At 46.3% G+C, this 117054-nt stretch overlaps 4 protein-coding genes across 5 annotated transcripts; 3 read left to right on the top strand and 1 right to left on the bottom strand.

Moving 5' to 3' along the window:
* The first annotated feature begins 4722 nt into the window (after positions 1-4722).
* LOC104260732 (hexokinase HKDC1) lies at positions 4723-24268 on the top strand. The gene is made up of 18 exons (XM_009816529.2): positions 4723-4785; positions 8746-8908; positions 11477-11625; positions 11717-11836; positions 12636-12731; positions 14092-14191; positions 14831-15014; positions 15558-15713; positions 16485-16718; positions 17431-17735; positions 18046-18194; positions 18283-18402; positions 20136-20231; positions 20318-20417; positions 21427-21610; positions 22317-22472; positions 23240-23473; positions 24124-24268. Exons 1-18 carry the CDS (start codon positions 4723-4725, stop codon positions 24266-24268), a joined length of 2754 nt encoding a protein of 917 aa, XP_009814831.1.
* A 17595-nt stretch (positions 24269-41863) lies between these two features.
* LOC104255278 (hexokinase-1) lies at positions 41864-80568 on the top strand. 2 transcript variants are annotated; one of them, XM_059821069.1, is made up of 18 exons: positions 41864-41941; positions 48758-48920; positions 53396-53544; positions 58295-58414; positions 61071-61166; positions 62451-62550; positions 62642-62825; positions 63041-63196; positions 64879-65112; positions 67136-67440; positions 67996-68144; positions 68248-68367; positions 69650-69745; positions 70740-70839; positions 73240-73423; positions 75509-75664; positions 76384-76617; positions 77351-80568. In XM_059821069.1, the coding sequence occupies exons 1-18, from the start codon at positions 41879-41881 to the stop codon at positions 77493-77495; spliced, it is 2754 nt and encodes a 917-aa protein (XP_059677052.1). In that variant the 5' UTR covers positions 41864-41878; the 3' UTR covers positions 77496-80568. The 2 variants fall into 2 exon arrangements, with proteins under 2 accessions (XP_059677052.1, XP_059677053.1); XM_059821070.1 differs by lacking the exon at positions 61071-61166.
* Positions 80569-83051: 2483 nt separating this feature from the next.
* Positions 83052-92711, bottom strand: TACR2 (tachykinin receptor 2). The gene is made up of 5 exons (XM_009809314.2): positions 92212-92711; positions 88453-88647; positions 85106-85262; positions 84572-84768; positions 83052-83247 (listed from the first exon to the last, which is right to left on the bottom strand). The coding sequence occupies exons 1-5, from the start codon at positions 92655-92657 to the stop codon at positions 83052-83054; spliced, it is 1191 nt and encodes a 396-aa protein (XP_009807616.2). The 5' UTR covers positions 92658-92711.
* Positions 92712-97914: 5203 nt separating this feature from the next.
* Positions 97915-115693, top strand: TSPAN15 (tetraspanin 15). The gene is made up of 8 exons (XM_059821435.1): positions 97915-98010; positions 103429-103614; positions 105817-105891; positions 108271-108366; positions 109895-110011; positions 113511-113558; positions 114942-115058; positions 115541-115693. Exons 1-8 carry the CDS (start codon positions 97915-97917, stop codon positions 115691-115693), a joined length of 888 nt encoding a protein of 295 aa, XP_059677418.1.
* The last annotated feature ends 1361 nt before the right edge of the window (positions 115694-117054 follow it).

The following is a 117054-nucleotide window of genomic DNA, read 5'->3' as shown; positions in this document are numbered from 1 at the left end:
TATCAATCCTTTAAGCTGCTGTTCAGAAACAAGTCTGCAGTAGTTTGAATAATGTTTTTAACTGCTGTTTTCAGTGTATTTCATGTACTCTTTCCCCATTATTTACTAAAAAGCAAGCAGTGCGTAAATGTTTCTAGTCCACATGATCTCCTGCTGATTTCAGTACCAGATTGGTGGGGAGGGAAAGTTTTAGGTCCTTCCCCTGCAAAGCTCCATCTTTCTTTTCTCCCCCAAGAAAAAACACACAGCTGTGTATGTGTGGCAATGGCCATGTGAATGTCATGAATTTTCTGTTTTGCAGATGAGTAATTCTGCTTTGCTTTCCCAGAATCCTAACAGCCTCTGCTTAACAGCAACACAACTTGCACAGAATGCGAGCTTGCAATTAACCCTTGCAAATGTATTCTATTGGATAGTATTCAAATAGCTTGTGTGATGTGGATTATGTGATTGAGTGGTATCAATTGCCTCCTTGTGTCCTTTGCACTTGACAGACTAGAAGGGAAGTTGCAGTTGCTCAAGCCTGCAGAGGGGTTTTGACAGCATGCATTTGCCCACTTACCTCTTGGACTGCAAACTCCTTGCTGAATCTGCAAACCACTGTTTAAAACCACACTTGTGCAAGGACGGCTCCCTGTTTTCTCTCCCCCAGTGCGTGTGGGGTTGGGTTGCAGGAGACCCACATTGCTACTGTACTTTGCTTCTAGTCTGTTTTGATAAATTTATCCTTTAATTGTATGCTAAGCTGCGTACTAGTGTATATTTTCGAGCAAGGAAAGAGTGGCTGGGACTTCAGGGTATAAGCCAGCCTTGTGTTTGAGCAGCAAGCCTTGCAATAAGGAGGCTAAATGACTATAAGCATTCTTTTTTGTATTTTGCTGAGATTAGCACTTGGCTTAACTCATTGCTTGTTTCCATAGTGACTCCATAGTAACTGTTTTAAGAGCTCTGAAGTTTATTCAGGCATTTCCAGGCTGACTGAAAAGTTTTTTCTTCTGAGCTAATAGGGTGGCTGTCATTGACTCCCATTAGAATGGCTGCCAAATTGGTCCCATGTGGTACAATCCGGACTGTTGTGGTGCAAAGCTATGCCAGCTGCACAGCTGTCCTGTGCAAGTAAGCCCCTGGGGGAGGATCGAGTGGCCTGTTACTCTTCTTCGTGGGGCTGTGCCGAAAATTCCTTTTTAAACAACGTCAACAATGTTGTTCACTCGATCTGGGAATCACATTTGTAAAACTGTTTATTTTGGGTGTTCAGATTTCCAGATTAATTTCAAGCATTCAAGTTACAGATGTTTGGAAGTTTATTGATTTCACAATTTAATTTTTTTGTATTTATTTCTTATGCTTCAAATGTAAAATGCTGATTGTAACAGCAATATTTGGTAAAAGCCTTCTTTCTCTTACGCCAATGTGCTCTTTTCTGTCTGTGCTATCACCACCTCTTCTATATAGTGTCTGTCTTTGGAGTGGATTTTCCAGTCAGTCCCCTCAGGTGTTCTGCCGCATTTTGCAGCCTGATGTTGCCCTAGGAGCGGCATATGCAGGATGAGTGCGGGGACCCCTTTCTGTTCTGAGTTTTGATGAATTTGTGGGAGGGAATATAATGGAGAACAAAGCTGCTGCTACTGGGAGGGGAAATGTGTTCTAAGGGTTGGTCTTGGAAGCATAAGCTATAACAAAGAAGGATTTCTCCTGATGACTTGCCTGTAGGCTTGTCCACTCTCTCCTTGTCAACCTGGGTGCCAAACTCAGCAACCAGTGTTGCCACTGCCTGTGATACCTCACTAAAGATAGATGCGTTTCTCCAGCAATAAAATGCTTATTAATATGGTACCTCTTTCTGGAGGTAACTGGTGCGTGGTTAGCTGATGTACTCACATATTTATCTGAATTTCCCCATTGTAGCTGTGAGCTCTTTTTCTCTGCAGGCCTTTGACTGCAAGGCTGTGGGAGGCGGATGGGCTACGTGAGCACCAGCCTCTTCAGGATTCTCCGTTGTGCCTCGAGACAGGGTTTGGAGGGAGGGAGAACTGCAGGACAAGAAAGTAGAGAGAGGGGTATTATAACTTTGAAGTCTTGTTGGCCTTTGCAAAGGGGGAAGGGAGGGTTAGTGACTAACTTTTATTGGGCGCAGCTCTAACAAAGGGAAAAAACAACATTGCCTCAAACCTCCAAGCTGCATGCAGTTGGAGCTGATCTGTTCACTTGATCCTGGATTGTTTCCCCTGTACTGGCCAGAATACGTACAAAATGGCTGAAACACATTTGGGTATTGGGCCCTTCGTATATTGAACTGCTGCCTGCGTGGAAATGAGTTAATGTCTTGTCTTTTCTTGCACAACAGCCTGCCCGAAGCTAGGATGCACCAGGGATGAGCGAACAAGTTACGCAGTGATTCTGACATGTCAGGTATTTAACAGAGCTTGCTGCCAGTTTAGTAATGTTTAGATCTTTGAGACCCTTTTCCAGTGGCATCTGTTAGAGAAAGAAAGAAAAGGGAGAATGAAAAATAAATCTACTGTATTACAGACACAATGAGCTCTGGATCAAAGTGGGATGGAGCTTGAAAGGTGATGTTTTCAATTTTGCTGGCCAGAGGGGTTGTGACTCGGATGGCATGGGTAAACAATGAGGAAAGAGACAGTCCCTCTGGGAGTCAGTGTCTGACTTAACGAGCCAGCAGTTATTAAAAGATGAATACAGGAGAAGTGAACCGTGCTTTCTGGCTGGTAGCATGGCTTTTTTCTTCTTTCTTTTCTCCCTTTCTCTTGAAGATCAAAGGCCTAATTTTAGAACAAGCCCTATTTATGGACTGTTCAGCCACTCTGTCTGCTTTACTCTTGTTCTAGAATAGTGGAAAATAAATAGAGCAGAGCTGGCGGGATCTCCCAGTGTCCAGAGCTCATCCCTGATGCAAGGCGGGGGCAGGCGGGGGGGGGGGGGGTGGGTGGGGTTGCGGTGTGGAGAAAAAGACCTCAACCTTTCCTAGCAGAGGTTCTGTATAATTTGTCTCTGCAGAGGGAGTTCCCTTTCCCTCCCTGCTCTTTCAGTTTTTCCCCGTGATCACAGGCTGAAAAAAATGTAACCTGTGACTGCTCCTGATGTTCGCAGAGCTATGTTCTTCTGATCCATGCCTTCTTGACATGCTGTAGCTGCCAGGACTGGGCAGAGTCCTCTTCCTGAGACTGGTGCTGAGTATAGAGTTGACTGTTGTTTTGTGTGTCTGTGGATTATAGTTCTGTTCATACAGCCCAGCATGATAATCAGTCATACTTTACAATAGCGTGAGATTGTTGGGTCCACGTTAGGCTATGAATTGATATAGCCTGAGATCCTTTTCTGCTAACTGGCTGCTTCTGCCCCACTCTGGATCTGTGTAGACAATTTTCTACTTCTGCTCAGTAGTTCTTTGTATTTCCTCCCATTACTTGCCCCTCCCCCCCCCTTCATCTCTCTCTTCTCCCCCTGGCCCGAGGCTGTTTCTCTAATTTATCAAAATAATTTTTAATTGTAATCTTGTTGTGCAAAATTTTGGGTGGCAGTTGGCTGCCAGTGCAGTAAGTGTGCTCAGTTCCAGCTGAAATACTAAACAGTAATTGAAGGGAAACACACTGAGTGTAGGTGCAGTTTGAGAGTGAGCCTCTAATTACCCTATGAGAATGCCTTTTTTTTTTCTCTTTCTTTTTTGTTTCTCTCCTTTGTGTCAACATTTCATCCAGTTTCCTTTGGATGATGTTTCCATAGTCCATATCACTTGATACAATGACAAAATCCTGGAAACACTAGTGTATTCAGAATGAACTTTTGAGAGTAATAGTTAAAAGCTGTGTCAAATTCAGCCCTGATGGGTGTGAGGAAGCTGCTCTTGCTCTACGCACTCTGTGCTGCCAGTTAAAGGCATTTATCAAGTCAGGCAGTCTGATACCGACACTGTTGGCTGCCAGGTAAGTCTGTCCCCTCCCCAGGTTTTGTGACACCAAGGATCTGCATTGGTCTGAAACTTTGTCTTCGGGAGGGGTGAAGGGAGAATAATCTGTACAAAACCTCTCTGCTGGAAATTGCACAAGAGGTATTTCAGCTGGGGGCAGGGGTCTGTGTGTCTCTTCACTCCTTTACATGGCTGAAGCTTAATTGGAAAAAAGCTGCACATAAGGGTGCACTGTGTGGAACTAGAGCGGAGTTAATTCATGCAGAAGAGCTTGTCTCGCAAGCGGGAGTGCTGAGCAGAGGGAAGAAACCTCCTAAAATCCTCTCTAACTTTCCAGATTCCCTGCAGCACTTTGTTGCACGCTGTGCTGGTGGGAGCTTGTCAGCCCCCTGGGAACGAAGCGGGGCGAAGCAGGGCAGACTGCGTAGCAACTACATTGCAAAGTGGTAACAATTCCCAAGTGGAGCAGTAACAAAATCGATTTTTCTCCCCTTCAGCTTGGCAGCTCTCCAGGTGCCTGCTCTGGCACAATGAAGTGTGTAGCTGGGGAGGGAGGGACTTTGGTTTGATGGGAGGGGGTGATACAAAGAGACAGAAGTTTAATCATTGAACCGATCACACTGGATGGATTTATTTCTGGACTCAATTTCCCAGGAACTCCACTATCTCACCCTGGGGGAAATGCCTCAGCTGAAGTTTCTCTAGCTCCAGCTTCGTGAATAAAGACCTGTCGCTTTGGAGTTATTCACAGCAGCTCTGTCACTACTGACTCATCCATCCGCTTCAGGAAAATGTTTGCCGTCCACTTGCTAGCTTTTCATTTCACAAAGCTAAAAGAGGATCAAATAAAAAAGGTATGTAAGATGCAGCATTAGCTGATTCCTATTTTGAGAACTGCGTTACCCAGATTCTGTGGGGTCTGCACTAAGTAATGCAGACTAGATAATGGTGTTATCTACTAAAGCCATACAGCCAAAGGGGTAAGAACTATTTGGACCCTAAGCCATCTGATGAGTGTGAAAATAGGTCTGGTTAGTGCTTTTCCCTGCATAGTTACAAGTTCTCTTCCAGTCATGGAGCAAATGAACTTCAGTAAGAAAAAGTGGTGCTTAACCTTTATCTGGCATGGTGTGGGGTAGTCCAGAGGGCAGAAAGGAACCTCTTGCTGAATCGCTTTGTGAGCGTAGCGTGAAAAGATGGATTTCTAAAGATAAGTAGGAATCAGAGTCACTCACATTGTAGCAGGGGTAGGGAAAACTCCTGGGGTCTTTGCGCCAGGTCTTCTGGGACTCAAGAGACAGTTCCGACTAGTGCTGGTGTGGAAGAAGTGCCTGTGCCTCCCCTCTCTTTCTCCAAACCTGGCTGATGACTCTGATGTTTATAGATAGGACCTTTAATTACAGTTGGAAAAGCTCAAGATGGCCCAGATCGGAAGCCATCAGTACTGCAAAGTGAGCTGCCTAATGGTTGCTCTTCCCTAATCTACTTTCATGGTCATGCTGCAATGGGTTTTTCGCTCTCCATCATAAGACCACATGGGACCTGTAAGGTTCTTGGGTCAGAGGTCCTCTGGTTTCTAGACATGTCTGCTGCGGGTCCTCTGTTCTCCTGGCACCTTTATTGAGTGCTTTCTGGTGGCCATTCCTGCCAGGCTCTGGCCTCTTGTTTTCCAGCTAGCTGGAGGTGGGGCTGTCTGCAGATGCATGGCAGTGTGGGAGACCCAAGATCCCTGTGGGTAGATCCACCTGCACTGCTGAGCTCATCAGCAAAGCGAGCAACACTGGCTTTTCTTCTCTGTGCCCTTGCTTAAACATGGAGTGTCTGCTTCTTAGGAAGAGGGGCTTCTTCCACTAATTCTGTCTTGAAGAGAAGTGTGCCAAGAGAGGTCCTGGTATCTCAACAGTCAGATGTCTCTGACTCTGTCTCTTAGTCATAGTACTTTTATCCCCAGGGTTTAATATGATCAGAAGGGGGCCCCAATGCCCTTTCCTTGTGTGAGGCTCTGATCTAAGATCTTTCATGTAGACAATGCTGTTTCTTCCTACTTTTTACCAAGAAAGGGAAAAACCTTCTGGACCAGTGCTTGGGTGAGTGGCCTCTTCACAGAAACATCTAGAGTGTAGTTGAGGGAGGACTTCTGTGAAGTGAGGACAGTGGAGAGGGATCTGGCAAAGCCATTTGAAAAATTAAATCTTTCAGCTAGGTGGAAACTAGCCCTGTCTGAAGGCAAGAAACCACGTGCTCTTTAGAGTTCTCTTTTAAGAAGCCCAGGGTAGGCTGTATGGAGCAGAGTGGATTTCTCCCTAATTAGAAAGAAGGAATGCCTTCCCACCTCTCCCTTCACAGGCTTATTTGCTCTCTGGTGGCAAGAACAAGAGCCTCCCTGACATGGAAACAGTGCTGTTTGCATAATTGAGGCAAGACTCTTAAAAACAAGGACTGTCCTTGTGTGGTGGGAGGGAGGCAGCGAGACAGAGTTTGGTGTTGCATGGCCTGGCCATTCCTGTGTTTACAAGCAAATGGTATGTGAGCAGGCCCTTGCTCTGGTTGTAAATCAGGCTAGAGAGTCAGCAGGCTTTCCTGAGCTCTGCCTTACCTAGTTCCTTGGAGAGGACTGTCTCCTTCTATGGTTGTAGATAAACAGGGCGGGGAATGCAATTTCTATGGGGAGCAGGGAGATAGTGTGTGTTCTCTGCAAACAGACGTGGTCATTTTTATTACTGTTTAGGGTTTTTTCCACAGGGACTTCTGTCACAAGGTTATTTGGGTCTGTGTGAGAGTGTGTGAGTGCTGTACATCTCCAGTCATTGTATTTTCTTTTTTTTTTTTGGTTTTGGTGTTTGGTTTTTTTTTGTTTTGGTTTTGTTTTGGTATGCCCAAAAATCCCTACACAGTGATGGGGCCTCAAAAAAGCCTTGGAGGAAATCAAGTGCTTGTGCAAACAAGGGCTACAAAGAAAGATCTAAATAATGGCCTTTTCAAGGCACAGCTGTATCCAAAAGCGGCTGCTGCTCCTTGCCGATCGCATCTTGTAGTTTAAGACTTTCTCCTCTGTCTGTGTATGTTTTGCTGTTAGGTAAGTGCTGGAGTTACTTGGAGGGTCCTTGGCTCTTTCAGGTGGGTCATTGCTGACCATCAGTTTAAAATGGGACTGTGAATAGGTAATTAGTTTGTGCCTCATTAATATAGGTGGCCAGTCCAAATTGCAGAAGAGGCCAATTTATCTACAACCTGCGTTCTCTGTTTAAACAGTGTTACCTTTTAAATCCTGCCTTGTTGCCGGTGGGACTTGTTTTGTGCGCGTTCTCCCAACCCTCCAGACCTCCCTATGTAAATGGGACTGGTGAAATGCTCTGACCAGATAAAGCAGTGTAATAATGTAGCCCAGGGTGCAAGAGCTGAGTGTCTGTACTAGCAAATCATTGGAAGCTGTCCCACCTCTCTCCCTTGCCCACCACCTCTGGCCCTGAGTCTCATGTCATGGGGAGTATGATGCTAACATGGACTACCCTCCAGAGGACATCCAGCTGTTTGGAGCACAGAATTATTATGCTTGTATCATGCTTGTTCATACAGCACCGAAGCCTGGCTCCCCAGTGGTAAAGCATTTAGATGTTGCGTTAATCCTTTGTTGTATCCAGCTATGTAGGTTCTAGGCCACCTTACTTACAGCCGTGTATCCAGTCCTGCAAGTAAACCTCAGTCCAAGCAGTGTGTGGTCCTGGAGAAGAAAACCTTAAGTTTTGCCCTGATGAAGCTGTACAGAAACACTGATTAGCTTCTCTACCAGTTCATCTGAATGAGTGTCTGCTATTTCATAGATGCATTTCATTCCCTTTAAATTCAACTGGCTTTTATTTTGATGTATGCTGCGAGTTATAGACCCTTAAGAAAGGATATTGATTGCACCCAAAAATGTGTTTTAGATGTAATCCTAGAATCACAAGAGAATGGAGGGCAGAGCTATAGTGAGAAAAAGGCTTTGAGCTCCAGCCTGGCATGCCAGCAAAGTTAATTGTCTGTGGAGTGAAGCAGTAGCTGAATAGATGTTTTCAGGTTGTGGCTGACACGCTTGGGTACTGATGGCATTTTCTGGATCTGACTCAGAGGTCAAATTCTCACCAGGGCGAGGTACTTTGCAGTTCTAGTTCATTACATGCATAGGAGGAGAGGATGGTGTAAAAACAGCTTGTCAGGGTCTCAAGCAAGTCTCATGGGCTTATGTATGTTGGCAAGTTACTGAGCCATCAGAAAAGATGGCTAAGTTTTTGACAGTAGTTCACCAAGACTGTTTTAAACATTTTCAGAACAAAGTTTTTATAAGAGTAAATGTTCTGATGATGTCCTGGAACTTGCTTGCATTGATGATCATGGGAATTTAGGTGCTGAGGGCAAAAATGAAATGAACTTGTAGAATCAGAGAGGTGGGGCTGCATAGGTGGTATGCTAATTTTCAGTTTGTTAGGTATGTGAAAGGAATTCTTTTGTCTCCTTAGGAGCTGTATAGCTTCATGTCCATCAAGTGGGGGTGGGAATGAGCATAGTAATTCTTGTCCAGCGTAATGCAGGGGTGCTGTGGGAATTGGAGTTCAGGATTTTCAGATCCTTCATGCCGAACTGCACCCCTCATGGTTAGAAAGCTAGTGCAAGTGGCTGGGAAGTTCCTGCGTTTTCTCTGCTTGCAGAGGTAAAGGAAGCCTCCCTAGTACACACAGGAGAGACCTTCTGTAGTGTGAAGGCAGTGCTCACCCTAGGCAGCTGCTGAGCACCGAGGAGCCTGCATGCTTCCCAAGTAACACCTTTCATCTTTCCAGGTTGACAGGTACCTGTATCATATGCGTCTCTCCGACGATGTCTTGCTGGACGTGATGGCTCGCTTCCAAGCCGAGATGGTGAAAGGCCTGGGGAGAGACACGAACCCCACGGCAACAGTAAAAATGCTGCCGTCGTTTGTGCGCTCGCTTCCCGATGGCTCAGGTGAGTTCCCCCTGCTCCATCCCAGCAGTGCTGGTTTAGGGAGATGATGGGTTGCTGCCAGTACTCAAGGACAGCACAGCAAAGACACAGGGCAGCCAGTGGCTTCGGGTTACTGCCTATCTCATGTTGAGAAGGCATGTGCGTATTGAGGAGACAACAGCTTGGGGGAGTGCTGGCAGGGGTTTTTTTCCTTGCACCAGGTGGATTTTGACCTAGTGCTGCTTATTTGAGCAAATGACCTAGTAAGTGCTCAGAAAACAGCCTCTTTCATCTGCGAATGTGGCTGTACCTAGTGCAGGCCTTGCTGCAGGAGCTGTGGCTGGACACGGCAAGGGCAGCCTCTACAGCTCAGACCCTGCAGTGCAGTGTGCTGCGGGTGTGGGGATGTGGGCAGTGCTGTGGTCCTGGCGTTTGTGGAGCTACAGGGAAGGCAGGATGATGCTGCAGTGAAACCCCTCAAATTGCGAAGTGGCAGCAACGTTGCGTTCTCAGAGCTGTGATCCCTTCTTGGCTTCTGACAGCAAACTCTGCACTGCTTTCTCTATTGCCCCAGAAAGCGAATCCCCTCCTGCCCTTCCTTGCCTTCTGCACTGGGAAAATCTGCTTCCGGATGGGGGTCTACCAGGAAACAGCCTGCTGTGCTTCTGCAGCTGGATCCTTGTTTCCAGTTGCCTCTGAGGCTTAAACAGAGAGGGAGAAAGTGCATTGGTGTCCTATGGGAGGATGTGAGGTGAGGTAGGATCTAAAAGCCTGTTTTGTTCGGAGAAGTATGCACATCGAAAATAACTCTCCTGGCTCAGCTGGCTCCTGCCAGTGCAGGCTAACAGAAAATTATGTTTTTCCCAGGTTTAACCAAGTCTATGAATTTGTGCAGGACTCTGTCGGGCCTAGGTCAGGACTCAGTGTATAATAGCTGTGCAGAAAACTTAAGAGAAATGTTTGCTTTGTACCTCATTTCCACAGGACTTTATTCCTTCTGAAGGTAATTTTCCTGCAATTAAATGAGAAATAATGGCTTTAATGGCATAAAGGGAACATTTGGAGGCTAGTCCCTTGAAATGAGGGATGTCTGAGAGAAATTATATACAATACCCTCAAACTGTCTGGCTGGAGCTGGGCACTCTTCTTTTTGTTGCTACCTTTTGTTGCTACCTTCATCAAATAAAAGTAAATAGTAGCTTAACCCTTGCTATCTCAGGGACCATCACTGTTCCTGAGCTCTCACATGGCACTAACCCTGTCCTGAAATAGCAGGGAGCCCCTGAGGTCAGGAGACTTGGAAAATTGCATGTAGTGTCATCACTGTTGCAAGACTTCATGTTCCTCAAGGTCAGCTTCGGATAATGCTCTGCTGGCCTGCGTGATGTTTCCGCTGTGTCAAGGACATGCTGCAGAGTCAAGCTGGGCTATGTCTTATTGACACACTGCCTATTTTAAGTATCACATTGATTTTTCTATTTTTGCTCTCTTGCAAAATCCTTATTGGTTATTTTATTTCCAGACAAAACTTCCAGCAGGTTTAAACACCTCAAACTTGGCTGGATTTTCCCATTTGCAATAGCAACGAACTTTCAGATTTTTCAGTATCCTCAGTGTTGCTACCTGAAATGACCAATATGGAGCATCATCAGTTTTTAATCATTTAGGGATTAATGGTCTGACTAATGTCAGAGTTTACTGAATAACCCAGTTTGTCTCCTCACCTTTGTAATATCTGACCATGGTATCCATGGTATTACAGGTAGAATTTCCTGCTTCCTTCCCTTTCAGGGCCAGGTTTGATAAAATTTAGTCAGGTGTTTGAACTGTGGAACAAAGGTCATGTAAGGCTATGTGCATACCACTGCATTTTCCTTTGGGGAAGGGCCTTCTCCTGTGCGTGGGATAGATAATGGTTTTATTGTAGCAGTGAGGCCAAACTGTCCTTCTGTCTGAAGTCTCCTGCTAGAGAGGAACGTGTTTGAGCTAAGAGTGCTGCCGACTGACGAAGAGAATGGTACTTTTACAGAAACACCTAAAGGCATTTGGAAATGATTGTGTTGGTTGACTTTGGGTGGCAAATCACTCTTGCCCCACTTGAAGGTTGACTTCTGCAGTAGGGCCAAGTCTTAACACGTGACTGCAAATCCTGCATCCTTTACTGGGCGTAGGTAATGCTCTCAAACTCCCGTTTCCACACATTGCAGGTGTACGGTTTTGCAGCTCCTGTGTGCTCTGGTTGGCTTTGCAGTTGCTTTGGGCCTTTCTTGCTGAGAAGCTTATCCTTCTGCAGCTTGAAAACATGCTGCTGTGGAAGGAGCAGGGTGGACAAAACCAGACTGCTAAATAAAAATTAAATTATCTGCCACATAGCAAGCTAACAGGAGGGACCTGATACCCTTGCTTAGGGTTGCCAGCTCTCAGCCTTCCTGATGATGCTCCCAGGCCTATAGGATAAGGACCTGCCATGGTGGGGCAGGAGAGCCTGTGGCCGCGGTGAGGCAGGGGCCCCGGGCTGTGACCTTCAGCATGGCATCTGGGCCATGCTTCTCGGCCATCACCGGTGATGGTTGCCCACTTGTGTTGCAGAGAAGGGTGACTTCCTTGCTGTTGACCTGGGTGGCTCCCAGTTTCGTGCCCACCAGGTGAAGGTGTTTGATGACGGGAAGCACAGCAGCCAGCTGGAGAGCAAGTTTTACCCCACACCCAAGGAGGTCATACAGGGGAACGGAGCCGAGGTAGGGCATGCAGGGTCTTCTGTGGTGGTGCTGTGCTTGAGCGCATGCCTGCCGGACGCAGTCTGACTCTGTCCTTTTCTTTCTCACGCAGCTCTTTGATTACATTGCTGACTGTCTGTTAGACTTCATGGAGACCAAAAACCTGAAGCATAAGAAGTTACCTCTTGGCTTTACATTTTCTTTTCCATGCAAACAGACCAAACTGGACGAGGTAAGATGCAAAAGGAAATATTATTGGCAAGCCTAGCTCCTTGCAGAACCTGGATAACCTATTGCATGGGAGTGTTGTTACCCTGTGGCCTTTTCGTGGGGTCATGTTTACATAGCTCTCTGAAGAAGGCTTGATGATCATTAGCATTTAACTAGACTTGACTACCATTCACTCATTTCTGATCTCGAGGCAACATGATCTTTAAGTTCAAGCTATTCTTTTACTTCATCAGTACTCAATTCCATAGTAACCACATGCCCTTGTACGAAGACTGTTAGACTGCAGAACACATACTTTTGTGTCCTGAAGCATGTTTCTTTTTTAATCCCTCTCATTCAATTTCTTTTTTACAGTTGATTCTAAACAGGAAAGACCTGTAGCTGAGCTGTTTGAGAGGCCGCATGGGGAAATGAAGAGCTGGTTGCAATTATTTTGTGGCCTCTTATTCTAGCCTCTCTTTTATTTCTAGGGATCTGTGCTTTGAGTCCCAGTCCTGCAAAAGCTTTGTGCTTAATGCTATTAGTTTGTGATGAGCGTCAGTAAAACCACACATGCTTTAAACAAAGCACAGGGAGAAGCATTTGCAGGATTGGGACTTTATTACTGTACCTGTTTAGTTGTGTTTGTACTGACAGGCACTCCAAGGTGAGATGTTCTGCTGTGACTTATTTTGGCCCACATTTTTATTTGTATCGAGAGACATAGTGGGCTTCTCCACAGACTTTGGTCTTAGCTGTCTTTGTGGCAGGTTTGTATGCTAAAGTTGGAGCTTTTGGGTCACTGGACTGTTACTTTGCAGGGGGTTCTTCTTGCCTGGACGAAACACTTCAAGGTGCGAGGAGTTCAGGACACAGATGTGGTCAGCTCTCTGCGCAAGGCCCTCCAGAAGCATAAGGCAAGTTTTATACCTGCAGGAGGTGAGCCTGAGTGGCTCCAGATTGTCCTCCTGGGTGACCAGCTCTTGGTGTGTGGGTTGTTTTGGGAGTTGTCAGACATCCTTCAAGGACAGCCAGTAATGAATGTCCAACATGGCTGTATGTCTGGTATATCTGTCTCTCCCTCGGAGCTGAAGCCATGGAAGGTGACGTGCAGCTGCGACTCAGGCTGCCTCAGGTCAGTCTAACAGTGATGGCAACTGCACACTGATAAATTGGGCTGGCCATGACAGTGGACCAGTATGGCCCCACTGTCTGTCTGAGCTAAAGGGAGTCTATTGTTTGAACCTATTTGATTTGGTAAGATGTGGATACACACTGTGTTTCATAGCCTTGCTTGTGGGATGAAGGTTGGGAGGGGGAAGCTATCATCTCAAATTGGAACACCCAACTCTACCAGGGCTTGCCCATCCACTTCGATCTGTGGGATGGAGTGATTGATTGTAATTTTTAAGGTCAGCAGTAAGACGTGATTAAATCTGCCCTTGAACTAGAGTATAACCTTGAATAACATTATGCTTTAATAATTTGGAAAGCCTTGTTTTTCATGTTCGGTGCTATTGGTAACACCATCCAAGAAATACAAAGCATCCTTCCATACCTTGACGTCTTTGTAGTAAAGAGGAAATTCTTTGGTTTTCTCACATGGTAAAAATCCAGCCTTGATTTTTGTTCAGTTCTTTCTCTGCATCAGTCTTGCTGTAGTTAGCAGGAACAAAAGATCTGAGACTTCCTGGGTGAAGTCCAGCCCCCTGCTAATGTTGGCATCTGAATTACAAGAATCCTGTGATAACTTTGATTTTACTTTATCGACTTAACTCAGTGTGAAAGAAAACTGCACAGCTTTGATGGAAAGGCTTTTTAGTTGAGTGTGATATTGGTGCACAGCCTTGTGTTAAATAGCTGTGTTTATGCATGTATATTTTCTGTTCCATTTGGTGGAATCTGCTCAGGCAGTAGGACATTGTCTTATCATGCAGCCCATGAGGACAGATACACGGGTGCTCACATATCACAAAATTCAAACCAATAACATGTTGCTTTTCTGGCAAACAAGGTTGGATTGGGGAAAAACAAATCCTTCAAGCGAAGATCCTGGCTGGCCAAGCACTTGAGAATTCAGAGATGTTTGTTACTTTACAGGGTTGTGGGGATAGCATTATAAAAGGAAGCAGTGTGTCTTTCAACTGAAGAGCTTTCCTAAACTAGGCCTTCAAACTGCGACTCTGGGAGTATGTCTGCATGCTGTTGCTTTAACACACAGGAGGCTTTCTAAGCTTTTTTTTTTTTTTTGTTAATCACCCATCTTTATGCTATTAGGACATAGACGTTGATATTTTGGCACTGGTCAATGACACCGTGGGAACCATGATGACTTGCGGATATGATGACCCGCGCTGTGAAGTTGGACTCATAATTGGTAATTTTTTCTGTTCACTAAGTAGTTTTTTTGCCCCCCCCATTTGTTTAATCCTAACAAATCTGGAGTAGAAGGGTGTGTCCCAGTAAAGGAAAGAGCAGGAAGAAAATGGAAAAAACAATGGTCAGATTTTTCAAGCCTGGGTGCCTTCTGTAAAGCAGCTGTTTTTATGCTGATCACATTGCCATCAAATGCCACAGTCCCCATTTTGTCTGGGTTCAGTTGTGACCAGCATACTAAACTTTTCTTCTGACAGTATAGAAAATTACTGTCTTTCTGTCCAGAGAAAGCTGAATTCCTCTCACGTCTGGTAGTTAGGATCAGATACGCTTTCCACAACGTCTCCACTTCATGCACTGTGGTGGCTTTTTTAAGGCACATAAAAGTACATTTGAAAAAGAAATAATGTTTTTAAACAAGTTAAGACTTAGATTAATTTACAATTTTTTTTCACTCCCTGTGAAATGATTATTTAACAAGTGCAGGTGGCTTGATATTAGCATCCTGTACCACAGGGTTATGTATTTATATTTTCTTCCAAAGACAATATACTGACTTATTCCCAAACATGTGGACTTAAACAAAAAGCAAACCTGGAACAAACAGGTAATTTATCTGCACTGTCTCCAACACACACAGGGACTGGCACAAATGCATGCTACATGGAGGAAATGAGGCACATCGATCTGGTGGAAGGTGATGAAGGGAGGATGTGCGTTAACACAGAGTGGGGTGCCTTTGGAGATGACGGTGCTTTGGATGATCTCCGCACAGAGTTTGATCGGGAGCTTGATCTGGGATCTCTCAATCCTGGAAAACAATTGTAAGTGAATCCCTGTAAGTGATTTGCCTCAGCAGTCTGAGTTCTCTGAGTGCGTTTCCAGCCCCTTTGGAACAGGAATCGGGTTAAGTGAACCTGAGTTGACTTGGTCCCAGTCCTGTCCTATCCTTCTGGGAAGGGTGGGTACCTTTCACACCTCCTTGTCTCACAGGCCAAGGGATTGCTGCTGCAGTTGCTAATGTGTTGTTAAAAATAGGTGGTTGCTATGGTATGGTGCTGTGGAGGGGTAAAGAGAGGAGGAAGGTAAACGAAGGGCATATTTAAACCCCAGTTCATCAAAACTGCTTCTACTGGCTGAGCTGCTCACAAGTCTTTTGAAAGTTATCTTTAATGACTCACTTATCTTGAATTGCTGGGTCCCAGGACCTCAGGATGGCATCCCATCTACAACTTAGCTCCCAAACCCCTTTGGTACATGCTTAAATGTGATCAACCTGCATAAGAACATAAGATGCTAATACTTGAAATTTTCATAGCTCTGGCTAGCTGGTGAACCCCTGTAATCCTTCCTGTGCCCCATTCCAGGTTTGAAAAGATGATCAGCAGCCTGTATTTGGGGGAACTTGTAAGACTCATTCTCCTAAAAATGACAAAGGAAGGTCTACTCTTCAATGGGAAAGTGTCAACAGCTTTGCTTACTAAGGGCAAGATCGAGATGAAACATGTGTCTGCAATGGAAAAGTAAGAATATGCAATATGCTGTTTGAGAGTGGCTGTTAGTCCTTCACAAGCACATAATGATAATGAATGTGTAATTATAGTCTGTGGGTACTGGGGACAATCCTGAACTGTTCAACTTGATTTTGCTTTTGCTTAGGAGAAAAGTTGATCTTTCTGTAAGTAGGAATTGGTGGAAGATAAAGTTTTAGCAAAATACCACAGTAGTAAACGTATTGTTAACCATCACAGATGCAGGTTGTTTAAATAACCTCTTTGGAGTCCTGAGTACATGGGATGATTGTTGCAGTTTTTAGCTTCTGTGATGTGGGAATATTGGGGTTGTGGAGATGTAGTACAGACTCTGAATCAGCTAATGGATGACTACATGGAAAACTGACAGATTCAGGTGTTTTGAAGAGGAATCCTGGTCCTCATTGTTACTCACGGAATAATTTTCTTTGTTGTATTGAGTGAAGCTGTACATCTATTCCTGTGCTCTCCTTCTGTTGACTAAATATTTTATCCTGTTCTCATCTTTGCTAGCTAATTGGTATGTCTCACCAAAACCTGAACCCCAGGAAGCAGCCTCTTAAAAGTCTGGTCTCTCCCCTGGGTACTTTTGGGAATAGCGTGGGAAAGACATTACTGGTTTATGGGAACCAATTGTGATGCTGCCTCATAGGTTGAGCCCTGGTCTTCTCTCATTTCTTTTTCAGCCAACATGCAGATACTGATTTATGTGTTGCCTTAATATCCTTGCGTTAGATGATGTATTCTTTTGTTCTGGGGTAGATATAAGGAAGGTCTGAGCAACACAAGAGAGATCCTTACAGAGCTGAACCTGTTTCCCTCTGAAGAGGACTGCATCGCTGTTCAGCACGTCTGCACCATCGTTTCCTTCCGCTCGGCCAATCTCTGTGCTGCTGCCTTAGCAGCCATACTGACCCGACTGAGGGAGAATAAAAAACTGTTAAGGATGCGCACCACTGTTGGGATTGACGGGGGACTCTATAAAACTCACCCCCAGTAAGTAACTAAAGAGGATTTGGTAATTGCTGGCTGCATGTTGATGTTGCAAAGAGTCTCCATCTGCATACACGTGGGGCTTTTCAGAGAACTGCTGGTTTTGCTGCAGGATTGGGGTGAGATCTGGTGGAGTGCGGAGGATCAGACTGGCTTAGTTATTGCAAAGCTGTCTCAGGAGCTTTAGAACTTGGGGTGGGAACAATGTGACACAGGGGATAATGGTGTCTGGGGAAGAGCAATTGATTCCTCAAATGACTCCTGGGCCTCCAGGGCGCTTGCAGTTCACTGTGGGTTTTTTCTTTTCTTTCTTTCTTCCCCCTCCCATTTTTCAACCTATGCTTTCCCAAACTGGAAACTTTTACAAACATTTCTCCCAAACTGGATGGAAGTCTGATTCCAGATGGAGACCTTCACCTTCTGTTTGTGATTGTGACTCTCCACTGTTGCCTGGCTTTTCTCCAGTGTCCCTCTCCCTTGGCATTGGCACTTGTTTAGAGGTATCTTCACATTCCTGTAAGTGTCCAGGTTCTGCAAAATAGCCACAAATCAGGATCATTGTACCCATCTCCTAGACGAGTTTCTGATCTTGTGCTCCTCTTCACTGTGCTTCAGCACTTGTGGTGTTGGATGTGTGCATGTATTGGAAGTGCATGTGAAGGAAACCATGTGTGAAGTGCCTGTGAGAGTCTAAAGAAACTCTTTGTTCCTGTAGATATGCCAAACGTCTGCACAAGGTGGTGAGAAGGCTGGTCCCAAACTGTGATGTTCGGTTCCTCCTCTCTGTGAGTGGCAGTGGGAAGGGGGCTGCCATGGTCACAGCAGTGGCATACAGGCTGGCTGCTCAGCGCAAGCAAATCGATGCTGCTCTTGCACCGTTTCTGCTGTCCCTGGAGACCCTCAGAGAAGTTAAGAACAAAATGAGGACCGAGCTGGAATATGGGCTAAAGCGAGAGACGCAAGCCAGTGCTACAGTGAAGATGTTACCCACATATGTCTGTGGGACACCAGATGGAACAGGTGAAGTAATTTTGTGATCACCTGGAGGTAGTGCAGGAAAGTTGCTTGTCTGTTTTCTGGGGGGGAATATGCCAATTATTCTGGCAAATGTCAGGGTGATTTATGTTGGCAAACCGCTGCTTCCTGTGATGTTATCTGGCTGGCCCTTCAGCCCCGTGCTAAGCATACTGATGGGATAAATGCTGTAGGGAGCAGTGTGCTATCATTGGCACAGATGAAGTTTCTTGGGCATATGTGGCAGAGTATGCTGTTCTGACTGGCAAACATGCTACGAGAAGCACCAAAATGAAATACCTTTCTTCTCTTACAGAGAAAGGAAAGTTCCTTGCCCTTGATCTTGGTGGGACAAATTTCAGGGTTCTGCTGGTCAAAATCAGAAGCGGGAGAAGAAGATCAGTGCAAATGTATAACAAAATCTTTGCCATTCCTTTGGAGATCATGCAGGGGACGGGGGAAGAGGTAACCTCTAACGAATGTTTAACTGATCCAGCCAAGGCCCATTGTGTGGGATTACTGTGAGATTTATATGCTTTTTCTGTCCTTCCAGCTCTTTGACCATATTGTCCAGTGTATAGCAGACTTTCTGGAGTATATGGGGATTAAAGGTGCTCGACTGCCTCTGGGCTTCACCTTCTCCTTCCCGTGCAGGCAAGCCAGCATCGACAAGGTAAGAACTGCAACACAGAATGGATCAAGTGGCAGCTGTGCATCTGCTTGGTAAATGACGTAATTTTGGGTGAGGGTGACTTGTTGGTTTGGAGATTGCAAGCAAAAAGCTATTCTTCTAAATGTTTTCTTCCAAGTAGGACTTTACAAGGTTGACAAGATATATCTATATATATGTATGTGTATATATATGTTCACGCACACGTGCAAATTAGTCTTCAGAGAGAATATTTCACCTGTTGTATGGGGATTTTATTACTCTACTGTGCAAATTAGTTGCATTTCATGAGAAAGTTATCCTATATGCATATGGGAGGTAGAACTTTCACCTCTTGTGTCTGATAAGAGATGGTTGTTACTTGCTTTTAGTCTATAAAGACTAAGCCCTTATGATAGCAAAATGACGTATTTTTAATAGCCCAGGAATCTCTTAAGCTACCTTAACTCTTCAATGGCAAGAGAGAACAGATGCTGCCTCTTACTTGCTCAGCTACAATGCCAGGGTGTTTTCCTAACTGTGCTGCACAGCTCTGGCTGTGTAACTTCTGCACTACATTAGTTTCTTTTTATTGAGTGTCAGTGGGCAGAACTGAGCTTGCTTGTTCAGCGTGGAAAGGTTGGACCTCTCAGATTTGCTAATTTGACATATGTGGCTTATTGATGGAAATCATATCTTCATCTTTCCAGTTCTGATGTAAGAAAAAAATTAGAATAAAAATTCAAATTCAGGAAGAAATAATTCTCCGTTACTCTGATGCATTTCCAAAGAGGGGTGAGGGAGGTTGTGCTGTTTAATTTTAGTCAAATATGTAGGATACTGGGGAAATGAGAGACTGCTATTTTATTGAATGTTTTTATGTCCTGGTGGTTTTCACAATAACTTTTAAGTCTAGAAGCTAGTCTACTCTGTCTCAATTTTCAGATCACAGTTGAGAGTATAGCAGTAGGACTTGGCTATTTGTGGGGAGACCGCTCAATATGCCTTCCCAAACTTACAGCATATTATTTAGGTCTTGACAAATGATGAGGAAACAAATTCCACATTGGTGGTTGTAAAATGAGTGAGACACATCTGTCTCAGGCTCCCACAGTATGTGACCTTGTGTGTTTGATCTCTTACTAGAACTTGAGGGTTTTTTTTAAGAGCAGCTTTTTTTCCCAGTTGCCCTCTTTTTTTTTCTTATTTGGACAGACAGTCCGGAGCCAGTTAGCAAGTGGAAGGCTAATTCATGTAACCTGGAAAACTGCTTCTGTCAGGCCAGGTCACTGTCCAAAAAGAAACAAACCAGTGTTGCCTGGAGTAGTAGGATCATACCAAATGTCCTTCAGTAAACGAGCCAAAAATTAACAGTAGATGTTCATTAATGTTTAATTATTTACAGCAAAAGCTTTTTTTTACAATCTTTCCCACCCAGATAATGCAATGGCTATGTGCACAGAAGGAGGTGAGATGGGAATTTTTTCCAAATGAGAAAAGTGTGTTAGAAGGCACTGCGTTGGCAGTGTCTTGATAAATAGCTGAATAAATCTGGGGTCACTACCATCAGCAGCTGAGTAACAAAGATAGGTGCGCACACACTCAGCACTAGACACTCACAGTAACCTGTCCAGGGAAACACATTATTTAAATAAAACAAGACAAAGGAGGGGAGTGGAGACAAGAAAAGACTGATGCTTGGAACTTCCAGTCTTCTCTCTATCTTCGCTTATGGTTTTCTTCATCTTCTGTTTCAGGGAACACTTGTGGGATGGACAAAAGGTTTCAAGGCAACAGACTGTGAGGGGGAAGATGTTGTTGATATGCTGAGAGAGGCCATCAGGAGAAGAAATGTGAGCTATTCTTTTCTGCTCTTTTTGGTGTATTTAATGCACGCTCCATCTTCCTCCGGAACTACTGATTGTGACTTGTGTTTTAGGAGTTTGACTTGGATATTGTAGCAGTGGTGAATGACACCGTTGGGACAATGATGACGTGCGGATATGAGGATCCAAACTGTGAGATTGGCCTTATCGCAGGTACAGTGATGTTGAAGTGACCACTATAAGAAGAAAGCATATATGCAGGTGCTAGCCTTTGCACCCTATCTTGGAATTTGTAGAACAACGTCTTTTATTTAAGTTTGATCTATGGTGTTAGTAGTCACTTGGAGTTCTTGGCAGATTTGTATGGTATTTAAAAGAGAACGTAATAGCACCTGTAGCAGATAAGATCCTGAACCTGTTGGACTTTTGATCATATCTCTGATGGTGCCTAACAAGTGGGTGCCTGGTAAAAGAATATGGGAACAGTAGATATAGCATGAATCCTCATTTTGGCAAGTGTATTGATATTTACTGTGTGGCCAGGTCATAGGCCTTGGAACAAGAAAATATTTTTAAAAAATTTGAATGAGTTCTTTTTGGGCTTTCTAGATGATTCCCCCTGTAGATCCCTCCAAGTTTTCAGCCAGGAATACATCTAAGGGTGTGAGATCTGAAGCCCCAACTGGAAAATGCACTCTTCTGGCTAGCTAAGTGCACCAGCTATCTCATTTTGTTTGGAGAACTGGTCCTTATATTAGTTAATGTAACCCATGTTGTTGCAAGGGATGAAGCCCTGTTCACCAAATCATTTCAGACTTGGTAGCTGTTTGACTGGCTGCTAGGCTCTAGCAGGGTTTGCTTTTGGGACCATGCTGTCATGCAAGATGATTTGTGGTGTGTTACAACCAGACTGGCAGCAATGACTGATCAGTGCTTGCCCACAGCTGCCAAAGCCATTTCTGACCTGTAACAGAGAGCCTTCCTTCCTCTACGCTTGGAATGTTCTGCCCAGGACCCATTTTACTTGGTAACATTCTGTTATGATAAATTACAGCACTCTTAGCGATACTGGCTAGCACTCGCTTCTGTAAGATATGGAGAGATCTTTGAAATTTGGGACATGGAGAAGAGAGCTTTTAAGATGATCGCTACAATCATTTCCATATGTTTCAGCTGCTACTTCACTTTTCTGGCTGAAGCCTTGTCATTTCTTTCCTCCTAGGAACAGGCAGCAATGTGTGCTACATGGAGGACATGAAAAACATAGAAATAGTGGAAGGGAATGAAGGAAAAATGTGCATTAATACAGAATGGGGAGGATTTGGAGACAACGGCTGCATTGACAACATCAGAACAAAATATGATAAAGTAGTAGACGAAGGCTCACTAAACCCAGGGAAACAGAGGTAAATGTGATGGTCCTGATGCTAAGAGTCTAATTAAGTCAGTCTTGGAGACACACTGGCTGCTTTTTAAAATGTGCTTAATGAATGAATAATCAGAAAGGAAATTTTAGTATTATATTTAATTTGTTGCATGGTAAGTAATGCAGATATCCAGAAAAAACCAAAGATGTACATTGTTTCTGTTACCACAGCACTGTTTTCACCTGAGGGCAGTTACCAAACAGTGCAGCTCTTAAGATTTCCCTGCAAAGTGCAGGTCTTGCTGTGTTCCTCCTCTTGGAGTGTTTTTTCAAAGGTAAAATACAACTCGTGCAAGAGGATAAGCTGAACTTGATTGTTCTCTCTTTGGTAAAGATAGCATTGATTACATATGACTCAGTGGTGAGTGCATGGAGGGGACGACGACAGGGAAATGTTTCGCTTCAGCGTGGACTCTGGCTTTAAGACTGTCTTCTGTTTAACATTGCAAGTTTTTTTTTCTAGTTCTGTTACCTTTTAACATATGTAAATAAGTTGTAATTAATGTCTGCACTTGAAGTCACTGCAACAGGTTTTTGATGGTTAAAAGATGGAGTTCAATGACTATTGCTCTGCAAGCTTTTACTGCTTTTTTGAGAGTTGATAGAGCATGTACATACCCCTCATGTTAAACAGAGCTAACATGCATCTCTTTAAAAGCACATTTTTTTCTTTTATAACATAACAGGTATGAAAAAATGACCAGTGGAATGTACCTAGGTGAAATAGTAAGGCAAATTTTGATCGACTTAACCAAACAAGGACTGCTGTTCAGAGGACAGATTTCGGAATCACTCAGGAAAAGAGGCATATTTGAAACAAAATTCCTGTCTCAGATTGAGAGGTAAAGTTGTTACATTTACATGGTTTAAATCCTTAAGGTCTTCTGAGACCTCTAGAAAATAATATTCTGCAAGTGTGTGGACCTCTTCCCTTCAAGAAGTCAATTGTAGTTTTCTTCTTTGTACACCTTCTCCCCATGCCCCCAGCCCCAAAATAAAAGCCAAAAATGAGGAACTGGGGGAGTTCCAGAATTATTATGTAATTATATGAATTATCATTTCCTGTCCACACAGCTGTGTTACCTTGAATGCCTTAACCATCAAGCATGATTATACTTGGAGTGTTTCTTGTAGGACTTAAAATAGTAATTATTGAAAAAAAAAAAAAACAGTCAGTGATATACAAATAACCCATGAATATGTGCTTACCTACATATCTGTGCATGATTACAAGGGTCTTCCAGGCTATTTGAAACCCTTTCTACTGTTGAAAACCTTGGAAGTTAGTGTCTCAGCCTTGAGATGAAAAATAACACAGTCAGGTGGCTGATGTGGCTCAGCTCCCTCATGACTTTGAGAGTTAGGTGAATAACTACTGTTTGTGCCTTCTGGAAATACAGTCTAACGTAGCAAAGGGCATGCCAGGAGCGAGTTTTCCATCTGAATTCAGACTGGAATCTGTCTTCAAACAATTGGAGAATGTTAGAGTTGGAGAAGTGGTGCCATTTCCTTTGAATCATGGTGGAGTCTCAGCTGTAAGACTTCCATTTGCATACCTGCCGAAGCTTCCCCTAATGCCTTGCTGCTGCGTGTGTTTCCCTCTGCGCAGCGATCGGCTCGCCCTCCTCCAAGTCCGGCGAATTCTGCAGCAGCTCGGCCTGGACAGCACGTGCGAAGACAGCATCATTGTGAAAGAGGTGTGTGGAGTTGTTTCAAAGAGAGCCGCCCAGCTCTGTGGGGCGGGACTGGCAGCTATTGTAGAGAAGAAGAGAGAAAACCGGGGTGTGGAGCGCTTGCAAATCACCGTTGGAGTAGATGGGACTTTGTACAAGCTCCATCCACAGTGAGTACCTTGGTACCGCTTTCCTTTGCTGTTTGCTCATTTCTACTGTGAAAATGTACTGAGCTGTACCAGCTTTCTGCTGAGATGATAAAAAATGAGAGGGGATAAAGATCTAACATGTTTCCCTGCCTCCTGTCATTTCTCTAGCCTAACCAAAGGTTCAAAAATTGCAAAGTCAAGTCCAGTTAACACTGGGAGGCTCTTTTCTCTGGGGTCTTGAGTGAACTTACTCTTCTAATATTTATTTTCCAATGTTTTGGGGGATTTCTGCAATATCTGGGTGTCACAGATGGAAAGCTGTGTTAAGTTTTTGGACTTGGGTCATTATTTTGTGAGCAAGCCCGAGAAGTAGATGTGTTAGCTTTTGAGTTGGGAGAAGAGAGCCACCTCCATGATCTCTAAAGGCAAGGGGGGTGTCTGGCATCATGCTGAACAAAATTAAAGTGGAGAAATAGAAACTAAAATGTGATTGTGTACAGAAACTTGTCTCTTTCCTGAGTAGGAGGAAAAATAAACAGAAAGGGGTGCTGTGGAGAACCAGTGGAAGATGTTGGCTGAGGTTATGGTTCCTTGCTAATAGATAAATGTAAAGATCTCAGACCAGAAAGCAGCTGCTAAAATGTTCTGTTCTTCTCTCCCTTTCCTTTCAGTTTTTCTAGGGTCCTGCGGGAAACAGTGAAAGAACTGGCACCTCAGTGTGATGTGACTTTCATGCTCTCTGAAGATGGAAGTGGGAAGGGAGCTGCCCTCATTACTGCAGTAGCAAAAAGATTGCATAATGTTGGACAGAAGTAAAAATGAGAGGTCGAGTCATTTCAGCACTGCCAGGCGTGTGCACTAGAGATTTGCTGAGCAGTAATTCAAGATAGTTTTGCCATACACCAGTACACAGGTACCTGTTTTCAGGGATCAGCTGGTTTTTGACGTGCCAGGATTGTGGATTTTTGTCTTTTGATAACTTGGATCAGGTGTTTCTGCTCCCCACTGGCATTATGTCTTGCCATACTGCCATCTACTCAGTTCTGTACTTCCTGCAATGCATCTATAATGCACATGGGAGAGTGAAAACAAACCAACCAACCAAAACAAACAAACAAGGAAATCAACCCCAAATGTGTCTTTTCACAATGGCTTAAATAAGCTACTGCACTACAACTGAATTTATCGCCAGTTTCTTAGGATTTTTGTGTGTTTTAGTTTTGGCTTGGCCTGGCTCAAGGAATATTGAGATCCTGGTGTTGCATTTATCTAGTGGACATGTTTGTTCAATGCTTCACAGGTTTTACAATAAATCTGCAAGTAAAATAAATTAATGAGCTTTGACCAGTGATGCTCCCCCACCACTGCTACATTGGTTGCAAGTGTGTTGTATTGCAAAACTTCCCTGTGAACAGGAGGCTTGTTTACTAGACGAATGTAAAGGAAAAAAAATATGATTCCACAAAGTATCTGTTTGTATCAAAATATACTAGTGCATTTGAGTGCACATAAACCTAAACCAACACTGGATGGATTCTGACTGTGGCTGATTCTTTTCATACTGGGGGAAAGAGAGGATGAAGAAGCTACAGAGTCTGCTATGTCTGTGTCGGAGCTACCTAGAGAGTATCAAATCTGTTCATCTTCAGGCCGCCAAATCAGCTGTGTAGAGAGAAAAAAAAAACAAAACACCTGAATTTCTGAAATTCTCCTCTTTGTTTTCCTTAAGTTATCTCCTTGCCTGTTCATGGGAGGATAGTTTCCATTTTGCAAAAGGGAGTTTATCCTTGTTTTTCATTTTCTGTTGCCTGCTGCTCTGTCTGTCTGTAGTCTGTTGTAAATAAATCTGTGGTGCTGTGAGCCTTCGCTTCTCTGTCTAGTGCCTCTTCCGAGTTGTGGGAAGAACATGTAGGCAAGTGGGAGCTTTCTTTAAACCTATCTATAACAGTACTCGGCAGCACTGCAGTTATGATGAATGTGGCTTGTGGATAGGGCCTGTCAAATTGCAGCCAAATTTGCCTGTTTCTCAACACTAATAAAGGACCATTTTATTTGGCAGTAGCATGCATAAAGGCACGCAAACACCAGGAAAATAACCTGTGCCCTTCTGTGACCAAACATCCCTCACCTGATTTACCCATCTCAGAATAAACTGAAACAATACTATGGTACAGAGAAGCAGCAGATCTGTAGCCTGCTATTCTCTGTTCTCAGGTATTCCTGTATCTCCTTTAATCCTCTCTGCTTGGGTGTTTGCTTCCTTTCAGGCTGGCAGCAGATAGTGGGGCCAAGAAATGTGCTTTAAACCTAGTTAGGTCAAAAGTAACTATCATGCAGGGGCATAAGCAGTTGGGTTTATGTAATAATCTGTAACAAGGCCGACGGGTTTAAATTTAGCAATGGCAAATTTAAAATTTGAAGCTACAGACCTCTCCTGTTTCATAGTTTTTAAAAGAAACATGTCAACAGCTCTGTGTCTGTGTCGGAGTCACTGGATGGGTAAAAAATAGTACTTGGAAATAATTTTCACTTCTGAAGGAATTCCTCATGGTGCTGAGCTCACCATACTGAGCATTTGGGAAGAGACAAGTTGTGAACTCATATAATGTTTAATGTTTTTGTCCTTTTGTCAAGAAACTTAATATTTTACTTTTCCTTTATATTTCAGAATCCACTGAGCTACAGAAACCAAAGCTTGCTACGTAGTGGCGGCAGAGTTATTTTTTTCCTGGGGATGAACAGGCTAAATGTGGAGGGGCTGGGTATAGAAGAAAAAACCATCAGAACTTGGGGCTATGTGGGACCTAGAAATAGCCTAGGATAGCTCTTCTGCATTGGCTGTTTCTCCCCTCGGCACTCTGAAATCTTGCACTATCTGTGTACTTTCGGGTCCTTTTGGGGGAGTGGATTGTGCTAATCTGCAAAAGTGCATCTGTGAGTGAAGTGTGTCCCTGTATAGCTGGAATGAGGTTATGGGGACTTGCCCCAGGATGGCCACATGAGTATGGTGCAGAGTATCTTTTGCACTTTCATTCTGAAGTCTGTTCTGCGCAATTGGAATGCAAATCAGTAACAAAACAAGGTAAACCCCTTGCATGGATCCCTGCTTTAAATTTAGAAAGAAATCCTATATTGCTTTGATTTTTCTTTTTAGTCTTTTTTGGAAGTTAAACTGACTCTGTGCAAATACTTGCACCTCAGCTGCAGTTACTCCTTTTTTGCAGTAGATTAGGCCCACATAATAATACTTTTTGCATCTGCAGTTTTTTTCCAGTGAGTCTGTGGGTGTCGTGGAATCCAATCACGTGAACCTGAAACTGCTCACAAAGTGCTTGGCGATCTACGGCTCTTGTCGAGGTCCCCAAGGCCCAGGACACGCATGCTCTTGCCTTTTCTGCAAGCTGCTGGCATGCTCTGAAGCCAGGCAGCTCCCATGTGGCTCTGATACACATCTGCTGGGCAGGGAGATGGCATCCAAGCTGGGAAGGCTGCTGGTTTCTGAAAGGGAACGAGCAAAGATTCTCTGGGCAGCCCTAGAGAAGGGAAGGATTGGTTACTGCGGGATTTTACCAGGAGTACAAACTTCACTTGTAGTGTCCCAGGGATCCCATAAACACACTGATGCTTTTGGCTGACCAGAACACTCTCCATCTGGGTAATGATGCAGCATCACGTTCCTGATTATGTCGACATGTGGAAACTTGAGGACTGTTGTAAACTTGCAATCTCCCTTGTATAGGTTTTAAGCTGCTGAATCAAAACCCTTCTCTGCACATTGTATGTGGTGATTCAGTTTAAAGCCTTAGCTTAAAATAAAAATAGAGGCCTTCCATTAAATGTAACACAGCATACCATGTGCTGAAAAATATGTAGTACAATTGATCACATGAAGTTGGTGGTCAGTTTAAAATAAAATGAGATCTTCCGGTTTCACATCTTTTCTACTGCTTTTTGGATAGCTTTGTGATGTTTCATTTCTGTGTGTTTTGTGGGTCTTCTCTCCAGTCAATGTATTTAGTACTTCTTGAATTTACTGGTTTTGTTTTGATGCTTCTTGAAGACATGAACATCCTTTTTCAGATCTAGGTCATACATTTGATTTGGAAAGTTGAAAGATCTTTAAATCACAGGTGTGATAGTACCTCTGCCCAGTAATACTTCTAAGGTTTGTGCTTTTTGGAAACTCCCAGTAGATTATTGCAATTACCCTTTCATCTGTGGGGAAGAGGTGATCCTAAATGTGTTGGTTTGCCTACTAGAGAGACATTTTGGTGGCTATAGATTTGGACAGCGCTGGTGCTTGACTCGTAATCCTGGGAGAAAATGTAGTAGCAGCTCAGTGGTGACATACTCTCTTTGTCACTCTGACAAAGTTCAAAAGCAAACATAGGATCATGTGTAAATCCTTCAGAAATCCTGATTAGCATAATCTCCCTTCTTGGGAAGTCAATATTATATAGGATTAACAGATTAGTGTAAAGGAGTTTGGGGCCGAAAGGTAGGTAATACCAAAATGGAAGTATTGTGATTTGTTTCTTTGCATTTGGTATAATGAGCTGGCTTTTGTTTGGCGGGGTCTCAGATACAATGTCAGCGTAGCAGTAGGTGGAGAGGGAGGGAGGCAGGAAGCATGGGAGACTCGGTGAATGTTGTCCAGCTACATGTCAACTTACAATTTCTCTAGAAAGGACCTCCACTGCCTCATCCAGAGCGTTTCTCAGACTTGTCAAGTGGGTAGCTTGTCAAGTGATTTTTTTTTTTTTTTTTTTTAAATAATAAAAAAAGACCTATTTCTGTACATGAGTATGGATGGCCTTTTGGGGTGAGAGCGGGAAGGGAAATCAGATGTCTGCTTTGTCCCAGCGCTGCATCCACTCTGTAAAGCTGATGTAAAGCAAGATATAAAACCACCAAAAGTTTAATTAATGTTTTCCCTTCTCTCATTGATCCTATAGCACTGCAGGTGCACAGTGAAGGTGCTGTAAACGTGATGGCTCATGTCTATCTAAGAGGGGAATGCCAAAATAATTTTGATCTCGTTGCATGCTTTTTAACATCTTCCAGATGCCAGCCCCCTCCCTACCCAGCCTTATGCTTCGTCTGCACTCTTTTTCTGAGGGACTTGTGCAGCCCAGGCACCTCTAGAGATAGTAAAAGCTGCGTGCTGTGAAGAGAGAACAGATTTGGTAAGAAACCTGGTAAATGTGGGTTCCTCCATAAAACCGTTGCCACCGACACAAGGAATTTGCTACAGGAAAATGGACGAAGGGCTCCAGGCTGGAGGTCTTCTGTGGAGTAGTTGAAGACCCAAATGCTGGGGAACCTCAGCAAGCAGGAGCTTGCTGGAAGGAGTGAAAGAAGGGCCTTCCACCCTTGATCTTTCCTGACTTGTTATGAAAAACAACCAACAACCCCAAACCCAACCCCCCCCAAATTCAAAATCCTTATTTTTATCTAGAAAAGCGTAAGTTAAAACCAAACAAACACCAAACCAAAGCTATATTAAAGAAAAAAAAGGTGGGGGGTGGAGGCTGAGACTGTTTCACTGCCACTATATTTTCTTCTTTTGTTGGGAAGGATAAAGGCTGCTTGGAGGAGGGGGTACAGATGTGTGAAGGATATGGCACATCAACAGTCAAAGCTTCCCCATAAATTTGTTATTGCAGATTGGAACAACTTTAAAGTCAGTCATAATAGTGGGGAAAAGGGATGACAGTAATGCAAGGTGTGATATATTAAAATTAGTGAGTTACAAGGACTGTTTAAGGATGTAACGGAGTTAACTGGTCCATTTTGATTGTTCTGTGGGCAGGATAAAAGGGGAGGGAGGCAGTGGGGCGGCTACTGTACCAGCATCCACGTCCTTTGGACTTGGAGACGTGATGTAGCTCCCAGCCTCAGGCATTTCAGAAATACCAGGGTTCAGTCTCATAACCAGCAGAGCTGTTGATTCAGTTTACTTTTCTGGAGGGCTGTTTTTGTTGTTCTTAATTTGCTGCTTGCTATTTGGATGTTCGGCTTGCTAAAGGCTTCTGTGCACCTGGGAAGTGCCCGTTCCTATGGGGCTGGCTTGGCCAGTGCCAAACCGTACCGTGATGCTGAGCCATCTGTTTAACTGTGGGACTAGGACTGCTGCGTGCGAGGCCGTTGTAGAGGGCTGTCCTCATCGTTGCAGGCTGCGGCCCCTCCTGGGAGCGAAAAAAGGCTGTCCTCTGCTGCCGCGGAGAGTTGGAGAGCAGGGAGATGCAGAGGGGATGAGACCTGCGGGGCTGAGTTTAGCACAGGCACTCCCTCAGCAGCGGGGGGAAAGGCACCTTACGGGGTGAGCTGAGATCCTGGGGCAGCAGCCGCCTCTGGCTGCAGTTGCATGCAAGCATAAATAAAGCACGGTTAGGATGATGAGAGCGGTTATTGGAATGTAACCGGTTAACGGAGCGGATTAGCTGGTGATGGACAACTTTGTTGTAGAGGGGAGCTCTCTGCAGGAGGAGAAAATGGATGGCAGAAGGGTACGGAGGGAAAGTCTGTGAGGGTCTGAGCAGGTAAACAAGGAAGATGCTTTCCCAGCAGGCGTGTCCTGAATACTTCAAAGTGGAAAGTTACGGACGCTGATTTGGGAGCTGCAGCTGATTCTGGAAACAAATGGGATAAATACTGGCATGAGGAAAAAAAAAAAAAAAAAAGTTGAAATGCCTGAAGGGCACATCTGCTGTGGCCAGCGATTCTGCAGGAAACGCACTGAGACCAGAGAGAGACGAGGAAGCCGGACATAAACACGGTTCCCAGTGAAGCCAAATGAAAGCCATGGGCCTGAGAAGCACCTGTGATACCGTGCTGAGGATTTGGCTTTCTTTCCTTGGCTCTCCAATGAAGTAGCTGTGTTTAACTTGGGCCCGAGTCCGGCTGTGCTGAATTAATTGTAAAGGTGTTTTGCGTTCTGAACTTGGAACTTCTGCTCTAGAGACTTTTCTGTTGCTTACAAGTGTGTGTTTTCAGAGCAAGGGAGCAGCGCTGTAGGTCTAAAGCCCAGTCTGTTAGTCTGAAATTTGAATAATTGCATGGTCATTAAATTTTGCACAAAAAGGAATTGACTCTAAAAACAGCTGATATGTTATCACGATTAGAGCAATAGCAATGCCTTCTTTCATCACAATGAAGTTACATTGTCAGAGAGCATAACTGACATTTTTTATTGAAAGATTAAGAAGAATTTGTTTACAGCTTGCAAACAAAGAGGTTTTAATTCAACAAACTGCAGCAGGAATAAGCAGTAAGTGGCATTTTCATCTGCTGGCCAGCTAGCGCTTTAGCTGCAGAATGCTGTGGATAGAGAAGTATGAAGGAATTTGCAGCTCAATATCTGCCCAGTAAAGCGTGCACCACGCTGGCAAATGCCAGAAAGCTGACAGGGAGAAACCTTGAGTGCAAAGAAACAAAGGGCCATAGTTAATATTAGCACCTTTTGGGAAGACGCTACAGTTTTTGGAGATCAGCTTCATGCCGCCTGTTGTGCAAAGGTCAAGGTATGGCATTTCTGAGGATGCTTTTGCCACGGAGCCCTCGGGATAACACCTGTCAACTCAACTGGGTGCTAAAGTAGGTATCTGGGTTATTTTTGTCTCTCTGGGTTTATTGCTTCATGGTCTAATAGACTCAGGAGCTAAGTGGTACTGGCATTTCAAAGTGGCATGTTGTGATTGGAAGGGGATGCTGTGTAAGTGTTTGGAAAGCAGATCCAAATGAAGCATCATCATCACCCGACTGCAGAGAGGCTCTTTTGCTCTTTAAATATATTTGGGATCCTGTTTGTGCTGGTGGTTGTGTCTTACTGTCCAGACTGCTCTCCAGATAAAGCCAAGGGTATGTGAAAAATTCAGTTTTATTTTTAAGCAAATTCCTCTTTTGCAGTTGGAAATCGTTTGGATTTATTGTTCCAGCGCTGGTCAAAGTTTAAGGAGTCCAAGTCGAACCCTGTTGTTCTGAATATGCAGTGCTGCAGAGAGAGGCAAAAATCCACTTAGGGTACTCGGGGTGCTGACAAAGCTCTGCAAGGAGGGTGCTTGTCCCACCACCCAGGAGAGCATCTGTTAAACCATGTGCAATGACCCTGCTGTGCCGGGGGAAGGAAGGGGTTGACCAAGCTGGTATTGAAAAGCATGAGACCTCCTCACCTGCACAATACCTGCATCCCTGCAGCTTCATGCTGGTGACCTGAATTGGTAGCATCTGATATTAAGGGCAGGTGACAACACAGCTGAGGGTATTTTCTGGGTCTCAAATGTTGACTGTTGTTGCCGTTATCTGTCCAAAACATGATTATAGATAAAAGTTGTGATTAAAACATTTGTTTGTATTGATGTCAGATGTCAAATATCAGAGCAGAAATATCTGTCTCCCTGCTGGGAGACACAGATGCCCTAAGTGAGACCATGGGTCTGTCCGTGCTGGTCAGGTCCCAGATGGGACTGGTGAACTCATGGCAGCTGTCAAAGGAGCTAGCAGGGGACGAGTTGTAGTGACCTAAGATATCGGGGCTTTTGTGAGGATACTTTTGCTTTGCCAAAAATTGTATCTTCCTCAGGGAAGGAAGGGCAAGACAAGCAGGACGGGGTTATGTGTTGCTGCAGCGGGTGCTGGGGACCACTGCTGAAGTATGGGGCCAGAACTGTTGACCAGGAAGCTCGTAGAGCTGGGTCGCCCATTTAAAGCACTGAGATGACAAGAAAAACTTCTTGGTTTAGATTTAAAAAAAAGTGATTCTCCATCACCCATCTCTTGTAGTTATGCTGTGAGGCCAGACTCCCAGGTTTACTACCAGGAATGGGTCAGAGGGATGGAGAAACCTATTTAACTAAAATAAGAACTAACTTTCTGACACATACGTGAATTTTTGAATTATTTTTTTTTCCCCATCTACTTTTTTTGTGTGTGAAAATCTGAGAATGAAAATAGGGGTCCAGAATCTCTTCTAGGTTTGTATTTGATCTGGTGTGGCAGGTTGACTGTGTCTGGCTGCCTGACGCCCATCCAACCTGCTCTCAGTCTCCTCAGCAGGATGGGGGAGAAAACAGGAGGAAGCAGCTCATGGGTGGACATAAGGATGGGAGATGGCTCACCGATCACCATCATGGGCAAAACTGACTCCACTTGGGGAAAATTAATTAAAATAGATTTGCATGGTGAGAAACAAAGACAAAATTAAAACAACACCTTCCCCAGTGTAGAAGGCTTATCAGTGTGCACCAGTATCCACCAGTACAGATACCTGCCCCACTGCAGTCTCCCCACGGGCTGCAGAGGAGTCCAGCTTGGGGCAGCTCCCACCTCTCCTCACAGAGACCCCTCAGTCCCACTGCCGCCCCGGGGCATGGGCACCCAGAAAAACCCGGGAGAGCCAGAGTGGCTTGAGGGAACAAATGTTGGGGTGGGGAGAGAGGAGGACCCCGAACAAGCCACACAGATGCCCCGGGACCTGGCCAGGGCTGGCCTCGTTGGGTTTCTGATCCTACCCTAACGTGTTTCGTGATGACAGCCTGTAAAATTGCAGAAGCCAAAATTTTGCTCAGAGGTGCTGTTTGCATCTGCCTCCAGTCTCTGTTGAGATAGATTTGGGCTTTGGCCAAAAAAAGGTATCACTAAATTCCCACAGAGCAGCTCAAAATCTGTGGTTGCTCCTGGACGATGCTCAGTGTCTGTGACCGTCTTCCTGTACTGATTTTTAAGGTGAATATTTTGTATTTTCAAGGCTTGGTGGGTTCTTATAATTAGGGTAACAAACTGTTAGCAGGACTCAGGTGTTTTATCACACAACATTTGCTTGCTAAGCCCTCCTTCCCTCTGTGCGGCAGGAATCCCATGGCACCACTGTATCTTGGAGCCATGCAAGGGCCAGTGCTTTGCCAACACGTTCCCAGTTTCCACCATTACTCTGGGTCACACTTGCGGTCCATAGCTCATATGCCCCCAATTTCCCCTCTCTCTTGGGGTGATGCTAACCGTGGGTCTGCGTCTGCTGTATCCCTGCCGCTGGATGGGTTTTTAAGAGAGCACCTGTCTGTGGGGGGTGTGGTTTTCAAAGACATCCTAAGGTTGGGGGGGTGTGATGTGAAAACCTACAATTCTGCCTCCTTTCTTGTTGACAGCCCCCTGTGATGACAATGTGACACGGCAAAAGGTGCTCCTGCTATGGCCACGCGGAAGGAGCCGAACGCCCTGGATGTGCCTGGCTACTGCTGCTCCCCATTGTGCAAAGTAAGTACCTGCTTTGTGCCCCTTCTCGACTAAAGGGTGGGGGTCGTTAACTTAGTATTGGGGAGAGCTCCGTATTGTGAGGATATTAACCTGGCCTGGGAGGAGACTCTCTTATGCTGGGTCTCGCTGGAAAAGGAGCACAAACCTAAAGCCTGCACCCCTGTGGGTTTGGGACTCGCGATGCAAACTGATTTTCGCTAGCATCAAATGCTGGATCAAGGAGAAAGGCGTATACTTAGTGGAAACTGGCCTCTTAGCCTGGGTTGAGAGGTATTGCCTTGTTTTATATTAGTGGATAGCCAAAAGAGAGGGGCAGGTCTCATTCTCTACGCTGAAAGTCCAAGTTCTTCATTACCATTTTACTGCTTGTATAGAAAAGACGCACTGTAGTTAAAAGGCACCGATTTGAACTGTGCCATTAAAACCTTCTTGGAATAGTGCACACCAGTGCAGAGAAACCAGCTGTTTGCCAGAGGTTAACTGCTTTCTGCAAGGATGAAGGATTGGCTTTGTTTTTGTAAGCCTTCCCACACAGCGGGTGTTTTTGAGCTAAACTTTAATGAGCGAACTCTATGAGCTGTGAGGAGCTGAAAGCAGATTTAGGAAAGCTGTCTCTATATAGTGCAATAAATTAGGTTATATTTTCCTTCATTTAAGTAATTGTAACTGCCTCATCACTTAAGTGAATTGCTGGTTATGCAGACATGCTTTAACTGGTATTGAACTGCCTCTTCTCAAGGTAAAAGATTTGAATTGAACAACTGCAAATACTTCAAACTTATTCCTTCTGAAATTTCAAACCAGTTTGCACTTTATGTTTTGCCCTATTTTCACTATTTTCAGTGTCATTTCTTTTAACGTTTTTTACTAGCATTGGAGATTTAGTAGAGTATCAGAAATCTGCATTTGTGCTCATCTCAGTTTCTTGGAGTCAAGAGATGTTTTATGAAATGAAACAAATGCTTCACCTCCTGGTCAGGAAAGGCAACTCATTGACACTAGGTTCATCACCGTAACACCGCTGCCCTTCTATTGCCTTACAAACTGAGTTTGTTGATGTGCTTCTGCGTGGATACAAATATATGTGAGTGTATGGTCTGCTTTATATGTATATGATCCACAATAGTGACTTACTACCAATGCACTAGAAAAAGCGGTTGCTTGATGCAGCAGTTCTCACCTCAATGGAAAAAATGTTAAACTAATGCAGAAGAGCCTCAAGTTGAGTCAAAAAACTGGCATGGTTATTGCTTTCCTTTGCAGAGATGTAAAATGAGTTGTAATTCTGGCACTGGGGAGAGAGAGAAGTTGCTGTGGTGAATACCCAGGACAGGCAGGGAAAGAAGAAAGAGATGAGTTTGGATGGATTACACTTGTATTTCATTTTTAGCGTGTAAGGGAAGAGCAAACTGAGTGGACTTGCATGCAAAGCGCCCAGCGATGTGAGCAGTCTGGATCTGTGTTGGGAAAACACAGTGGGTTGGAAAACCTGTTGACTTAATTCATTGTAACTCTCATTAATACATGACACAGCACCTTGTGTGGACAGGAATGCATTGTATTCTGTGTTGGCTGCTTACTTTTAACCTGACATTGCTTTAACTTCCTTGGCTGGGATGGATGAGTAACGGCGGCATGGCTGTTGGCAATGTGGGTGGACGGGGGCTTATGCCTGCACTCCCTAGAGCTATCACTGAGGCAGACATGCTGTCATGACTGGGGACTCTTCTCGGGGGGGTCCGGGGGAGATGCCTGTAATCATCCACGAAGCATTTTAGCACAACAGTGACTTTGCTTTCTCTGCTGGGGAATGAAAGCTTTTGGGGAAACAGTTCCCTGGTTTATCCATCAGCCCCACAGCAAAAGGGGCTATCTCTTCCAGTTAGTCCCCATGCTGCTTTTGGGGATGCCTGTGGCACAAGGGAGATGGTGCTGTGAGAAAGGTGCCCCTTTACTATAGCTGCTGCATGTTGGAGCTGTTGGGTGCACTGCTATGGGGAAGAAATCCATCATGAGATAGTATTTGGGGTTTCAAGTTGCTTTTAAACATTATAAAATAACAGAGAATGGGCTCCTCTCCCTACAGCAGGGAAACACCTCTCCTTATCCCACCTCCAGCCAGCAGTGGAGGCTTGGACGCAAACAGTGCTGCTCATCCTCCCTCCAAGTCCTGACCCTTCAGCTGTGCTGCCTTTAGTGCCCACTCCTGTGCGTTGGGTTTTTTTCTCTCTTGAAACACTGCACAAGAAACCACTAAAGAACTTGGAATTTTTAGCAACTTCCTCAGCTGCATAGAGTAGCTCTGCTGTGCAACGAGGAGCTAGAGGTTAAGTTTTGTGGTGGTGTGACTCCTGGGAGCTCTTTGCTCCTTTCCCCATGTATGTGAGGCTTTGGGTAGAGAAGTCCTTTGCAGTGTAGTTCGTGCAGCCCATAGCTTTGGAAGTATCAATTAACTAAAGACGGAGTAATCTGTTTTGCCCCCAACTTAATGAAGCTTGCCATCATGAAGAGGTTTAAAAAGAAATAGTCAGCTGGGCCTCCCAAATAGTGGGGCTTTATTGTAAGCCGTGTGTTTTGGGCTTGTGCTTATTTGCTTTCTGGTTTGCACCTCTTGGTTTTGTGGGGGTCATGATCTCTGCGTGCCTCTGATGCTGAAGAACAGCAGCTACTTTAAAGAAATAAAAGCAAACACAGCTGCCTGATGCTCAGACGTGGGGAGCTGAGACACAGAGCATCTCCATCTGCCCCAGGAGTCTCTGTTCCCTTGTGAACTAGTACACAACGCTCCTCCTTTGCTGGATTTGCTTCCTTATCCACTCTCCTCTCATCGTGGCCATGGACTAGACATGGCTGTTTGTGGTCCTTAGTTGTGCAGTACACAGCTCACAGGTATACAGCCCTGTCTTTGGAGGTTACTGGGATTTAAGTCTTGAAAGCCATAGCCCTGCGTAGTGTCATTTGGCCCTCAAATGCTCGGCTCAGTGAATGGTGCTAAACTCCTTCTAAAGGGACTTTATTTAAAAGCAGCTTGCCGTCTCCCTAGAGCAACTCCAACAAAACAGAGCAGAATCCCTTGTTAGCCTTTGTGCCTAAAACACAGCGGGGTATTGCGGCAATACTCTTGAGAGGCAGACGACAAAGTATGTGGGATGATATCTCACGTTATTCCCAACATTGCACGGACTCCGTGCCCTGTCCCCTCCCTGGGGGACCCGAAGAGGACAGCATCGGGGCTGGGCACAGAGCTGTGTGTGCTGTCCCCCTGCGAGCTGCTGCGGGACGCGATGACAGTGGCGTGTGTATGGCGGTGATGCTGCCCGACAGTCCGTATGCATGGCCAGGCGTGGAAAATGGTGTTTTTATTTATTTAATTATTTGAATTTAATTAGAAATTACAATTTTGATAATATATAAAATATACATGCAATATACAAATAAATAGAAAATAAATATAAAACTAAGTTATAAATTAAAAAGAAGAAACAGCTGTTAGCCAGTCATTAGCACTGGCAGTCCTCAGCTTTTGTCGTCGGAGGGCTGGAGAGGGAGGTCCTGCTTTCCTGGGGCCAGAGGTGGTCATCCTCTCTCTGACCGCTCTTGCCGGAGCAGGGCCCGGCAGTCTCACACAGTCCCTAGCTTCAAGCCCTGCCAGTGTTTGGGTGCAGGCAAAACCCACGGCTCTTTCTTGGCGGTGGTGGTTAGCTCGGCGAGATGCACCGAGCCTGTCCCGGCCCTTTGTTTCCCAGGGGTGCCCAGCTCCATGTTTCCCAGGGGAAGCGCTCGTCTTTTGGAAACATACTCCTGGCACGCTGTACCGGGAGCATAAAAACCACTTTATAAGTGCATGCTGCTCCATCTGCATGTGGTGCGGTCTTTCCTGTGTGTGGAACGAGCTCCCCTCGAGGCGTTCCTAGTTAATAGGGGAAAGATGAGAGAAAGCGTTGTGGCTGGCTCTGTGGTAGTGTCTACTTGCTGTGCCTCCTGGCAAGGTGAAATTGCATAATGCATTTAACCTCATTCGGCTGAATGGCTTATCAGATCGATATCTCTGCTGCTTTTAGATTTTCTTAGTAGCTTCTGCACCAAGTTCAGCACAAACGAATGATTATTTCTTCTGTGCAAACACATAGTTTCCTACCGTGGAACGGGAGCTTCGAAGGCTACTTAAAAATTCCCTTGTTAGTCAGAAGTGCTGTCATGAACTGGGAACTTGCTGTTTCTTAGAGATGGTGCTTTCTTTCACTTTGCTTTAAGTATTGTGAAAGGAAAATGCAATGTGGGGAAAAGTGGATCGATCATTTTCCAGACAAAAAAAAAAAAACGAACTGCAAACATAACTACAACTTCATTGTTTCCTATCAAAAGTAGAAAGCATCTAGCAACTGTGTACATCAAAACTATGTGATGGACATGATTGAAACCAAAATCCCCTCATTGTATAGGAGTCAAATCTGAATGCAGACTTATACAGAGTAGTAAACATTTAAGGAAGAAACAGGCAAAGCAGAAAAAACCACGCACCCAGGAGACCTGATGCACTGAATTATTTCAGTCAGTTGAAACACTTCAGTACAGTTAAACCTGGACAATAAGATTAGAGCACAATCAAAATAGCTGCAAGTCATCGGGTGTCACGTTCAGCCTCCAGTAATTTATCTTAAAGGACGGTGGCTTTCAAAATAGCCTGCTGGATGGCTGGCAGCGTACATTAGGTGCTGGTAATTAATTGGCTGCTGAATTGATCTCTTCCAGTAAAGCAGAAGGGAAAATCCCAGGGCTGGATGGTAAGGAGGTACGAGAGACTCGCAGAGGCAGAGGTGAAGAACTGGTTGGTCGTGCCGGGCAGCCTGTGCACAGCTCTTCCCGAGCCCCCCAAAATAACACCTGTGTGCTCACTGCTGGCCTGGCAATGCAAAGAGGGCTTGCAAATGGTTTGGGTGTCCACAGGGGTATTTAGCTGCCCTTCCAGCTCTATGGTAGGAGGAAAGCTCATTCATCCCAATGCTGGTTACAGCATCAAAGCTGGTCATGCGCTCTTACTTATTCTTGCAAGGAGCAGTTTAAAAATACTAAATGTAATGTTTAAACACTGCAGCCGTTTTGCCGTGGATGGACTGTTACTTTTTTCCCAATGGCTTTTAGGTTGTGCAGTTCATTTTGTTCCCCTGAATGCCATGCTCAGCAACTCAAGACAAACCAAATTACTCGCAGTACTTGTTTAACAGTCCCTTAATTGCTTTCAACTTTGTCACATGAGCCACCTCCTGCTTAAGTGTATACTTTATTCTTCATTTGGGGGTTTGTAATGTGTGTGCGTTTTATTTTCATTGCACAGAACCAAGAGGGCTTCAGAGTTAGTGATGTTTTGAACTGCTTGCTTTTTGTAGCTGAAAGGAAACCCGAGGCCGTTGTTTCTGGTGAGTTTTGAAATATGTTGTAATACCAATGATCAGTGGAGGCAAAAGCCACCTTAATGATCTGTGACATTTTCAATTCACTTCTAAGTCAGCATTTTGGCAGATGAAGAAAACAAACGTGTCCTCCTCTTGCAGGTTCTTGAGACAGGTGTTGTGCTAAAGAGAAGACCATTCTTATTCATAACCACTTTGAATATTTTGGACTTCCCAAACTCTTAGCTGGCTGATTAAAATCCCTTGAGAGCCAGAGGGGATGGTTTGAATTGCTTTCGTTTGGTTAAAGATTAGCTGATAACAACTTGAGCTTGTGTCCAAGTGTTTTAACTGAGTGAGTAAGCATCCCTGCAGCAAGGTAACTGAGGTGAGTATCGTGTAGTTAGGTGGTGTTTAGCTATCTGAGCTGGAGGGGATAGAGAGTAGGGCTTGTAAACCTTGTGTAGAGGAAGTTCTGTGAACACAGAGCCTGCGGGAATTGAGCAGTGCCAGGCGGTGCTCATACAGCAACAAAAGGCAAATGTAAATGCACATGTGCAGAAAGCGACTTTTTGCTTCTAAATTTTGATCTGAGCTGCTGGGGGGCAGCTTTTTGGTGAGGACATCTCCGGCAGCCAGGACTCCATTGGCCACGCTGGGGAAGCAGGAACGGGGATGTTTTTTGGCGTGCAAGGTCTGCCGTCTCCTGGGAGCGGGGGGCTGATGGCACAGGGGTATCTTGGTATCCTGGTTAAGCTTGGGAGCCTCAGGGTTTGTGCTTGTTAATGGGAAGGGGGTTGGTGACATATTTCCAGTAGGAGAACCCTGAACGTCAGTGCAGGGGTTTTGGCCTTCTCCGGAATAACTTACCTGACTTTAGCTGCTGTGTTTGATAGAGATGAGTTCAGGCTGGAGCGAGTGTAGAAAAACGCTGCTAAACCAGCCTGGGCTTTTCAGGGAAAGGAGACCAAAAAAGAGCTAGGTCTGTCTTGCCTAGTGAAGCAAAAGCTGAGGAAATGGCCTCAGGTTGTGCCAGGGGAGGTTTAGACTGGATATTAGGAAAAATTTCTTTACTGAGAGAGTGGTGAGACACTGGAATAAGCTGCCCAGGGAGGTGGTGGAGTCACCATCACTGGAGGTGTTCAAGGAACCTGTGGACGAGGCATTGTGGGACATGGTTTAATGGGCATGGTGGTGTTGGGTTGATGGTTGGACTTGATGATCTTACAGGTCTTTTCCAACCTTAGTGATTCTGTGATGTATACGGTTACTTTCCTCTGTATTTATAGAAAGCAAACACCCGAGAGCGAGGAGGGCAATTTCAGCTGAAAGACAAGGTTTGGCAGATGATGGATGGATCGAAACCAGGAGCGAGCCTGGGCTGGGAATTAAAGATAGCTTCTAAGCAGCAGCAGAAGAGGAACGTGGCTGAACAGTGAATTACATCTGAGTGAGAGCTTGGTCAGCCTCTGTAAGGGATTGGGTGATGTTGCCGGACACTGTTGGGACGATGCCGCCCAGCCCCACGTTTCTGCACTGCCTGTGAGCTCCAACTGCACCTGGTCGCAGGGCCATGCTGCTGCGCCTGCAGCGAGGCAGCCTGCCTGCGCCAGGGAGCGCAGGCATGTTTGCTCGTTAGCTTGCCAAACAAATGAGCAGGAGTAACACATGCAGATCAGTGAAACGCTTGGTGAAAATCTCACTGAGATTAGGCTTGAAGCTACTGCAGTGAGGTGGAGAAGGAAATCCTGCCCACCCTGCCTGCAGTGACTAGGGCAGTCTAAAGGAGGATGTGTCTGCCAAAGCAGCTCGTGATTTTGGCCAGTGCAACCATTTAATTAAAGTAGCACTGAAAAGGAAGCCGGAAACTCAAGAAACAGGTTTTTAATCACTTGGACTTTGGTAGACAATCTCTATGCAAATCACGCCTCCAGCATCACTGCTGTTTGCATGGGTGTGTGTTCCTGTCCCTGCGGACTGGACGGCAAAAACCTTGTGGTCTGCTGCCATGTGTCACCTTGGCACCTGCCTTAGGCTTTCGGAGGGGCATTGTGCCTCTTCGCTTATGTGGATGTGGGGCCCTCAGAGGCAGGGGAATGCACCCCAACGTGGCAAAAACATGGGCAGCGCACACGGGGAGGGGACGTCCTGTCTGTCGGTGTATTTGGTGTGGGGATTTTGCTGATGGAATATGAATGTGGGATCCCCAAAAGTACAACAGTCAAAGCCATTACCCGCCTTTCAGGGCGCCCCTGCAAGTCCCCCAGCCGCTCAGCCTGCAGCCCAGGGGATCCGGGCCGGGTGCCGCTCGCTCTGGAGGAGGCATCGCACCTGGGCAGGGGACGCTCGGTGTTAGTGGAGCTTCCTGCAGTTTTGCTATTTTCTCAAAGATTTCTGAGCAAAGAGGCTCTTCTGAAAATACCTTTGGTTTAGGGGGTTTTTTGCAGTTTGCTCTGCCCGTACCACAGCGGGGTTCAAGGAGTGGCGTAAAGCCTTCGGCAGCCTGTCTCCGAGGCTGCTGCAAAAGGCCCTTTGGGGTACGGCAGGGCTTTGCCTTCCTCCTCCTCCTCCTCCCCGCTCTGCCTGCCAGAAATAACACCCAGAGGGCTCCGTGCCGCCCCGCCGCCACGTCCCCGCCCGGCTGTGGCAGCGGGGCTGCGGGCGGGGCCGGGAGAGGAGGAGGAGGAGGAGGAGGAGGAGGAAGGGGAGGCGCTGCGGCGGCGGCGCGGCCATCCCCGGGCGCCGCATCGCTGCGTGCGCGGAGCCGCCCGCTGCAGCCGGCAGGATGATCGCCGCCCAGCTCCTGGCCTACTACTTCACGGAGCTGAAGGAGGACCAGGTCAAAAAGGTAGATCGAAATCCCCCGGCGGAGGGCTGCGCCCCCCCCGCCAGATGGCTTTTTTTCCTAATTTTTATTTTTTTCCCCCTTGGTCCTCTTGCTTTGTCCCCATAGCGACCCTGCTCTGGGAGGAAGGGGAATAAACCCGTTTTTAAGCCCAGCCAAACGGCCCCCCCGAGCAGCCCCGGCGGAGAGCGGGGTGTCGGTGTGAGGCCGCCGGCCGTGGGTGATGCGCCCCGGCCCGCTGCCCGTCAGGCCGCCGAAACCCCGCTCGGCGAAGTGGGGCAGGCTTTGGGCCCGCGCCGTGGGGCTTTGGCGAGGAGGGTGGTGGTGATGGTGGTTATCCTTTCCGGCTTTTCGGGGGCGCCGGCATCCCTGGAGAGGGGACTCCCCTTCTTCCCCAGGGTGCCCCACTCCAGCGCGGGGGTGAGGAAGACGAAGAGGAAGAGCAGGTAGTTTTTGAATTATGTGTCGCTGCAGCTTCTGAATTTACAGGAAGTGGTTGTCAGTTGCGCTTAAAAAGAAGTATTTCTATAGGCTTCTTTTCCTTTAGCATTAGGCGACTGCTGCTGTATGGTTGGTATAGCCTGGGATTTAGCACTGCCACAAGGAAAGGGGTGCAGGGCACAGGATACATAAAAACATGGCAGTTAGGTCCCGGCTGAGCATATTGCAGAGCTGTGGGGAGCGGAGAGCCTGGGGCTAGGGACGCGGGGACACAAATTGGGAAAATAATTGCAAATCTCACCGAGCCCTGTCACAGGGCTGGGCTGACATCAGGAAGCAGAGGCTTCCCCTCTGCCATCCCCTCCGGCGGTGCTGTGTGACCCACCTAGGCGCGAGGCTGAGCGCCTGCTGAAGGCATCCCTAAAATATTTTGGGGAAGCCTCACGGACAGTGCTAGCAGGGCTGATTTGTAGTGGTCTCCGGGCTTCTCCTGGCAGGAGGAGAGCACCTCCTCCCTTTTGGGCCTCCGGCTGTGCCTGGGGAGACCTCAGCTCCCGTGTGCAGGTGACCCATGCTGCCCCACTCAAGACATGCTCACCTGTACCCTCTCCTCTGTTGGCTAAAACCCGAGACCGCACCCCATGTTTTCCACATCTCTTTCCGTGGTTTAGGTCTTTTGCTTTTCCGCCCAGCGGTTCTCGCCAGGAGCTGAAGGCTGCGCACAGCCTGCCGCTCTCTGCATCTTCTGGCCCCACGGACATGGCTCTCCCTTTTCCCCAGGCCCCTTATTTTCCTTTTCCTGGAGGATTTGTAAGTGCTGCTGCTGGCGCCAGGCATGCATGCCTGGGTAAGGCCTTCTCTGTCTCGCTGTGCCTGTTATATTTAGAAACCCAAGATAAGCACAAGGGTGTGTGCTGGCCGAGGAGCAGCAGAAGGGCTGCGTGGGGAAGGCGCGGTGGGAGCACACAGGCGCGGGGGAAACTCTGTTGGTGTTCCTGGGGGTTATTTATTGCAGGCTGGTTTGGCACCGTGAGGCTGCTATTGTCTGACAGCACGGGAAATCGTTTGGCCAGGGAGCTGTAAAGCATTCTTATGGATCAATCTGGTTTTATCTGAAAAAGAAAAAAAAGAAATCCAATTAAAAAAAGAAGAAAAGCAGGCTACTGTTTTTGGACTATGTAAGACATCTTTTCCTGTTTATATCTTTTTGGAACAGACATTGAGCCCCCTCACTTTTGGCTGTCCTGTAGGGAGGGTTTCTGCGGCAGTCAGAGGCTCTGCCCCACTGCTCTGCTGCCCCACAGCCACTGGGAGCCAGTGGGCTCCGCTCCCCGGTACCCCGTGGGGCAAAGGGGTTTGTGCTCCATCTCAGCGTGCCGCTTATGGGAATACGTGCCTGCATGGCTTCGTTTCAGGTCCCTCCCTCTCCTCTCTGCTTCCGGAAGAGCAGCGCTTGCTGCTAGTACGTGCTTGCGGCCGGGGGCTGCCGACCAAGGTGTTGCCCCCGCTCGCCGCTCTGCCTCGCGGGGCTCCTGGCCACGGCGGCTGGTCCTCTGCCTCCATGGCAGCGATCGGCTCGGCATTTGGTGGCACAGGTGGCAGGTCACCTTGAGAATGCTGCTGTGGGTCACAGGAGGGGTGTGAAAGGGTTAAAAGTACTGGCAAGGTGAATTTGGGAATGGATTTGTTACAGGGGTCTCCACTGCTCTGAGGCTGAATGTCCTTCTTCCCTTGCGACCCCGTTTCCTCCTTTTTTGGAGTTCCCATCCCTGCGTGGCACTAATGCTTAGCGCTGCCTTTCTATGGTGGGATCCCTGCCGAGGGGCACAGATGGGGCTGGTGGTTTCAGGCCCTCAGGGTACCCTGGGTCTGAGAACTAGTGTGTGCTGCTTCCATACTGGTTTTGCTGGATTTTAGACACTCCCGTAAGTTTCAGAGGGGTTTTTTTTTTTCCACTTTGCAGTTTCTGGAACATTTTTCAAGATGAGTCGTGGCGAGCGGGAGGAATAGACAAGGTGGATGTGTAGCATCAAAGATGTGGGTGGTTCATCATGCGTTGGCAGCCCCATGGCCTGGCAGCCCCTGCAAGGGGACATTTTCCCATGAAACCACACGTACATGCACTTGCACGTGACCCTACTGTGCAGAAGCAAGCTGGTGATGCATGTTGCCCTGTGCCATATAAATAGGCATGTGGTTTTACTCCAAGCAGGATAAATTATCCAGATGTTTTTGAAAACATCTGCTCCCTGAATGTTTGCGATTTTCCAGGGGCAGCAGCTTGAGCTCAGCATCCTCGCTGTGACAGAGGACTTTGCACAGCCCGAACCAAAGCGTTGATTTCTCTAAAAGGCTGACTTCCATCCTCAGGGGCGCAGGCACCACGGAGTGTCCCTGGCATCTGTGCCGCTGGCCTCTGCACAGGGGAGCTTTTATAAAACTGCCTTTGAGTACCTTTGTTTCCAACAGGTTTGTACCTGCAGTAGCTGGCCCCGGCAAAGGGAGCCTCTACGTGTTGCCTGGTTTCTGTCTGTCAGGGGAACAACACCTTTTTGTCGTATTATCTGACGAGAGAATAGGAAAATCTTGTAATCCAAGAGTGACATTTAAATGTCATTTAACCTTGAAAAGAACGTGATGGAATGGGGTGTAAAAAGTAGCAACTGGTGTCAAAAAAAGCCCTGTAGTGGTGACCTGCCAGTATAAAGGCATTTAGGAACCAATCTGATTAATAATAAATAAGCACAAATGGTTTCGGGATGTCTAAACTACTTGTTTTAACATGCCTTGGCTCCTGATGAATATTCCTGATGCTGAAAGGAGTATGGAGTATGATTAACTCTGCAGAAGAATGTTTACATGCTGAAGGGTTTTCGTGCAAAGGCTGTGTTGGTAAATTAGGTGCTAATGATTTCAGAAATTGTGGGGAGTGCTCTGTTCTTGGATACCATTGGCTGGTGTCAGTGTCCGGGGAATGAGGCATGCATTTAAGGAATGGCCCTTAGTGCTGCCTGTTTCCTTATGCACTTGGTCACAACTTCCTGGGGAGGCTGCTGCGACGGCTGGATTTTCAGAAACTTCTTTTCCCCAAGTATAAAAAGTGTCTTTCCAATGTGACCAAGAAAAATTACATGCATACGGTTCAGATTATGAAATCCTATTTTCAAAAAAGTTGCTCACAGATTCTGTCTGGCTGGTTTTTTTAAGAAAAATTAAAAAAAAAAGTGATTGAGCTTTTGGAGGGCTCCCATAGTGGCACTCTGGGAAGATGCCCTTCCTGGAGGGGTGGCTCTGAGATGGCAGCTAAATAAAGGAGCGTTTTCTGCTTCTTGCCCACACAACTAGCTGCCTGAAATTGCTCCTGCTCTCCGCCATCTCTTGGGAAGGGCTGGCACCCATCTCCCACCGGGCCACAGCCACAGGAGCCTCAGCGGGGCTGTGTGTCCTGCCCCGGGTGCTGCCGGCAGCTCCCGTCTCTGTGCCTGCCAGCCCCTCCACTGATTCCCTTTGGATAAGGCTGAGATTTGCTTTCTGATCGGCTTTTATTGCAGGCAGAGCAGGGAGTTATTAAACCTCCATCCCATAATCCAGCCTCCAGCTCCCTCCCGCCCCCCAGTTATTTATGGCTATTTGCTGAGGGTTTTCCCTCGGAGGGCTGCCGTCCCTCGGAAGGCTGCCTGTGCTGCCAGTGCGGGAGAGCCGCGCTTTTTCCTTTGCAGCGGCGCTGCCAGAATAACTAACCCTTTTCCTGCCTGGGAAAAAAGAACTGCCTTTTGTTTTTTAGTTTTGGAAACTGTAACACACAGCAGTGATTTTGTTTCAAACTGAGGTTTAGTCCCCATCTCTTCCCCCCCCCGCCCACCCCGTGAGTCTCAGCGGTGAAGATGGCCTCGATGCGATGCAACGCGATGCACCGCGATGCAATGCGAGGCGATGCTCCCTGCGCGCAGGAGGGTCCAACCCAATTATGTAAGGACGCTGACGGCGCTCATTGGTTTTTCACAGGAGGAAAAAGAGCCCTCCCTCCCGTTTTCCCTTGCTGCTGAGGGTAGCATAGGGGCAGAAGCGGGGAGAACAGGCTTGCCTGGTCCTGACGGGTGCAAACGCCAAAATCTGCATTTACAACAGGGCTTTTGGTGGGGGGGGGAAATCCTTCAGCCCTGTTTTTGGGAGGAGGATGCGGCAGTGGGGCTTTGTAGAGGGGTATTTTAATTGCACAGTGAAGTCTGACGCAGTGAATGATGTGTTAGTGCAGCTTTCACTGGGAGATTTGGGGAATCAAGCCTCTGAGCGGCAGCGTGGGCTGCTGAAAGCTCAGCCTTAAAAGAGTTTGGGTTTTTTTCCCTCCCTTTAAAAGGGAATAACCTCATGCTCTGACATCATGGCTTGACAGTGTCTCTGCTTAAAAAAACAGCTATGGCAGGGTTTGCCACGGAGGAGAGACCTTCCTGCCCAGCCCGACACCAGCCTCTGTGTCCATCCCCACACCGTCTGGGGCTGCAGAGAGAGTGCATCCCGTCCAGGTTTTTGTTCCTGGAGTGAAATGACACCAGTGGCTGGCTGGGGTTGTCACTGTGACGGGGCTGTCAGCCCATCAGGGCAGCAGAGGACACGGCTGGGATGTGGGGATGCTGCCCTGCGGTCTCACATTTGTCCTCTGCAACAGAGAACCTGGGCTCAGCTCTTCCGCGTTTAGCTATACGCCTGCACCGTCACTTCGCCGGTTTGTGGAGCAAGTGCATGGTATCATTTTGTTGCACTGTAACTTCCCCTTAGCGTCTATTTGATGACTGTTTCGCTCTTCCTCTGCGAGCGATGGCACCGAACATTTCGCAGCTCGCGTGGCCTCTAGCTGTGGCCCTGCGGTTCAGGCTCGCCTGGCCCCCACCTCAGCCCTGGGGTTCAGGATCAGACTGGGGTAGCTGTGCCCAGCAGCGCCGTCCCTCCATGCCTTCCTCCCTCGGCTCTGTGAATGCTTGGTCACGGTGGGAGGGCGTCTGGCTCGGGGAGATACACTATCTTTGGTGCAGACCTCGGCTACGTGCGGACAGAAGTACCTTCTGCAGGAGCAATTAAATTGGCGCTGGTTTTATGGTCAGTTTAGAGTTTAATTACATTTTGATTGTCTGCGTTTCCTTTGCGAATGGCATTATTCGTCGCTTCCTGTCTCAAAGTCCCCGGTATATGGAGCACTTGCATACATACGTTTCGCATGGGGAGTTTTATTGTGGCATTGATCCTGTTAGGAGATAATGCCAGCTGAGAGATCAGTTGCTCTCAAGGCTTCCAGAGCAGTGAAGGAGACACAGGTGGCCTTGGCACAGAGATGGCCTGGGGTTTACAGTGAGGTGGCTTTTCCAGTTTTGCTGAGGACAGAAAACATGGGCAGGGTTTTGTTTTCTTGGTCCTGCTAAGCTGGAAGTGAAAGTGATCCCAAAGGTGTGGCTTCGGTCTGAGCTGTTCGCAGAACCCAATTTCCAAGGCAGATAATGAAGGAAGGCAAGAATAGACTGGCACCTGAGGTAAAAAGGGTGGGACGTGTGTTTAGCAAGAACCCCCAAGGCCAAGTTGTATTTCTGAGGCATCAAAGCATCTCTCACTCTTCTTGATGCTGAAGATGGGTGTAATATTATGGAAAGCAATGTTATTGGAAAACTGGAACCGCCTCCTTTTTCCAGGGAGGTAAAGAAAGTTCCTGTCTTGGGAAGCCACAAGGGAGACGTCAACAACTTTTAATTTGATGTTTTATCTTGAGGAGGAAGACGCTACCTGCCCACAGCCAAGTTCTGCCTCTTCTGACCCTTTGGCTGTGATAGCTTTGGAGTGGGATAGGGAAAATGGTCTGCCACACAGAAATTGTTTCTCAGCCTGGGACGTAGCCCCAAAACCGCTGCGGCAAGTCCTTCACTTAAAGGCTTTAAATACAGGGCACCTCTGTGGACTGCAGTGACAGCCACATCACCCAGGCTGGCACAAGGTGCCAAAAGAGGGAGTTTTAGCTTCAGCTGTTCAGCTCCCGGACAGTCAGGAGAGCCGAGAAGTGGGGCTGGGGCCGGAGACAGTGGTGCGAGGCTGTGGGTGAACTGTTTTGTGTGGAAAAGAGGAGGCAGTGTGATGGGGGACTGGGTCTTGCCTTGGGAAGGCAGTGGGATGGGGTGGGCTTCAGCTTCACGTAAGTCCTAGCACTTGCACATTTTCCTTGATTTTTTGAGTCAAAAGACAAGGCATGAAGCGTGTGGCTGCGTTGTCAGCTTGGCCAGAGCCCCGAGGCCAAGCTGGGGCTATACACTATTCTTGCAATTAAAAGAGAGGTATAGCCCCACTCGGACACCTCCGGGCAGTCTTTCACTCCGTGGTGGTGTTTGTCTTTTTCCCCAGATTGATAAATACCTTTACGCCATGCGGCTCTCTGACGAAACGCTGATAGACATTATGGCTCGCTTCAGGAGAGAGATGAAGAATGGCCTCTCCAGAGATTTTAACCCAACGGCTGCGGTGAAGATGCTTCCTACGTTTGTGAGGTCCATTCCTGATGGTTCAGGTAAGGAGCTGAGTATTTGCTTTCTGTATTAAACATGGTGTGCTTCGTGGGAAACCTGTTAGAAATACACCAATGCGCTACCAAGAACAAAAGCAATTTGCTTTCTGGCAAGCCCAGACAACATTTCGAAGACAGCCTCCCCTCTGTGTGCAGGTCTGTGTAGGACTCGTTTTTTCCGTGCTCACTGTACCTGATAAGAGTGGCACAAGGAGAAACCAAAAAGATGTTGTGTTGGTATTTGCGACCAAGATTGCCCCTATTACTTATTTTAGTGTTTATAAAAAAAAAAAAAAAAACTATATATAGAGTATATAAATATATTTATCAACAGTGTATAATAGTGTTTATTATTTAGTGGTAACACTGGATTTCCTTCTCATGTAGCATGTAGTTTGGTGCCTACCACAAAATATGTCCCTGTGTGCAGAAACTGCACAGTTGCAAGAACTGCATAGCATAGTTACCTGTTTTGAGGCTTTTTTGGAGTTAAAATCAAGAATTTATTGGGTGAAAGAACATGAAGCCTGGTGCTTTGTGTTACTTGGCACTGTCTGGCAGGTGGAAATCTTTGATAGTTCTGCTTTGCTGTTGCTTTCTGCCCCCGTAAGCTTTTCAGTTGAAACGTGATTCTCTGTCTAAAAAAAACCAAAGGGAGAACAAACTTGACTCCTGCTTTTCCCTTAATTTAGCACTAGTGGCTGTTATGTTGAAATGTTGTGTTGAAATTCGTAGCCTGTTGAGAAAGTCAGAAGCTGCCACACACAGCTGGGTCACGGGCAGAGGTTGCTCTAAGGGTTTGCAGGTGAGGTGACTTGAGGGCTTTTGCATGGAATCCCAGCATTTTTACTGACTCTGAAATCCCTGTTTTTTCCTTCGTGTGTGTTTGAGTTCAGCTGAGTACAGACCTGTCCCCAGTACCCTGCTCCGTCAGGCACGGCAGGTTAGCAAATCTGAGCTGCTTGCACTAAGTCAAATAAATTTGCAAATTGTTCCATGGCACAAACTGGGGAGACTTTGAGATGTGATATGGCACAGGGAAAAGGGGATCTGTGCCTGGCCGGGAGAGGTGGGAGAGATTGCTGAATGCTGCTGGGACTGAGCATGAGCCAGAGCAGTGGGTAGCCCTGGTCTGAGCATACGCATGTCTGTATGTCCAAGCATTAATTTCAGATCACGTATTACACACCTACTTAAAAAAGCAACCTTGTGTGTTGTGCGCGGGGTGCTCAGTTCTTGATCCTGTGCCCATTTGGCGCCTGCCGGCCTCTCCAGGACAGGCATGCTGTGGGCAGTGTATTTGCAGCATGGATTAGAGCAAGGCAGCGCTTTGCCCCAGACAGTTTATGATAATAATCTGTATATGCACGTTGTGAGTGTCTCTTTGGATAGCTGTTCGAAATGCGGGCAAAACCATTACATTATTTGCCTGGAAAAGGCATGTTCTGACCCCAGGTATGAGCAATATTTGCTGTGGGTGGGTGTCATGGCATTTCTTTCCCTGACTCACCTGCATGTGTCTGCCACATTGCACAGATCCAGCCGGGGCAGATGCGGAGCCCCCTTCCCTCTTCCTCCTAAAGGCTTCGGGGGGGCACTGGCAGATGTGTCCGTGGTGCTGTGCCCAAAGCGTGGGTTCAGCTCCCGGCCGAGGGCAATTTCTGCCTTCAGCTGTTCCTCTGTAAAAGCCAGAGGCTGGAAGCCTGCCCTTTTCTCTGGCCCGTCTCTAATTACTGCCTTGTAAGCTCTTTCCTCTGATTATTATTCTAAAAGATGACTATTCAGAAAAATACTGTTGTTTAGTTTCAGATCTGTGCTTGTGTACTTTGTTAACAAGGAGCTTTTGAATAATAATTTTGGACACTCTGCAGACTTTGGTGTTAGCAGGGTTTTTTGCTTCATTCAGCGTTGCTTGATTTATGAAAGCCACAAGTTTTGGTTGTCCAGAGTGCCCAGAGTGGTATCTCAAAGCTAATTCAAAATGCTTTCAAAGGATCTTCCTAAATTAATTTACAGCAGGTTTGATTGCATCTTTGTGTTATAAAGCATAGATTAAATGCTGCTGCTTGGGTTTAATTCCTGAAGTACACTGAAAGAAAACTTTCCATACAGAAAGCTTTACATTCTTATTCAGAGTTCTTTCTTCTCTTTAACTGAAAAGGATAATTCTTAATAAATTTTACCTTGCGATGACCTTGATGGTGCTGGAAATCAAACACACTAATATGTTAATTTACTGCCAGGGAAGGTATTTCTGAAGTGCAGTATTTGTTTGAGGTATGTACCAAGGTGCATTTAGGCTTGAAAAAGGGCCATCTGGTCCAGTGTTGATTTTTCCATTATTTATTGGAGGTAATGGCTTGCATTCGACAAATGATACTCATATGATAAAGCTTATTTGGGTATTTGGCTTAATGAGACACTTGTGGCAAATGTTTTGCTTCCGGTCTTGTTGCGGCGAAGGGTGTTGTGAGTTACTGAATTTGTTACGCCGAACCCAACAAAGGGAACTGCATCTACAGGTTGGATATGTTCACGTTTTAAATGACATTCGTACTGGAGCAAAGCAATGTTTAAAGCCATGCTGTTCAGAAACAGGTAGGGAAGCACTGCAGGATCTGTATTTCGGCAAACTGAGTTTGCCCATGTGTTAAGCAGCAAGAAGGAAAAGTTGCATTACAGTGCAGTAAGATTAGGAGGATTGTTAGGAGTTCTGGGCTCCAATTGTTGTTTTGCTATGTTTTTCTGTACGGAGGTTATTGTTCTTTGTGGTTTCTCGCATGACAGTGATTTATTTCTGTATTACACTGCAACCTTGGAAAACTGTAGGGGTTTTTGCAGTCTCAGGCTGTTCCTGCTAGAGGTCCTGCCCTGAGGGATGCCCTGTCCCGCTCATCAGCTTGGCTGAGCAGGATGGGGCTCCTGGAGGTGCATGGGGCGATAAGGAGGAGCAGGTCACTAAGCTATACTTTGGGACTTTCGGTCTGAGATCAGGCAGAGTAATCTGAGAGGCAAGGCTTGGTCTGTAAATCCTCGTGAATAAATTGCATACACGATATTTTGGTGACAGCGTGGGGTCAGAAGGCTCTGAGAGCTGGGTCGAAGTCTGGGGTAACACATCAAAAGGTACCGGTCTTCCCACCTGCTAGAGGTCTTTCCACATTGAATTTAGGTAGAAATGGAAAAACGGTGGTGTCGGGAGTGGCCTTCCCGAAGTCATAGTTTAAAGTTGGAAGGCAGAATGAAAAGAGGTCAAAGAGCGCTGCGGGATGGGACTGGCAACACGCATCCGTGGTGCAGGATGTGGGGGAGGTAGCTCGTCCCACCGTGGTGTGGGGTGCTTCTGACACTGCAGAAAAGTACAAATCGATGGGGAAACCAGGATGAGAGAGCACCACACACCTCTGCTTCACCGCTCTCCGAGCAGCCTCGGTGAGCCCGGGGATGCCGTGCACCGACACGAACGCTTGCAAAGAGCCTCGGTGATTAACTGCAGCCTGGATACGCACTCCTGTGTGAGAAATTGTGCACGCTGCTTCCCTAAATATTATCTTTTTGCAGACCTTAACGATCGCTGTCTTTGTTTGTTCCCTCTTTGATAAGGCGAGATAGCACAAGCGGTTGAGTCAAATATATTTGCCTTGCTCTCCAGGGGGTGCTGAAAGTGTCATTCCTCCGATAGCCAGACCACGCGTCTCTCTTGCCTGAATTACACCCTGAAGTCTGTGGAGGTCGGCAGGTAGTGGATTTGGCTTCAGATCTTGGAAATCTAAATCCCTCTCCACCACATAGGGAGATGGAGGTATCCTAACTCTTTCCCTGGCTCCTGGGGAGGTATTTAGGAGCTCTGTGCAACGGGTCGCAACTTCGGAATAACTCCTGCAGCAGTGCAGGGCTGCCCTGTGATTTTTCAGACTGTCATTTCTTTGACTTCTGTTATCTGACTGCAGTTTGCAGTGAATCTCAGCTTCCGGGCATGAAGTAAGCGGTTCCTGCTTTAACAGCACCTGTGTGTAATTTGTTGATTTTAGAGTAGTGCATAATCCAGCCACCATTCACTCTTATTTGCCAGAATGATACGGGTTCATTTACAGCAAAAGACTGCTCATCAGTGGTCTGGTATCCCTTCAGTTTACTGCCTCTGTTTTCAACATCTTTTTGGCTTTCTCCTGAGATCTTTGCTCTGCCAGCTTCATAATGAGATCTGGATACAGATGGTCCACTGTCAGTCCATTCTTTTTGGATAAACCCTCATTGCAGTTGCCTGTGTATCAATGGTGGTTGGCATTGCCGTTGCACCAACTTCATATTAAATTGTAGGGAATCAGGTTGATGCTTCACGTGGACACCCTGCAGCTAGAACTTCCTCGCCATAGGCACTGGACATTTCCCTATGCGTGTTACTTAACAGAGCTTGATGTTTCCCAGATTTGTGTTGCATACGATTTTTAATCATGTGTGTCTTGTTTTCCACGTAGAGAAAGGAGATTTCATTGCACTGGATCTTGGCGGTTCTTATTTCCGAATTCTGCGGGTGAAGGTATCGCATGAAAAAAAGCAGACGGTACAAATGGAAAGTGAAATTTATAATACGCCTGAAGATATCATGCATGGCAGCGGAACACGGGTAAGCACCTCTTCCTTAGGACATCTCTCTAAATATTAGCTTCTTTCACGCTGCCATTTCAGAAAAACACTACAAGAATGACCTTAGCATCTTAACAGTTGCACCTACAGCGTGCAAAGACTTGACTACAGCTCTTTGTCGATACTGAAAATAAATAAGCAATAGTTAGTGTAATAGAGCACACATGGGTGCTGCAAATTTACTGTCATTGTGTGGGGGACTTTTGGCTGAGTTAGGGAAAAAATGGCCTAGAAATAAAAATTCTGACTTTTATAGTAAAGTTACTTTCCACAGGTAGGAATGGAGAGCAGAAAAACAACTTAGTCTTTGTAAGCAACAAACATGACCAACTCTGCAATTGTAATGTTAGATGAGGGATGGAAATACCCATGACAGCCACATATCTGTCGTGGCACTCTGAGCAACTCAGCATTCATGAAAAGTACAAGTACATTAGAAAAATTACAGGAAGATGGTAGAATGTTTTGGCACAACTTCAACTTAATTTTTGCTGAATAAATGATAGGGTTTTTTTTTTAGTCTCCCGTGTTCGAAGAGTAGAAAACGCTTGGATCCATTTACTTGGATTTCAAGTTGGGTTCTTTGGAAGAATTTATCTTCTTTTTATGATCAGGAAGTGGATTACAATGAATATTTCAGTGTCAGATTTGTCTCTGTGTCAGTGTAAGACAAACCAGGTAGTTTTGATTGTTGGAAACAGCAAGTTTTTTACACTTTTTACTAGAATGAGGTGCTATGCAGGAGTATGAGACCTGCAGGAAACTTACTGCTTGTTTCAGAAAAAAAAAACAAAAGAGGAAAAAAAAGAAAAATTATGCATACAGCATTTCTACCCTTAATGTATTTTCTGTAGCCACCTTAATACCCTTAACGTATGTATCTAATAACTGTTGCTGCGTTCCTATGCAATAGTGAATGTAAGATGGCAATGATGGCAGGTTTGGAGTGCAGGGTTGCTTGTTCATCAAGGGTGTTGGGAGCTGGGGACCGACAAGCGGCAGGACTGCCTGCACACCCAGGGGGCAAGCGTCTGTCCCGGGGAGGCAAGGTAGGCTGACTTAAGGTGAGACTTGGTGGAGACATGAAAAGGGTGGTAAGGAGAAGCTGGGAAAGGAGACATCAGGTCTGCATTCTTTCCAGGGCTTTGTCGTGTTTGTATTTTCATTTTTAAATATCCGAAGGCCATTTGGCTGTCGGGAACCAGTAGCGTGGAGCTCAGGCTGATAGGCTTTGTCATGGCTTTTAAACTGAAAGAGAGGCAAGCAAGGCTTCCTCTGACCCTGGGGGGACAGTCAATCCCAGTATTTAAAGTACCAGGAAAAGAAGAGGAGAACTGGAAGCATCATCAGAATTGTATCCATGTTCAAAGTTGTCCCGTGACAGTATCCAACTACGACTAAAACGCTTGCTGTGAGACTTCACAGGGAAGTACGGCGGATGCCCGGGAGACGCGCGGGCAGGTGATGATTTGGTGCTTATGACTGATGCTTACGGTTGAGGTTCTCTGAAATCTCTGAGGCAGATTAGTGGAATACTTGGACTGAACTGCCTGCGTGGGGTAGGCTACTAATATGTTTTTCAGCAAGCTGTGTCATTAACTTCAGTGAGTTATACTCTTAAAGCCTAATATATAATCAGCTTATTGAAGGGATTGTGATTTATGGCTTCATGCCTCACTGGCACGGTTCGTTTTGATATTTTCTACTTCATTGCATTCAAACTTCTATTTTTGACCGTCTGTCAGGCACGGGCTGACAGCTTTGCCAGTCAGAGACAGTTCCCTGTCAAATTCAAGGGCAAAACTCTCATTGACTTCAGCAGCATAATAGTAGGTCTAAAATTTGTAAGCAGCCTGTCTTCTGTGTCAACTCGGCGAAGGGGAGCATGTCTTGAGGCTTGATTTTTGCTGTTGCTTTTTGTGTTCTGCCGCTACTGGAGGTTAGGTTATGGATTTGTGGCTGTTGTCCCGATCTGAAGCTGTGGTTTCCTTGCTCCTTAAATCTTCCCCATTTAGGGGCTTGAGCCTGAGCTCAGATCTTCAGCTGCTTGCCAAAGTCTGCTGGCTGCCTGTCAAATGCATCCTTGTGGAGATTTCTTGGAGCCCAACCTGAGCAGGCAACTTCATGGCCAGAGGAAGTAATGAAGCCTGGTATCATACTGCTCAGCGTCTCCTGGTGGTATCGCTTCAGGTCTATAAAGGTGTAAAACCTGGCTGGTCCTTTCCTCTCGGCTGAGGCGTTCAGTCTGTCTGTCACTTTGACATTTGATACAATATTGGGCTCACGCTGTTCCCTACCACACACCTGTGGGTGGGCAGGAATTTGGATTTATCCTCAATTCGCCTGCCCTACTTTAATGAAATCCACAGGAACTTTGCAATGTTGCCTCTACTGTCCTGTGAAAGTTATTTGGCATTTGTAAGGTTTGGATGTTAATTTGGGCATGGGGACACACAGATGCTTCCTTGAGTCTCATTAGGAAAAACCTTACTACTGTCAATAGTAGCAAAATTAAAAAATGCCCCTCTCTTTCTTTTCTCCTTTTGAGCAGTGCCTTCCCTCTGTTCTTTATTAAAAACAGTAGCACAGCCAGGCCGTACATCACTGACTAGACACTGCTACTGTAGTGTCAAGAATGTGGCTAATAGTTAACCGCATTTGCCTGTGCATGCTGCGGCACGGGTTACGCTCGCGCGCCCCGCTGCCAGCGCAGAGCCCTAATGATTCACGGCGCATTGCTTGCCGCAAGCGTGCGCGCTAACTCACGGAAGCGAGCTTCGGCAGGTCGTGCCGGGACTGCGCGGGCAAACGCTGGCGGGTGCACGCACTTTCCAGAGTGCATTGGGAATGCCCAGGGGTCTTTTGCAGCCGGACTTAGAAAGCAAGTCCCGTCTCTTCTCTATGCAGTCGTGGTTCTTTGCCTGAGAGGGATTTTTGTAGCAACATCCGCAGTCAATATTTCTGTTTCCTGCTCTCTGAATTCCTGAGGGGTTTGAGGTTGGCCCCTGGTTATCGTTTGTAGTCCTGGGAGCAGCTGAAATTTTAGTAGAATTGAGTATTTAGTAAGACACTTTCAGATGGAAAGCATAATAAAAACGTACATTCCTGTTATTTCTGTGTTCCTCCTGGAGAGGTCGTTGTATTTTATTACTTAACTATAGTTCTTCTTTTGGTAACTCCTTTTTCTCTCTCGTCTGGACAGCTGAAAATAGTCTTACAGAAGTGCAGCAGCGTAGGTTGCTTTCCCATGCTGTTTTGCTGCGTGTGCTCAGTGAAATGTCCTTGATTTGCCCAGGACAATGAATGGCAACATTTTCCCTGAGAAACTGCTGTACTTCTGCTTAATCAAATCTGACCTCATTTTAGGAATGGGTTTAAGGTGTTCCATTAAATTGTAACATTACGGACACCACTTCTTGATCTGCTTCGAACGGCAAAATATTCCTCTTCGTTTTTTGTAATTGTTGCAACCTGTCTGTAGGGCTTTCCCTTTTCTCTGAGACTCTCTAAATTGTTCTGAATAAAGCTATGCAGGCTAACTGCAACCAACAGATATCTTTTTGTTTTCCCTCCCAATTATCCCCAATCTTCTGGGCAGTTTTCCTGCATTCTCTCACCAATGCTGCAGATAGGGTTGTTTTTTTGTGGTTTTTTGGGGGTTTTTTTTGGTGGGGGTGGTTTTTGTTGGTTGGTTGGTTGGTTTTTGTGTTTTTTTGTTTTTGTTTTCCAGGGAGTTAAAAGGTGAAGCACAGTTGTCTTATAGGGCAGGCGGCGACTTGTTAATAGGTTTGACATCCGTTTCTGGTATGGGTCAGTTCAAGGCATGTTTGGCTTTTTGGTACTGGTAGATACAGATGCATATTTTTGTTGCTTCCATTGCCAGGGCTTGAATTTGGCTTTGAGTGTTGCAGTCTGCCAGAGGGGCTTTCTAAATAGCTTGGTGGGAGAGACATCGCTCGCCTTCGTGCCCACACGCTCCCTGGCATGCCTGCTCCTGGCCTGGCTGGTGGGCACACATGGTGCCATTGTCACAGGGCACCGTCGAGGGGCCGTCGAGGTGGCTGGGTGGGAATTGGTACCTGCAAGCCTGGTGCAGGCTGCATGCTTACTTCTGCATTGTAAAAAAAAATGCAGAAGATGTTCCCATTTTGGGTTGTTTCTCAGAACACGTAAAATATTTAGACAAATCGCCTGCGTTTCCTTTTTGTTTGTTTGTTGGATGCTTTAAGAATAGATTTGGGAGATGATGTCCTTTTGGGTGGCTCCTGCAAAGTGCTGGCTTCTCTGGTCTCAGCAGTGCTTGAGTGGAGCAGATGTTGATCTTCTCTGCATAGCTGTAAAAGTGCTCAACCTCATGTTGCGACTGGATCCCAAATGTTCTTTTGAGATGCTCCTTCCTGTCATTGAAAGGTTAAAAGAACAGTTTCGTTCTCATCAAATGTTAAATAGAAGGGTTATGACAGGCTCGAGAGCCGTGTGCCGCTTGTTTCAGGAAAAGCGTTTTTATATGGGTGTAAAAGGACAACGTATTTCATAATTTATTATTTAAGGTGTTAAGATACACTGCCCTAGAGTATTTTCATAGCTTTGTCATTTAAATATCTTTTAAAATTTGGAGGAGATATTTTCCCCTTTCCCCTCACCCAGTACAGTTTTCATATCCAGTTTGAAATACTTTCTCCCTGAAATCGTATTTCTGATCATGGTGGTGTTATACTTTCCTCTTACAGCTTTTTGATCATGTTGCTGAATGCCTGGGAGACTTTATGGAGAAACAACAAATCAAAGACAAGAAATTACCGGTCGGGTTTACATTTTCTTTCCCGTGTCGACAATCCAAGCTCGATGAGGTAAGAAGATTTCGCGATTTTCTTAATATGCGGAAGAGCTACCATGTTATTAAAACACTGCTATGAAAGCAGTATCCCAGACAGGTCTCATTTTCGGGATAAATAAGTGTTATATTTCACTGGCAGACTTAATTTTTTGTTTTATGGTTCTGTCTGAAAGAGCTGGTTAACAGATGACGAAGAGGTGTCTGATGTTTTGTACTGCCTCTGCGTGCGCTCCTCAGTGTTACAGTTTACCGTGTAAACAGGGCAGCGGTTTTCCCTGCCTCCTGTGCTGCCTTTTTCACCTCTCCGTGGGGTGTAACTGGGAGGGACCCAGCCCAGCAGCGTTTGCTCAGACTTTGCTGAATTTCTGATTTGGATTAGGGTCTCCCTCCCGAGCTACGGTGCTGAGCCATGCCACCAGCTGGGTGCTCAGCACCGAGGGCAATCGGGCAGGCCACCTGCAAGCAACACGCTTTAAAAAGGGATGGAAATAAGCAGTGTTGTATGAAGTGACTGATGTCACCCATGACAAGGATGCTACGATATTTTCCTCCTTTTGCTCATTATAGCACAAATGACTCAGCAGCCTCCTGGTACAGCATTGCTATAGCAACGGTGTAGCAAATTAATGCAGGGAAGTTAAATCCGCACAAAACGCTAAAAGGTTGCACCGTTAAAGCACAACCTGCTTGTTCTAGCTTGCAAGTCTCTAGGTTAGCCTGGTGCAACAGCTCCCCAGGTGTCGGTGCTGAGGAGGGCCAGGTGAGGCATGGTTTTTAATACATTTCATACTTCTTGAGCGATGCTGAGAACTGAAACCAAGGGTGTTTGCTAACTCAGGGTCTGAATGTAGCTAAGAGCAGAGAGCTGCCTTTTCCTGCATCAGCTGAGAAGAGATGAGTTGACTTTGGTGTGCAACTCTGCGACCTGGCCATGGTGCGTGGTAAGGCTCAGACTACTGACCGCAGCAGAGTCATGCTGGGGATGAGAGTGTGAATTTGAGTTGCCTTTGTGAAAATTTGTTTGGCTACATGAAAGGTGCTTGTTTGTGGACTGGTTTGCTCAAGCTAGCTGGGATAAAGTCATGCTTGTGTGGGCCAGGGGCAGGCAGGGACCATGTGGGATGGGCTGGGGACGCCTGTAGAGACTTAGAGATGAGCGGTGGCAGAGTGGACTCTTCTTTCTGAGAGTTTTTGTGATATTTTGGGCACTTGAAAAGTATGTTTTTCTGGATTCTGTGGGCCAGATTTGTTCCTGGATTGCTGCTTCTGTGAGGCTGTGCTTGCCTGAGTGCTTGTTTCTCATGCTTAGTGAGCAAAAGGAGGTAGAGTGGTTCCTGATTTCTCCGAGAGTGACAAGGTGGCACTGCATGGTTGGGTCCCGCTCGACCCTGCTGCACTCTGAGGACTCCTTCCTGCTGGCAAGGCCTTGCTGGCAAAGCAAAAAATCCTTCGAGCACAGTGGCTGCTCACACTGAGAAGAGCTGCGCTTTGCCAGTGTGGTTTGACCAGTTCCCTGAAAGATGAAAGTTAGGTGGACCAAGGTGGACCATTAAAGCTGTGCCTGCAGAGTGGGCTCTGCCCATGGTTTTCCTGTGCAGCAGCATGGGGCTTTGCTGGGTTTCTAAATGATGCTAACGAGGATGGCACAGTGGCAAAACTTAGGCAAACTGAGTTTGTGGTTTAGTGGTAGGCATACCTCCTGGTCTGGAGAGAGCTGCCCTAATCCCTCTGTCCCTTGTAGCTTTGGGGCTAAATGCTATCCCAGTTGGGAGGGTGAACATGCACAAGACATGTGGTCGATTTTTAAACTGAGATATGGGCAAACGTACACCTGGGCCATGGCTGCTTGTGCCTATAGGCTTCAGCTTTTTTGGTTTTTAGCTTCTTGGACACACAACACTTGTTGTGATAGACGTGAATATTGTGATGGGTATGAAAAGCTGAGCTGATTTGAGTTGCCTTTCCTGTTGACTACTGTCAATGCTCTTTGCTTTCTTTTTTTGTTATTACTTATTTACTGAATGCTCTGAATCAGCTAGGTATTATCTAAATAGAAAAAAAATCAGATGTAGTCATTACCTTGGGGGATTTGCAGGCTCTTTACGACAGTTTGCAGACAAGGAATTCAATACCAGAATTTCCTTTTTGATCCATGCTGTAAGTCGGGGACATACATTGCTACATTTCCATTTGCCTTAACCCATAAACACAATCCCACGGTGAAACAAGCCCGTACAGCTGGGACTCCAGGCAGCAAATGTGCAGCAGTCTGATCCCCGCCGCAGCCGAGTCCTGGACGTACAAATATCACACCCCTTCTCTTTAGTCAGTCCCACGCAGTCAGCTTTTTCTCAAAGTAGTCAATTCCCATCGCCCAAAAGGATTAAATGGTTTTCCAAGAAAAACTGTCAAGGAGTAACAGGGAGAAGAGTGGGCTGAAAATAAAAAATGCAAACAAACCATTTTCTAGCAAGGGAGGGGAAAACGATTTCCCATCTTTCAGCTTACTGTAATGAGAATCAAAGACCGCTGGTTGGGTTGTTAGGTCATGTAAGAAAAGAGACCTGAAGATGCATTTGAAGTATAAAATCTTGTTTTTAAGGGGAAAAAAAAATCAATTTATGTCTTATGGTGGCATCCTGTTGAATATTGCTCTCTTGTTTTATCAGGGTATTCTGATAACCTGGACGAAGCGCTTTAAAGCAAGCGGAGTGGAGGGAGCAGATGTTGTGAGGCTGCTTAACAGGGCCATCAAGAAACGTGGGGTAAATTGTACTTCATTCTTTTTTTAACTCTGTATCATAGCAAACTGCAGTTTCTTTGTCAGGGACCACCCTTCATGTCACTGACTTCAGCATGTGATCTGAGTGATGGTGCAGCTCTCCTTTCTTGCATGAAGATGCGCAGTTTTGCCATTTGCTGGGAAAATGGAGCGACGTCAGAGTTGCTGTGTGGAAGGTGTGATTTTCCTCACAGCACAAAACTGAGTTACTATGTTGTGGTTTGTCGCTGGCAACCTTCAGCAATTTTATCACGCTCCAAAAACAGGGAAAGTGCTGTGTGTCAGTGCCACAGCTTTTCAGTGATACCAACATGTCCCAGTCCTGAGAAACTGCGTCTCATGGTCTGGGCTCAGCTGAGCTGTGCAGCTGCCTTGCTTGGGAGCAGGAGAGGAGCAGAGTAGAAGAGAAGGGGGATTTCAAGCTCAGTGAGCTGTGTTGCTCCCTGCAGTTTCTCGCTGCTGATTTTATAGAGGGTGAAGGTGACCAGGTTGCTGATTTAAACAAATAAAAAGGTACTGAGAGTGAGATAGAATAAATTTGGGTTTGTGTAATGCTTGCAGCCAGGTGATATGTTGATTGCTCAGCATACAAATTCATCGGACACTAGGCTGTATTTGCTCTGTTTGGGCAGCTGTGGACTCTTAAGAAAACCTGAGTTTTACTGTCACCGAACAACATTACTATAGTCAGTTACTATCATCAGACTTGGTATCAGGTAGAATAACACACTGAAGAAGCTGGAAAGGAATGAGTGCATGTCATTTGGCTAGCTTTTTTAATTACATTATTTGCTTATATGTTTGTATTAAAATCTTCACTTAAAATAAAACTCCTGGGTGGTTTAAGTGAATTCTATGAGAAATACGTAATGTGGGAACGTTTTCTAGATTGACTCCTCGAGCAACTGCATCAAATTACTCTGTGGCGTTTAACTGCAGAGTTCTTCCCTCCCTCGTGTATAGACCTTTTCTTTCCTGCCTAAGGGTGCTTATGTGAGAGCAGGTCTTTGCTCTCTAGAATTATGCTACTGCTGTTTTATTGTTTGCCTGGTGCATTAGTCTGCTCTCATTGTCTTCTTGGGTATGTAGGATAGGGAACTGGCAGACAGAGCAGGTGATACTTAAAAAGATGAGCTGTGGTATTCAGACAAATTATTTGGCTGCTGCTCCTTGTGAAATTAGTTGATATAAGCAAACCAGTGATAAACACGAGCAGTGTTTTCCAGAGAAGCCATATCGTCCAAGTAACATTTTGTTCCTCCATTAGGACTACGATGCAGATATCATGGCTGTTGTGAATGACACCGTCGGGACTATGATGACCTGTGGTTTTGATGACCAGCGTTGCGAAGTTGGCTTGATCATTGGTAACGCACATTGCTGCTGCAGCATGCACATGGCTTTTCTCCCTTTGCCTGGCCTGTTTGGTTAGCACCTTCTGATGTCCTTTCCCTAAAGGCACTGGCACCAACGCCTGTTACATGGAGGAGATGCGGCACATTGACCTGGTGGAAGGGGACGAGGGCAGGATGTGCATTAACACGGAGTGGGGGGCCTTTGGAGATGATGGCTCGCTAGAAGACATCAGGACCGAGTTTGATCGAGAGATTGACCGTGGATCCCTTAATCCTGGGAAGCAGCTGTGAGTGAGGCAGTTATCTGTGAATTTTGCATCTTTCGTTTTCCACTCCGTGCTCCGTTTTCCATTTGTGTTATGAATTCAGCAGTTCAGGAAAGCTCAGCATTGCCATGGTGGGGCAAACCAGTCTGGGCCGGGTGGTACGGTGCCACAGCTGGGCTCTGCCTCTTGGTGTTGCCCATGGATCGGTGAGTGACTGCTGCTGTCCTCTTCTGCAGGTTTGAGAAGATGGTCAGCGGGCTGTACATGGGGGAGCTGGTGAGGCTCATCCTGGTGAAGATGGCCAAGGAGGGGCTGCTCTTTGAGGGGAGAATCACCCCTGAGCTTCTCACCAAAGGGAAGTTTGAAACGAAGCACGTTTCCGCCATAGAGAAGTGAGTACCTCTCCTGTTTCACCCCGTGGGGTTCACAGTGACTCTGAATGTTAATTTTCCAGCACCTCTTTTCATTTTGTGGGGAGATGAGCTGCGTTGAGGGTGGCTGCCATCCTCCTATGCAGGTGCAGAGCTGGCATGTAGGGACCCCCAGCAGACAGCCTGTGTCCTCCTCCCCGAGATTTCTTCCTTTTTCTGTGTTGGGAGGAACTATGAAAGCCTACCAGTCTGTGCAGCTACAGGGTATGCACTGTGCTACCTCTCACCCTCCTCGCAAAAACTCAGAAGTTGCTACCCTGCAGCTAAACACAGCAGTGAATTGGCTTAGTGCCTCCTACCAAATACTTGTGTTGCTCCTTGCTGTATCCACGGGATCTCTGGGCAGGAAGAAAACAAGCGTGACAAGGCAGCGCATTCAGTCTCGTAGGCAGTGCCGGGTGCTACATGGCGACCTCTGAGCTATGCGCCAGTTGGTTTCTTATGGTGTCATCACCCCTTTGGTCAGTACTTACTGGCTCTTCCCCCTGCGTTTTTAAAATTCACATCACTGGGATAGTTTGTACTGTAGTCATTGGGCTGGCTTTTCTTTTCGAAGTGCTGCTGATTCTGGTGTGCATGTATAGAGCTACTGTTGATCGCAAGTGCAATGCCAAGGGAACAGCCAGTAACTTCTACAATGCCTGTTGGCCCCTGCCCCCTTTTACTCCTGTCCCTGCAGACTGTCTTACCTGAACAGCTTTCCATTAAATGCGTGTTTTCATTCATCTTAACCACAGAGGTCCATGTAACGGACCAATGTAATGTTGAACAACAATGAGAAAAATGCAGTTATTGAGAAATTCGGTTATTAAGTGCAAAATTTGCCCTGAAATCCTACCTCACTCTCTGAAGAGCACTTTGGTTACACGTAGGGGGCACATCCCTCTGCAGCTTCGAATTTGTAGCTGATGCTAGCAAGATGCAAGAGTCCTTAAAAAGATGTATGGGGTGCAGTTAGTAATGACAAGATGTACTCCTTGTGTTTTTGTCTGGGAAATGACCAAGCTGGACATGGACAAGTTTTGCCAGAAACTTTGCTCTCAGGCTGGATGCTATTGTGGGAAAATGCAGTGCAAGAGGCAGAAATTCAGTGAGGTTGTAAAAGTCTGAAAAGAGACCCATTAGGATGAAATCACTTAGGCAGCCTTCGCTCAGGGTTTTGTTTTTCACACTGGGCTTAATTTATTGAGACATACGAGCAAGCAAGCGTGGGATTAGGTGTACGCTCAGGCCTGTGCTGAATTGTGGGGCTGCAGCTTCCTGCTCCAGAGAGGAGAAGCTGTTTGAAGTCCAAAGCATCAGTGTAATGTACCTGTTGCCTTGTGGAATGAACTTGAAGGATGGCAGGCTCTTGGGTACATATGGGAGTAATGCTGCCCATAGGGTGGCTGCTATAGTACCTGGAATTGCGTGTTTTGTAGGTGGCACGCTTGCACCAGGCTTTAATTGAAGGCTGTTTCTATCCATGAATGAATGCATATTTAGGGTATTTTATTTCAAGCCTCATGGAGCTTCCCAATCCAGATCTCTAAGAAATTTTCTTTCAAACCCCAGGCGGAGACACCCATGATTGAATGCGCCTCAGGTCCTGCATTTTACAGCTCCTCGACTAAGGAGTACCCTTTACTGCTCTCTCTTTGTAGGAGCAAAGAAGGTTTGAACAAAGCCAAAGAAATTTTAACCCGCCTGGGGGTGGAGCCGTCCCACGAGGACTGCATCGCCGTCCAGCACGTCTGCACCATCGTGTCCTTCCGCTCGGCCAACCTGGTAGCCTCCACACTGGGTGCCATCCTCAACCAGCTGCGGGATAACAAAGGGGTCGGCCGCCTCCGGACCACCGTGGGGGTCGACGGCTCCCTCTACAAGATGCATCCACAGTGAGTCCCTCCACTCCTGCCATTAACACTCTTCATCTGCCTTGCCCTCTGCTTTGCAAAGGGTCGAGCACGTACCCCCAAGATGTCACCCAGCCATGCGGTTTGGGTGTGGGATGGGGCACCCGAAACATTGGTCTGAGATGGGGAGCTCAGTGGAAAGGGGAGATGTCTTTAACTGAAGAAGTAGGGTGAGTTTTTAAAAAAACAACAACATCACAAAGAAAAGAACCAAAACCCTGAGTAACTGGATACTGCAGTATCAGTGAAAACTGTGGTGGTTTGAGTACACACCTTAATGGATCTCAATAGACCTCTTGGAAGGAGAGTTTCTTTGTACAAAATATTACTTTGTGCCTGTGGATTGGGCTTTGAGGAGACCTGCATTAATGCACCTTGATCTCCATTTTCAATTTCAACTCAGTTGTTTTGAAGATGACTGTGCTGAACCCTATTTTTTTCAATCTTTTCTGAAAATACACTTGGAAACCAGGGGAAAAAAATTGGTACTTACATTTCTGTGGCCTTTTAAAAACTGGCTTTGTCTTGTTTTTCCCCATCTTGAAAGTTACATTTTTAATCAAACAGCTGTTTAGATTTATGTAGCAATCAGAAAGTTGAGCTCTTCTGTTGTGGGTGTACCTGGTGCTGATAACAGGGTTTGATGTGAGTCTTAGTGTCAGAAATAACCCCAGTGCCCAAGCCCTAATGCTGCAGATGTTTGGGAGTGGCTGCTGGCCTGTGTGCACTGGGAGAGCAGCACCTGCGTAAGGATTTCCAAGTTCAGAATGAAGAAATGGAAGAAATACGCAGTGTTCAGGTGTGGTTTATGCAGACTCGGTAAAAGGCTTTTATTTAGCAAGTAATAACTGGTGATAACAAGTCGGTTTCCAGTCTCGGCTGTAGAATTTAGCTGTGGGTACCGAAGGGGAGCAGAAGCACAGCACACAGGACATACCTTGGCATTGGAGCTGGCTGGGAGGACTGAGTGTTGTTTATGAGGAAACTTTTGAAAGAAGAAATATGTTTAACGTTTCTTCTTCAGTTTCTCATTATTTTGTTGAAAAAATTATTTTCCTTAGTTAAAGAAAACCACAAAATTTTGGCAAACAAAAAAATTTCCAAGAATGCTATTTTGGCTAGCTTTTCCAGATGGACAGGTCTAGGGTGTGTTAAGATAACATAAGTGGGCCATTTTTCTTTCTGAACTGTTTCCCCACACCATCTAAAACAGTGAGTCCAGAACAGCTTGAAGACCCCAGGAGAGGGCATCGGAGCAGCATTGGAGCCAGGGGGTTTCTCCCATCTAGGGTCAGGTTCAGGGGATGAGAATCTGTTACAGAATCACAGAATCACTAAGGTTGGAAAAGACCTGTAAGATCATCAAGTCCAACCAAAAAAAAAAACCAAAAAACCCAAAACCCAACCAACCAACCAACCAACCAACCAACCAAAAAAACCCAAAAAACCAAAAACCAACCCATCCAACACCACACAGCACCATGCCTATCAAGCCACATCCCACAATGCCACATCCACACGCTCCTTGAATACCTCCAGGGAGGGTGACTCTACCACCTCCCTGGGCAGCCTATTCCAATGTTTCACTACTCTCTCAGTAAAGAACTTTTTCCTAATATCTAGCCTGAACCTCCCCTGGCACAACTGGAGGCCATTTCCTCTTGTCCTGTCACTAGTCACTTGGGAGAAGAGACCAGCACCCACCTCTCTGCAACCCCCTTTCAGGTAGTTGTAGAGAGCGATAAGGTGTCCCCTCAGCCTCCTCTTCTCCAGGCTAAGCTTGCCCCCTGCTTTTTGCTGGCTTTTCTTAGAAATTCAGGAGGAAAGAGGCCATAGGGAAGAACTGCTCTTCTCCGGCAGTTTTCCTGTTTGGGAGGCTGTAGCTAGTTTGGGCACGATGAAGCTCCTTGCTCCCCTTGCAGTCGGTCCATATTGGCAGCGTAGATTTTGGGGGCCGTGCGGGAGGCAATGCAGACGGCAGGTTTGCAGCCTCCCCTCCCCGCAGGTACGCCCGGCGCTTGCACAAAACCACCCGGCGCTTGGTGCCAGACTCGGAAGTGCGGTTCCTGCTGTCGGAGAGCGGCAGTGGGAAGGGAGCAGCGATGGTGACGGCGGTGGCATACCGGCTGTCGGAACAGCACCGGCTCATCGACGAGACGCTGGCCGAGTTCAAGCTCACCCATGAGCAGCTGCTGCAGGTGAAGAAGAGGATGAGGGCGGAGATGGAAGCGGGGCTGAAGAAGACGACTCACGAGACTGCCAAAGTGAAAATGCTGCCCACCTTCGTCCGCAGCACACCAGATGGGACAGGTAGAGGCCCTCGCTGGAGTGAGGGCAGCGGCTCGGCTGCGGGGCGCCCAAAACGGGCTCCCAGTGATGGGGTTTGGGTTTGGTGGAGGGTGAGCAGATCTGGTTGTAATGAAAGAGGAGCCTCCTGAGCTGTGCAAAGGAGGAAATCCCAGCCCTGGGCAGGGCAGCCCGTGCTGTCCTTGTGCCGTTTGCTGGCAGCCTGGCCCCATGTCCTTGCCCGGGGTGCAAGTGAGCCAGGGCCTGGGGGGAGAAAACCACAGCTGGGCTCATAACCCAAACCCATCTGAACCCTGTCCACACAGCCTGGGTAGTTCTTTGCATTTCGGGGTGGTTGGCCAAATTTCTGCTTTCTCTTGGGAAACGGTTGTGTGGGTCTTCTTTCCTTTGTTGGTGTAAAACAAAACAAAATGAAAAACCACAAAAAAAAAGGGCTGGAACAATGACAGCAGCATCTAAAATCCTCCTTTGATGAAGACCTTCCCAAATGAGAGTTTCTAAGATGTTTTTAAAATTTTGCTTATGGTTCTTTAAATACACACACACATTCTTTTACAGAGAACGGAGACTTTCTGGCACTTGACCTTGGAGGGACAAACTTTAGAGTTCTGCTGGTGAAAATCCGTAGTGGTAAAAGGAGAACAGTTGAGATGCACAACAAGATCTATGCAATTCCTATCGAGGTGATGCAGGGAACAGGAGAAGAGGTGAGTATTTTTGTGTTTCTTTTTTGCAGCACTGATACTTTTTAAATACCTTCTTAAGAGCATGTGAGGTACAACTTCAAATGCGTGACTTTTCTCTTTAAAGCTGTTTGATCACATCGTTACCTGCATTTCTGACTTCCTGGATTATATGGGGATAAAAGGCGCACGTCTTCCTCTCGGCTTCACGTTTTCCTTCCCTTGCAAGCAGACCAGTCTGGATGCTGTAAGTTCCTTAATATCTTTTGAATCTGCTTTTGTGCTTATGCTAGACCTGATTTCTCTGCCTTCGTATCATCTACATGACACTTGCAGGGAGGTTGTACAAGGGGAGGGTTCATGCTCTGACCCTGACCGGTACAGCTGCTCCTATAAATAGTTCCTTTAAAGGTAGTGATGCAAATGCTCCTCAGCCCATGGCTGTGACAGATAAGAGCATTTAAATTTGCCATGGTGGTGATACCCCTTTTTTAAGGTATCATGTTTTTTCCCAACCGTATAAACCTGCTGGACTGTGATACCTCCCTGGTTTTGCGAGCAGTAAGTAAAAGTCCATCCCTGCTGCCAGCTTCTGTTCCTCAGCTGATCTGGTCTCACCGGACGGACTAGTGCCTGCTCGGCTATGTCACCCTAAGGGTGACAGTGTAGCCTGCAGCGTGTCCCCGTCAAGACTACCCTTTTTCTCTTCGCTTTCGTGTTTAACTTCTTCGCTGCCACGTGCTTCCACTAACTCCACCTGTGCAGCTGTTAATAGTTTCCTGTCTACTTAGCACTTTTTTTTAAGAAAGATATTTTCTGTATCACTTTTTTTTTTTTGAGTTTCTTGTTTCTGTCATGCTTTTTTTTGGGGGGGATTGTTGCATTTCTCTGGAAATTTGGAGACCAAGCATGATTAGTAGTTTTAGATGCAAATTCCACATACATAAATTCCACATTCCACTCCTTTTCATAGAGACTCTTCTGTATAAACTCACACTAAAGCATTTGAGATGTCAAATGTACAGAATAACTTTTGAGTCTCAGCAAAAATAAGATGAATATTCATATATAAGGAAGGAGGAAATAGGCGGTGATGTTAGGAGCAGCATTCAAATGTCCAGCTTTAAAATGCTGTCATCTTGCTGATGATGGGAGGCTTGGCCAAGCCAGGGAGACTTTGGAGTGTGACTGAGAGAGAAGACAGGTTGTTCAGAAAAACGTAGCACCCATGTTGATAAATACTAGAGAACCTCCTCCTTGACCTGAGGGATTCTATGAGTCTGTGTACTGACTGGACATAAAATACTCATGGCCATTTGCTGGGAGCGTGGGCTCGGAGCTGTGGTGTGCGGTATGCTGTGGTCACTTGTGTGAAGCGTTGTGATTTTGTGCTTTTACAGGCTGGGGAGGTGGGCAAATGCAGGGAAGTTATCAGAATGCTCAGTGATCGTCCCTTAGAGGATTGTAAGATTTTTGGGGCAATCTGTAGTGCACCAGGAAACTTGATAACCTATTTTCTTTCTTTTTAGGGTATCCTTCTCAATTGGACAAAAGGCTTCAAAGCTACGGACTGTGAGGGAGAAGATGTGGTGTATTTGCTTAGAGAAGGAATTAAAAGAAGAGAGGTAATTTTTCTTTTGGTTTTGTTTTCTTTTTCTCTTCCTACTTCGCCCTCCCCTCCAGACTTGACAGACCTCGTGGGTCAGGCTGGGTCCCTCTCGCAGGGTTCGGGTGCCTTAAGGAAACGGGCTGTGCCTCCTGTCCCGCACAGAAGGTGTTTGCCTTGCGGCAGATACAGCAGCCCCCGATGCCGTGTGGCAGTGCTGGCTCTGATGCTGACATGTAGCCTGACCACCACGCAGGATGGTCTAGAGAGTGTGCAGTGGAAATGGGAGAGTTCAGCCACCAAACCGAAATTGCTACTCCAAGTGAGCCACACTGGGGATTTTGCTTCATTGCTTGTTTTTTTTCCCCAGAGACTTCTAACTTGCTAAATTTGGCAGAACTTTCAAGGCTTCTTTCAAACCCTGTGGCAATTTTCACTGCATCAGAGCATGGAGAAGGCAGGAGTTTTCAATGTAGTGATTGCAGGAATCCACCTCAGCACACCCTAAATGACGGTTTTCCCCCCTCCCAACCCTTGTTCTTGAAAAAGCCTCAAGCAGCTTAGCTGAATCTTTCTAAGAAGGGAAGAAAAATAGCCTGAGGAGAGCATTAATTTGAGCAGAGTTCTATCAGCAAGTGAAAAGAGGATTTTATAAACATTTGCTACTGGATTTGCTACCGCACTGCTGTAATATAGAATGGTGATAGCCTTCTATGATGTGCTTATATACAAGATCTGTACTGAAATGTATCTAAGCCAAAGCGAACAACCAGGAATACACTTTCTTTCGAAGACACAGTCTATTGTAGGTAGAGCATGCGAGGAGCCTTAGCTACCTGCTAGTAGATTAAGTTCCTATTTCTGCATGTGTAAAATCAGGCTGGTACTTCCAGTTGTTTGCTTCCAGTGCGCTTTGACAGAGCTCCCAATGGTGTACTCCTTTCGTGTCCCCTTTGGTGTGAGGGGTTGCTCCAAACCCAGAGTTCTCACTGTTTTATTTCTCTCTTCCAAAGGAGTTTGACTTGGATGTGGTGGCTGTGGTGAATGATACAGTAGGCACAATGATGACTTGTGCTTATGAAGACCCAAACTGTGAAATCGGACTCATTGTGGGTAGGTGTTAGAGCTGCTTTTTATTTGTCACTTTTTTTATTAAAGAGCACGTCGAGACATCTGTCTGTATTCTCGTGGAGACATCCCTGTGGTTAACTGAAAATCCAGCTAGGCTGTCCAGGAGTGAAAGATTTTGAGATTAACAGCTATCCCTTCAGAAGCAAGCTGCGTGAAGGAATTAAGAGCAAAATTCAACAGCCAGCTCAGTTCTGTGCATGATCAGTTGAGATAAGCACAGGCTGTAATGCTGAACAAATCCTGCCTGTTTTAACTGGGAAGGCAGTGTGCTGCTTGGGAAGCGAGCAAACGTGGGCTCAGGCAGCCTCACCAGCTCCTGGAGTATCTGTCAGTTTAGCCCGTAAGAGTTTCCCTGCCGGGGTGTTCGGGTAGCCCACAGCCTCCCTTGAGCATGTGATGTCTCAGAATAAACTTGTAAAGCATAGCCACGATTCCCGAATGGCATGTGATGGAAAGCTCTGATAAACAAAGTGCAGCGACTGACAGCTCCCTTCCCAGCAGTGAGACAGCTGAAATAATTCCACAGGCGACTGCTGATGCGTTTGCAAATGCCACGCTTGGGGTGCCTGTGGCACAAGGCGGTGTGAATTTCCAAAGCTCTCCAGAGAAATGAGTTTTCAGGGGGAGAGAAGGGGATGAGGCACCTGCAAGCTTTAAGAACGCTTGCAGTTGCAAGGTGGCTTGTAGGAAAATAAAACGCCACCGATTTCTCCTCCAGACAGTTGGAAAATGTCCAGGATGAGTCAGCACAGTGCAGTGTGGGTAGGAAGCCGTGTCTGCGCAGCTCCGTCGGTGGCGTGTTTTCAGGGAGAGAGTTCCCTGCAGGAAGGACAGCGTGTCCTTGGGGTGCGGAGAGCATCCTCTGAGGACCGTCTGCTGCAGTCCTGCCAGGTATGCTCTCCAGCCAGCGTGTTTGTGTGCGGAGCAGGGAGTCGGAGGTGGCCTGGGTACATCTGGGATAATGAGAGTGAACGCCTGGGGGCTCTGACAGCTCCTCCTGCCCTGCCTGAATTGCCTTGGCCAGACTGACGGCGCTTGCTGAGGAGCCTGCATGAGGCAGCAGTCGCCCTGCTCTCGCCAGTGCAGGGAGGTGGGTGAACTTTCCTGCTGTTGCTTGGCAGGGAAAAATATTCTTGCAAGGGTGAGTTCACATCACGCTAGTGCCCTGTCTCTGCCCAGTGCCGCCGCTCCTGCCAGGAGGGCTGATGCTTTGAGTCTCCACTGCTGAATACTTTGGAAACCGCCACTGATGAGACCAGGTCTCTGCTTTTCATCTGCTGGCAACAAGAGATCATCTAAAAGCCTGTCAGTCTAACAGCCTGTATTTAATAGCTATCCACATATTCAAGCAGCCCTTACTTAGCTCATTCTGGATGATGAGACTTGGCGTTGGGAGGTTGGCCAGTGCTGATGGTCTACAGCTGGGTTTGGTCTGGTTTGGTCCTGCAAACCTGGGTCTCGGTCTGCAAGCCCAGACTTCCCCCCGCTAAAGCCTATGCCATGGCTCAGCTCTCCTGCAGCAGGGGAGTGCTGTGGGAGGATCCATTTTTGCTGAGACTTCATTGATACAGTACCCTAAAAATGCAAAGGAAAACAGACTTGCTGATATAATTGGTGCAGAATCTGTGATGCAGGGTTAAATGAGACTTTGGTAGGCAACTTCAGGAAAACTTTTGTCCCAGGTAGCAGCAAAAGCTTCCTCTCTTCGCTAATAAAGCTTTGGTCCCTAAGGCCTTTGTGTACATGGAGCACTTTGTAATTGCCATGCTCCATAGGATCCCCTTTAAGCAGGGTCAGATACGGCATCATTTCAACGTGGAAGTAACCTCCCTGCTGGAGAAACTCTTTAAGCAATTTGAATCAGGAAAAAACCAAGCAAGAACTAAAAAATATCCTGCAATTAGCTGGTAAAACCCCTGGGGTTTTCTTTGCCTGATGCCTCAGAACTTGCTGAGGTTTTCAGTTTGGCAAATCTTCCCCTGAATTTTGTGGGTCCGTGGGCTTTGTGGAAAGTAGTTCCTAACTTCAAAATCCAGCTGGTTGCTTGCTGCGGTTTTGGGTTCAGAAGCACGTGAGGGTTGGTGTGCCAAAAGCACCGCACTGCTGCTCCTCCCTGTAGCGTGGGATGCTCAGCCCAGCTGGCCTGGGTGAGCCTCTTCTCTGAGCCACCCTGAGCAGTGCACCACAGCGGTAATATTCTCCCTCAATTCAGGATTATTGAAGAGTGGGGTTTTTTGGTGATGTTTCAAAACGATTATTTGACTTCATCATTCAGAAAAAGCACATCCAAGATCCCCCAGAAGGTTTTGTCAGGGCTGTCGTGCTTGTTCCAGTGTTGTTTTGTTCCAAACAAAAAGTAATTTCCGTATTATCTTCTTTCAGGAACTGGCAGCAATGCCTGTTACATGGAAGAGATGAGAAACATAGAGATGGTGGATGGCGAGCAAGGACGGATGTGTGTGAACACTGAGTGGGGAGCATTCGGGGATAACGGATGCCTGGATGATATCAGGACAATATATGACAAAGCGGTTGATGACTATTCACTTAACGCTGGAAAGCAAAGGTACTGCAGGATAAATGGTGTGCTAAGTATAAGCTAGGCTGCCTTAAATGCTTTTAAGAGAGAATTGGATTTCACCCAGTCAGAGAAGGGAGAGGTTAAGAGTCAAAAAATGACTGCAGCCCTGCTATCCTGCGGGATCTCCCTCTTATGTGCTTTTCCTGGTCGCTGCTTTTTTGCACCTTATTTGCTGCCATGGGACTGCAGCAGGGTTTTTGGCGAGAACTTCACAAGTCTTGAAATTACTGAGAGACCCTTTTTCTCATCCCGTGTTGTACTGAGGGGGTTAAGATGGCTTGTCGTTCTTTTGCTCTTGGTCTCAGTTTAATCTCCTTTAGCTGAACTCTTTTTGTAGAGGGCTCTGCCTCTAGAAGTCCTCAGCCTAGACCAGCCAGCACGGATGGAGCTTGGAGCTGCTCACTGTAAAGCACTCAGGAGGTTTCTAGCAGTTGCAGCCAGCTCTTATTTCAGGCAATTTTCTGGATAAAATACGTTATGTTAGAGGACCTGCCTTTCTTGGCTGTGGAGGTTGGATCCCACTTTGGGGGTCCAGCTCTTGTTTGGGCAAGTGCTTCCCTGCCCCCTTCAAGGGCTGACAAAGAGGTGTATTCAGCACCGATAAAACTGGGCTGAGACCGCTGCATGCCCAGGCTACAATTTTTCATAATTTCTCTGCAGCAATGCTTTGATGCCAGGAGCTTTTAAAAAGATTTTGTGACTAGAGTAAATCTGCCTGAAAACCTGGGGGATGTAGACAAGTTGGCAGGTGTCTTGGGAAGCTCTTTAGAAGTTAGGGCTCAAACAGACCTAGAGAGGCAGATGCTGAACGAGCCTGATGGATGGAGTAAGCAGCCAAAGGCAGTAGCAGAGACTGCCAGGGGGGATAATTTATTCCAGAGAGAGTTAGGCACTCAAGAGGGAGGACGCTCACTGGGTACAAGCCTGAGAGAGCTCATAATATTAAATGGACTGCATGGCCTGCTTCCAGCAGGATGGCATGCTGGGCTCCGCTCAATTCAGTGCAGAAACCCTGCTTTAGAGCTTCAGAAGGCGAAATAAAGGATGATCACTAAATGCACCTCTCAATAAATGGAAAAGTGTTCAGTTCTCATTGGTAAGGCCACAGCTCATGAACCCCAAAATGCTCTGTCCAAACCTGAATGATGCTGGAAGGGAAGAAGTGCAAAGCAGACTCCTGCCCTCCTCAGCACAGGGCTGCCCTGTACTGGTGCTGAGCATTGCTCATGGACCGCTCCTTGTGCTGGGAAGAGGTCTGCAGATGGAAGATATTCCCTCTCTCTAGCCTGGGGGCAGGTCTGCCAGTGGGAAACTCGGGTGCTGTGTGCAAAGTGGGGGGCAAGAGGGGTTCAAGACATCTTGGTTCCTCCCTGTGGTTTTTGGACTACTGGTACCCTACTGGAAACCAGGTGCTGGTATTAACTGAAAATAAACCAACCCTGGACACCCAGCTTGCTAGTTTACAGGTCAGTGATCCTGCAAACGTGCTGGACATACCTTTTCACATCTTTTCTCTTTCACGGGGTTTTGCAGCACAGGACACCCTTAAAAACACTGCACTTGCAGTGACTGTACCGTGTGGTTTTCCTGTAATTTTGTTGCCCAGAGCCACTGAGCTTTTTCTGTTGAAGGTCTCAGCCGTGCTTCAGGAGGGGTCCCAAATGTTGTGCAGCAGAGACAAATTTTCCCTGGGGTCCACTCAGGGCTGTCACTGGGGGATGCACAGCAAATTTGGCTTTCATCTGAGCACTTTCTGCTCTCTGGCGACAGGTTTTAGTTTCTTCCACCTGGGATAAATACCAGCCGTCATTAACAACAGCCTGGCTGGAGGAAGGTGGTAGTGAGGAATAGATGAAGTGTTTGTAGATGGGCTCACAAGGTTTCCCACTGAGTCATCATGGTTTTCTTGCCCAATTTTTCTAGTAAATGCCCATTCTGTGTAAATCAGGTTGTGTATTTCATGTTGCCAATGGGTGCGGGCAGGCCACCTGGCTGATAACGCAGCTGCGATGCTGCCTTTGCAAATGTGAGCAGCGTCCCTCTGAGCTGTGCCGCTGTCTTTCATTGCAGGTACGAGAAAATGATCAGTGGGATGTACCTGGGGGAAATAGTCCGCAATATTTTGATCGACTTCACCAAACGGGGGTTCCTGTTCAGAGGCCAGATTTCAGAGACGCTGAAGACCAGACATATCTTTGAAACCAAGTTCCTTTCTCAGATTGAGAGGTAAGAGCACTGCATGGGAAGCTGTTTAGGTTGAAATAGCATGGTAACGCTCCTCCAGTGACACTGCTGGAGGGAAGGGACAGCTGGAGAGCATTGCTTGGTTCTCCAGAGATAATTTTGGTTTCAGTGAGAGCCTGCGCATCTGCAGAAGGACTCTTTACAACATTATCTGAATTTCTAGCAGTGCTCACTGCTAAATCGTGGGAAGGGCTGTCAAGGATTCCCTTACTGTATCATTTTATTTGCTTGCGTGGAAATCAAGACATTTTACTGTGCCCCTTGTGTGTGTCTAGCTATAATTGTTGAACTGAATGAACACTAGCTGAATGACCCCTTCTTTACTGGATGTTTTTGTGTCTTTATTGCTCGGACTCTGTATTTTAAAGTAATCTCAAAGCCTGTCGAGTCTTTATGGGGGGAAAAACCCCACGTTGGTCCTTAAAAATATTTTCCTGAAATGCCCTTTGGTAAGAGAAGAGAAGGGGAGGCAATGCAGAGCTGGACTCGGAGCCTCCCTTGCTGCCTGTGCCCCTCTCCTGCACTGCAGCATGGTGCTGGGGTGGATGAATTTGCATTCCCTGAGGTCTCTTGTGCTGGCAGGAAAGACTGCTGCCTGGTGTGGGTGCATGGATGCAGCCATCTGTGTGCAGTGGGGTTTGTGGCAGTGGCTTGACTGAGGGAAACCTTTAATTTAACACTGTGCTCTTCTGCTTCTGCAGTGACAGGTTAGCCTTGCTGCAGGTGCGAGCCATCCTCCAACAGCTGGGGCTCAACAGCACCTGCGACGACAGTATCATTGTCAAGACCGTGTGCGGAGCGGTGTCAAGGCGAGCAGCTCAGTTGTGCGGCGCTGGAATGGCTGCGGTTGTAGATAAAATTAGGGAGAACAGAGGATTAGAGCACCTGGAGATAACGGTTGGTGTGGATGGGACCCTGTACAAACTACATCCACAGTAAGTATTCAACTTCTCAGCATTTGTTTGCCTGCGATCTGTAGTGCATTGCTTGTACATCCTTTCCCTTGACACACCAAACTGGTCTCTCTTACTTGCTAGGGTAAGAGCCAGGGAAATGAAGTCTTAATCAGGGGTGGTCAGGGCTTTCTAAAAGGCAGCGAGAGGATCAAGAAGGACTTGGGAAGGATTCTTGGAGCGGTGACAAACGAAGGGGATGCAGCTTGCCGAACAAGTTGGAAGCTGCACAGCAAGGGAAGGATCTCTTGGCTATGCAAAGGCAATGACAGACCAGTGCTGAAATGCCTGGTGCCTCTTTGGAGGATGTTTCTGTTCAGTGTGCGTAGGAGATGGGCTGCTGCGAAGCAATGGCAGGCGAAGGAAGGAGTCTGAAAGAGCTGGTGGCAGGAGGAGGAGAGGACTAGTGCCCATCTCTGGTGTGCATGGAGGGAGATGGGTGGGAAGGAGTCAACTATACGTGGTCTCTTCTCTCCCCTTTGCTGTGGTGCTCACAATCCAGGTTAACCCCATGCAGACCGGAGAGGCAGGGGTGGGATACAAGTGCTTTTTTCCTTTAACTATCACTGCTCCCAGTCTTCAAATCCACCCTAGTTTCCAGCATTTTAGTTCTTTCCCCGGCGAAAGGGGGAGCACTGCAAAGGCCTGTGGCAGTGCTACGCTCTGCGGGCGCTGCGGGACCTCCCTCACCCACTGCCGTTGTTTCCTTTTGCAGCTTTTCGAGGATCATGCACCAAACAGTCAAAGACCTAGCACCCAACTGCGATGTGACCTTCCTGCTGTCAGAGGACGGCAGCGGGAAAGGGGCAGCGCTCATCACAGCGGTGGGATGCAGGCTTCGCGATGCCGAGCAGAACTGAACTCCACAATCCCGGCCCCGATTCTGTCTTGTGAGCACTTTCTCATAAAGCAGCGACTGCGTAGTCAGAACTGGTAAAAACCCAGAACTCACTGCTTTATCGGGGAAAAAAAAAATACAACTAATGACATAAAAAATAGGATACAAGATAGAATGTGTGCTGTTAATAATATCTCCTGTTTCTGGACCCCAATCTGCATGTTTCTTATTCACCTTGTTGGTACCTTCCCCATCTGTAGGTCATGGAAAAATCAGTCTATAATTTCTGCAGCTGTCAAAAATCAGTTGTTGTCTGAGACGAAATTGCCCCCAAGTGATGTGCGTTGAGAGCTACCGTTGCATCATACCAAATGTGTTCTTTGCAGCATTCCTGTTAAGCGCACCGCCAGCACACTGACCACCAGACCTGGGTGTTGATGCTTTTAGCGAAGGGGAAGCAACAGTTCCCTCCTGCATATCTACCTGCTGTTGTTTCGTGTAAAGCGATTGTGAAAACATTATGGTGTGTCAGCACTGTGCACGCACGTAACTCTATAGTGGGACTTGACAATGCGACTTACTTGCTTCCTTGATGCCTGTTTTGTCACGGTAAAAGCAAACGCCCTTGTCCCACAGATCCGGTTCCACTGGTATTTCCCATTGCTTCTGTGAGTAGTGTTGTGTTACTGGGCGAAATCTGTCCCGTTTCGACGAGGAATCCCTAGAGAGTAAAACAAAGTGGTTGGTGATTGGGGTAATCCAAATCTCCAGACCTGGGAAATGAGTAGATTTATGGTCCCTAAGCGGGCTGTGCTGTATTCTTCTGTTTAAGAGCTCTTATTAAAAATATTTTCTATCTCTTCTTGTTAGTCTAGATCAGGGCACTGCAGCTGCCCTTCTACTGAATCTGCAGCTAGACAGTGTCACTCGGGTGCGTATACTTCTGTCTCTCGCCTTAAATGGGTATTTGCTTCCACACAAAGCTTTAATCTTTAATACTGGTAAGCAGCCACTCGAAACACTCAGCTAGAGTTAGTGATCAGAAGGGAATATGAGGGTTTGATTTTGATCTTGCCTTTGAGGACCCGGGTGCATAAACTTAAACGAACCACAAAGCCAAAATCAGACCCAGCTTATTCCAAGGACTAAAGCAACAACAAAGATCATATACGCTTGGTGTATCCTGTCCTCTGTCGAGTCGATGCCATGATTATATTTGCATACCAGTTGCATTACTTAAATTGAGAAGCCGTTAGGAAGGCAAACGTTGAATAATACTTGCAAGTCACACCACTTTCTGCAAAGAGGGAGACCACACAGTAGTCCTTAATTCCCGCTCCTCTACCAAAAATGAATTTGAAATGTCTGCATGGTTTTCCCTGCTGCCTTTTCCTGCAGAAAGTAGATGGAAATTTGCAGGCTACTCCTCTCTGTCCACGTTCCACTCCCCTAAGATTTGGATTGCCCTACTTTATCGATAACATTTCAATATGCGTTATGGTGCACTGTGAGTGAATGTTGTAAGGTAACATGTGAGTCACAAACAGTCATTGCAGCTTTAAGTATGTGTCTACCTGAAAAATTGCATGCCTAACTGGTTTTGCAAAGGTAGAGAGTCTTTTTATTTTGCACACTAGTAGCTCCGATACTAGTGTTACGTGATACTTGTGAAAATATTAAACTTTTTTGATGTGCGTTAACTGGTGTTTAGTGATTCTTTCTGGAAGAGGTGCTGTTGGCTGGTGGCTTAGTGCTTTGGGAAGAGCTATTGTGTAGGGAGAGCTGCAACCTAATCCCAGTGGTGCCTGTGTTTTGTGTGTGTGTTTTTATTCCCAGGGTGTTCGGGGGTCAGATTCAAACAGGGTGGATTTCACCCAGGTCCCCATGCCTCGTGTTTCCTAATGTAGTTCAGCAGAGGCACAGAGCTGACAACACCCAAATCTTAGGGCGCGCGTAGTTTGTCCGGGTGCATCTCATGCCCTGTCTCATGCAGGGGGGTCTGCAGTGCAGGAAAAACCTCAGCCCACTGCATCAAAGCCAATGTGATTAGATTGGCTTTGCCAGACACACAGTGATGGGTACGTTGCAGCCGCCGTGTCCCGGAGAAGTCTGATGCACGTCGGAGTCCATAACCTCCCTGTGTGCATAGGGTCAGCATTTGCAGAATCACACTGTCAGGTGCTCATACACTGCTGGTTTGCACATCCCGTGTTGGAGTTGTGTATGAAAGCTCCTTTTGCATACGCTAAAGTTGTGCTGCTTCAATAACCCATCTTACGTTACAGCTTGAATAGTCTCTGACACCCTTGATGTGCAGCTATGACCCCAAATAGAAGACAGAAGAAGGTGAGGAAGTTTTTGGGCATGGGGGACACATCGCTTTTTAATTGCTTGAAGATTTGCAGATCTTATGCCTGCTGTTGGCAGTGCTGTAGGGGTGGTGTGAGCCGTGCCTGGGGACCTGGGTTCGGAGCCCTTCAGCATCTGAGGGCTAGGCTCAGTGCAGGGGAGAGGATGAATGAGAAGTGGAAGTTAAACTTGGTCTCAGGGTGATGGTGAATTTTGGAGATGCTGGCATAGGTCGTTTTGTTTATTGGATCCAGCTCATAACAAATAGGGAGTGAGTTTTTGTTTCTAACAGCGCGACTTTTCCTACTGTGGACCATAGGTGATGTACTCGGTAAGACGCGGCAGTTCTTTTCCAAAGGGAGACCTGGTGGGATTTCCATTTCCAGACTACTACTTACCCCTAGGAAACTGTTCCAAGTGAATCACAAGCTATAACTGTCTGAAGAAATGTCTCCAATGTTATCCAAGCAATGACTGAGGTGTCTTACTTAAAGCTTTTAGACTTGGTGAATAAAATCATAGTCCTCTTAATTGTTAAGCTGTAATTACTGCAGTATGAACACAAAAATCTTATATTTCCTGGGGAAAAGACCATTTGCATACCACTGTTGTAATGTCATCCGCTCCTTACTCCTCTGGGGGTTCTCTCAGAAGCCTTTTGAATGGGTTTTAAAACAAGCAGACTTTGTTTTGTTTTGTTTTCTTAAGAAAATAGCAGAAGGCAAAATAAAGTGTTTCTGAACTTCTGAACCCCGTTCTGTGCTTTTTGTTCGTTCCTTTGCCATAAAAATGAGATTCTTCAAATGTTTTTCTTCACTGACCACAGGGACTCCATTGCTGCTTAGAGCACAAATAACTGTGCAGAGGAGGGATTTATTGCTGACCTGGATGTGTCTTACTGCTGCGTGGAATTTAATCATGTCTGTATTTATATGAAGAATTGCATGTATTTACTACGGAGCATGGTGTTCCTGTTACCTCTTATATCACAGGAAATAATGTAGTCTGCCTTGGCATGCCTTTTCTTCCAGTATCTAACGAGGACTCAGAGCATCTCTGCTTTCTTAACCGTTGCTGTTTCTAGTGGAGAACCATCTCAGGATCTGCAGTGTGAGTCCTTCAGGGCACGGGGAGTTTCGCTTTCAACCTGAAGAAATCGTCAGTCGTCCTCGTTCCTTCGTTCTGCACCCGAACAAGAGAGAGAGATGCCATGAGCTGTCAGGAAACATCAGTGCCTGTCGGGGACTGCGCAGGGGAGACGGTGCCGGCACGTGTGTGACACTCGGGCATCTGGAATAGGCTCTGGCTGGCTGTTAAGGTGTGGTGGAAGATGGAGGGGAAGATGGGAGGCTCAAGATAGGTCTGTTTGGTCTAAAAAGATCCGCATTAGAAAGCTGCAGGGTTTAAAGGGTTTAAAGGCCTTTCAATCACGTTGGCTGGGCGTGGGAGAGGTACAGCTTATATAGATATGAAATAGTGAACTCTATGTGTAGGTGTCCTTCAGTTCCTCGGAGCAAGAGTCTTTGCAACCTCTAGTCTGATCCCAGAGATGTGTGCCTTGCAGAGCATCCCTCCCAAATTGTTTTGACTCCCTTCAGAAGAAAGACTTGGTGGGGATTGCCTGTGAATGCCTCTTAGTGCCCTGCACGCACCCCAGCAATGCAGTCTTGGGAAGAGCAGGCTGGCCAGATAACATCTAGGCTAGAAACTGCCTGGTGGAATGATTTAAAATAATGAACTTTTTTTAAAGAGGGCATACAGCCCTGTGCTCTGTTGTCCCATTGGCAAGATGAGTTTTTTGGGCCTCTGTGTAACATAATTGTTCCCCACAGCAGGCAGGGAGGTGAAGAAGATTTAAGTGGAGAAGGAAGATATATCTGCTGGTTGCTGTATTGAAACAGACTTGGGAAAATCACATCCCTGAGTACGCTTTCAGTTCAAGCCACGAATCTTTTCTCTGAATTTACTGCAGAAGTCAAGCCTGGCAACACTTCGTAGTTTTGCTTTCACGGAGCAAAGAGGAGTAATTCAAATAACTGGATCTTGTCGAAATTGTAGGAGCTTTTTGTATGCTAAGGTATGGCTCTGTGGTATTATATACAAATCTGTCATGAACCGTGAAGGTGATTGTGAAGTGCTACTTTATTACACCAGTATTAAATGCTGTGATACTTTATGTATAATGTTTATATTTCAGCTTCTCCTGTTTTGCATGTCTGCACATAATGCTTCAGGCTTTGAAGATGACTTATTTCAGCCTTTATTTTTGTATCTGAGAAGAGAAGAACAGTGATGATAAAAACAGGGTAAGACTGGAAAGGGAAGATGAAGGGACCATCTGGGAAAAGACAGCGATGGGTCAGACTGCAGTTAGGACTAAGTGGAGGTAAAGGAGGTGGATTCAGATTGGATCTATGAGCCCTGACCAAGCCAGTGAGCACCCCACACCTGGCTACTGACTCTTCAGAGAGCTTTGCTCTCCAAATCAGACACCACAATTAACTATGTGAAGTTGGAGGAGTCACTTGGGCACGGTTTAATAGGAAAATTACATCGTATTTTGGTACAAGGTTATAGAAATCCATGCAATGACGACATCTTAAGGAACTGTTTCTCACTTGTAACTGATGAGAGATGGTGCTGGTGAAATTGCAGGCATGAAAATCCCAGAATTCAGAAAATTTTCCAGGCAGGCTTTTCAGTCTGGGTGTGTTAGTATTTGCCTTTGTCGTAAACAAGCTTTGCTCCACAGTCTTGTCTGCCTTGGGTCTGCTGAGCCACGGGACTTAGCTGCCCATGCAGTCCCAAGGGTCCATCCAAACGGGGCCAGATGTACCCCAGCCTTTCTGCTCCATCACTTCTTTTCCAGGTTTAAGTGTCTTGGTGGAACAGGAAGCAGGAGATCTCTATCTGGAAGAGAATAATTGATATTCTACTGATTGGCACTGCCCCAGGTCTGCTTCACTGCTTTTTTGACCTCATGGGCAAAACCTCTCTGCTTTGTATTGCAGATGTTGGTGTAAGGGAGAGCTGAACTTGCATCCATAGCTGGGTGATATTTGGAGCTACATGTATGTAAGTGTTATCAGCAGACTGCTTTCAGTGCTGATGGCATCTGAAAACATCCCATAGGAAACAGTTGCTCCAGAAAAGACCTGCCTCAGGCTTCTACAAATCTGCTGCCTTGAAATGGTGTATAAGGATAGAGCCAGAACCAGGAGGAGAAAAATCAAAGTGTTAGCTGGGTGAGGGTAAATGATGTCTTCTCTTTCTCATTCAATTGGGTTTCTGTGTTGGAACTTCTTGTTCTTGACTTCCTGTGGGTTGTCTGGTAAAGAGATGGGGATGTAAGTTTAAGTTTGTCTTTCTCAGTTGCTTTTACGCACGGACACCACCGGAAGGCTAATTTGAAGCCAGAACGAAACCTGTAAATGTAAGAAAAGAAATTAAATGGTGAAATGATCTTTTTGACTGCACAGAGAAAGAACAAATGCATGACTTGGTTCTGCCTCTGAATGGCCATGGAAATAAAAAGTTTCTATTGAAATCAAAGGTGTGAGGTGAAGAGCTAACTGTATAAAACCATGGAGGGAAGAGCAATAGGAGTTTATGATGAGATTTCCTTATATTTTAAGCAACTATGTCAGATCAGGCAAATGGCAGGATGTTTGATGTGCTCAGTAGACGGTGCTGACCATGCTGATAACAGCATTCGTGAGAAGCGGAGCATCTGAGGAAAATACATGTGTTTACCCACCGGAAACTTTTTGAAAAACCATGAATAATCAAATGAGGAAGCTGTCTGCTTTCTGAGAGAGGAGGAGGATGGGTTTGGGTGTTTTACGTTAAATGCAGATTGGGTGAATGGGCTGCGAAACTGCCTTCTTTTGCGAGTTTACGGGCAGGATGCTGTTTGAAACGCTCCCAAGGAGTGAGCCTCCTAGCATTGCTCTGGAGTTAGGCGTTTTGCTGGTGGAGTCCCAGTGAAACTGCACTGGAGGTGCTGGCGGAGGTGTGCCCGTAACTATTTTTTACCCTTAAAGCTCACTGCGCATGCAGCTGGGGTGAAGAGACGTGTGGGTTAGGGAGAGGTCTGGCAGTGGGATGTGCAGGCAGGAATTGGCATGGAGACCTGCAGGGCAGCTGGAGCAGCTCCCCAAGCCCAGCGTCCTGCCACACCAGCGTCCCGAGAGCAGCCCGTTCTCAGCGCAGAGCAAGAGAGACATCTCTTGGCACGATGGGGTTGTGCTCTCCCAGCTGCTCGCTCGCTCGTGGCGGTGTGCCCGGACGGGATTCTCGGCAGGTCGCCCGTGGGCTGCTCCTGCTCCCCACGGAGATGAGCCCTGCGCCTGCGTGGGGGGGCTCAGGGCTGCGCTGGGGGGTGGTGGCCCAGGAGGAGTGGGTGGTTAAGCCATCCCAGCATTAGGTCAGCAGATGCATTGCAGGGATTGCAGAGTCCTCCCTCCTTCCTTGGAAATAAGGTAGTCTGCGTGTGGAAACTGGTGCAAACGTGGCTGCGCTGATCGTATACACCTGCTGCCTGCACTTTATTCGGAGGCAGAAAATCTTAACGGTTGGGTTAAAATCTCACTGGCACAGTGTGGCTAATCTCACATTATTAGCAGAGTATAAATTAACTTGTCTACCTGGCCTGTGGACTGCAGTTGAAAATCGCAGTTGTTTTCCCCTCCAGAGATTTATGCCTTTTCAGATTGAGATTTTCATTTTCTCTGCGCACACGCTACTCACCTTTGGTTAAGACAGCAGTATATGATGGGGTTGTACAACGTCGAACTCATGGCAAGGAGAAAGATTGCGAGATAAACCTGCTGAATGTACTTCTGCTGGTAGATATCTTCCTTGAAGCTCCCCAGGATGAAGTATATGTGATAGGGCAGCCAGCAGACAGCAAAAATGATCACAACTACCACCATGGTCTTCACAAACTAGAAAATGAAAAGCAGTGTGTTATTCCTAGGGCTGGTTTATCCTGCAATGTGCAGATTCACTGGACACCGGGCTTTACTCTCTAAGGACTGCTGGGAACTGGCCCACTGCCTACCGACGTGAGCCTTTCTTCCTTGGAGGCTGGCTGCTGCACGTAGATCACCATTTTTTTCATACTTTCTGGGTGATGCCCTTTACCCCCCGCCCAAAATATTTTTGTCAACCTTTCATGCCCAATCCTACAAGATTTTGTATCGAATGCAAGCTCCGTTTTGGAATTGGAGCCAGCAGGGCTGGTGTGCTGAGAGCTATTATTTTTAAGTTCTCACTTCTGACCTTTTTTTTGGCATTAACTTGGTGTTCGTAGCGGACTCTGTCAAGGTGGTTGCCTGGAACCGCGCTGCTCCACAGAGTAATTCCTATAATGCTGTATGCAACAAACATCACCAATAAAGGCAGTAAATAAATCAACACGATCACTGCAATGTGATACCTGGAAAAGAAGAACAAGCACGTTTTCATAGTCAGTATGTCTCTTGAAGGGCTCTTTCAGAAATTGTCTTTTGGACGTGTATGTCTGGCTCCCACTAACTTCAACCCCAAGGCATACAGAAGCAGAAATTTTGCCTACAAACATCATTACAGGGACTTCTGTAAACAGAAAAAGCTCATCTCTCTTGTCTTGGGATGGTTAGTCCTTGGACTGGATTCACTGCTCTTTCAAGACGGAGTAATATAATTTATCTTTTATCAGATGGTCACAGTCCATGGCCACCTGTCCTGAACTTTGCTGTCCCACTGCAGTCAGGGAAGAGAGACATCTAAAACTTGTGGTTGTAAAAATATGAACCTTTAAATCACAGATATGAAAAAGGAATATTTCAAAAACTGCGAAGTAACTTGCTGAATGCAATAGTGTCAACAGCTTAATACAGCAACAATGAAAAAAACTGGGTCAGGGACTTCAAAATGTAGCAGGGTGCACAAACTTGGCAGGGAAGACGCCGCAGAGAGCGAGGAAGGAATATTGCCTGCTTACAGCATGCAGAAAGTGAGTATCAGTCATTGCTGTATTTGTGTGGCTGGTTTTATTTGTGAGTGCACGCGCAATTATATATCTCCGAGAGGCTACTCAGTCACTGCTCTAGCTGAAAGCGCTGACATCTCCTTTGGCTGTATTTTAGCTCGGCCCTTCCTAGCGTTCCATGTTACCCCACAAGCGTCTGCTGGTTCCCTCGTGCTGGGGTTTGATTATTTTAAGCAACCACCATTTATGGGGAGGGAACAACCTGCTCACTTGGTTAGAGTAGCTGTCAAATTAACGTAAACAGTGTAAAAACTAGGATTAGGCGGGAGGGCTCTGGCACACGCTGCTGGCAACGACCACAAAAGGCTGTGTGCAAATGGTCTTTCTCAGTATGACAGCGCTCTGGAGTTACTCGCCGCATTAGCGAGCGAGGTCAACTGCTTTGCAGAGTGCTGTTGAAGTTGGTGTTGGGGCCACTCGGACCCACTCGGTGGTTTTTCCTCCTTGGGCTGTTGCAAATAGCAGAACGGTGGCTGCGTGTAGAAAAACATTATATTTGTGAAACGTGGCAAGTTCATCACTGCCTGTTTTCCACCCTTCCCGTCTCCTCAGAGTGGTACCTCTTTTGAAGGTCCAATACCACGTGTGGAGCACAGCAGACCTGCAAAGCCCTTTCCGAGTTCCCATCCAGGCGCAGGAGGAGAGGATGGGAGCCTAAGCTCGAGCATGTGGCAAAAAGAAACTTTTAGTCTTGTAATTTTGCTACTTTGCTGCAAAGTTAACCTGTCACCAGAAAAAAATCCTCTGTGGTTAAGGTTCTTTATTTTGACTAAACTTCTACAAATTTAGTCCCTTCATATCTAAGATTTCTCAGGCACTGGCAGTCACAGTAGTGCATTGTTTGGGTTTTTTTGGACTTGGTTCTACCATAATTATAAACATTTTTCCTGCAGAAAAGGATTTTCCTTTGTTCTGAACTCTAGAAACCTTGAAAGCTGGTTTTAATTTACTAAGAAGGATTTGGAGGACCCACAGTCAACAGAGGAACCCAGTCCTCCATTTCTTTGTTTCATCTTTGGCTTTCTTAGTATTTCTTTTCTGCGGTATTTGGACTAGCACATGAATGGCTGCACGTGGCTTTTTCTCCCTGGTCTGTATTGCAGGCATTTGTCCCGACAGATCCATCACTCAAGATGATTTCTGGGGAGCGCTGCTTCCAACTTCCTTTCCAAGGGAGCTACTGAAACCTGCAAATCTGAGGATGTTCAGGGAGAGCGAGCTGGTGAATGAAGTGATTTAACGTCTTTGGGAGCTGCTGCTCTTCAGCTGCGGATCCCAGAAAGAACCTGCCTCGTTACTTGTCGCGTTCAGGACCAACCTTTCCAGCCCGCAGAGATTTCGTTGGCGTGCTGGTAAACTCTTGTTTCAATCCTTCCCAAACAGTGGATGTGGGAGAAACAAACCTAACGCTTTTCATCTGAATGAAATAGTCAGCAGCAACATATATAAGTGATTATCTACTATCCCTCCTTCTCAATCGATAGGAGCCTGGCATACTGTGTTCCCCAGCCTGTGCCAATGGGTACCAACCAAGGAGCCCTGGTAGGAACATCACCCAACGTGGTGTGAGGCTGATTTCATTCTTTGCTCTTCTGTGACTCTGGAGACTGGGGACAACTGACCGTCAGTGGCTGAACATGCTGCGGCTCAGCCAAACTTACATGAACCTCCTGGAACTTGGCACATATTAGTGTGAAACCCGGTTAGTTTGGTAATAACTAACTGCAGGAGGCATCCAGCTGTCTGCCAGAGATGAAGACCGAGAAGGGAAAAATGTCCCTGGTTGCACTTAGCTGGGCAAAAGCGTTCACAGTGAAGAATGGACGCGGGGAGTTTAGCACTTGGTTTTGGTTTGAAAAATTGTTTCCATTTTGTTAATCGATTTGTTCCTTTTCCGTGGTTCTTCCATTACTACTTTGTATAAATATGTTTTGCTTGATAAATCTCTCAAACTGCTCTGTGTATCATGTGCTTTGAATAATGATTAGTCACAGCAGATCCCCTAAATGCGGGGTATGGCTTTTTTCATCCGTCTGAACAACCTTGCTCTAAAGCAGGAGGAAATTGCTGTGAGTGTTAGGAGCTCTTGGGAGCGCAGATGTGTGCCCAGAAAATCAGTCGATAAAACCTTAGGATGTTTGAAACACGCTCCTCTTTTTTTTTTCCCCACAAAGAGCAGCATAATTTTTAGCTAATTATGTGGCTGCTCAGCATTAAAGATACCCGTTTTCTTCCTGCCTGGCAGAGAGAGAAAACCTCACATCTTTGGAACCAGGATTTATTGCTTGTTTAGAGACTTTTTGCGCTGGTTTCTCCTAAATCCACCGAGCACTCTCTCTAGGCTTTCTAGATCTTATAACCACTTTTCAAAGCAAGGGAGGATGGCACCTCACCCTTCTTCACCCTGAGCCATGATCACCTGGCAGCTTTTTCCACAGCTGGCTTAAAGTGAGTGTAGGGGAGCTGCCCCAGACCCGTATTGCCCTGCTGCCCCCCTGCCCTCTCTCCCAGTGCTGCCTGTAGCCAACAGTTCGGGGATGAAATGGATTTCCTAGTTAACTTTTGCACGAATTGGATGTTTTCTCGTTTCTCTTACGTGAGCTGGTGCTTGGATCCGACGTCATCGGGCCAGACGACAACGCATTTCGTTGTTCCGTTGTCCGTCATGATCTCGGCGTAGAAGCACTGCGGGAAGGCGAGCCCAAACGCCACCAGCCATATTACCCCTATGATGATTCTGGTGCTTCCAGCAGAGAGCCTGGGCTTGAAGGGATGAATTATTGCCACGTATCTGCAAGAAAAATAGGTAATGCTTTTACAGTTGCATTGGTAAACTATATAACAAATACAGCAAGTGTAAAAACTCACCAGGACGGTATAGTGGGCTTTATTTATAGAGACGTTTTGATAGGTTCCAGGCTATAAATAATTAGAAGGATAGAAATCCTTTTTGAAGAGAAGATTGCAAGTCTTAGGGTAGAATATATTAAACCCATGTGGATGGATGCTTCTGGTGTGAGGGGGAAGCAGTCATCTATGCCTTCTGCATATGGTCTTTGCAAGTATTCTGCTTACTTCAAATTTTTCTTTTTTTTTTCCTCTTTTTTTCAATGATTTTTTCAAATGCTTTATGTGTTTGTTCTGAAATTTCATGCTGTGAACTGTTCATGTTAGTTTGGAGTTATGCACTGTTTAATATCGCGCCCTTTTCTCCCTCCTCTACCAAAAAAACCCCCAAACACTCTGTTTCCCCCTAATTATGTCAATGTCCTCTGAGACCCCGTATTAACACAACAGCAGACTGGGGTCTTGAGTACCCTATACCCTGAATTTTTCCCCGCTGATCTTTAGCCGTGGAAAACTCATGCGCCATCCACCTCTGCCTGTAAATGCTCAAGCACTTGTGCTGGCGGTGGAAGGGGAAGGCTGACCCTTTCGTCCCACACCTGCTCAGAGCCCTCATGGCACATCTGACTATTAGATTACTCGCGAGCCCGGGGCGCTCTCTGGTTTTAGGTTCCCTGTGTAGAAATGCATGGTATCATAATGAGTACATAATCAATTATGCATTTCTTGTCATGCTTTCTGTACTCTTCGTCATGGTTGTTACAAAGGCAAAATAGAGTGGAAAATGCCAATTGCCTCCTGGTTTTCATAGTGAAAATCTGACAAACTCTGCGCTGTCTCTTGGCCGGGCTGTTGGGAGGGAGCTCTGCCCGGCTGCTGCTGCAGGACAGAGGGCGGCTGCACGGACAGACAGCACAGCAAGTAAGCCAGAGCTGCACGGCCACAGAGCCTTATTTAGCTATAAAATTTTCATGTCACCTTGCCTTTCTTTAGCTCGTTGTAGGCAGTATTACACAATGCTCGAATCCGGTCAGGGAGGAATCGAGTGGCAAATATTCTCCAGAATTCTGCAGAAGTGCCCAACTCCACCATCTGTGGCTCTTGGTGAACGGCAAGTCCCGGGTATAAATGATGCCACCCACTGTGACGCCGAAGCAGCCTGACGCAGCAGCCCGTCTTGCAGATACCGAAGGTATTACAGGGCTGTTGGGTGGAGGCTTTCCCGCTCGGCCAGGGGTGCACCCCCGAGGCGAGCCGCTCTTTTAGGCAAGCCCCTGCAAGTTGGGAGATTTACCAAATCTGCTGAGATCTCGTGGCTGCTCTTGCTGTGTGGCAGGGCTGCCTTTGCCCTCCTGCTCCCTGTGTCCTCTCTCCCTCTGACATCCCGGGATGCTGGGATCACGCTCCCAGCACCCTTCCTCCGGTCCTCGTCCCGTGCAGACAAAACAAGCTGAATTTCAGACACTCTTGCACACTTTCCGAAGAGGGCCTAGGAGGCTTCGCTAACTGGAGTCTGAAACTTGAGCTGATATACTACATTTCTGCCTGGAGTGCTGCGGAAAGCGTGCAGTGGAAACAGCTGCTCCGGTACACAGAGCAGCTTGAAACGGGGAAACAAAGTGGTCCTAAACTCAACGGTGAGCAATATTGCCAGGGCCTTTTCCACGGCAGACGAAGGTGACTTTTAGAGCTGTCACTTCTTAGCCTCCTTCCTTACAATAAACCGCTTCAAACGACATTGTTTTAGCGAAGTTAAACAACGGAGCCCAAGTGGACGCAAGTTCTCGTAACAATAAATGGAAGCCGCGAGTTTCCATGAGCCAGTGTGAGGATCTATTTTAAGGCTAAGCAAAGAATAGCTAAATATGGTTTGCAGCGAGGTGCCAAGTTTTTTTTCTGATCTGTGCCATGTAACTAAAGAGATTTTGCCTGTATAGGTACTTTCACCAAAAGTCCCCAAGGAACGAGAGTAGGGAGATGTGAGGACAGGCTGAAATGGATATTTTTTTCCATTTTTTTTAAAAATACTATTCTTTGGCAGACCACATGTATAAAATAGCAGTTACCAACGACACTTGATTTAAAGCTAGGAACAGCAAAAGAATATTCGAGTCTAAAACTGAGCTGCCCTTGCTTCTAAATAGGGATTTGCTTTCATCTGGACAACTGCAGGCTGATAAACACATCACTCATCCCTGTGCTTATTAGCGATCCTTCCAGCAACTGCAGGAGCCGCTGCCCTGTACTGTGTCAATCCGGGCCATATCCCCATCTCTGGCATGGGTTTCAGTGGGCGTTACACGCACACGGGGCGAAGCCTTCTTTCTCCTGCCGGTTTGTTTATCTGGTTTGATTTGTCCATCGATTGCTTCCTGAGGCTGGGTGTGCCGGGGTGAACCCAGCAGCGAGCAGGGGCGGGAGTTACGAAAGCGACCCCGATGACTCAAGGAGCATTGCTTTTCGGATGGCTCCAGAGGGACGCTGGCTCCGCTCCTGAGGGAGCTGGAAGGGCCCTTCGTGGAGGCGCGCACTTGATAAGGAACGGAGGAAACCTGAAGGGAACTGCAAAGTCAACAGGAGGGCTCGATAAAGGACTGGCAGGTTATTTCAGGACGCCGGGTCCGGCTGCCTGGGGGAAGACCTTTGCCATGGGGTCGCGGCAGGGACACAGGATGGAAAAGATACAGATGTTCCCAGCGCCAGGCAGGGACTGGAACAGAGGGAAGACGGGAAGGATGGAGGGAGGGAGGGCAGGCAGAGAGCCTAGAAGGGAGCTTAACCTCCTCTACTTCTTTTACATGCTATTGCCATTAAGAGAGGAAATTCCCATGGACTTTTGGCCACTTTCTAGTAAAAAGAAAAACAGCATCATGCTACATAACAATGAGCTGTAAACACATTCAGACTCCACAAATTTAAGCTCGAGTAAAAGAGACTTGGCAGATGTGAGAGAGTATTATGAAAATACCAAATTACCTCAGAAGTCAAACAAAATCACTGTAATTACTTTCCTCCCTCTTGGAATAAGTCATTCTTGTGAACTATTGGAGCAGATTCTGCCATTTCTGATCCAATTCCCATTATTTCTGGTGGTTTGCTGGACTCACAAGTGGAATTGTGGATGCCACTACTTTCAGCATCTTGCAGCATATTCATATCGCTCCAGCTCTGTCCAAATGAGAGGTCCTTCCCGTGGTTTAAAGAAAATGAGTTTGCAGGATGACTGGGAAACAATTTCTGAGCAGTAACACGGGAACAATAAAATACCAGCCGCTGCCACTCGTTACACATTCGGGTGTGATTCAGACCAGGGATAAGACAGAAGAGCCTTCCTTTCATGCCATAACCAGCATCTAACCCCATAGCCTATTTGCCTGGCACTCCTCCCACTTTGCTGATAAGGCACCTGACACGGTAGGTGGGGGCCAACCGCACAAAGTATTGCAATAATTCTTTTTATAACTTACAGTGACTTTTTCAGACCTTACCTTCTCCATTCGCTTCTTACCTCTCTGCAGCCACGGCTGTCATGGAGTAAATGCTCACAAACATTGCGGTGATGGGGAACCAGTTCTGAAACCTGCAGAATTCCTCGCCAAAATACCAGACGTTGTGACTGGCGTAAATAAAATTGAAGATGGTGTTGAAAGCGGACATCAGCAAATCCGAAAGAGCCAAATTAACGATAAAGTAATTGGTAGCAGTCCTCATTCTCCTGTGCGCAAGAATAATCCAGATGATGGTGACGTTGCCAACGATGGATGTGATAACGATGAAGGAATAGGTGATAGCCCACAAAGCAATTTGCCATCCCGGCTGGGTAAACTGGGTTGCCGCCGTCCAATTGCTGCTGTCCTCGAGGGAGTCAGCCTGCGAAATGTTGCTCGCATTTAAAATGGAAAATGTGCTCATGGTTTTTTCTTCGTCTAATCGTAAAATAAAATCTTCTGGCATCTGCTCATTTTCTTGCAGTAGATGCTGGTGTTACGAACTCCCGTGCATATGACTAAGTGCCGTTAAAAGGACATCGGGATGAGATGTCTCATGTCCTCTCGTCCTGTGTTCCAAGTGATGTAATGCAGTTCCAGGAGCAGATGAGCGATAGTGAGGGCCTCCTCCTTGCCTGGCATTTTAACCTACACTTGAAGAGCAAAAACTAAAGAACAACTCTCCCCCCCGAGTTTCTTTTTCCTCTAAAAAAGAAAGAAAAAAGGAAGAAATAAAAAGGGGGGGAGGAAGGCGTTTTCCAGGTCAGTGACAGGCGATGTCTTCCTTTAGGTTATTTTTAGGGCCAAGAAAATATAAATGGAAGTATCAAGCCAGAAAACACTTCAATCCAAGTGGAAATCCTTCTTTTTCAGGGCAGAGGTTTTCCAAGGCACCAGGTATCTGAACCCTCTGCAGCGAGACTGAGGACATTTGGTTTTCTTTGCCTGTGTAACTGTTAAGTGCGAGGCAGGAGCTGTACTGGGATAAATTCTCTACAGCTTTTAAGGGGACTTTGAAAGGAGGTGGAGTCTCTTGCAGGCAAAAACTAAACAACGAATTTGACATCAAGTGAAACGTAGCAAAGTGGTACTTAAAATTTTTTTTTTCCCTTCTCCATTTGTTTTTAAATAATCTCTGAAATGGACATGCTGCTGTATCAGGGTTTACAGGCTTAAATGCAAGGGTAGCTACTTTGCCGGGTTTACCAGTCCTGCAACCCGTGCCTTTCCAGGACCCTCCCTGGCTTCACGCGAGCTCTCATAGCAAGAAAGAAACAAAATATATCCAAAGCAATTTTAGCAAGGTGGTCTTGCTCTCTGCAACTATTCGGAGGCTCATCTGCATTTTTTAAGACATTTTACTTAATGATCACTGCCCTATATAATACGACTCGACAAGCCATATTTAGTAGATTTGGTATGTTTTAATTTATTTAAATTACAGCAACATGCCCTGTTGGTTCTTGAAGGGTTGCCGGCGAATAATGCCAGGAGAGAGGCATTTGTGAAGGCCAGACCTGAATCGGGACTCCTAATGAGACTTCAGTGGGAAGCTGGCACCCAGGGTCTCATCCAGAGCTCCAGAAATCCTTCTGCGACTGCTCTCTAGCATAGAAACATCCAGAAGAGCCTCAGTTCCCAGCCCCCACGCTCCGTGATGCTGAAGGGCTGAACGAGGGGCGTTCCCGCTTCGGACCGCTGCATACCGTTTCCCAGGGCGTGCTGGAGAAAATCATTGGCCTCGCACATGCAAGAAGAGGAATGTGGTCCTGGTAGGAAAGGGGAACCCCTGACACCCGTCTCTGCTCAGCGCACAGCGCTCTTGCTCGCTCTCGGCTTTGCAGTAAGTGACATAAACATAAGCCACACGTTGAGGCTGAGATTTCAAAGAGTACTTGGCACCGGCTCACGCCTGCTCTGCTGGAAGCTAAAAGTGTCTCAGGTATTAACACCTGTTTTCGTATATTAAAACCTATTTTCAGATGTTAAAACCTGTTTTCAGGATTCAGAAAGCTCCTGATGAGTAACATAAAGGAAAAACTCCCGCTCTGCGTGCGGCGCTGGGATGGCAGTGGTTTTCCAGCTCCCGTAGTTGCTGGAGCTGCAGCTGTGCCGGGCTCCCCTGTAACAGGGCAGTATTTATCGGTTCAGGATCCTTTCCACCGGTTCAGCCTGGAGTCTTTCCTTGCTTCATTAATTTCTGGAGGCAGCCTTCAGTTAACCCATCACCTAACCACTGCAACTCTTTAAAGCAGGTCTTCTCTGAGACGGTATTACCCAAGTACTGTTTCTTAGAAATTAATACTTGTAATACTATGTGTAATACCTCCTCCTCCTCACGATGAACTTACCTACAGGTAATCCCACGCATTGCCTTACCCAGGAACTGCAAAAATAGCACTTGTACGTATCTCCTCATGTGCATTGCAAAGCTGTTCCAGGCTCTTCTCGAATGTCTTCCACTGACACCTCATTAAACAGCTTATGAACCTTCCACTTTCGGTATGCCATCCAGGAGGGCTTTTCATGATTTGCAATATGAATTCAACAGCTAATAGTGTTCTTCAGAGTTTTTTCCTTTGGCTTGCTCAAATCTCTTCAAATTCCAAAGAAAATATGAGCAAAACCCACCGTATGTTTAGCTGAGAGTGGAGCTGAAGTGCTTTATTAGTCTTTGTTGCAGAAAGCAGAACATAGGCAAACGCTTAGAAAAAGGACTGTCCTTTTTGATGTTTCAATGGTGAACCTAAAACCTCTCTCGGCTGACTTTGAATTTGAAGACGGTCAGGGTGCCTACCTTTCCTAGGAAGCACCATTGCCGCCTTCTGAACCATCTGCCCCGGTCCCTGATCTGTTACTCGGGTGATAATCGGAGAGCACCCACCCTTTGGTCAACATTTCATCATACAAGTCAGCAGGGACTTGCTTTTGTTTATACACACCCACACCTTTTATTCGTTTGCTGGTTGTGCGTTGTTGAGGTTATCGTCCTTGGAGCCCAGCCAGCGACGTGCTATCGGTCTTCTGACTTACCAACTGGAGCGATTTTTTACAAAGGCAGGCTCCAAATTCCTCAGGAAAGTTGCACTGGCCTGGGACGACAGGCAAAACCCACCTCTCCAATGATTTTAGAGTTACGCCAGGCAAAGGGACTATCTGAGAGCAGGGGTTTTGGGTTTGGCTGGTTTCGCTGCTGTTTTTATTACGGGCAGGATGGTTCGAGGCCAAACGTCGCTGTGCTGAGTCACTGATCCCAGGCCTGAGCAAAGGGTGAGAGATGCAAACAAAAGATGCGGGTCTGGAAGGGTGAATAAGGTGTGTTTTGTCTTTGGGAACATTAATACAAGGTAATATGGGCAGTAGAGGCTTTAATAGTATTGCATGTTGGACTCTGCTCTGGGAGGAAGGGCCTTTGTCCAGGGAACGGCTCTGAGAGCAGGACGTAAGGACCACGAGCATCCACCTTGAGTGGGGAAACGTGCAGCCGGGCTGGAGCTTTATCAGCCAGTCTTGGGCTGGAAGAAAGCAGCAGAAATGCTGCTGGTAGCTCTGTAAAGCTTTGGGTCTTTCCGACGCTCCCTGGTGCAGGGCTAGCTGCGGGGCCGCTTCCCTCTTCTGCAGATCTCCTGAAGCCCTGGGTCAAGCGCTCTGCAGACCGTGGCTTTTGAAATCCCATTCACGGGACCTACCCTGCCCACAATCCCAGTAGCCCTGAAGGTGAGGGAGGAAACGTGGAAGTTATTGATCCTTAACGTGAACAAAACCACCCCTAGTTCAGCCATCGGATGGCCTCGGGAGCAGATGCTGTAACGCACGATCTGCCTCGGTGCTGGCAGAGACGCCGAGCTCTCGGGTGGAAAACTGCAGCACTGTGCTGCACTGGGCTGAGGTGGAGAGAGCACAACCCAGACGGACCCTCTGCGCCGCAGGCAATTCGTAACATCTTACTTTAAACCACCATTTGCTGCTAAACGATACTAATTGGGTCCAGAAATCTTGCCATTTCATTGTCTAGACAAAGGCCGGGATTCAGACAAAGGAAAGCATTATTCAATTATTTTCATACGGTTTTGTCACAGAAACCTGTTTTGACGCATTGGCTCAGTTCAGAGTGAAAACAGCAGGAAAATGGACACTCCTTTTAATCGGCTTCCTCATCCAGCCGGTCGTGCCCTGAAATTTTATTTGCAGAAATTGGAGCGCAAATGACAAGGTAAGGCCTTAGGAAAATCAAACCAAACCTACTGATTTAGTTAAATACACAAACAAGGAAAATGTGTATGTGACAGGAACGTGTTTGGATGTGAACGATGCGTGTGAGACATGAAGAATGTGTGGTAGGCTCTAATTCGCAGCGCTTAAACGATACGCGATGCGATTTCCAGCCTGCACGCCATTGCTAAGCGTCAGGGATATCTGCAAAATTGTCTGAAAACTGAAGTTGTTGATATTTTAGAAGATGAATGCTCTAGGACACTGTATTACGGATTATTGTCAGAAACGAGAGAGATGATGAGCTGCTCCGTCGCTGGCAGGGACCCAGGCTGGATTATTTGTTTCCCAGAAGCAGAGTTTGGCACTGCATGCAAAAGCAATGGCACTTTTTATAACAGAATTATCCAGGAATATTTTTTAGGCTTTATAAAAGAGGTTTCGGTAGCAACTACTGGTTTATTGTACGTACCTAACAAAATGATGTGTGACCGACCGCTTACACAGTTTTACACGTGCAGCTCGGAGGTTTTCCACAGTCTCTTTGCTAGGTAAGAATAAATGCTGCTGCACTTCATCTTTTCTTGTGCCAGACACTGATTTTCAATGCTGTCTGCTCTGGGCCAGGATGCAACAACCAACTCTGTGACAGTTGTCTGCCGCTTTGAATGAGACTTTTTCTCCCCAGAGGAAAATAGCCTTTTGTGGGACAGGAGTGCAGTACTGTGAGCTTGAAAGGGCTTATTTCATCTCGTAGGCACGAATGGTTTGTGCAGTTCATGATCGCTGCGTGAGACCTAACAGTGCCCCACTGTCACGGTAGCAGGACTGGCTCAACGTTGGCGTAGACAGAAAACAGGGCCAGTTCACTGTCGCGCTTGCGCCGCGTTATTTGCAGGATGGGACGAAGAAAAAAAATATAGTGAAAAGTAAATGCTCTGCTATTGCTTAATGGTGCTGCTGTAGAGTGTAGGGATTCTGCTTCGCGATGGTTACGTACGCTCAGCCGAAAAGCCCAGCACCCACGCAGCAGCTTTGCACGGATGGATTTTTGCCCGCGCTGTCTCACGGGGCGGTTGCAGGGTCCGCGGATGGGTGTCAGACCGCTGGAGCCGGGCCGGGGGGTTTCCGACGCCCGCAGCTGCGGGGCCAGTCCTGACCGCGCGACCCGCGGCAGCGAGAGGCATTCGCGAAGGGAGCGGCGCAAGGAAAAGCACAGGCGGGAGCGGTTCGGAGCCTTCCGCTGCGCTTCCGACGTCTCCCCCCGAGTCACTCGCGTTTCTCCGCCGTGCGCTCCGGCCACCCCCGGGCACCCACTCGCGTGACCCTCCCCGCGCTCCCCCGGGCCGGTCCCGCGCCCGGAAGCGGCGGCGGGGCGCGGGGGGGGGGGGCACCCCCGGGACCCGCCCGGCGGGGCGGCCGCTCCCTCCCCCGGGCACGGGCCGCCGGGAAGGGGAGGGACGGGGAGGGAGGGAGGCTGCGGGCGGCGGCAGGTGCTGCGGGGCGGGAGGATGGCGGCGGGGGACGCGGAGCAAGTGCGGTACTGCGGGCGGCTCTCCTACCTCTGCCTCAAGCTCACCCTCATCACCTACTCTACCACCTTCTGGGTGAGGGCGGCGGCGGCCCACGCGTGGGCTGCGCGGGGTGGGGGGGGGGTGCGGCGGGCAGCGAGCGGCGGCGCTTCCCCCCGCCTGAGGCCGTGCGCGCGTGGGTGAGCGCGCGGCCCCGCACCGGCGGCCCCGGGGGCATGCGTGGGGCGCAGCCGCCCCCTGCCCGCGCGGCGTGGGGTGCCGTGCCGGAGTCCCGCGGGGAGCGCGGCGCCTTGCCGGGAAGCGGGTTCCCTCCTGCGGGGTTTTGCAATAGGGAAGGCCGGTTCCGACGGCTGGCACACCTGCGGCTGTGGGTGCAGCTCCGCGCCGGCCCCAGCGACTGACAAACTGGTTTTGGCGGATGGGGACTTGCAGGGGTTGAAAGTTGGGCAGATAAAAATAATTTATGCACGTATGAAAATACTGCTTTTCCCCCGAGGGGAGCTAGGCAAATAAAGCCTTCGCCCTACAAAGTCAGTCGTTGGTACGAAGGGCAATTCCTTTTTTGAGCCTTGGCTAAGCGATACTGGGAAGCTTTAAAGCGTAAAGGTGCGTCACGCTTCCTGCCCTCGGCCAGGTAAAACCCGCGCGCTGTTCCCTGACAGCGACGAAGTCCCCACCTCGGGGTCCAGCCTCTTCCCGCTGACCTCTCCGAGGAGGCAGACTCGCCCTGACCAGCCACCCCCCGGCTGGACGGGGCCCTCGGGGCTCGCCCTAAGGACTGCCGCTTTCAAAGGTGCTTTTCCAGGCTGCGGGATGCTGGGGTGATGCTGTCTGGCTGTGCCGGCTCCAGGCTGTACTGGTGTATGAGACGCTTAGGCAGGGTTTTCTTCTGGCTCTTTCAGTTTAAACGGCGCTCGTTTTGTGGCCCTCTGCTTCTGCCTTAGGAGACGCGGCAGGTACAAGGTGGGAGCGTAAAGCTTTTGGTGTGTTGTATGGGAGAAGAGGCTTAGACCCACCAAATTTAGTAGTAGGTGTCTGATTAAAGCTGTGATTTAAAGACGAACGAAAATTGAAGTGCAAAGCGGGTGTAATTCAGGCTTTCTGGGATCCTGGATATCTTCTGTCTGTCCTAGCAGACAACCCAACCAAGGAAAACCCTTGGATTTAGACTCCTGAAGTTCCCTGTGTTATTCCACAGCAGCTATTCCGCAGGTGCGATTTTCAGAACAGGGAAATTTGTTGGGTTCTTTTTCAAACGCTTTTTGTGCAGCGCATCCTTCACGAAGGACTGTGCACGTTGTCTATTCCGTGTTTTCCGTTGGCAGCAAAGGGCCTTTGCTGGTGGGATGTAAAAATGAATCCAGTAGCAGAAAAAGGGCCTTTCCGAAACATTTCTCTGAGTGTCGCTGGAGGACAAAGCCTCTTTTAAGCAGCCTGAGGATTTTATTTATTCTTTGTAGTTGCTTGCTCTGGATTTCCAACGCTCTGCCCTTGTTTCTAACCAAGAGCTTCCATTTGTCGGCTCTGCCGGGGAGATGGTTTGCTCTGGGAGGGCGAGAGGGCGGCAGGCGTGACGGGGGCTGCAGGCAGGGGAAGGATGGGGCTGACGGCGTTGGCTCTCAGGAAGGCTGGCGCGGGGCAGCGTGCTCCCGGCGTTCGGGCCGAACAAACGCCGTATTGTGTGAGGTACGGCATGTGGGTTTCTCTCTCGAAATTTTCTTTTATTTTAGCTTAGCGAAGCAGATCTCATCAGCTGTAAACGTCAACGGTCTGGTTCTTTTTTCAGCTGTGTTAGTCTTACTGACTTTTCCTTTTTTTTTAAAATGGGTGTAAATGGAAGTAAAGTTTGGCTGTGGAGTATTGGCTTGCTTAAATTTGGGGTGATTTGTGTTCCTTTGCTGCTTGTTGGGGCTTTGACATACAGGATGCTGAGGCCATTCGGTTTCTTCCCTGCTGTGACTGTTCTTCCGGCACATTTACGAGCGATGAACACCCGGATTCGGGTCCCCAGGATTGCTTAAAATCACCAGGAACTAAAAATCAGCCTTATCCAAAAGCCGAAAGGAAATGAAAGCGTCGTGGGAGTGCCGGAGGGGATGTTTGCTACAGGCCCTGTGGCTGCTGTGTCTTCCCATGTCACCTGGGGCTTTTTTAAAAGCGAGGCGTCACTGTAACTTTTTCAGGCAACTGCTCTGCTGGTGAGCGAGGCTGTAATGTGGTTTTTCCCATCGGGCTGAAACAACATCCAGCATTTTAACCAGAAGGTGCTGTTGTTGTGTAGGCGCTTTATTTAAGAATAAGTATTGTAAATACAGGGTTAAAACCACTACTTAGAAATAAATGCTTTCCCTTTCTCTTGGGAAAGCCGCTTCTGTTGGTGCAAATGCCCCAGAGAAAGTCCCCCGTATTTGCTGGTGGATACTTACCTAACGTGAGTCAAGGCCAGTTAGTTTTTCCTGCGGACACAGGGTGAATTGCCAAACGGGGAGCTGTTGTGAAGGATGCAGGATGTAAACAGTATGTATATTGGTGGGCTGCCTACGTAAAAGTTGCGTTTCCACCCCTAGTCACAGGAAGGGAGAGCACGGTCCTGCAGAAGAGGCGCGGGCGGGGTGATTGCTAAGTTAGCACATCTGCTTGGCGTAAATAATTGCTGCTATTGGTTTGACCAGATTAAAGGTTTAAAAGATTTTTAGTAAATGCTTAAAAAATAGAAGATAATTAAAGCATAAATCCTGCTTGTAAGGAATGAGGATTTTAATTGTGTATTTAGGTGGGCTTCCCTCCCCGCCCCGTAATATTTTTTTATGCTTCAAAATCTGTGTCAAACTTGGAGTGCATGTGTGCGTCTACTATACGACAGGTCGATCGGAATTTTTTGGTAGCTGATGCTTTTCCCCTGGCACAGCAGCGGTGCCGCTGAATGCAGCGTGAAGCCTCCCTGCGGCACGTGCCCTCTGCGTGCCACAGTTTGCAGAACTGTGAATTTGGGATTGTTCGAGGGAGTTTTCTTACCAGGGTATTTTGTAGTCCTCTTCTTGGGGAGCGTCGTCATTTTAATGTCTGGTACCCTGCAGCCTTCCAGAGCGTTCCTAGAAGAGGGCAGAGGAGTGGCGAGAAGCTCCCCGTTTATCCCCCGTGGGTCACGAGATAGCTTTAATCCCGCCGTTTGTCTGGGATGTGAGGACGGCCACCTTGGTCCTTGGGACAGTAAGGGCTGTGATGGGTGGGAATTTGGGGTTTATTTGGTGGGGGGGCCAAGCTGGTTTTGGAAAACGCAAGGCAGGACTTGAAGCTTCTTGTATGCTTAAAATGCTATAAGTAGTCTTGGAGGGTGTGTGAGCAAAATGCAGGTGGAAGGGGATGAAGGTACATACATATCTCAATATCTCTACCTGCGTCTATATATCTTAAGCTTTTAAAGTGGGAATGTGTCTTGTATTTCTACTTACAGGCACCTTTGAATCTTTAAAACTGAAGACCACCTTAAATTGAGTGTTTCGATGAGAAAACTATGGCTAAGACAGATGTTTCAGTAAATGTTCTGGTCTTGAAACAACACACTTCTGAAATTCAGATAATCCCCATCAATCCCCATCAAGTTTTGCATCCAACGTTCTGGGTTTTTTCAAGTTTTCTAAACAAAGAATCTACCAGGCAAATGTTGAGCTTGTTAACAGTGCTCTAGTGTTTGCAGGGTGGTCTGTCTTTACCTTGTATTATCTGCTGCTTCCCGAGCAGGGTAAATGTGGTCTGGACACAAAGGTATCAGGTTTTAGTCTTTTTTTCTTTAAATTAATTTTATTTTTTAAAAATAATAGTAATGGTAGAACTCCTGAATCACATGTACGTGTACAGTCACGAATTTTATATTCTGTAATTGTTGTGTATGGTTCTGAGACTCTTCCCTCGATTGTTACATCTGTGTTTAAAAATTGCAAACTGATTTGATGTTGTCTTCTTCTTGAAAAGTAATTTATAATTTATTACTCAAATCATTGAATTTTTTAAACAATAAAGCTAACACTACAAATGGACCATTTAGTAATAAAAACCCCTAGTTACAGTTTTACAGTAGACGCATATCAATTGGTAAATTTGGGTACCTGTTATTTGTCCGCCACGTTTTCTCTTCTGCCTTCCATAATCGGTACAATTTCTGAATTTGTCAGAGGGAGAGTTACTCTGAGTTTGGTCGTGTAAAATTTTAAGTTGCTTTTTAAATAGTTGCGGTATGTTTATTTTTATGGGTGAACCCTTCTGAGATTTTTCTTTTTTAAATGACAACTTGGTGGCATTCCTCACATAACATCCTTTGGGTTTTTTAGTCTTACCTGTAGAAAATAAAGAATTTCTGGTAAGTTGTTATTAATTTTAAGATATCACATAATTAAAAAAATATTTCAACTGTTGGGCTCATGATCTTACAAATAAGAGTGCCTTGTGTCCGTCTAGACCTTTGTCTGGGATATACCATGTGAGATGAAAAAGCTTCTTACATTTACAAAACATGCTCTCCTCGCTGGTGGTGCGCAGGGAGCAGACTCGGGGTTACTGCCGAAATGTCGGGTCAGAAAAGGGGAACGCTGTTTATCAGATTGCCAAAATGATTGATTTGAATGTGGGCTCTTCCCTGAGGATGTGCCTGGCTGTCGGAGTAAAGTTTTTCCGCTGCAATTTTCATGATTAAGTGTTGTGGGCTATTTTTCTTTTCAAATTCAGCATAATTCGAAGCAACTTGCAGCACGCCCTAGGTTTGATACCAAAGGATTTTGCCTTAGCCGTAATTGTTTTGATTGAAATATCTTTACCTGGTTAAATGAAGTGCATCACTTCTTGCTTCACTTGTCGGCTTTATCTGGTGGTGCTCAAAAAAGTGGCGTAATTTTTTTGTTTTGCTTTGTTTTTTAAATCCGGTGCATTTCCCCGGATGGCAGGAGGAGCGGAGGTATAGGATACACCTGGTCATATTTACTGGCCATATTTAATGAGCCTAAATATAAGAGGAGCTGATAGAAAGGCACATACAAGCTGTTCATTGCAGACTGGTTTAGAAACTGTGTTGTGTTAGGGGCATATATACACACACATGCACACAGAGAGAGAGAGAGAGGGAAGGACAGACAGACACGCAAAGGAGGAATATTAATGCCATGGCATTTGCTAGTGTATGTAATATATGTGATCTCAGATGAGTAATAAATTACATTTCAACCAGTGACGTATGTTTCACTCAGCTTAACTGCCAGAATGTTAAAACATTATTAAATATATTTTTGAAATTAACAAATCTCAGTTTTTTCCTAACTCAGATTTTTCTGCTTTAGTCTTTGAGGGTTTTTTTTTTAATCCACGCTTCTGATTTGAGTGTTTCATTGTTTATAATTAATTCTGAAGTGAGTAGTCACAGGTTCACGTGTACTCACAAAATGTCATCTCTGTGTTTCCTGGGAGAAAGAGTAACATCTGTGCTCTTCTCTTTTTCTGTTTCAGGTAATCGGAGCCCTTGTCCTCGCGGTTGGGATTTATGCAGAAGTTGAAAGACAGAAGTACAAAACTCTAGAAAGTGCCTTTCTAGCCCCAGCAATTATTTTAATACTTTTGGGCATTGTAATGTTCCTTGTATCTTTTGTGGGTGTGCTGGCTTCTTTAAGAGACAATTTGTGCCTTCTTCAAGCAGTAAGTATTGGGTTTTTTGTTGTTAATTTTTAAGGCTCGTTGCTTTTGCTTTTCAGTGTCACGTGAATTCAAACCCGTAACTATGTCTGCACTGAAAAATATTTTAATAAAGTTGATTTGTTGGTTTTAATTAAATCTGAAACCACTTTACGGCAGCGGTCCCCGAGCCGTCGTCTGTGGATGTCCCTCCGTCAGGGAGCCAGCAGTATTTCGTCTTGCCGGCGGTAGGACGGGCGAGGGGCAGAAAAGCAGCTTTCCAATAGTTAAGGGCTTTATGAAAAACAACCAGGAATGTGAATTACTATCAGCCAGCATGGATCTTGTGCAAACTCAGCTGTTGACATACCATCTGACGCTAGCCTGGCACCGCAGTGCCTGCTCGCTCTCTGGTCCGGCCACGCCGTAGGCACGTGCCCTGCTTAGGGAAGCTGTCTTGGAGCAGAGCAAGTCGTGCTGCCCCGTGGCCGAAAAGGCAAAGTCTGGCTGCGGCTTCTCCCCGTCCGTACGGGGGGATTTCCTCCAGCTGTGACCCTGCTTGCGGGGACGTTAAGTGCAGAGATGAGCTGCGGTCTCTGATGGTTCTCCAAACGGTTCTCGTTTCCCCCCGGAGGAAGCCGCTAGAGAAACAAACCCCAGGTCAGGCTGACGTCCGTTGGGCAGTGGCCGGGGTCTGTCTGCCTTTGGCTGGGGAGCGGAGTATAGGGGGGAGATGGAGAGATGCGTGTTACGATGTTAGCTGGGTAGCACTGCGGGGCTTCGAGAGAAGGACCCTACGGAGGGAATGAAAGGGACGCAGGTTTTCTCTCCAGTGCCTCTGAAAGGGGACATTTTAGGGAAATTCCTGTATATAACGCTGTGATTGCAGATGGAAGTTGCACATATGACTAATTAAAAGTAAGGCGCGAAAACATAATTTTCACCTCCGCGTCAGTTCAATGTAAAGAAATGGTAAATACGTGGTATGTTACGTAGGCCAAAGCAAGAGGTAACTGTGGGTTTTGAAATGAGGCTGGAGTTTTACTGAGAGTCTGTCCTTGGGCGGAGGTGGCTTCTTTCGCTCTGAGCATGGTGGTGTGTCCTCGTCTGATGCCGAGGACGCTTTCTGTTCCCATTGTGGTAGCAAACCCGGTAGGGTACTTAAACGAAGAAAGTCCCTGCTGTCTGCTTCTTGGGCTGATTCCAGATTTAGGAGGAGAAAAGATATCTGTCCGGTGAGTTCCTGACACTGATACCGGCTATTGAGAGCACAGAAATTAAACCAGCTTTCAGGGCGGAGCATCAGAGATTGTTTTCAGATGAGAGATCCTAAAACTTCTTTCCTGACAAAGTTCACCGTTAAGAAGCAGACCTAAACTCACCTAACAGCCATCTTTTATACCTAGACAATCCTTTGGGTTGGAAAAACATTTCAAGTACTGGCATGTCGCAGCTATCTCATGGCGTGGCTATGGATTTCTTCGTATTATTCATATTTTGCGTGTGCTTTGATAAGTAGTCACAGGCGCACACGTTGTGGTCGTGTGTGAGTGAGCACGTATATATATATACACAGACGAATAAATAAATTGAGAGGTAGCAGGTAGAATTTTCCTTACCACCGGGCATAGTAAGTCCTGTTAGTGCCCATCGTGCAGCCTCTGCGCTCAGCTGGCTCGGTAACGCAGTACTGCTCAGTTCCCTCTTCTGAAGCAACACACGAAAAGGTACCGAGCCCAGAATTTTGCTTTGATTTAACACTGGCGATTTCAGAGAAGGTGGTTTGGATTATCTTAAAGCGCTGCTTTACCCAAGAAATGAAAGCAAACAGGTAAGTACTGGTTTTGTAGGAGGTGTAAAAACATGAAGTTCAGTGTGGTTTGTGGCGGTCCGTGAATATCCTTCTCTGGGATGCTGTTACGGAGAGAAGTATGTTGGCATGATAAACGCGTCTATTGGTTTTGAGTCCATTCCAAGCAGAAAAATAACGTGTTTGCCAATTGGGCAAGACCCAGAATGACTCAAGTGAGGGAAAAAAGGCTTTCCTGTGACATGAACAGTGTTATAAGAACAGAACCATAATTTTACATCTTCCTTTAAAATGACATCTCATACGCAGAAAGCCATGTATGTTGGCAGTTGAATGTTACAGACTTAAGGACGCTAGTTGAAAGAGTAATTTGGGCTTGTTCTGTGAAGGACTCACTTGCAATTGTTTTTCTGCAGTTCATGTACATTCTCGGTATCTGCTTGCTGATTGAGCTGACTGGTGGAGTGGTGGCCCTGATCTTCAGAAACCAGGTGAGCCGCTTGCGTTTGGGTTTTGATCAGCAAGAACATTGCTCACAATCCATGACCTTACAGCTATGCTACTGAGCAAACAAAAGGTGTTAAAAGTGTCACCTGAGCACTAATTGATGGACGTCTGAAGGCAGGTCCAGACTTTTCAGGGCCTTTCAGGTTCGGGGATGGGTGGGATTGGCCGCCTGTTCCGGAGCTGAATTCCAGATTAAAGAATTTGGAGAAAATCTGGTAACTAAGAATGTGCAATACAGGCAAAATGAGTTCCCAGCTCTTCATGTATTACAAAGTGCTTTCTTCTCATTTGCCATCTGGGTCTCAGACTGCTGATCTGGGAAGTTTCCAGCTGGATTTGGAGACTTCGTTATTTATTGGTGGCCAAACTGTTTTACCTTACCTAAAGGACAGCTCTTCCCTGTCCACATCCGTAAGCAACATAACTAATTTCTATAGGAGACCCCATCATTTACAAGTGTGCTGTAACTGTATGAAAACCTTAATTTTTCTAAACAGAAAGCAGCAGACTATTTTTTTCTGTTACAAGTGTTTTAAAACATAAATGTGTTCACTATGGCAAGTACTAGATTTCTGTGCTTTGATTTTTTTTTTTATGATCTGGCAAAATATGAGCTTTAAAAGGAGATGCTGAATAATAAGACCTCTTCCCACCCCAATCCTACCGATCTCATTTCCACAAAAAGAAGTTGTACGTACTGTGTTACATGTTATTAAAAAAAAAAAAAAGCTTTAAAAAAGATTTTTTTAAAAACAACAACTCATTGTTATTTTGAAGTAGTAGTATGTTCACCCTAGCTAGTGTTTTCTTCTTACTCCATGCTGGACCAAAGTTGTGAACATGACTTGTGAGAGCAGAGGATGAGTTATCGTCATTTCTAGAAGCCGTCGTTAGCTGTTGCCGTAGGTGTCGCCTTGGCCCTGCACAAGGATTTATTCTGAATTGTGGTGGGAGCGCCAGGCTCATCTGAAAGGAGCAGACCAGCCTGCTCCGTGTAGGAGTGTGGGTGTCACGGGATGCAGAGAATTTAGTTGACAGAAAATTAAGTGGATGCCAAAGATGGTATTTGCTGAGAGGGCGAGGAAGAATTGCTCTTGACTTTCAGACACAGAAAACGTATTGTTGGGGTTTTGTGCACTAAGCGTTTTCCCGACACGTGTATTGGGTATCTGAGCAGGATAGCTGTGCTCCGGGACAGGTAGGGTGGTTTGTTTTACGAGGTTAATGGAGAAGTTGGGGTTAGTATGGGGAGGAGGAGGAAGTATTTAGTAAAAGCTTAGGGTAATAGCCTCCATTTAAATGCTGATTGTTTTGCCTGTCTTGGCTTTTCCCATTTCTTTCTCTATTTCCTTGTCAAATCCGTCGAGTCTAAGCGAGGTGATAACCAGCAGCGTGAGAGTAGTTGGTATTTGCTGCCGTTCATTCTTGGCCAGTTAGGATAGTCCTGCAAGATCCCTTCTTATTTCTAATCATCGATGTGATAATCGTTTTTGTTCTGTTTTGGTTTGAAGTGTTGCAGTTTGTAATACTGCGAAAATGAGTATTTTGGGTTTCTTTCTGACCTGCAAGGATCTGGCGTTGATCGTTTTAGCAACTGGGTTGAAAGGGAAGTTGTTACATTCTGGTTATGTTTAGTCTCAATTTTTGCTATGCTATGATGGTGCTGAATGTTCATCTTCTGAACTTTAAAAGCGTTTTGTTGATTTAATTTCTAATATGCCAAGCTGAGGCGATAGCGTTTTATATCTGCCACTGCTCCACTGCCATATTTCTCAAAACCGTGGCTGTAAAACATACAGATATGAGACCTTTTCCACTTTTTTTCTGCTTAAGGTGGAATAATTAGGGATTCCTTGGAAAATAAAATGGTGAAAATAAAATTAATGGCAAATAAAATTCATGGAAGATGGTGAGCAGGGAGACAATCAGCTCTTGTGGCCCAGGCAGCGGTGCAGACCACGGTGCCAAGACCCACCATCCAAACCTGCCATTCTGTCACCCAAAGGATGCCGGGGATCGCCGGTGCCCAGCGGGAGGGATCCTGCCTTCCCGTTCTCAGCCTGGGGGACAACGGGAGCATTTCTGGGAGGCGCTTGGAGAGTCTCAGAGAAGCAGCACCTCGCTGGGGAGGTATCGCACTGTTAGCACTGCTCGGCACAAAACCAGCAGCGAGGCTGCTCCCTTAAAAGAGAACGGAGGGTCAGTCTCTTCAGGACTGGGCTATGATTGACTTTTCACTGGTAGGGAAAAAAAAAGTGCCTTGCCTCTTGTGCTCCTCTATTAGACTTGTCACTTTAACCTGTTCTTTTAATTTTGTTTCGGCGTGTGTAACCCCTGAATCTTCTTTTACTTCTGCCTTCTAGACAATCAACTTTTTGAACGATAATATAAGAAGAGGAATTGAGAATTACTACGATGATTTAGACTTCAAGAACATCATGGATTCTGTTCAAAAGCGGGTTTGTTTTGGTTTGGTTTCCTGGGACTCATTCAGTGCCGAGGTGTGGTAGGTCCTTGGCGACAGCTTTGAGTTTTTCCAGTGATGGGATAATCAAATTCTTATTGACGAAGGGGATGAGATCTCATGTGTCATCTGTTACGGCGTCACTGCGGGCAGGGCTCCTCCAGCATCCCAGCTGGCATTTGAAGCCCCCTAAATCACCGCAAGAAGCGGGGGCAAAATGCGGCTTTTGCCTTGGTAGGCATGTTCAGCTGCTCAAGGACAGATCCCGCAAACGTTTAGGCTTATATGAGTCCTACTGCCGGATTCAGACAAATTCAGACTAAATTCCCCCCAAGATCTTAGGCTTAGCATTTCTGCTGGCCGGTCCAAGATGTGCAAAAGCATCTCATTAACAGGAGGCACCAGATAAGGAGAAATTAGTTGGCAATTAGGCTGTTGGAACCCGGGCCATTGTATTTTCACTCAAAGGCACATAAACAAGCTCTTTAACCAGGTGGTTATTCAAAGGAAGGGCCCGTGGAAGCGTAATTAAAATTCAGAAGTTGTGTTGAGCCCAGCTGAGCATTACTTAATGGCACGTGTAGTTGACTCACAGCCTTTTTTTTTTTTAAGGCTGGTGTGTTGAAATGTTTATTGGATTATTGAAGAGTTCTGCCATACAGTTCAGAGACTATAGAAGCAGCAGAAAATGTTCAGAAATGTGCTGTCAGGGCCCATGTGATGTCAGTGACCATGCCAAATAATGATTTAAAAAAAAAAAGTTAACTTACGAAGTGGTATGTATATTTTATGACATCGTTATGGAGATGGCTTTGAAAAACAAAGTTCGCATGGAAAGTCTGTCAAAAGCAAACCATCCTGAGGAAGTTTTGTCATTAGACTTTCATAATGCTTTAAAGTTTCCATGCACTGCCCAAAATTATGTATACGTACAGTGAATATACATTTTAGTGATTGAATAAACTGATGCTTTTCCCTTCGTTTAAAATATAAAGTGAATATTTGTATTAAGTCAGTGTAAACTTACAGTATTTGTTTGCTAGATCTCAGTTCTAGTAAATGACACCCAAAATGTTTTGGTGAGATTTTTTTTTTTTTATGCCTTATAGGAACACTTTTGTCTTTTAGACTCATTTAGAAATGTAGTCACAATCCTTAAATAATTGAAGGAGCACTTTACAGCTTGAGATGAAGTGAATGTAAAAACATTGCTTAATGATGTCCACACCTGAAAAGATTATTTTTCAACTTGGAAGAGATGGGAGGTGGAACTTAGCACCCCGTACTTTGCTCTGGCACCTCAGGCAATAGCTCCGTGAGCGTTGGAGGAACACTACCTGTATCTTTAATTTTTTTCGGTTGTATCTATCGTACACGTTCATATATGCCATATATGACAGAATTGCTGAGTAGTTCAGTGCTCTTAAAACTGTTTCAATCTTACTTTGTTTTCTAGTTATTAGAAGAGTTTCTGTTAAGATAGGAATTTTTTTTTCCTGTGCCTTTTGTGTATTTTTTTCCAGTTTAAGTGCTGCGGTGGGGAAGATTATAAAGATTGGTCACAAAACGCATACCACAGCTGCGTGGCGCCGGGACCGCTGGCCTGCGGGGTGCCCTACACTTGCTGCATCACAAATAAGGTGAGTCCCGGCATCTCGGCATCGCTGCTCTCTGCCGGGTCGCCGGCGTTTGCTTCAAAAGGTACCTTTCTTTAGAAAGTCTGGGGGAAGAAGCGAAGGAAAATGAGTCCCTCCTGAAAACAGGAGCTATGGATCCATGGGTCTTGACAGCTTGAAAAGGAGAAAATAATGAATTAGATGTGTTGGCTCTGATCCATGTTACTGTCCTGCTACGCAGTCCTAGAAACACAGAAGGGATCTTGGGAGCTCCTCTAACCTCATGGCTCGCCTGGACCAGGGCTGCTTAAAATTAAGTTTTGCTGGTGTTTTCCCCAGGGTTTGCCGCTCCAGCTTTGCTGGGAAGCCTGGGCCCCGATTGCTTCTGTGGCTGGGGGTTGGAGTGATGAGCACCAGCTGCTGCATGAATTAAAAGCAAACCCTGTCATCCCTGTCATCCAGAAAAAGGACCCTGTCATCCAGAAAAAGCCAGAAATGTGGGCAAAGACCTCAGGGTCAGTGCATCCTTGTGGGTGCAGGTCTAGACTGGAGCTTCTGCTCTACCCTAACCCATCCCTGAGAACTGCCCGCCTTGCTGCCTTGTAAAATCCCCCCTGGAAGGACACCCTGTCAGCTGGAGTCTGGACCAGTTTCTCAGGCTACAATGAACTGGTGTTGACTGGTGCTGGTAGCACTAGGAGCAGGCGTTAAGTGCCGTATAAATGGACATAATGCTTGACATAAATTTTAGCAGTTTTCATTCATCGCTCTTCATTTGAGGGATGGATGTAATGCTGAATTTGATAGAGAACTATTCCTCAGCTTAAAACCAGTATGGGCAATCCCTGCTTCACTGGGTTTTGGCCTTTGGTCTGAACACGACCCAGGGAAATTGAGTATGTGTAAGAGCAGACGCAGTAGAGCTCATGATGGATAGTCTACCAGTGCCTGTTATGTGCTGCCTTTTCAAGGTCTGCCTTAAGGATGGGTGTTTAATTAAAAAAAAAAAGGAAAAAAATTCAATAATTGTGTTAGTAATCCTGCTGGATGTTGCTGAGAAATGTGTATAATATGAAGGTGTTTCTTACATGCTTTACACATTTTTTGTGTATGAGAGTCTGTTTAAAGCTACGCTGAGCTTTGATTTGTTCTCAGAAACCAAAGCTAAACAGTTATGTTTTAAATCTTAGGTGTTTGAGAATAAGAAGGTCGTGTATATGAAAATAGCATGTGCTGATCCACAGCAGCACGGCACAGAAGAGCTCAGGATTTTGCCCTCAGTTAACGGCAAAGGAAGATAGAGCCGGCTAGTAAAGAGCAATCTTATGGGTCACTCAAAATACTGCTTGTTTTTCTGTATCTCTTGTTTCTCTGTTGAAGCCTGGCTTTAGAAGGTTAGTCCACGTGTGTGGAAGTACAGCAGTACTGTGGAGGCGAAGGGCGGCAATAACCAGTGGCTGATAATGCTAGGTGCCTTTTCAGCCGTGGCACGAATAATCGAACACCTTCAGGATTTCAAACGCAGCCTGTCAGGCAGGAAAGCACTAAAGTAAGAACTTCTCCGAGGAAAACAGGGAGTATATTCTCCATATGCTTCACTGGCAACTGGGGAGGAGACTGTTTGCAGCCTGAAGGTAGCCTGCAAAGAGTTAAGCTCAGTGAAGTTAACTGAAAGGTGGGGAGAAGCCCCAAAATAACAACCAAGCTTCTTATTTAAGGCTAGGCTGTTCAGCAAGATGCTGTGGTGCGTTAGGGCTTGTGGCTTTGCCACCCTGGGATGCCATTGACGTGCCTTGTGAAGCCCAAGCGGCACGGACATGTATTGGGCAGGATGACGCTGACACCGTGGCTGTGTGGCCGGCTGCCTTGAGGAAAAAAACCACCGCCAAACAGAAGATGCATAAATCTTCTCTCTTTGACAAATGCTTCCAAATACAGGCTGGTTTCTGTCCTGGAAAACTACAGATATGGTTTGTGATTACTCATTCGCTTTGTAGTCATGGAAAACTCCCGTTAATGTCGGAGGTGGGATTCTGATCCTTTTAAAAAGCCCCATGCTAAGATGAGCCAGGCTGATGCTGGGGGGGCTCTGAAGGGACTATTTCCAAGTCAAAGTATGTATTAAAGACTTACACTAGTGTAGCAGATAAAAATTAGTCCCCAAATACCTATAAGCCTCTGTTTCTAAAGCATTTATCTCCATTGTGTACTTTTTCTTGTGATGTCCTGGTAGCAAATGCTGTGTTCAAAATTAAATGATGTGACTGTTCTTGTTGTCACGTATTTTTGCGGATGTCCACGTGTTTGTTCTGTTAGGCTTAAGCGTTTTGTAAATGTGAAATCACTCACAGCAGACATAGCAACACGCTGATGCCTCGTATTGCAAACCTTGACTTCCAAGGGTATTTATTACGTGTGGTTGTCAGACGGGTACTCCTCGTGTTTTCGCAACAGACCTGTGAAATAGTCAGAGCTTTTTTTTATAGGAACGCGCTGAACCTTGTTTGTCAGACAGTTGTGTGTTCAAGGTGAGAGCCTGGCTTTTTGGGATTTTAAAAAACTTGACCCTGGCTGGTGTTCCTGCCGTTTTGTAGCATCCAGCTTCCTTCCATCTTTTGCAAACATCTCTCTTCCTTCTTGTGGAGGTGACCTGGGAACCCCAGCCTACCGCTCAGAGGCCACCAGCATTTAGAAATCTCATCTCTACCTCTCGTCTTAATTTTGAGGGAGGGTCTATCAGTGCAGAAGAGTTTGCTCTGCCTTATTTCTCTCATTTGTGTATTCTCATATTCCTCCATGTCTTTGGCTTTGTACATTGCTTCCTCTGATGCCGGTGGGCTTTACGTTGGTTGATTTGTAAGTGAAGGACAGTATTTTCGTGTTAGCTTTGCCAGGCCAGGGCAAAGCAAAGCAAAATATGAAACGGCTACAGAAAACACGTTAGTAATCCGTGATGAATGCGAGCACTTAGTCTTTTTTTTAAATATATGAATTTTATATTTGTATCTATAATGATATATAAAAATATATTATAATAAATTTGGTCTTGTAAAATTTTCTTGTAAGCATTCATAGTATTGGACGTTATTTGGGGTTTAGATATTTCTGAGCTTAAGTTTGTCATCATGATGGCATGATGGCCATGTTAACCCCTGGCTTTCTTAATAAGATGTGTGAAGTTATTAAGGCCTTAAAATGAAACCCAGGTGATTGTGCTGTGGAAACAGCTGTGGCTTGCAGCTCTGTCGTAGCTAGCTTTCGTTTCTGACGCCGCGCTGGTTTTGCTGGATAGATACGATTCAAATGTCGTGTGTCGTGACACACTGGCAATACTGATTTCTCTGAAAGCATGTAGAGCTCTAGCTAAATCTGACCCTGGGGCTGCTGGAAGAAACCGATGTTGGACTGGGAAGTAACCCTGTTGTTGCCTTTATATGAGCTGGATGAACACAGGAAGAGTAAAAATGTTTTTTTTGTGATTTTTGTTTTCTGCTACAGTTTATATTTGTTGTTTTCTTTTCAGACAGACATTATCAACACTATGTGTGGATACAAAACCATTGACAAAGAGGTAATGTAACCAGTGTCTACCCTGTCGTGGCAAAGGGTGGTGCTTCTCTGCATTTTTTTGGTCAGTTATAAAACTGTCTTCTGCATACTTAAATCTACCAGACAGTTAAGTCAGCAGTTAAAATTATTTTATCTGGAATAACTTTCATATATTAAAAAAACTAATCTTGTTTGATTGTGGTATCTTCCCTTCGTTGTATCTTCCACGATTCCTTGTTTGACGTGCATGAAGCACGTCTTCCCAAAGCTCATCCCCCTTACACTACTTGTACAATGAATGCAAAGAAAACTGCTTTCGTACTTCTACGTAGTGACTTGAGTTGGGAAAAGCTTTTAATACTTAAAAGCCAAAGTTTTTCACCGAGTAAACTCAGTTTCGGTAAAGCCAACTTAGCTCTTCCGAAGTATTTTATGTCCCAGTAGTGGGTGTTTTCTTTTTAAGCCTGTAATAATTATTCCTGGAAGAGAAGTGGGACTTCCAGGGTTGTGTCGACAGCCCCCTCCTCCCTCCAGGAGCTGGATGGGGCCTCCTCCTTCTTCAGTCTTCCCTCTTGGGAATAGCCCCAGTGGCTCCAGAGTAGAGACTGCCGGCTCAAGGCACTAATTGCGGAGTGATTGAGAAGGGAAATCAGTAGTTGGATCTGCCGGGAGTTCTCCGCTCCTAGCTTTGGAGTGCTGGTGCTGGGGGTTGGTCTGAACAAGCCCCTGTCCCCAGCTCCTTCGCGGCACTTGGCGCACAATGCCAGCTTCAGTTGTTGGTTTTTGGGATTACCGGTTATCTTTACATATGACCTGTCTTCATTTAGCTTCATTGATTTATGGCTTAATCACCTAAACGCTCCAGCCTGGCTCTGATGCTCAAAGCACTTAAGCATATGCTTAACTTTACCCCATTCATCTGCTTAGGACCCTTTGCAGCCTCAAGTGCTTTCTGTATTATGGGTTGGGGTCACGGTGCAGCACAGCTTGCAGGACTGAATCTGAAATCCTCTTGTTCCTGCCCTTTTTAGAGTCTATTGCAAAGCACTTGGTCCGCAATTTGTATTTTTTGCCTGCTGTACTTTCAACTTGGAAGCAGAGATGAAAGCTAAAGAGCGACTTCTCTACTTTCCAAGTGGCCTAAAATGAGAATCGGATGCGTTTCATTTAGAAAAGGAGTTGCAAGTGAAGATTAAAAGAAAAATAAAATGAAATAAAATAACCCGTTCTGGTGTGGAACGACCAAAAAACAGGCAGGCGAATTAGTGATGAGATCAGTGTCAAATTCAGTGGGTGTAAAGAGATGGAAAGGAGGACCAAATTTGCCTCCCTGAAATTATCTTGTCTTGCTGTATCATACGCCGGTGCAACTGCCTGTTTGAATGTCTGCTCTGTTATTTTGCAGCGCTTGAGTGTTCAGCAGGTTATATACGTCCGCGGGTGCACGAATGCCGTGCTTATTTGGTTTTTGGACAACTACAGAATCATGGCCGGCGTGCTGCTCGGCATATTGCTACCCCAGGTGAGAAGGGGCCAGTGTGTTATCCGTTAAAGGGAGTATCTGATTTGTTGCTGCGGTATGTGATATCCCATTTGACTGTACTTAATTATAATTTTTTCCTTAAATTTAACATAACTGATAAGCTGAGATGGCATTATGGTAATTTAGTAGCATTACTGTAATATATTGCAGGGTTTAGTTGGTTAGTTTGGTTTGCTTGGGTTTTTTTTGAGTCCTCTCTTCCCCCTGGCTGCATCCACTAAGACTTTCTAATGCTCCGAGGCACAGGGGTGGTAATTAGCTGTATTAGCTCTTCACAAAAATGATCCACTTACACCCCTATACGCAAAGAAGAATAACAATGTGAGATTCTCTCTGTATATATACACCGCATACCTGCCCGTGTATCTGACGTACGTATACATAATTTGTAAAAACGGCTGCGAGAAGCATTAGATAAGCAGTATTTGATCTCTGACTGGAGATGCCCCTTCCTTTCGCAGTTCCTGGGAGTGTTGTTATCCTTGCTTTACATAACTCGGGTGGAAGATATCATCACCGAGCACAAGCTGAGCGAAAGATTGTTTGAAGAAGCGCAGCAGAGATCTGCCCCCGAGTTTGCTGGAGCCGGCTGCTGCATGTGTTACCCGGGGTGACGCTGGAAACCTCAAATGTAGGGTAAAAAAAAAAAAAAAAAAAAAAAAAGGCAAATCCACCTCTTCTGGTTTGTACTGGCTTCTGCGGCTATTCCAGACTGCGGGCGTAATGAATCAGCCAGCAGACCGGCGGCAGCGCGCCGATACTGCCCTAGCCTCGTTGCTCCCGGTGTGTCTGCAACCAAAGACGTACCAGAAGGGCTCTGTGCTGCCGCTGATGCTGCTGCGGTATCGCGATGCTGCTGGAAGGTGGGCGTCTGGATAATTAAATCTTTTCTGAATGATTACCGAGTGATACGCAGCCGGGAGAACTATTCTGGGAAGATTTGAAGGTAGATTTCTAGGAAGAGCTTTTGTGTCTTGGGATGTCGTATTTAAATGTTTGTCCTTTCCAACTTTATTTTCTTACTCCTTCAAAAAAAGATTGCTTAGCAATCTACATGGTGAATATTAAATATGTGTGTAGTAACTTTTCTATGCTAATCTCAATCAATGTACTGACAATAATGGATGTGATGCTGAACACTTTTATTGCTCAGTCTTTTGTGCCTTTTAATAATGGGGCAGATGCCAATGTTGAATCAATCGGGTAATGCTTGATATATTTTTAATGCAATTTATTACTGTCTGGCTTTTGTATAAACTTACGGGATGTTTGAGTCTTGTATGTACTGTATTTTTCCCCTTTAGTAACTTAACTAGGTGACTTATTATTTTCTTTTTTGTTTGGAGTTCTGTATGTTGAGATGTTTCTAAATTTTATTCTTCTCGTCAAAATAAAAAAAACACTTTTTTTTTTTTTTAAAGCAGAAAGATTTTCTTTAAAAAGCTTCTTAAGCCTGTCCATCAGATGCTAAGTCAAAAGGCAGAAATACCTTGAGCTGTGATTTTGGCTTGGGCGCTGACTTGCCTGGGGTTTTGGACAGAGTCACTGAAGGTCTGTGCCTCGCTTGCTTCTCTTAGTGACTTCTTGGGAAGTCTCTGAGAGCTCAGGGGTTTTGGTTGTTGCTTTGTCCTGAGCATTTCCCTGCAGTCCTTCCAGCCCCAGCCAGGCTTGCAGGTGAAACGCACAACCTAATTACTAGGATGCTTCAAATAAACAAATTCAGGATGAGACTAAAGCGGGTTTGGTTTATATCCTGTCTTTGTGAATCTCTTCTCTTCGGACACTCCACTAAGCCACGCAGAGGAATATCTGATGTCATTCTCTCCTTGCTGCTTGTCTTCTGCTTTTTTAATTTCCTTTTCCTGGACGTGTTTTCTGCTTTTTTCAAAACTCAGTGTTTGCTGCTTAGCTTTCCGCCTTCACCAAGGATTTCTGAGGAAGCTTCATGCTTGTCCAGGAGCCAAAAAAATGACTC

This window comes from Gavia stellata, chromosome 9 (genome assembly GCF_030936135.1).
Source record: "Gavia stellata isolate bGavSte3 chromosome 9, bGavSte3.hap2, whole genome shotgun sequence".
Taxonomy (NCBI): domain Eukaryota; kingdom Metazoa; phylum Chordata; class Aves; order Gaviiformes; family Gaviidae; genus Gavia; species Gavia stellata.
Note: the sequence above shows the minus strand (reverse complement) of the source record. Positions and strands in the feature narration are given on the sequence as shown.

Excerpts from the sequence above, each read along its gene's own strand:
- LOC104260732 (XM_009816529.2), top strand. The coding sequence starts at position 4,723 with ATGTTTGCCGTCCACTTGCTAGCTTTTCATTTCACAAAGCTAAAAGAG. Across the intron at positions 14,192-14,830 it reads TGAAGTTGGACTCATAATTG|GGACTGGCACAAATGCATGC; the intron begins GTAATTTTTTCT and ends CAACACACACAG. Across the intron at positions 18,403-20,135 it reads GGCAAGCCAGCATCGACAAG|GGAACACTTGTGGGATGGAC; the intron begins GTAAGAACTGCA and ends CTTCTGTTTCAG.
- TACR2 (XM_009809314.2), bottom strand. The coding sequence starts at position 92,657 with ATGCCAGAAGATTTTATTTTACGATTAGACGAAGAAAAAACCATGAGC. Across the intron at positions 88,648-92,211 it reads ACAGCCGTGGCTGCAGAGAG|ATACGTGGCAATAATTCATC; the intron begins GTAAGAAGCGAA and ends TTTTTCTTGCAG. Across the intron at positions 83,248-84,571 it reads TACTGCTGTCTTAACCAAAG|GTTTCGTTCTGGCTTCAAAT; the intron begins GTGAGTAGCGTG and ends TTACATTTACAG.
- LOC104255278 (XM_059821069.1), top strand. The coding sequence starts at position 41,879 with ATGATCGCCGCCCAGCTCCTGGCCTACTACTTCACGGAGCTGAAGGAG. Across the intron at positions 61,167-62,450 it reads GGGCCATCAAGAAACGTGGG|GACTACGATGCAGATATCAT; the intron begins GTAAATTGTACT and ends TTCCTCCATTAG. Across the intron at positions 65,113-67,135 it reads CTCTACAAGATGCATCCACA|GTACGCCCGGCGCTTGCACA; the intron begins GTGAGTCCCTCC and ends CCCTCCCCGCAG.
- TSPAN15 (XM_059821435.1), top strand. The coding sequence starts at position 97,915 with ATGGCGGCGGGGGACGCGGAGCAAGTGCGGTACTGCGGGCGGCTCTCC. Across the intron at positions 103,615-105,816 it reads ATTTGTGCCTTCTTCAAGCA|TTCATGTACATTCTCGGTAT; the intron begins GTAAGTATTGGG and ends GTTTTTCTGCAG. Across the intron at positions 113,559-114,941 it reads ACAAAACCATTGACAAAGAG|CGCTTGAGTGTTCAGCAGGT; the intron begins GTAATGTAACCA and ends GTTATTTTGCAG.